The sequence below is a fragment of the Solanum verrucosum genome, unplaced genomic scaffold (assembly GCF_900185275.1).
Source record: "Solanum verrucosum unplaced genomic scaffold, falcon-dt-bn FXZP01000229.1, whole genome shotgun sequence".
Taxonomy (NCBI): Eukaryota; Viridiplantae; Streptophyta; class Magnoliopsida; order Solanales; family Solanaceae; genus Solanum; species Solanum verrucosum.
The window spans coordinates 5076487-5188699 of NW_026020011.1; the positions used below are offsets into that span (position 1 = coordinate 5076487).

Below are 112213 nucleotides of genomic sequence, written 5' to 3' on the forward strand. Positions count from 1 at the left end.
GGGTGATTCCTAAAAAAGAACTTGTAAATGTGAAACGGGTGTTAAAAAATGCTGTGATTATACGTAAATGTTCTCTAACTCATTATGAAGGTCCTCATAAAGTTTTTTGAGAAACAAAATTTGGGTGCGGGTGCTCCGGTTGCCAGATCCAAGGTTAGTACACATGAAAAATTCGGTAATTTGAGTGATTCCTAAAAAAATTGATTGTAAATGCGAAAATGTGCTTGAAAAAATGATGTGAGCATACGTGAAGGTTCCCCAACTCATTACGAAGGTCCTCATAATTTTTTTTGAGAAAAAAAATTGGGTGCGCTGGGCGCTAGATCCATGGGCTAATTAATACACACGAAAACTTGGGAATTTTGACGATTCATAAAAAAAGGCTTGTAAATGCAGAAATAGACGTGAAAAATATGGTGTGAGTTTACGTTAAGATTCCCAACTCATTACGAAAGTCCTCATAAAATTTTTTGAGAAATTTTTTTTGAATGCTCCGGGTGCCAATTCAATGGTACACACAAAAAATCAGAGAATTTGGGAGATTCCTTAGAAAGGGCTTGTAAATGCGAAAATAGGCGTTAAAAATGGTGTGAGTATACTTGAAGGCTCCTCAACTAATTACGGAGGTCCTCATAAAATTTTTTGAGAAAAAAATTATGGATGCTCCACTCGCCAGATCACTGTGCAAATACATAAGAAAAATTGGGAAATTTGGGCGATTCTTAAAAAAATGCTTGTAAATGTGGAAATGACCGTGAAAAAAATGGTGTGAGTATACGTGAAGGTTCCCCAACTCAATACGTAGGTCTTCATAAAGTTTTTTGAGAAAAATACTTTGAATTACTCGGGCGCCAGATCCATAGGCAAATACACTCGAAAAATTAGAGAATTTGTGCGATTCCTGTAAATGGGCGATAAAAAAATGTTGTGAGTATACGTGAAGGTTCTACAACATACTACGGAGGTCCTCATAAAGGTTTTTGACAAAATATTTTTGGGTGCTCCGAACGCTAGATTCACAGGCTAATACAATTGAAAAATCATGAAATTTGGGTAGTTCTTAAAAAAATAGCTTGTAAATGTGGAAATGAGAATGAAAAAATAGTGTGAGTCTACGTGAAGGTTCTCTAACTCATCATAATATTTTTTGAGAAAAAAATTGGATGCTCCGGGTTAGATCCATAGGCTAATACACATGAAAAATTAAAAAATTTGAGCAATTCCTAAAAAGAGCTTTGTAAATGTGGAAATGGGCGTGAAAAAAAATGGTGTGACTATACTTAACGGTTCCCCAACTCATTACTGATGTCCTCATAATTTGTTTTTGAGAAAAACAATTAGGGTGCTCTGTGCGCCACATCCATGGGCTAATACACACGAAAAATCAGGGAATTTGGGAGATTCCTTAAAAAAGGCTTGTAAATGCGGAAATGAACGTGAAAAAAATGGTGTGAGTATACATGAAGATTTCCCAACTCACTACGGCGTAAAGTTTTTTGAGAATTTTTTTTTGGATGTTCTAGGCGCCAGATTCATGGGCTAATACACACGAAAAATTGGGAAATTTGAGTGATTCCTAAAAATGTGTTAATAAATGCGGAAATGAGCATGAAAAAAATGGTGTGAGTATACGTGCAGGTTCCCCAACTCATTACGGAGGTCCTCGTAAACTTTTTTGAGATTTTTTTTTTATGCTCTAGGCGCTAGATCCATAGGCTAATACACACGAAAAATTGGAAAATTTTGGTGATTTCTAAAAAAAGGCTTGTAAATGCGGAAATTGATGTTAAAAATGGTGTGAGTATGTGTGAAGGTTCCCAACTCATTGCAGAGGTCCTCATAAAGTTTTTGAGAAAAAAAATTGGGTGATACGAGCGTCAGATCAATGGGTTAATACACACGAAAAATTGGGAAATTTGGGTGCATGATTCTTTAAAAATGGCTTGTAAATGCGAAAATAGGCATGAAAAAATGGTGTGGGTATACGTGAAGGCTCCCCAACTCATTACAGAGGTCCTCATAAAAAAATTTGGGAATTTTTTTTGAATGCTTTGGGTGTCAGATCCATGGGCTAATACACACGAAAAATCGAAAAATTTGGGTGTTGCTTAAAAAAGGGAATGTAAATGCGAAAGTGGGTGTGAAAAAAATGGTGTGAGTATACGCGAAGTTTCCCCCAACTAATTACGGAGGTCGTTATAAAGATTTTTGATAAAAAAAAATTGGATGCTCCGGGTACCATATTCATGGGCTAATACACAAGAAAAATGAGGAAATTTGGGCGATTCCTAAAAAGGCTTGTAAATGCAAAAATGACGTTAAAAAAATGGTGTGAGTATACGTGAAGGTTCCCTAACTAATTATGGAGGTCCTCATAAAGTTTTTTAAGAAATAATTTTGGGTGATCCGGGCGCTAGATCCATGAGCTAATACACATGAAAAGTCGGGGAATTTGGGCGATTCTTAAAAAATATTTTGTAAATGCGGAAATGCGCTTGAAAAAAATGGTGTGAGTATACGTGAAGGTTCCCTAACTCATTACGGATGTCCAAGAATTTTTTTTGGATGCTCCGAGTTTCAGATCCATGGGATAATTATTGCACATGAAACATTGAGAAATTTGGCAATTCCTGAAAAAGCTTGTAAATGTGTAAATGGACGTTAAAAAAATGGTGTGAGTATACGTGAAGGTTCCCCAATTCATTACGGAGGTTCTAATAAATATTTTTGATAAAAAAAATTTGTGTGCTCCGGGAGCCATATCTATGGGCTAATGTATGCTGCAACATTTGACAACTTTGGTTTGTGAATTTTGAAATCCAATTTTTAAAAATATTGTATCATTATCATACCAAATTATTTCGGTATGATTTAGTCTTATATTTTGTTGTATCGTAAATTGATAGCCTTAGTTTATTTGATTTTGACTAATTACATATGCTCATGTATATATGAGGGAATTATGACCGACTATTTAAGAAAGTATAAATTACTTTCTTTGTTAAAATTACACAAAAAAATGCATCCAAGATAGAGCATCAAACTTTCAATGTCTAAACAATTAGCTTTGTGGATCCATCCACGACGACCTAATGAACTATATTAGTAGCCTATACAGGATCCACACCACTTTTTTTTTTTTGGAGATTATTGGTCACAAAACATGAATTTAGCAAAATCTCATTCTTTTGTGCATAATAGTCCACGAATTTCTTGGAATATGGCCAATTGACTTCGTTTGGCCTCAAATAATGTAGGTCCATCCAAGACAACCTAAGTGAATAATGGTAGCCTAAACATGATCCACATCATCTTTTTTAGTTTATGGGGTCACAAGCTAGGAATTTAACATTAAAATTTTAGTCTTTTGTGTGTGTTAGTCCATAGATTTTTTGAAATATGGTCGGCTGACTCTGTTTGAAATATGGCTTCCAAACGATTTATTTGTGAAACCTTTACGGAACTCTTCGTAGGGATGGTGGAAGTACGTACAGTCTCACAATTTTTTTGAGTCATTTTTGGGCATTTAGGGGTCAATTTACAGGAAGTAGGTGATTTTTCTCAATTTTTCGCGTGTCTTAGCCCATGATGATTTAGTGATATGGCTTCCGGATAATTTCTTTGTGAAACCTTCTGTAGGGAGTTGGGAGCAGTACGTACAGTCTCACATTTTTGTGTTTTTTTTGGGCATTTAGGGGCCAGTTTATAGGAATTAGACGATTTTTTTAGTTTTTCGTATGCCTTAGCTTATGAATATTTTGGTGATACAGCCTTTGGATGATTTCTTTGCAAAATCTTAATGGAACCCTCTGTAGGGAGTTGATGAAACATTACATACAGTGTCACCATTTTTTGAGTCATTTTTTGGGCATTTAGGGGCTAATTTACAACAAGTTATTCGTGTGTGTTAGCCCATGAATATATGTGTGATATGACTTCCGAATAATTTCTTTGCGAAATCCTTATGAAACCCTCCATTGGGAGTTGGAGGATCAGTATGCATAGACTCACCTTTTTTAGTCAGTTTTGAACATTTAGGTGACAATTTACAGGACTTAGGCGATTTTCTCAATTTTTTTGTATGTTAGCCCATGAATATTTTGGTGATATGACATTTAGACGATTTCTTTGTAAAACCTTTACGGAACCCTCCGTAAGGAGTTGGGGGAGAAATATGTACATGCTCACCATTTTTGAGTCATTTTTGGGTATTCAGGGGTCAATTTCACCATTGTTTGAGTTATTTTGGCTTATTTAAGTGCCAGTTTACAAAAATTAGGTGATTTTCTCAATTTTTTTCGCGCGGCAGAGTGAACTATAATTATTCATTGGTATGGTATTCAATATTTACTTTTTGTAAATATGAAATATCATACTAAATCCTATTGTAACTAATTATGTTTTTCTTTCTATTTTTGTACTTAAATATATTCTAGCATGTTTATGTTAGTAGTCATCGATTTTATACCATGCAACAAAGACGTTAGTTTGTAGATTACCGATGCTTATGCAAATTTTCTTGAAGAGAATATGTTATATATAGACTTTATTTCTATCTTTATGGCATAGAGATGTAGTTTCAATAAATACACCCTCGCTCGATAGAAAAAAGAACAAGAAGAATTTGAAGCATGATAGCCAAAAAAAAAAGACAAACAAAATAGCAAGATACAAAACAAATGAAGCAACAGATAATAATACACATAAAAGAAAAAGATTAATTAATATAGCAATCATCACTAAATAATACTACTAATAAGGAGAAGTGTATGAGCCTATCCATTACATCAATTTGTGTACGATAACACTTGACTACGTCTAACCTAATCTTCAACCTCTGTATCTCTTCTTATCTAGAGTCATGAACTTAGTAAACTGAAGTTATACCAAAACATGAGAAATGTTGTGATAAAGTCAATAAACTTCCTTTTACATGAAATGTATCACATAACTATTTATATCACAATAGGGACTACACGAGTGACATTCATCATCTAGCGCACGCGATAGAGCATAGATCGATACGAAAAAAGAAATCGTAAATTTCAAATCGATAAAAAATTAGACAGAATATCTAAAGATTAGCTTAAATTTAACGCGTTTTATTTAGATCACTTCTTAAAAGTTTTTTTTTTATACATATATTACTATGTATAGTATATATATATACATTTAGGGACACTTATGTTTGCCATGATGAGTGAGCATGTCACGATAACAAGGGCAAAGATCTTGGTTCCCAGAGGTGCCAGGAGGCACACAGTTACAACGAGTGCAGCAAGTCCCACATGCTCTCAAACACATTTTATGCCTTGATGCTAGACTACATCTTGCCTCACATGCTGTCCCACACTCTGCAAAAATTTACGAGGACGGATTTAGGATTTTAAGTTCTCGTTGGTAAAAAATTTACAAAATTTGATATGCCAAATTATACCTCCCGAAAGAAGTATAAGCAATCGTTGTCAAATAAAGAACCTAACTTTCAGGTTAGGGTCGATCCCACGAGGACTATGGTTCAGACTTAGGCTAACTTACGCTTACCTATGTTTAGTCAAATGATTTCCGAGAAAAGTAACAAAAGGGGGGGGGGGGGGGTTGAATAAAATAACAGTTTGTTGATTTGTATCACTAAGTAGCAAGTAAACAGGATTTGTAGTTTGAGATATGATCAATATGAGATGAAAATTAGGGCATAAGTGTTCCCCACAAGCTCTTAACGCAGTATTCCTAATATTGAAATTTGAAAATGTGAATTTTTGAAGTTGTGATTAATTTTGAAACTTGAAGTTATGTTTGGTTATGTATTTTGACTTTGAAATTTTGTGGATGGAATGAAATTTCTCGTAAAATCTAGTTTGAAAACTTGAAAATATTTAAAGATTAGATTTTCAAATTCTGATCAAATTTAAGATATCAAACAGATATTTGAAAATAAATCTTCAAAATCTGATTCAAAATGTATGGTCAAATGTTAGCAAGCTAAGTTTGTGGAAATATTTGTGCATCTATTACTTTCTTGTGTGACCAAGAGTTCAAAATTAGTAGAAATTACTATTTATGTTTTTTTTTGAAAAATTCAAGTAATCACAAAACATCTCTACCAGGCATTTCAAAAGTGTCATGTATATAATCGATTTTAATACAAATATTAGTGATTGCTTTCAGAACACAAAATAAAATAATTTTACAGTTGCTCCCTGATTCCACAAGTAAAATTAATCCTAGCTTAGAGGGGATGCTTGTTAAAATTAGCAGTTAATTTCAATCTCATTTGATACAAATATGAAAATTGAATAATGGACTATAGGTTATATATCACACTTTCAAATTATAAATAAAAGTTGATGGTTTATAATATATATGATTAATTAATTACCTGATGTAGGGATGTAAGTAGGGTTGTTAGCACCCTCTGGTCCAGCCGTGTACACCTAAATTAATCATCAAATCTTATTTAGCTACGTGTTATAACACGATGAATTTCATAGCTAATTTTTATATAATTCTGATAATAAATTAAATACTCAAATTTAAAGAAGATACCACTTGATTGTCACCGTCACCATCATCATCATCAGCTTCCACAAGACAAAAAACAAATAGAGAAATCAAAACCATAGTAACAAGAAGAAATTTGGAGATGGCCATGGCTAACACTTCTTGAAATAAACTTTTACATCTATAGTTTTTAAAGATTATAAAATAAAGTTATCATTCATGATTTTCATATAAATAGACTTGAAAAGAAAGAAAATTAAAGTGAGTAACAGCTGTAAACAGCTTGGAAATTAAAATTAAGTATTATTTTCCTTATTATTTGACGTGCAAGTAAGTAATTAATCTATATAACTTTTATTCATGACTAAAAATGAGCATTTTAATACAATTTTAAATTAATAAAATTACAATTAAATTTAGAATTCGGCTACATCAACAGACACAATGGGGAAAAAGACAAAAGTGGCTGTAATATATCTACAATATATAAAGTTTATCCAATATTCGTGTATTTTTTTAAGAATCTGCTAGAACAATTTTAAAGAATTATTTTTTAAAAGAAATTCTCGTAATTTAGTAATCTTAAGCTCCTCTTGAAACTTGAAATTTACATTTTTGAAGTATGTTTGGATATGTATTTTATTTAAAAATATTTTAAAATTTTGTGAGTGGATGTTTTAAAATTCGAAAATTGGTGTGAGCCAGTTTTTGAAAACTTGAAAATATTTGTAGATAAGATTTTTTAAATCTAATCAAATTTTATGGTCAATAGATATTTAAAGATAATTTTTCAAAACTTAATCCAAAATTTATGATCAAAGACTAGTTTAATTAGCCTGCTCTGGTCGTCTCCTCTTTTTCGATTGTTGCACTCCCTTCGTTTCATATTAATTATCAAGATTATTAAAAATATTTATCTCAATTTACTTTCCATTTTATAAACTTAAGGTAAAATTAATTATTTTTACTCCATTTTGCTTTAATATTAACTATTCTTGAAATAAAATTAGTTTGACTAATCTTATTCTTAAATAAAGTAATACATTTATTTATTAGAAAGAAATTATGTTAACTAATATGAAACGAAAAGAATATATGTTAAGAATAATTTGTTATGAAAGTCGTGTCTTGATTGAAGTTAACTAAAACTTCGTCATCTCAACTCCTAACTCCCAACAAATAAAAGATGGAACACAATATGGGAATTTGATGTACTCCTTTCGTTTCTTTTTACTTATCATATTTTATTTTTTTAAAGTTAATTTGACTAATTTTTTTAATTAAATTTGTTTACATTAATTTGATATTTTAAATTAAAAAGTTACTCAAAAACAATTAAAAAAAATTATAAATTGTAATTTTTTTATATATGAATATAATGAAAAATACATCACAAAATATTAATCAAACTTTTATCGTTTAACTCTAAAAAGAAAAAGAAGCTGTAACAACTAAAAAGGAACCGATAGAGTAGTATTAGCTCGACTAATCTTGTTCTTTTCTTAAATAAAGTAATATAATTTTTGTATCAAATTGACACAACTTTTATTCCCAAGAAAAGGTTTCATGACAATAAAACTAAGTAGTTTCGCTACGTCTCTTTTTCAGAAAATTAAATAATATTTGACAAAAACAAAATTAATACTTCTTATAATTTTTTATTAATAAAATATATACTCTTAATCTAAAAAGAAAAACCTCCCCGGCTTCCTAAGTTCTCCAATTCGAATTAGAGAAGGAAAGCTAAAAAATAAATCATTTTTTTTTATATTTAAATATCTTTGATTAGTTTTTTTTTTTTTTAAAAAAAAAAACAGACTTCGAAAAAAAAATGATTCAAAGTAGGATTATACAATGTGCTTCATTCAATGAAGATGAAATCAACGTGTCCAATATTTTGCTGGATCTAAAAGACCAAATTGAAGAATCTGAAAGAAAGGTACTGAAAATTATGAATTTTACACGTTTCAATTCTTTGTTTATGCTCAATTTCGTTTATATGTTTATTATTATCGTCCTAATTTACTTGGCATCCTTTTAATTTCGATAAGCAAAACAATTTCATCTTAATTTACGTGGATTTAGTATTTCAAAAGGTAATTAAACTGTGAGAGTTTATTCGATTAAAGTCATTAAACTTTGTTTTGTATCAGTAAAATCACTCAATTTAAGGCTTTTATCTTTCAAAAGTACTCAACTAAAGTTAGTATTAAAAAAATTTAACATGACAATAAATAAAAGGACTCAAAAGATTATTCAATTTTGAAAATTTTTCTAACAAAATCACTAAATTTTGTTTTGTATCAATAAAATCACTCAACTTAAGCTTGTATCGATACAATACGAATACTTATTATTAAACTTACATCTGAGATGTAACAAGCTTCACCAGATTCATGGGCTAAATTTGGGCCAATTAAAATATGTTAGATTAATAAAGTTACGATTTTATTTAATGATTTATTTTGTCATGTTAATATTTTGTTTAATGATAAATAGAGTTGAGTGATTTTATTGATATAAAGATTTTAAGTTAAGTAATATAAATGATGAATTTAGTTGAGTGATTTTATTCGTACAACACAAAGTATGTTTAATAACTTTACTAGATAAATTTATATTGTTAACTGATCTTTTGAGATATTAACTCAAATTATATGGCATGGTTCCAATCCCAATAAACTATAATTTATATATTTTTCATATATATAAATTTTATTCGATAAAAACTTATAATTTTCGTATTTAAAACTTTAACATTCAAACTTACGATATTAAATAAATTAGAACAAAGAATATACATTTTTTATCTGAATTCTTGCCTTTGCAGATAAGAGAAAAGTTGATGCGTAATATAGAGAAGTTGACTCGATGTAGAGAATCCCTAAGACGGGTGAGTTTGTAATTATTTAATAAAAATTGTGTTTTTATTTTTCAAAATTATCTTATTTTTTGGGAGTACAAGTTTGAACCGTGAAAATAGTCATTAATACTTGCATTAAACACAATCTTGGAGGTGCGGTCTTTCTTCAAATCCTACTAACACGGAATGCTTAGTTCATTGGGTTACTCTATTTTATCCTCTCTTTTATTGAAGAAAAGACATGAGACAACGATAATATTATCTCCATGTGACTTATAAATCATATGTTTAAACAGCGAAAACAATCACTAATGATTGTATTACAATAGATTGTGTCTAATCACACCCCTCGAACTGCGTCCCTTTCCCAAACTCTACTACTACGTGATGCTTAGTTCATCGGTCTACTCTTTTTCTTTTTTTTTGGTCATGTGTTTACTCCCCTTTTTCTTTTGTCTAAAACTTCTTTTTCATTGTCGCAATTGTACAGGAGATGGAGATAGTACAAAGTTATAATAACAAGCAAAAAGCTTACAATATTGAGTTAAAAGCAATGAGAGAAAAGGTAACTAATGAAATCCTCCATATTTTTCACTTTTTATTTGAAATCAGTGTTTGACCATGAAAATTCTAATTCAGCTTGAAGTTGTATTTCAAATTTAGTAAACAACTTATAACTTGCTTTCCATCTCGCATTTCACTTTTAAAGTTATATTTAATTACACTCAAACATGAACATTATTTTAAATTATTTTTCTTATAAAAAGTATAATCAAATACAATTTTATTATGACGTTACTAAATCGGATTTATTACTTGCTAATTACAGGTAAAGGCAAACTTAAACGAACAAGAACTAGAGACCAACCATATGTTACAGTACCCAATGGGCCAACTGCCACAATTGGGCTCTATGAACCATACAAGCCCAATAGTAATGGGCCAACTTCCACAAGCACAGCCCATATTCTCATCTACTAATGGATTGGGCTTTGTGAGCTATACAGGCCCAATAATTGGTATGCCTAATATTGCTGAAAGAAAGGCCCAATATTCAGAAGCAAGGAGAAAAAGGAGGATGAAAAGAATTGAAACTAAGAGATCATCTGGTTTAATAGATAATTAGATTTGGTGTAATTTGTTTTAAATCATTTATTGTATTTTTTTTTTCATTCACAAAAGAACAAATAACACAGAGAGTTCATCCAAAGTACAATAAAAAAGCTAAAAAAAATAAATAAGCAATAACAAATCCAGAAACAGAAAATAAATGAAGATGTAGTATGGGGGTTCATTGATTCTGTCGAACCCAGTAACTTTTCCGTAGACCCTGTATTTGTACTAGAAAACTAGTTAAATATATATGTATATTAACCTATGAACCCCTATCGGTGAACCCCCAAACTCTTAATTCTAGCTCCGCCTCTGAGTAGTAATACAAAAATTTGAAAAGTCATTGACCTTCGTAATGCTCGTCAACGCCATCATCAAAATCTTCCTCAACCTCAGCAGTAGCATCTTGGTACTGTTGATATTCTGCAACCAAATCATTCATATTACTCTCAGCTTCAGTAAATTCCATTTCATCCATTCCTTCCCCAGTATACCAATGCAAAAACGCCTTTCGCCTATACATGGCCGTGAACTGCTCACTCACTCTCCTAAACATTTCTTGAATGGATGTCGAATTGCCAATAAATGTGGATGCCATTTTTAGCCCAGTTGGTGGAATGTCACACACACTAGACTTCACATTGTTAGGGATCCACTCAACAAAGTACGACGAGTTCTTATTTTGGACATTGATCATTTGTTCATCTACTTCTTTAGTGCTCATTTTCCCCCTGAACATAGCAGATGCTGTTAAGTAACGCCCATGACGAGGGTCAGCTGCACACATCATGTTCTTAGCATCCCACATTTGTTGTGTAAGCTCTGGAACTGTGAGGGAACTGTATTGCTGTGATCCACGAGATGTCAGTGGTGCGAATCCCACCATGAAGAAATGAAGACGTGGGAAAGGGATTAGATTCACAGCCAATTTTCTCAAGTCTGAGTTCAGCTGACCAGGAAATCGCAGACAACATGTAACACCACTCATTGTTGCAGATATCAAATGATTTAGGTCACCAACTGCAAACAAAAACGATACTCCATTCGTATCAAACAATCAATTTATATAACGTTGCTTAACTAAACTCGATGATTTTACATCAGGATTTAGAATTAATAAATTCCATTTTGTTGCCCTTTTTATAATAAAGTTCGAGCTAGAAGGCTAAATGTAATAATACTCCGTTATTTTAGGAATGATGCGACATATTTGGAACGTTCTCAAATGAAAAGAGTAAGATCATATAAGTTAATATCAAAGAGAGGAACTTACAAGTTGGATTAGTGAGTTTTAGAGTCCTAAAACAGATGTCGTAGAGGGCTTCATTGTCGAGGACCATACATTCATCAGCATTCTCTACTAATTGGTGCACAGAAAGTGTAGCATTGTATGGTTCGACAACAGTGTCTGAAACCTTTGGAGATGGAAAAACAGAGAAGGTGAGCATCATTCGGTCTGGATACTCTTCCCTTATCTTTGAAATTAAGAGAGTTCCCATGCCGGAACCAGTCCCTCCACCAAGAGAGTGACAAACCTGAAATCCTGGCTCATAAAACAAAATACGAAGATTGTAAATAAAATAAACAGAGGCCCAATTTAAAATGTAGATAAATACAATCCTTCTAAAATTCATTTATGTTCAAAGACTCAGAAAAGACTAAAGCATTTGTGGGAACCCCTAAAATGGATAAAAAATCAAAGTGTGGTTGATGTGAGAGATTCTCGTTCTACAAATCTTAGGCGTTCATATCTCCAGAAAATCATGGATCATTGTACAATTTTTCGATATAACATTCTAATTTTGTACTATAAATTTTGAGAAAAGACACTAGGCAGTAAGATCCTTGATTAATTTCGACAGTAGAAAAGACAAGGTGATCGAATCCAACTTTCCAGCGTTAATTCAGATTGTTTACTGAAAAAAAGAAGGAAAGTGCATCATATATCATAATTCCAGCTCTTTTTTTGGATGTGTCTCACCATGAAGGTGCATTATAGATCATAATTATGCCACAACTTCTCCATATGTTTTGTCCAAAATGTTTCTTATATTTTCTTAAACTACATATCTTATCAAGTACTATACATCTATGAATGTACATTAACAGAGACAAATACTATTCTATACGTTTGCATACAATCATACGAACAAACTCTATCCATATTTATAAGCATTATAGCTATCATTGTCGCCACAGGTGATTAACATCAAACAGTTTACACGCACTTCAATTATTTCATTATCTATCCATCAAAACTTTTACTGAAACACATTTCACTTTTCGATATTAAACTACATGATTTTACCAAATATGAGAAGAATTGCAACATTTTTCACATAGTTTTCGAATATCTAAACTTTGGAAGCAAAAAAATATATATTGCAAACCTTGCATGCAGTCACAATACTCAGCTTCTTTACGAACAACATCGAGAACAGAATCAATCAACTCAGCGCCTTCAGTATAATGTCCTTTAGCCCAATTATTTCCAGCACCAGATTGTCCAAAAACAAAATTATCAGGGCGAAAAATTTGCCCAGAAGGACCAGATCTAATACTATCCATAGTACCGGGTTCGAGATCCATAAGAACAGCTCTAGGTACAAAACGACCAGCAGTAGCTTCATTGAAATATACATTAATCCGTTCAAGTTGAAGATCAGATGCACCTGCATTACCAGCATTGTAACGTCCCGTTGGATCAATGCCGTGTTCATCACATATAACTTCCCAGAATTTTGAACCGATTTGGTTCCCGCATTGCCCTCCTTGAATGTGTAAGATTTCTCTCATTTCGTTTTTTTTTTTTTTTTTTGCTTTTGTTAGAATGGAAAGAAAATGTGAAGAAATAAAGAGAATATTATGAAAAACGGAACAAAAATGCGGACGAATTGAAACCGCTTGCCTGATCGATAGGGACAAAGGCCCACGTGGCCACCGTCAAAAAGCTCGTTTGGTTGAGAAATAAGTTATTCTATGAAGGGAAAAAAAAGATAAATATACCTCCGAACTATGTAAATACCCTCTGTCATACTTTTGGACATTGGTGCCCCGGCCGTCACCCTTTATACTAGCAGACATACACGTGACATAATCTTATCGACCGACGCAACATTTATTAAATATCTAATCAACAGATAAGATTGCACCACATGTCCCTATTTAGTCTTCCGTTAGAGGGAAGGACATATATGCTCTAGTTTTTGGATGGCATGGACACCAATGTCTCAAAAGTATGACTGAAGGTATTTACATACCATTTACGATAATTTGAAGGTATATTTATCTTCTTTTTTTTCCTTCTATGAATGACGGAGTTACACTACTACAACTTACAAGCATTAATAATTGTTGCATGGCTTAAACTCTTGATCTATAGTTCTCACATACACTTTACTATGTCTCATCCAACATTTGAAGCAAAAGTAATTTTAGCTCTTAATTTGTTTATTCATCTTATTAACATTATTATTATGCTTATGTGGTGGTGTTTTTTCAAATAGTTTTAAATTTTAAATAATAACTGATGATGGATATAAATTTTGTTTAAAAATTGATGTCTATGTTCTTAAAAAAAAAAAAAAAAGGAAAAAGGTACATCTAAATAGACATCTATGAGGCTGCTTCTCTCTTGACCACATGTCTGGATTCCGAGCCCCGAGTATCTTTGAAAATGAATACAGATGAAAGAGAGACATTCTTCTAAATTTCTTTTGGTGTAAATGAGAATTACAGTTACATGTAAGCTTGCTTAGTAGCAAATACCTAAGAAATGTGACCAGAAGGCCCAGAATAAACAAGTTAGAAACATGCTGAACAAGTAAACTTTTGCACCTATTCTTAAAGTAATGTCAAGAATCATATTACATTCAGAAATTATGTCTTTATTCAACTATATTGTGCCTCCCTCCCAGTTTAAATCAATATAGACCCCCTCCTTCTACCTTTAATTTACCTACTGCTACAAGACACTGGCCGGTAAATGATTTAACGACTGGGATAACATATTGAAGTTTACTTCCATGGTGGTGGATGATGTTTGAAAGGGGAAGGTTCCCAGCCACCATCTGGTTCTTTGCGTTTCCCACCGATACTCAAACTGGTTGAGGGTTGCATGTTCATCCTGAAGTGTTCATCCATCGTTCTAGCTTGTCCTTGATCAAAAAGCTGCCTCAGACCTCCGGTGTCTTTATTTCCACGATCAAGTACTAAGCCAGTGTCGAGATCCAGACCACTTCGTGATGGCCAAACTCCGTTGGGAACAGGTGCACTTCCCATGTTTAAAATGAATGATTGTTGGGAGAAAGATGGCGGTATTGCTGAAGCAGATCCGCCAATTTGAGGTACAACAGGAGCCCCCCTGGAATCCACCATGTAAGGAATATGACCACTGGGTCCATACATTGATGAGGAGAAAGCCATGGGAGGAACTGGAGCAATGCCACTGTAACCAAAAGCAGGAAGAGGGGTATATTGAAATGGAGATCCCATTCCTAAAACTCCTCCACCTCTTGCAACATTATGCTCAACAGTGTTTTCCGCTACCCTACCATTTGGAAAAGGAAAAGACTGAGCAGCATAATCTTTACGGTTGACCTCTACCTTCACGCCCATGATGGACACAACAGTATCACCTGATTTTATTCCACCAGATGCATTAGAATTCTGAGGTGGTTTCTTGAAGTTGCTCAGATTTGAGAAATCATTGAGAAAAGATGACTGGTCATTTAGATCAAAGTTCCTTAATGAAGGCTGCTTTGATGATGATGATGATGAAGGTGACTGGCTCGGATGACCATTCCTCAGAGACAAGAGTGATCCCTCCATCCGCCAATCAGATGGTGCCTCACCCTCCTCACTTGCACAGTTAAGATCCCACTCTAACATTTCCGATTTTCTTGGACTGGCTTCACGAGAAGATTTCCCTAGAGGAAGAGCAGATGATAGTGAAACTTTCTTTTCAGGAAAAAGGTCTGCAACCCTATCATCTCCACCTTCAGATACATTCAGATCAATATCATGGAAACATTGCATTTGCTTTGAGCTGCTGGCATTCCCGCCAGAGGAAACAGCCTTCTCACCTCCAGGAATCCGGCGAGGTGATGCAGGCCGAAAAGCACTTGTTGCAGCAGATCCTTTCCATCCAAGAGTTCCTTCAAACTGTAAGGGAGTAGCAGGTACTCCAGAGGCAGCTGCAGCCCTTGAAGCAGAAACAACAGAGACAGAACTGGAGATTGGATTTCCTGGGCTATCTATATCATCTGAACAAACCTCTAGATTCAGATCAAAAGTGCACAGAACTTTGTCGACGTTGGTTTCAAGATCCAAAGTGGCGTCAACAACCTGAGAAGATTCCACCTTCACAGTTCCATTGATTGGTCTAGCTTCTGAGTTTGCAAGTGAAGCTTCAGTCGAAGGAGCCATTCCTCTTGATACTTCCTTGTTAGAGCACTCGAACCTTTTTTGGCGTTGTTTTGCACTACTAGAATCTGGGCTACCAGGCTCATGAACTTTACTCTCCTCTATTTTTTCAGAAGAACTGCAACTCTGAACTTCCCTCTCCACTTCTATTGCAACCTGTCTAGCTAATTCTAAAGGATCCATGATGCCATAGTCAAAATCAATATCACTTTTCTTGCCAAACACACCATGGTCTCTACCTCCCTTTCCTGCTTCTTGAAATTCACTTTCATTTTCCATATCATCCTCACTGTTGTCACTAGTGTGTTTGTCCTCACTGTTGTCGCTAGTGTGTTTGTCAGCCTGACCAACAACAGAATCTACGGGATGTTCCAGATTATGCTTGTCGGAGTCCTGCAATATGTCATTGTTGCACTTTCTGTTTTCTGTAGCTTCAAGCACTATCTTGCTGCTGCCATGATTTTCAGGTCTGCTATCATCCACCGGTGTCTTTCCCTTGGGAACAGCCACTGAGACATCACCAAAAGAAGAATTTCCGCTACAACTCTTTTCATTGTAGACATCAGTTTGTTTTTGTAAATCTGATCCAGCAATAGCATCCAAAGCTTCTCTGATATCAGTAACTAAAGAAATAGTTCTGTCTTCCAATGATTTAGACACTGCGGAGTTGAATTTCTCAGAACTTCCGACTTCTTTAATGTGACTTAAGTGATTAATTGAATCTGAAACAGGAACATCTGTCTGTTCATCAGCAGGACCAGGTCTCAATACTATAGAAGTGCACGTATTTGACGTATCAATAGCATTGGTGGCACACTCTGCCTGATGTGTCGGGTGTTCAACCTTGTGACCTTCAGTAACCGAATTTGACAAAGATGAGCCTGGAAACGCATCCTTCATGTGTGTATGCTCTAAATTTTGGTCGGATGTTGCGGTATCTCCAACCCTAGATTGATGGATATCAGACCTTGAAGACAGTATCTTACTATTGCCAACATGTTCCTTGGTCTTTTCTTCTCCAGAACTTCCTTCCACAGACAACGGTTCAGACTGCCCATTTTCCCCAACAAGATTTGCAGTATCTCTTGTTTTATCATCAATAGATGCTTGTACTTTTTCAATACGCACTGAAACCATACAGTCGTCTTTCCCTTTATTCCAAGTATCAAATAATGTTTTAGCCCTCTCTTGCACCTTAGAATTATTGTGCCCAAGGAGGCTCTTCACAGTCAGCCAGATTCCAGAAGATACAGACTTCTCATCATCTACATGCAGCCTTTCAACAGCTCGCAGTAAAAGATCAATCAAATGACTAATTGATTCATCTACAAAGAACTCACCTGTCTCATTTCCAAATCTTAGAGCATCCCGTAACCAACTCTGAATAAAGCTGAGTCCATCTAGCTGGATAAAGAGTTCAAGACACTCTTTATTCTCAGTTGCAGCTATCGTGCTTGCAACAGCAGACCACTGCTTTGTTGTTTCACCAGCATTCTTGACATCACACTCTCTTTCCTTCTGCATTATGGAGACTAGCTCCTGGACTCGAGAAGGAGTAGTGAGCCCATTACTCATCTCAGTCAAGGTAAAGAAGTCCTCGAGTTTCATAATGTAAAAGTAACTCACAAATCAGGACTTCCAAGATGTAAAGTGATGCTTGTAACATCTACCCTTTGCATGATATCTGAAAAAGATAAAGAAAAGGAATATCCAGCAACCTCCACCTGCAAAAAAACATTGAAAATTGATCCAAAATATTAGTTCAATAGATCTAATAGACACGAAGATTTGTTAACATGACCTTCTACTCGAGAGCTGACTAGTTGTTTAAACATCATTGGGAGATACAAAGGAATGTTAATTCTTAACGTTGCATCAATTTTGCCTTTATTAAACAAAAAAACATTCAAATAAAGCAAACAGAAGGCATGAATGGTCGAATGTTCACAAAGGCACGTTTAAGCCCTAAAGCGAGACACAAAACATGTTGAACACTTAGCCTTGCTTTATGGGCGCTTCAATGTTGCCATTAAGGCTCTAAGACATACTTTTCCTTGCCAATGAGAGTAATCCTGAAGATGTGATACTAAACAATTGATATTTCTGTTTATCATTATTCTTTTTCAATTTCTTTGTCCAAATATTTGTTATGCAAGCTAATGCTTATTAATCTTGGACTACACATACATAATTCAAATTTTTTCCCCAATTGCACCGTTTTCCATTAAAGTCAATGCTTTATTTGTGTTCAGCGCTTAAAACCCCAAAGCAGCTTAAGAGTTTTTTTTTGCACTCTTTGCTTTTGATAACACTGCAATAGTCCTACAAGGTGGCAACACTAATTATGCCTCAAGAGCTCCTGCATCACCAAACAGATAAGACACTGTTGTAAATAGTAAATCCGACTATTTCATTTTATTCCCAACAATTAACATCGTATCAATTACATGAACCTTGTGCCTGACTCAACCAAAAAAAACTATATCATAAAGTGATAGTTACCCAAGACCATACAAAGTGACAACTCATTCCCTCAATGCCCAGGCCTCGCTATACAACAAAACAAGGAGAGGTGAGGATCCTCTTTATATGGTTTGAAGCAACCCTCACCTCCTCCTGAGCTACCTTTTGGAATTAAGTAAGGCCCAACGTCCATTCTTTTCACATGCTATAGGAGCAGGTATGTTCGGGGTTCAAATTTCACCCCCACACAAAAAAGCAAAAAAATTATTTCCACGTATTTGACCCATGAAAAAAGAACAAGGCTCACATGTAAATAAGCATCCTGAGACATAGCATAATTCAATAATTAAGTGTGGTCTCTCTGATAATTTACACTTCCAGATGAGATGGCCACACACTCTGACACATTGGAAAAGATATTTCTTCAAAAACTATAGACCAATGATATGTGATCATCAACTAAAACCATTATCACCTTGGTAAGTTTTTTTTTTTTTTTGACAGTGTTAACAAGAATTGGCTTTTCTATATATATATACAACAAAAACAGACCCAGCGAAATACCAAATAGGACCCCAGGAGGGTGAGGTGTACGCCAAACCTTATCCCAACCTCATATAGGTGGAGAGGTTGTTTCTGAAAGACCCTCAACTTAAGTATTGCATCCGCCCACTTGATACTCTATTATTATATTGTAAGCAACCAGCATGACAATATTTCTTTTTGTGATTCGTTACTAATTCCCACATATGTAACAAGTTAATTTTGGCATATGCTATACAAGTCTAAGAGAAACGTGAACTAACACAATAAAACTAAGAGGAAAACGACACATTCATTAATATATGCCAAAGAAAACTTTAGTTTTAGTACGTGACATACATTGTGCTACTCCAACTCCCAATACAATATTCTTACCCTTTTCATTTATTACGATTTCTCCTCCTTGTAAAGTTGAATGAAAATTGAATCTAGTCAGTTTAAATTATTTAACATTAATGTTATTACTATTGGAGATGGATTCAAAATTTAAATTTTATGGGTATATGTAATAACCTCAAGATAATATTCAATAATAACGGGATTCATAATCCATTATTTATAGATATTTACTGAAGGTTCTGAACAAAAGTTACTGTGTTCACCTGAACCAGTGTATGAAACTCTAGATCTGTCCCTCGTTATTACCTTTCTATATAATATATATAATAGAATTGCTCTATATATGGAGATAGTTCTACTTTTCATATTATTTGATTTTTCTCAAGAAAATTGGTCTATGCATACTTTCCAACAATAGAATCAGAATGTATTTATAAAAAAGGTAGAATATTTAGCCCCCAAGGCCTAGCTCAAGTGGGAAAAGGTGGAGGATTTGTGGCTTAGGTCGCAGGTTCAAGCCCCACACCATGCAAAGCGAACCCGGTATTTAAGTGGAGAAGGGTAGAGGGGCGGGCCCATTATCCACCGAGTTTAGAAGACTGTGATTGGTCCAAAGGACAGGTCACAAACGGATTTCTCGGTTATCAAAATTAAAAAAAAAAAGTTGAATATTTAACAGCATTGAAGAGATTATATGAATAGTTAAATTTTTGAATTGGCTCATGCCTTTTAAAAAAAATTGCATTGGCTCATGCTCTAATCACCAGTGTTGTCAAAGGCGCACTTAAGCCCTAAAGCGAGGCTCAAAACGTGTTGAGTGCTTCACCTTGCTTTATGTAGGCTTCAGTGCATCATCAAGGTTCTAAGACATTCTTTTCCTTGTCAATGAGCCTCTGCTGAAGAGGTGACACTAAGCCATTGATATTTCACTCTATCATAAAAAAAAATTCAATTTCTTTGCTCATATATTTGTTATTCATGTTTATAATTTATTAGTCTTGGACTAAATATATATATTTGTATTTTATTCTCCCTTTGCACCTTTTTTCATTAAAGCTCATACTTTATTTACACTTTGCACTTAAAGCCCCAGTGGACATTAGAACTTTTCGCCTTTGATAACACTGCTAATAACTCCAGTCCCAGATAATTGAAGAAACCAAACTTTTGTATGGTTAATGCTCTAATAACTCTTGTCCTGACTTAGTTTAGCAAAACATAGTGAGCATGACAAGTAGGATCACTTTTTCCTTTTTCCTTTTTTTTTGGTTGAACCTAGCATGGAAAATGGATCTTTTCCTATAATCTGGATAAGGGAAACAAAATTACGGATTTTTATGACTAAAATACCCTGAAATATCCAGCCAAGCTTATGTATTCCAAGTTCTGAATTGGGATATCTTTTTATTACTTGCTGGGTTGGAGCACCTTCAAACTTACCGCCACTACCTCAGACATCTTTCTATGACACCCTACCTGACATCATCATGAGTAAGACTCCCGATATAATAGTAAAAGAAATATGCGTACATATATCGACTCATCAAGTTCCATTAAAATAGGATTTGTGCTATCTATTGATAAGACTGAATCGGATCGACTCAACTAATATGATAGATAGGATGGCAGTTAGCGTTATATTTATTTAGGCCTTGTCTCCATTTCATTATCTTCCCCTTTCCTTGTATAGTTTGGAAGACAAGACAGAAGACAATGAAATGAAGAAAAATATTTAAGTTAATTTTTTTTGTAAGATAAATAATTTTATTGACATTTGGGGAAACCCCATGTACAAACCGTATATACCAAAAATAAAAGGACCTACACCAAATTGTGGTTGTCACAAAAGAGATTCAATCCATAAATAAAGTTTATTATCATATGTTTATGTGGGATGGAACACCCTTAATACTTTTGGCACTTATTATCAATAGTTGACATTTTTTTCTTTGTGATTGTAACAATCAATTCAAGCAACGGAAAGAATCGCAGTAGAGCACCCTGAGTGCAAAAGTATCCCCATGCTGCCCAACATTTGAATACATTTTCTCCACTGCCAATAGGTTCAGAAATTCGGTCTTTGCTAGAGAAATGTCTGTAGGAGTTAACTTAACATCTAAATTCAGGACTAACATGTAGGTATCCGTCAGGGAAGCCAGATCTTCAGCTTCTTGACAAACTTAAGATTGCTAAAAATGCATAGAAGCAAATTTGAACCTCCTGCTGCTAGGTTCAAAATGCTACTATTCTCCCCGCTACTTTTAGGCTAGTTAAGTCTGCAAAGAAGAACAGGAAAATATAGGATAGGTAAATGGTATTCCTTCTTCCTTTTCTCTCTCACATCCTTCCGCGTTTTGAGCCTTGTCGAAAAGTTCATAAGATCAACTAGCCATGTTCATATAACTTTCACTTTACTATTTTTTTGTCTGATAGCTGAGAAATTTTCACGGGCCAGTGGCGCACACTTCAAAGGTAATGGCTCCACCCCTCTACCTTTTTCCATTTAAACACTAGGCTTTTGTTTGTGGAAAGAATCGAACCTGTGATGTGCATCTAACCCACACATCATGTGCCGTGTTCTTACCACTAGATAGTTATGCAAATTAAAGATAGACCAATTTACAATTTTAAATAGCTTGGCAATTGTAAAAGAATCTTGAGCATCCAACCCAAAACCTTAAGCAAAGGAGCAGAATAGCTCAAGACCTTTATAAGCCCATTGGAAGCCTTACACAATCCACGGGGGCCGGACAACTATATAACTCAACAGCAATCACAAAATTAGTATTATTTCCAAAAACAGAGAAAAAGCTAACACAAACAATAACAACACTTCAATCAAAATCACTCAGCTAAACAATATAAATCTTCACTATCCATTTCCCTCTATTTGAACCACTTCAATTCTAGAAAACAAACCTAAACCCTAAAACAGTCCAAGCTGAGCCAAACAAGATACAAAAACAAATCCCCCAAACCTCAAAATAAACCAACCAACAAACAAAAACCAGATAAGAATTCATTTACCATAAGCCTAAAAATGCCTAAAAATCATACCTTTACACAACCAAAAAAAATCAAAATTACACAATAGATGCAATCAAGATTAACCCAATTAACCCAATACTCCAAAATAATTGCATTAATTAAAAAAACTTCAAAAAGCAATGAACTTTACCTGAATACAGAAAAAAACCCTAACTTTGTCTCCAATTTGAAACTTCAAAAGCTCAATTTTTTTGCTTCGTTTTCGCTGTAGATTTCGAATTCCACAAATTGGGTATCAGTAATTTTAGCTTCTGGTTCACTATTTCTCTGAATTTTTTTCAAAAATCCCTGGTTTGTCTCTCGTAAGAACACAGAAAACAAGAAAGGACTAACCTTTCTTCTTCAGCTGTCCTTTTCTTTTTTTTGTTTCTATTTTAAGTGTACCCTCTTTTTCTCTCTCTTTATTTTTCTTTCTTCTTTTTTTTAAAAATATAATACTACTAACATATTACTCCCATCGTTTCAATTTATGCAACACATTTCGAATTTCAAAATTCAAACAAGACTATTTTTTATCGAATTTTTTTTCATATATCTTTTATTGTTAATTATTGTGAATTATAATATTTTTTATGTAGTTTACAAATATATATATATATATATATTTCGTTTCAAAAAATTGAAGATGTGATGAGCAAATTTTCGAATCAAACTTAAATTGTTTGACTCTCGAAAAATAAAATGTGTCACATAAATTGGGACACAGGGAGTAACATATTGTTATAGTAAGTTAGAAAAGCTGTCACGTGCAGTGGATGATGTTGCTACTTTCTTAATTAGAGATTTTGGGTTCAAGCTTTAGATATAAAATAATTCTTAATATGAAGCGCTACCTCCTAAATGAGGCTCTGACCGGCGCGAATCCGGAATATAATGGCTTAATATATTGATAGCTTTTTTGATTTGTTCGTAAATTTTATTTAGATACACAAATTGTGATTTATCTCTGATTGAATATCTGAATATATAATGAAGTGTTTTTGTGAGGAACGAACTAGTTATGCAAGATTATAATGTACTATCTTATTAGCTTCATATATTGATAGCCTTTTAAACTTGTGAGCAAAATTTTATTTAGACATTTGAATTATGGTTTTTCTCTAATTGAGTATCTGATGATAAAATGATTTTATATATTGTAAATTGATGAGTTGATTTGGATTTGTGTAGATAAGTTAATCACTTAAAATATGTTATCTTCTTTAATTTTACGAATTAGTTTCAACAAGTCATCAAACATCAGACAAGTTTCAATTGGGGATGATGTGTATAATTAAGCGAGATGACATATTTTAAATGATTAATTTATCTATGTAATAGACAATTGAGATTACGTGCAAGCGTTTTTTCCAGAATTTGAATTGAAAGAGTCAAATAAAAACATTTATCATGTGTTCATTTGCTCGATTAGAACAAATCAGAATTAAAACATCCACATGATATTTATTGAAAAATTTAAGGAGATGATCATTGTATTAACACTTATATTATTTATTGAAAAAATTCTAAAGTTTCATACATTTTTATTTCATTACAGGTTTTTGATATCCTTAATTTTAATTTATAACTATTAAAATTATGGAACTTATATTTATCTTTTTGGTAGTTAAACTAAGTGAACCTTGTCTATAAGTCTATAATATGTATACCTTGAGCATTTAGATTGAAGAAAAAATTGTTAATGATGGCACTTACATGTGGTTTACCTAAACTTAATGAAAAAGAAAGTCAATTTAGCATAATTTGTCAATAATTAGTCAAATTGATGATACTTGTTAGAGAAAAAGATACCAAATAATCAAAACAATAGAAATGTCTTTTATATAATCTCTAACAAACAACAATAATATATTCGATTAATTTCATAAGGAGATTCTAAGAAGGAATACATGAATACAATTTTATTCTTATTTTGTAAAACTAAAAAAATTATTTTCGAAATACATATAGTCAAAATAATAATGATACTTTTTGTCTACATTTCTAACTAGTGGACAAAACATAAGTCATACTTTGCCATCCTTTATGGACTAGTGCTTAATATATTAATATAAAAATCATGTAAAAAAATACATTATATTATAATTTTAATACGATTCAATAATATGTAAATTACATTTATTTTATCAGCTAATATACCATGCATTTAAGATTTATTGCTATAATATAAAAATTTATATGTAATTATCTTATAAATAATTTGAGTATGTAACTATATATATATATATATATATATGAAACTTAACTTTCTCATTATATAATATATGTACTTTGTGTTGTGGGATACGCCCACAATTATAGTGCTTCTGTTAATGGCACAAAAAATACCAGTTGTGTGCACGTATAATTAATGAATCAATTAATAATATAAAAAAAAGTACCATAGTATTATTATTTTTTAATGGTAGATAGCACTTATGTCTTAGCAAAATCTGGTACTTTTAACTGTGGGAAATGAAATCATTATATATTATATAATAAACAAACCACATAATTAACCGACTAATGTTGTATTCATAAAAAGATTTAGTTATCTTTAATTTGAGATTATAAGATTTTATTCTTATTTTTTAATTTTTTTTAAATTTATATCAAGTCAAAATAATATAAATAAATTAAAATAGAGAAAATAATAGAACCTTGATCATTCAAACTGACGACTTTAAGATTGTTATTATACAAACCACACAATTAACCAACTAATGTTGTATCCATAAAAAGATTTGTCTATCTTTAATTTAAGATTATAAGATTTTATTTTTATTTTTTTAAATTTGCATCAAGTTAAAATAATATAAATAAATTAAAATTAAAAAAATAATAGAACTTTGATCACTCGAACCGACGGCTTTAGAGTTGTACAAAAAAACTTCCTTAGTGTAGAGGATTTTAATATTATTTAATATTATGTCTCCACAAAAACTTGATGCGATCAAAACATACATAATTAAAAGAATTTGAATTATAATAAGGTTTAATTAGTCATATGTGGGGTCCAAGTTTAAATATTGAAATGCCCATTTGTCTATCAAAGACTTGCATAAAATATTATTGCCATCTTTATTGGGAAGGACACTTACTGTGAGCTTGATAGTTGATTGTATTAAAAATGTTTTCTCCGATTTTGTCATATTCGATTGATCAAGAAATATGACCAAAAAAATTCTTTAAAAATAAAAAACATAACTTACTTAATTGAACAGAAAAATAAGACGAGAGGGAGTTGCTCGGATGGTAAGCACCCCTCCATTTCAACTCAAAGGTTGCGAGTTCGAGTCACCAAGGGAGCAAAAGGGTAGGAGCTCCTAGGGAAGGGTAAAAAAAAAACAGAAAAACAAGTTTTGTAAGTAATGTTTCCAGGTTATTGTGTAGACAATAAAATTCACATCTAGAAAATAATAATCAAGAACAGAAAAATATGCAACAATCGTTTTATTGATTTAAAGTGCGAGTGTTACAATCTCTATGATTCCTCTGAATTGGCCTTTTCGAATATAATTCAAGAGCTCTTGAGCTTGTTCTTGAATTTTGTTCTTGTTCTTGGACTTTAATCTTGGATTCAAGGGCCTTTGGAGCTTGTTCTTGAATATTTGATGAACTTGGAATTTAGCTTTATCTTGATCTTTCTTTAATTTGATCTTGAACTTGATCTTGACTTGAACTTTATCTTTGTCACGACTCAGGCCGTCGTGATTGACACCTACACTAACCCTCCGATGGGAGAACCATTACTACAACCCAAACTAAGCAACTTAACCAAAAACTATGCATTTAAAGATACGGAAGCAGGTTTGAATGCAAAAACAAAATAAGGAGTTCCCATAAACTCCGTGAATTTAGCAAACAACTATCAAAACATTGCGAAAATATTCCCTAGAACTAAAAGTCAGTGTACCAAAACTCTAAAAAAACCATAAGTCTAAAGAAAAAAGGGTACAACCCCGAAAGCTAAAATAACTGAACATCTAAAGTACTAATCTAAGTCAGAATAAAATGGATTGAGCAAAAAGAGAACTCATGGCAGCCTGGAAGAACTGGCTCACCCTTGAATTTGATTTTATCATTGATCTCCTAGATGAGGTCTGTCAGTAGTCGTCTGAAGATGCCCTGTACTCAACAAAAAAAAAAAACAAGTGCAATATCAGTACACAACCACAGTGTAATTATAGGATCACGCGGCAATTCCAGTAAGTGAAACATATCAAGCAGTCACAACATAGTAAACACGCATATACCGAACATATACAATATCAATTATCATTTAAGGAGCAATGTACCATTTCACAATTTCAATAATATGCATATATGACAAGTTAATGGTCTTCTCATGGAACCCATACCCAAATTGTTAGTGTGCCGGATCATGACACCCGATCCAAGTTAGTGTGTCGGAACGTGACACCCGTTCCAATATATATGTCGGTACGTGACATTCGATTTCAATTAGTGTGTCGGAATGTGACACCCGCCCCATTCAACATGCCACAATCACAATCACAATGTACATTCTCAAAATCATACCATCAAGTGTTGATTCATGGCTTACAAACATTCATTCATACTCATTTGCATTAGGTGTGACCAATAGTGCAACATTCACATACATACATGCATTACAATGAAACAAATACCAATATACATCACACAAACATGAAATCAAGTCATCACCTACCTCGAAACCAAGCTTAAATCCTCCTAAGATGCTTGATTCTTCCATTTCCAGATTTTTTTCCGTTTGTTCTAGGTCTACAAACAATCAATTCAATGCGAGGATTAATAATTAAGGTCTAATTTACCCGGATTATAACAAATCCAATTAACCCAAGACCAACCCATGATCCTAAGGTGCAACTAGGGCTTTTCCCCACCATCCAATTCGGTTCAAAATTCCTCCCCCAACAATATATAATAAAGATTCTAAGTTCTACGGATCGAAAAATGGATTAGGGGAGTAAAATCTTTACTTTTAGCACAAAAATAGTGGAAAACTGTCAAGAAATCTCCTGAGGTTGTCTCCTAGCTCTCAAGAATGAAACTTGCAGAAAATAACGTTTTTGGGATTTATTTCCGACTTAAGTTGCGACTGACCCGCTATGGCGGCCCCCATCCCGCCACTACTGTCCTGCCCTGGCAAGAATAATCCTGCCACAGCAGCTTACACGGAGATAGAGAGTCGAAAGTTGAGTTTCAAACCCCCATTCTACTACACACCTTCAACCCAGGATATTTAGAAACTACTCGTTCATGCTAAGATCAGTTTTGAAAGTTCTATTCGCCCAAATTCGATTCCGTAAAGTCGTACGGGTTTCTTAACGTCTTAGCTATCTACTCGTGTGAACAAATTCATAATTAGATCTCTCATTCATTACTGATTTTGTCCAAATCTGAACTAGGCTAGGAATTCTCAAGTTACTACCAAAAAGTTTTTCAGCCCCAATTCTTTCCCTGTTGGATTTTCTATAACGACGAGAACATGACGTTCAATCTTGATCTTGACTTCTAGTTGAATTCAAGGGATTCGAGCTTGATCTTGAATTCGGTGATCTTGATCTTGATCATTCTTGAACTTGAATTCTCGAATTCTTAAACTTGTAGCTTTTAGAGAAATTTGCGGCTTTTGATCCACACTTTTTCTAGCTTGAGGACCCCTATTTATAGTTTTAAAATATAAGAGTTGTGTTTAGAAGAGAACTCCCTTCGGTAAATCAGATTTAAGTGACATGACATTTAAGCTTCATGGAGCTGGTTTAATTAAATTCATATTTATTGGATTTAACTAATTAACCCAATTATATTAATCCATAATATTTATTTGGACTAATATATTCATAAATTTAATATAATTTGAATCATTTTATAAATTTATATTTAATAAAGTTTAAATGATTAGAAATGCCATGGTTCAAGTCTTGTCGAAGTGCACACTTGTTACGATTGAAGACAAGGTTTGAAGTATCTAGTAAATTACACACAGATGCTTATTTCAACATTGCAGCTCAAAACTGCCGATTCCATTTCATCGAGTGAATAATCTTGTTCTTTGGTCACAAATAAATGTAGTGAACAAAATGAAATATTTCCTCTATTATAAATTTGGTTAGCTGCATGTGATTTATTACTTTGTGGGCCATATACATAAATTATGGGAAAAGGGTCAAAAAGCATTTTAAACCATGTGAAAGGAAAAAAATGTCATTCCTTTATATTTAGGCTCAAAAATACCTTTTTAGTGGCTACAAAAGTTGCCACTAATACAAACTTTTAGTGGTGACAAATTAAACTTTTGGTAGCGACGAAAGTCGACACTAATAAATACTTTTGTTGGCAATAAATTAACCTTTTAGCGGTGACGGAAGTTGCCACTTATAAGGACTTTTAGTGGTGACAAATTAACCTTTTGGCGGCGACTATAATTGCCACATACAGACTTTCAGTGACAATAAGTTAGCCTTTTGGCGGCGACTAAAGTTGCGACTAATAGAGACTTTCAGTGGCGTCAAATTAACCTTTTGGTGGCGACTAAAGTTGCCACTAATACAGACTTTCAGTGGCGACAATTTAACGTTTTGGTGGTGACTAAAGTTGCCACTAATACAGTGTTTTAGTGGCGACAAATTAAACTTGTGGTGGCGCGAATACCATCTTTTAGTGTCAACAAATTAACAACTTTTGAAGATGTGTATCATCAACAACTTTGGAGACCATTCTTGCATATTCTCTTCGTGTTCGACATGCAAGCATCAATGCCTATTTTTTTTTGCTTTATTTTTTTGTGTTACTTTTTTTGTAGATCACAGGAAGCAATATTTATGTATTTTGGAGGCTACACAAGAATTTGATCTTGAGGTGTGAAGGGATGGATATGCATCCCCACCTTAAGAGGGGTAGTTTAAAGGTAATCTTATGGCGTAAAGAGGATGGATACGCATCCTCTCCCTAAGAAAGCTAATTTTATGGTATTCTTAAGGTGAAAAGAGGATGTATATGCATCCCCACCCTAAGAAAGGTAATCTAGAGGTATTCTTAAGGTGAAAAGAGGATGTATACGCATCCCCCCCCCCTAAGAAAGGTGACTTCGTGACATTCTTAAGGTGAAAAGAGGATGAATACGCATTCCTACCTTAAGTAAATGTAACTTTATAATATTCTTAAGGCAAAAAGAGAATGTATACGCATCCCCGCCCTAAGAAAGGTAACGTTATGGTATCCTTAAGGTGAAAAGAGGATGGATAATTGATGGATTGCTACTTTAGGATTCAAGCCAGACATTTCTTTATAACTCCAAGAGAAGACATCCCTATATTCTTTGAGTAAATTCACATAATCGATTTCTTCATCAACTTCTAGAAAGATACTCAAGTAAGTTGGCCTTGGGTCTTCATCAGTGCCAAGGGTAACTTCCTTTAAGGGATGTATTGTGATATTCTCCTTCTTCAAGTTCTGGTGGAACATCTCTAGCATCTCCCTCTTCTAGAGGATCATTGTCATTGATAGATATATGACAACACCAGACAATATTTTCCAACTCTTTATCAATCTTTGTTTGAGGTAAGGAATCGTACTCATTCTAGATTGTAACATGATATGAGGAGCCTACACTTTCTTCATCTTCCTCACGCTCCTTGGTGAAAACCACAATGTGAGTCTTTGCCTTTTGTTCCTCTTTACAAGAAACCACAAGTTTCACTCGTCGCCTCATTCTAGAAGGAATCAAACTTTTGAAATCTTTTTGGATCATAGATGAAGCAAGCGTTGTCACTTTTAGATAACTTCTCCGATGCTTATTCTTCTTCTTCTTCAATGGACATAATCTCTCGAACACAATAGTTCTAACAGTCGATATTTCAAGTCGATCAAAGACGGAAGGCTTTTTATTGGGAACAATGACATCATCTTCAATGGTTATATGATTATTACTTTCCCTTCTTATGGAAATGCGAATTGGCGGCGGTTGGTTATAGCCTAGGCCTTCACGTGCTTGCCTAGTTGTATGTGTATAATTAAAAGAAATAAAATATTTTAGACAGTTAACTTAACTACCTAATATACGAAGGAGAACACATGCAAAAGAATTTTCAAAATCTGAACCAACTGAGGTGTTTAATTGAAACATGGCTCAGTTTGAGTGTCATAATGGAATGATTGTTATAAAGTAAGCCTATGAATGTCTTTGAGATATATTTTTTGTTTATTTATCAAACATTAGAAAATAAGTAAGAAACCAACTTGTTTCCAAGAGATAAAGCATATTCCTCATCATTCATACTTTTTGCTTATAAAATACATATTTTCCACAAGAATTTTAACCAAAGTAAATTTCATGAATGAATAATGAAAGAAATATTTTGCTTTTCTAAAGAATTTAGCTAGAACAACACTTAAAATCTATGACTGTATACAAGAAAAATCTATAAATAAAACAAAAATTTCATTAGTGAATTTTCTTCTTAAAATAATCATTTACAAAAAAAAATAAGGATGTATTGTTTGGCAATATATCCTCAAGAAGCAGTTCTCCATTGTAGCTCAATTTGAAGTCTACCATTTTTTGAGTCAATGAGATGATATCTCTCATTAATTCTCTTGTTATTAATAACATCAGCAAGGTATACATCCACATAACCCAAAGTTTCCTATAAAATTAAAAAGATAGATCAACATATGTTATAACATGTAAATAAAATAAATAGTTTGACTTCTTTACACTGACAGTATAAAAGTTAGCCAACAAGGACTTGTTGCACCAAGTTAAAAGTTAGCCAACAAGGACTTGTTGCACCAAGTCAGAGGCGACAAGATTTTTAGTTTATAGGTTTTGTATCACTATTCTTTTCAAATTCAGATAACACATTAACTAAAACAAGCTATGAATTCGATAGCAAATTCAGAACTCAAAAATTTTAAATTTTGATTCCGCCTTTAATGCTCTGAGTTACGAGTTTTTGGAATCTTAGGTTTGCTAAAGAATTTGATGCATATGTTGCTTGGACTCTTCAAACATGTCACCGCACTAGATCGAATCCTTAAAAAGATGCACTACTTTTAGAGGATCCGACATACACCGATCAACATATTTGAACAGTTCGAGTTGAGAGTTAAATGTACCTTGGGATGTCTTAGACCCATTCTTTTAGAAGTACTAACAACTTCTACATGAATCCTATCATTTACTGGTGGCTCCTCAAGCACAAACTGAAACTCTTCTTCCCACCTTGGATCTCTATTTTTCTTTACTACCTGTGGAAGGTTTAGGGGAAAATTAAATGGATCAAGGATTAATGAAAGAAAAAATCACTTAAAACCAACAATTATAAAACACAGTATTCACTTTACAACATGAAAAGTTAATTGAGAGAAACAAAGTTGGTTAATTACAATGCAATTAAGTGCTTATAAAAATATTAGAGTAGCATTGGACATCCCGTGCGTAGCGGGAGCTTAGTGCATCTGACTGTCCTTTTTCTTTTTTTAATTTTAGGTACTTATAACTATGCTTCCTATTGTGCAGCAACAACAACAACAATAACAACATACTCAGTATAGTCCCACAAGTGGAGTCTGGGAGGGTAGAGTGTACGCAGACCTTACCTCTACCTTGGTAGGTAGAGAGACTGTTTCCGATAGACCCTCGACTCAAGGAATGTTTCCTATGATACATGGTAAAAAATACCTTAGTTCTTCTCTCTTCTCCTCTGAAGAGCATACGAACGGATGGATTCGTGTGGTGCTTCCCTTCAAGATCTTGACCTTCATGTACAATAACTACAAGCATTCCTCCCCCATCAGGTGTTCCATCAGGAGCCTTCTCTACAGTGTTTGATTCATCAGCGCCATTTGCAAGCTCCTCGTCGTTGAAAGCCTTGTACATCACTTCAAGAACAAGCTGTCCTCTTGCCTTTTCGTTTTGAGCATCGTCTGGTTTTAAGTTTTTTAGAAGTTCTAGTGTCAATACTTTTGGTTCATCTGGAATAAGATCTTTCAATGGAACAATGTTCACTCCCATTTTTTCATGTGATCCCACCTAATACAAAAACAAAACACACAAATTCTCCGTATTAAAGAAATGATCAACGATAGAGGATAACTTTGATCGATCAGGAACAATATGTGTACCTGCTCCCAGTCGTAAACAGAGAACTTTAAAACTTGAGTTTCTGGATCCTTAACCACGAAACTGAACTCCTCGTTCCATTCAGGGTTCAAGTTTTTGTGTTTTACTGTTGTTTTCTTTGTTGAAGGTTTTTCATTGACAATTTTTAGTTTAACATAAGGGTCTGAGAGCCCCAAAAGATCTGTCTTTTTAAGCTTCATTGCCTTCACAACTGTCACATTAAGAATTCCAACCGGCCTCTTCATTGCTCTGTACTCGAAAGAACGAAATATAGTTTAGTTATTAAGAAATGACACGAAATTGATCGAGCTTCCAAACAAGCTTATCATAAGAGAATAAAAGAACTTACTTTGAAGGATCTAATATTTGCACTTCAAGTGTTTTTGGCCATAGATACATACTCGCAACCTGATCTTTGACAATTTCCTGAAAATTTTATAAAAAGTTAAGTGACTGAGGGTAAACCCCGCTCCTGTGCAATAGCTCTCAAATCACACAGGAGAGATAAACTGCACTTGGTATGCCCTGTGTGACGAGCTCGACCTGGAAGGCCAACCCCATGTTGTTGCGGACTAGGGTTTTTTGAACTTGAGACCTCTATTCTGAAAGATATATATATGCAAGGAAGATATAGAAGAATAAGGGAACATACTTGAACAAATCTGTATAGGCCGGGAATGGACATTGCATCTGCTCCGAGAAGTTTTAGTCCAAAATCAACATGAGGCTGCAAGTAGATTAGACCAGAGACGGATTCAAGATTTGAACTTGATAGGTTCAACTTCACGGTTCTCAACATTGAATGGATGTGCACAATCTCAAAGGGAGATGAAAAATTGTGCAAAAATTTCGAGGAACGAGAGTTGATTTGCCCTTTTAGTGATATTGAGTAAGTTTGGTGAATGAACACTCACCTTCTCCATAAGAGAAACATATATCTTCGCGAAACATGGAAAGGTCGGAACAAGTGGCTTCAAGGTGATTCGAGGAGAAGCAAATATTTGCAAGTCAATCACCTGAGATAATCTCAAATGTCAGTAGTTAAATGACAGAAAGTGTGTTTCTTCTAACAGAGTTCTCAGAACTAGAACAACACACGAATTATTTTATTTCAAGAACAAGTTTGTAACATCAACAATGTTTACTTCTAGAAAATCGGAGACCTTAACATCTCACCTTCTTTGTTGCTTCGCGTATTAGTTATGTTGGGAATAATTACCTGAGCAGTGGCTTTCAACCCGAATGCCTTCACTGCAACAGTGATGTTCGGATTAGCTGCCCACTTAATGACTGGTTCCATTATCAGCTCTTTCTCCTCGGTGATATACACCTTCATTCCTGGCATAGTTCAACAGATTATTCATACGAAACATGTTATATTTATGCGCGGAAGAATATAAAGTAAAGAAAATGATCTAGAGGCAGGACAAGCAGAGTAGTAAGACTCGAGATGATTGACACTAAATATTAGTCTTAGATAGTCACATTCTTGATTTGATTCTAAGTTATATTGCTCGGATCCTCCAAAAAAAGGTATGCACCAGAGTCGTACAACATTGGGGCTGCAATATTTTTGAAGGATCCGAGCAACGTAGAATCTAAAGTCCTTTTGGCGGTACATCCAAATTAAGTTAAAGAGCAAGAAACTAACCTGGAAATGTAGGTGGCAGGGTGCCTAAGGTAAATGACTGAAATTCTACAGACTCAATTTTGTACTGCGGAATCTGCTCAGCTATGATGGGATCTACTATACCTTTTGCTGTTTTACAAATAGCCTGCAAAATCTCGAGTGTCAGTAATATTCGTCTCAATAAAAGTGAAAACGCGTAACTTGATATACAAGTAAATTAAACATTACCTTGTCTAAATAAGGCCACATGAGTTCAATCATTTTATTAAGCCAATCAAGCTGCACAAATGCAGTTAGAACAAAAGGTTGTTATGTAAAGAAAGATCTCCCTCTAAAGTTTTCGCGTAAGTAGATATGAAATGACAACATACGCGTTCATAATCTGGATTTTTAACCCAAAGTGGTATCTCGGGGAGTAATCGTTGCAGACTTTCAGTATCTTGCTCTGCCAAGGGCCGAATATCAGGATGCTGAAAAAGAGTAAAAGAACCAAATAAGATGATTTTTCGTCTAAAACGTCTACTTAGGGGATTTCAGAAAACGTAAAGATATCACACCTAAGATAAAATCTTATGACAAGGAGATTCAATATTTTACATATACATAATAACAACAATTATAGTAATACTTTTTTCTGCACAGTGCAATTTTTCGACACTATACATCCATACATATACATACAGAGCGCGAAAATCTTAAGGAGAAAGATGAAAATGACCTTAACATCAGTTGGTAGAACGTAGATGAATATGAAATAACCGATCACAAGTCCAATGACGATCCCCATTCCAAATCCGAATAATCCCAATATACTGCTTATGAAACCCATCCTAACAAATCTTCTGCAACAAAACAAATCAATGAAAGCAAAGGTCACGAGTTCGATCCATACAAAAAACCTCTTTCAGAAATGCAGACTAGACTCTTATAGTCGGACCCTCAACAAATTACGAGAATGAAATTAAAATCTCACCAAGAAAGATCAGAGAAACTGAGGTTGCAAATTTCTGAGAAAAATTATAAACATGAAAAATATTACTAACATTATTAGATTCAAAGCAATAAATTAGAAAAAAAAAATATTATTAATTAATGGGTGCAAAAAATGGACCCTTTGAAAAGGCAGTGTAGATCATAGATGTAACGGTTTTTAGGAGGGAAGAAAATTTATTGGTATTCCAAACATGTCGGTAACGCTTTAATTTTTAATTTAATTAATTCCCTTTGGACTGAAAAAAAAAACATAAATTCCATTTGAATAGATTTATGTTTTGTCAATAAATGATTATTACTACATTTGTCTTAAAAACAATGAACTATTATTGTGGGACTATGAATACATGCATATACCTACTCTTTTTTTAAAAAAAAGATTATTAATCGTGGTGTTCATCCAACTTGCACGTAACAAAACTTTGATAAATGAGAAAAAATCATCTAGTATATTATATATCATGGTACATAATCACTTCATCAATTACTAGACCACACACTCTTAGCGGCTAAATGCATCTACTTTTTGAAATGTAAATTTAGATAATTGATTAATTTTAAACAAAATAAAAAAATAACATACATATAGATGTATCGATTTACCGTTTTTTCTTAACCAAGTCATAATTAATCTATTGATAATAGTAGTAAATTGCAAATAAATTGAGATGCAATGAGTGTGCGGAAACTCTCACTGATACCACTTGACTATAAATCTTGATGACAAAACGAGTATTTTTCTTCGTTGTCATGATCTTTCTTCATTCGGCATTTTACATTCTAAATTAATCATTGGCAATTCCAATGAACGTTGAAATAGTAGTCATGTTTTATCGTAATCGATCGAATTTCTTGAATATTCTTATTGGAGAGACAGGCTGGGAATACATGGCTCAAAATATATAATATATAGACTAAAATCTTATTTGACAATGTAAAATATTCTTGCAAAGAAAATAAAAAAGAAGAGCAAAATATATGTGACTAACTCCTTAAATTTGTCGAGATATTTTATCTAGAACACTTGAACTAAGTAATATTTCACCTCAAATTCAAGAAGATTTTTATGATTTATTGATGTGAATGCATATAATTAAAGAAAACGACATATTTTATGTAATTAACTTAACAATTCAATAGATGAATGAAAACACAAAAAGTATCCAATTGAAACCCTTTATTAGGTATCGAGGTGCTCAATTGGAACATGACCTAGCTTGGTGTGTAAAAAAATTGGTGTTATCCATCAAGATTTGTGAACAATTTGTTGTAGAGTTACAACACAATTTGCACAACTTATTTAAATGAGATCAAAACTTAAATAGTGATACCAAAATATCTAATTGTATAAAAAATTGCCCTAGGGCCTAGTCTCCACTACCAAACAACCAAAAAAAAAAAGAAATCAATATCCACTTGAAGATGGAAACAACAGAGAACACTGTGCTTGAACATGATACAACATGGTAGGCCGTTTGATCCACTGGCCTATTGTTTGAGTCCATGATGTGATTGATTACATAGACATATAATGATGTGATGACATTTGTGGGGAAAACTTATGGTCAGCTTACTCAGTCCCATAGCCATATCGAACACTTCAATTTCAGCTCGAAAATATCTTTTAATGGTCAAGGACCGGGGGAAGAGAAACGAAGATCTTTCATCCATTTCGAAAATTAGTAAATACACATTTCTTTTTATATACACTCCACAACCAACTGGCAATTCAGCAATAAGAATTCAAGTGAAACAGGACCAGAAATCACGCATTCTCCCTCCGTTAGGGTAACGAATAGCTTACTGTAAAAAGGAGAATTTTACATTGAATTACCTAGTAGTAAATTGTTGTATTTATTGCTGATAGAATAATTGATGGGCAGTGGGCACTGCAGAAGACTCATTTGGTAGTTTCAGATCCACTAAATCCTTCGCTTTCAGGGCACAGACACAATGTATTTAGCATATCAAATTTGAAAGACACCACAAGAAACATGGAAGTATCACACCTTAATTGGACCGTATTTCTCACCCATTAGCCCTCCTTTTTGTTTCTGAAATTGAACATAACGCAATGTGCTGGAGAAGAAAGCGTCTGACGCTTTATCTGGGGTTGTGGTGTCACTCTGCATCTCAGTTTTAATCAACTCTATAAGGCTCTGAATTGCAGAAGATGTTATTTGAGGGTTCCCCTTCTCAAAAAAGTAAAGGTACCTGAGCCCAGAAACGGATTCAATATAATGCCAGAAATCTAGAACACAAATTTTACTTAAAAACATTAATGTTTTGAATACTAACTTGTTAAGTATTTCAACAAAAAGCGTGACCGGTCCACTGCTACCCCTTGTAACATTTGCTTGTTGTTGTGCTGCATTAGCAATCCGCAACGAACGCTTTAGGCAAAGCAAGACCCTATCATAACCCAAAGACAGCAAATCATATATTTCAGGGTAACCAAGTAAAAGAGAAATACATCAAAAACAAAATGCAAGACTTCAACTCTTGAATGATAAAAGCTATGGGGAAGACAAGTTTAAGACTTCTTAGAAGATGAATCAATTGAATATGCAAATAACTCAATTGAAAATGAGAAATTTGAGGAACACTCTTGCCAACCTTTCTCCATCTTTAATACCATCTTGATCGTCAACCCAAAATAGATGTGAACAAGCGTAAACTGCTCTACATTGATCAGGTTTCTTTAGGAGTTTTGCTGAATACTATACATTAGAAAAGGTATTCCCATTGTTAGAAAACAAATAAATAGATAGACAGATCAGAAGAGATTAGAGGTAGAAATTACCCCTGTGGCCTTATGAGTTAAGGTATCCCTGTTCTCAACACCAAACACAGTCATCTTTTGAAGAGTTCCGATTATCAAGTGTATTGCAGTCACTTGCGCTTTAGAATCCTAATACCAAGTGCAAGAAGTTTAAGAAGAACTTTGAGCAGATGAAAAGGTAAATGAAGAAGAATATAATATAAAACACATTGTTTACAGGTGAGCAATTACCGCAACTTCTTCTTCATATAGTACAAAAGCTTGTGTAAAAAATTCATATGCAATCGGTTCAAGTTCATAATCATTGGCAGCCTGAGGAACAAAAGCAAGTTTCAGAAATAAATAAAACACTAATGGATCGAGTAAATTTCTGTTGCTCACCTAATGATGGTGAAGAGACTTTCACACGACACAAATAAAAAGGATGCACTCACACACATGAATAGATCACAGGCACTTCTGGAAGGCATATCTTACTTCATAGGAGGACAATTTCCTAGGGCATCCAAAAGATTTCACTAGGTAATTCTCCTGCTAAGTTTAGAAACTTGAGCTGATTCCGAGGGCATAAGTGAAGTTTTAAAAAGGACATATGAGAGATATGAAAATAGGTCTATCCATCAACACCTTTCGCTCTAAATGTACTCCTGAGCTTTTCGCCATGATTGTCTTGATCTTTCAATCACCTCCAATCCTCCCAGTGAAGGAGTGAGGTTGTTGAGCCTAAAAGCTGATAATCATCTTGGGGCATAATTTAGGATTTTGTGGAGATATGTTTTTTTTGGATAACCGAGAAATCCGTGTGACCCGCCCTTTGGACTAATCACAGCCTTCTAAACTCGGTGGATAATGGGCCCACCCCTCTACCCTTCACCACTTAAATACCGGGCTTCGCTTTGCATGGTGTGGGGCTTGAACCTGCGACCTAAGCCACAAATCCTCCACCTTTTGCCACTTGAGCTAGGCCTTGGGGGCTTTGTGGAGATATATTTTGATAAGTAAAAAAATAGAATAGCTCCTTAAAATCCTAAATTATGCCCTAAGGAGATATTCCATTATATATAATTAGCTATTTGTGTGTTGGATGTCTGAAAAATCTTGTAAATGTTGGACAGCTACTAAAACTGGAACAGTCTTTCATTTTAGTCTAAGCTCAGTCATTGAAGGCAAATTGAAAGGTTTGTCTTTTAGATTTTCACAAACCCTTCATTTCTGTTGGGTAAAATATTCATCTAGTTTGGTATCTGTTGTTTGTTGCATATATTTTTGACTTACAGTAGTGAAATTCAGAGCACAAACCTACCCATCTTTTAAGAATATATAGAGGCTGAGAGTTTGTAAAAGTTTATGTTTTTAAATTGCTTTCTAATTGAAGTAGTTGTACTGGACAACAATAGTAAATAGATGGAAAAAATAATCTACACTTTTAGGAAGTAGTTTACTTATTGGCTTCTTAAAGGGGTTTCTAATATAATGCACAGAATCTCCAGGGAAAAAAAAATCAACCATTCACCTCTGCACACTGCAAGTACAACCGCAATGCCAATTCTGGCGATGGAACTGATGAAAGAGCCTCGATAATCTGCAACATGAATAGGTCAATCAGCAAACTGAAGCACACAAGGGCTTATCTGATAGTTAATAGACAAATGACAGGAATCAAATGGAGGTAATCGTATCCTAATACCATGAATGAAACTGAGCACACCACAAACCAGTGCGCTCAAAAGATCAAGAAAGTTTTAACCCTGAAGATCACCAATATGGAGGAGTGGAGTGAAGATGATACTACAAGTCTGCAGTCATGACTTAAAATATCTTCTCTCAGAAGACCAAAAAAAAACACTCCAATGTACTGCATCTCACCAGTACAGAGATCATCAAGGAGAGGACTTTTTGTGTCACATCTCATAACCATGGTGAGAAATAAAATCAACAACAAATCAAAATCAAAGGATACAAAAAAAATATCACACACTGATTTTACGACAATTACAAGACACCATATCCAAGAGCTGATATTACCTCATTCAATAACTTAAAAATTTTCTTTGGTGTAGCTGGAACCTCTTCTCCCGCCATATCTCCATCCTGACCTTGCAATCTCCTAACCAACTTCCATTTGATTGAGAAAGTATTTCAGAATTATGAATCCTGAAATTTCAGGAGAGGTGGAAAGAAAAAAATAGCATGGTACAAATTTTACGTAAGCATTTGAAATATTCAACTATATGTGGAGTCTCCAGATTCCATTACAGGTATAAGGTTTGTAGAAAAAGCCATTATCTTTCATAAGGAATAAATAGACTAAAAGAACTTCAGAAACTCACGGACCGGAGGGGAACGGGCCAATGATCAGTATCCTGCTTCAGTCATACATCTTGCACATTCTATAACAGTTCTTACAGATTCAATGTCTCCATCTAATTCCAATATGCAGAGAATTTTTTTTGCAAGTATGCTGTATGACAGAATGAGAGAGAGAGGGAGAGAAGGAGAGAGGGAGAGAGAGAGAGAGAAGAGGATACTGGCCAATGGATGCTAATTGCTATAGAGTTAATGTCAGAAGGTCATGGGATTCTACTAAATGCAACTAAGTAAAGACATCAGCATAGTCAAAAACAACCAAAAGGGGAGAGAGAGAGCGTAAGTGCTGAAAACAACAAACCTTCAGTGCAGAAAAGGCTAGAGGAGGAACTGTAAAAGTTAGGCGCTTTGGACCTCCAGCCATTATATGCTTCCTAACAGTGCATATTATCTGATTTGCAACAACAAAGAGTTAAAAATATTATGGGCATAAATTTGGGGTATTCAAACTATACTTTTTAATTAAATCAATTTGTTAACCATTATTGGTGTTCGGTTATTATATGAGAAAATCACTTCAAGAATTGATAACCACATAGTATTAGTATGATGAACTGACTGTTATCTAAGGAGCTGAGTAGAAGCACAATCAATAGTGCTAAGTATGAGCCAACAAACTCTACTTGTGAACCTCGAGCAAGTCCATGTTATCCAAACTGTTTGTCCTTGATCCTACTATGTAGAGTATTCTATCTAATCAAGCTGGAACAAATCTAAGTACCCCACAGCACCAATAATTTCCATTGTCATATCCTTTCCGAACTTAAAACATATACCATGATAGCATCCCACTAGTCCAGTATCATAATCATGCCAGTCTGGTTATTCAAATATTAAAAGAAGAAAAGAAATGTGAAAACTGTGTATTGCTATATACTATGGAAGATAGGGTTTTTTAAAAAAAAGAAAAAAGTAGATTTTTAAGATGGAAGTTTATGGTGTAACTCTCTTAACTACACCGATTCTTTTACCATTTGATGAAAGGTATAGCCCTTCTAACAATTCCTCTCAACTCAAGCTTCCATCAACCTTCAGCGCTTGTCCATCCATCTAGAGTAAAATGAATATTTTGTAGACAAATGAATAACATCAAGTGGCATATTGCAAAACACACTCTTCTTTCAATACTGACTGTTCAGTTTCTTTATCGAAATCAAAAAACATACAATTTTATTAGTGTTTCTCTAATGGTGATAAAGGCAGCATTCAGACAGTATACCACAAGCAAATAACTCGGTTTATTGGATCATTTCTAAAACTAAAAAAGAACTAAATGAAGCAATGATCTTAGTGTTGACTCCAAAATAAATAAATGAAGCACCCATCTTAAAGAGGTCTGCTAGTGCAAATACCTAAAGGTGATCAGTAATAATTTCTTATACAAACTTCTCCAATTAATCAATTACCTTTAACATTTCCTCAGGCTCATCGTTGTACAGCACGTGTATAAGGCGAGCAACAGAATTCTGTTCCTCCTTGAAATCCTCCTCATCAAGCTTTTGGCCAAAACCACAACAAAAAGGAAAAGAAGTCATTCCACTGGTAGAAACTATCCGGAAAATCTCACATGTATGAGTACTGAATAAAAGTCAAAGAAAAAGGAAGTCATCAATAGTGCCAGAACATAAGATAACAAATTCAGGAATTTAAGTAATCAAAATTGATAATTTATCTGTAAACCTCATCCGTAGTAGTTCCATCCAATTCCTTGATAAGCCCTTTTATCAATTCAAACAAAACCTCGACCTGGAAAAATATGTAAATCAATTAAAGGAAGAATTAAATTATTCGAACTAGTGATCAATCACTACAGATCGCAGATTATACCTTGTCAGCAGTTGATACACAGGTGTCATTCTTCATGATGCTCTCAATGATTATTGTTGCCATGATCTTGTTTGTTCCAGCATCAAGGTGATCCATGACTCGTGGATAATTTGAAAGAGTTAGAACTGTCACAATGTCAGTGTATTTCTCCAAGGTGCACTCAGGAGAGCGACAACTTGTTTTGTCGCTTTACTATCCTCAAGCTTGGCTTTACCAGAAAGTTTCTTTACACATGCTCCCTACCAACAATCAGCAAAGCAAATCAAGAGAAATGTCATCTGATACATCTCCCCTCTTTAACTAACAACTCTGCTGGGATTTGCTAGCCTGTTTAACACTCCTACCAACCACTAAGAATCCATGCTCATACAGAAATTGATCAAAGAAACAACCTGTCTTAGAATCCATGCCCACACAGAAATTGATCAAAGAGACAACTATCCTCCTCTTACCAAAAATGGTGAACACAGTTTACGCATCAACTGGCTACATAGAGCTTAGAGAATAAAGACACCAATTTCTGTGTTACAACCTATTTGGTTACCAAATTGACAAGTACATACCAGTATTTGATCCACGTAGTCTAGTCGATCAGGATGAACACGGAGAGTGAAGGTCAGAAGAGATACATACAAAGAAATGGCTCCAACAACTGGCATATCAACTTGTGCTTCAATGACCTGCATATAAAGGAACCCATTGAATATTTAGAAGGCTAACATCAGGTGCTGTAAATCATAAATCCTGCTAAAAACTGAAGTTTGTTCATAAATAAGAGTCCAATTACAAGTTACAAAACTAGATAATCCAAATATATGTCTGGAACAATGTAATCACCCTTTACATGCAGGCTGACCTTGCACTTAACAAGTACATCCCCTAGAAACTCTAAGTACACCACCTAGTAAATTTGGTTCTGGAATCAGACATAAAACATCAGGATTTACCTTCCCGATGGCACTGCTTAGCTTGGCAAATGCTTCAACTTGAAGAAAGTCAGGTAACACCTAAATAATCAAAACAATTACACCTAGATAGGAGAAGAAATCAAGAAAATCTCAAGTCAGAAGCCGTTAAACAGTTATTTACTTACTTCGGGACTTGAATCAGCATAGTTCGACAATCTCTCCATCAACCGTGACAGCACAGTCTTAACGTCAACAGCGGGCTAAATAAAGAAAATGAAATAAAAAGGTATATTTTCAATTTTCTCATGGAACTTAATATAGTAACATAATGCCGCTATTGTGGATAGTTCTTCTCCTGTTTGGGAACTGGGATAACATGTTGAGCAAGGGGGAGATAACATATAAGTATCCACATGCTACTGCAACATCAATCACCATAAGATTTGAACAAATTGTTAAAACTATAAGTTTAAGCTCCATACTTAAAGAACACTCCAAACATTGTAGATCACAGAAACACTAATTGTACATCCACACATTCTCATCCAGGAAGAAAAAGTTAGGCAGAAAACTACAGCAATATGTCAACGTAATACAGTTATTCCAGTTAATCTAGTGAATGAAGAACTTATCAAGTCCACTTAACATAGAGGAAAAGAAGCGGGAAAAAAACCCTACTCTATCCCTCCCCTTTCCCCTGCTCTGTCAAGACAAATAAGTGCACCTGGAAAACATTAAATAAAAAAACAAGTTTGAGCCACTAGCATTCACCAGGTATATGATCTTATTCTTCTTCACAACAGGAAAAGATCTGGAAGGCAGTCAAATAGGCTGTCTATTTCTGTGTTTCTTTTTTCATTTCCTTTTTGTTTGGGAAAAGGTAATACTTGTATCTATAAACAGCACAACGTTAGTGCTGGGATTTCCTTTAGTTAGATATGTTTTAGATATACAGTTTACATTTGAGAAAAGAAGGATATGAAGATGCAAGGAAGAGGAGTAGACAAAGGACAGGACAAACAAACTTATCCTGCCAAAGAAGTTGGGTACTCGTATATTTTTGGTTACTTACTTGGAGTTGCGGACAAGCACCCAATAAAGTCTCAAGTGTCTGCAAGTGGTACTCATCTGGAAAGACCTGAATTATGCAGTCCATCAAATAATATTGGGCAATCTCATCCTTACAATTGACAACCTGTGGAAACATTTAGCTGCATCTTTAGAGATGGGATAATTGCTACAAACAAATGAGAGAGTCTTATATTCCATATCCAGAAAAGGGTTTATCATGTTGATATTTACCTGCTCCAATACTCTGGGCAGAACCACATCCTTATACATTTCAAGATCAACACCCTCTATCTGACTAAGAACGTGCAAATTCTTCCCAACCTAAAATATGACAGGTACAGCTGAATAACGTATTTCTGAACCAAGCCATAAGGCTCTTGCAAGAAGAATATAAATGATTGAGCCATTGATATTACAAGATCGCGAAGCTCGCTCCTTTCTTTATCCAGCTTCTCTTTCAACCTGACAGGTCCCTGCAGACCATAAAGCGCGAAGAATGCCTCAACTCAGGATCACCAAAGCAAATGAATGTATCACAAGCACTATAACACCTGCATGGCCAAAACATGCCTTCATGACTCATTTTACCTTCCTGGCATGCAAATGCACAGATGCCATGCAAGTGCAAAGTAAAAGCAAAGTAAAAGTTCAGAAGATCCTAACGTACATTATGCTGCATTCTAACCCAAAGCTTATTCATCTCTGTGAAGTTCTGCAGCACAAAATCTACTGCATCCATGACAGTATCACCTTCTCTGCATAAAGAACAGGGTGAAGCATCTCAGAAGATCATCCCTCTAGGTCAAACTAGAAAATGAAAAGAAAATACTTAATTGAACAAAAAGACGGGGATCTACAGATGGAAACAACACATTGGGTCTTCCTGTATACTTAAATAGGTACATCAAAACATATAATAACTAATGTGTGTGCAGCTCTTTGTGTATGTGTTTCAAGCAAGTGAATAAAAATGTACTTATGCAGAACTGACGTGATATAAGTGCAACTTAATCATCACGTAATTCAAGTAGTAATCAATAGCTTTACCCTTCATACTCAGAACCAAGGTCGGGCAATTTATCTCTGCTAATTTGAGCAAGATAACTCCTCAAGAAGAGCCCACGTGTAGGATGCTGAATACCACGACACATTTCAACAAGATCCTTGAGAATGTCCTTAGCAGGAGCCTCTTTTGATTTTATGTATACAGATCCTACTGTACATAGGAGATACCTGAAATATTACATGATAAACATCCATCAGACATCTGATTCTTCAGGAACAGCCGGAGACGACAATAATACACAGGAAACAGTAAAGAAGCAAAATCGAGCAGCTATTACTCGACTCCAAAATCAGAAGTTTTGCTAGAAGTTTACGATCCCCTAGACTGACCATGCAGAGTGCTTTCGAGAAGATTAATACCTATCTTTTTTATTCTCCGGTTTTGGTACTTTTTTTTATTAAGGTTTCTCTCGAGTGCATACTTTTCTGTCATCTATGCATGCAATAGACTCAGTTTTCGCTACTTGCATGAAGGACACTCTTTCATGGGAACTAAAGGTACTTAAGAATGTTGCCTCACAACTTCTCTTGGGAAAAATCTCTGGCTTCTCTGGTAAGCATTTCTCCTTTTTCTTTGTTTTTGATAGGTGAGTATAAAATATTTTTATCTTTAAAAAAAAATCTATCCGAGCCTATCTCTTTTTTGTTAAAGTTGACCATACTGAGTAAATGCACACAGAGAGGCGGACGTGAACCCAACAACTTTTTCCCAGACCCTACGTAATTAAGTATTAAGAAATCCACTAAATATCTATAAATATTTGATTGCAAATACAGTTATTAATGATTATTAACTTGAGGTCATTGAAGGAACCCATAAGCTTCCAATTCTGGATCCATCTCTGTGCACACAATATTCCTACTAAACTCGGTGAGCAGAGACAGTGCTTATGTTATAAGAGGTATCCATTGGTTTCACATCCTATCCGGCACTACCCTCATGCATAGTCGAAGGCCATCAACTCTATGAGAAACTGAACATTCTCAATAACACTAAGTACACCAACAAAGAGAAAAACACATGAAAGAAGAAGAAATTTGAAGTTATCCCATGAAATTTCAAGTGGAGAATAAAAATCATACCAAATTTACTTCTGAACTACGTTCACTAATTTGCTTGATTCTAAGATACTAGTAATTACTAAACAATATAAGTAGCCAATTAGCACACACGAAGCCTAACAACTGAGAATTTTAACACATGAACTTCATTTGAGACTTACAATCGAGGCAATATATTTCCAGCATGTTGAACAAGTTCATATAAGTCAATAACTGAACAACCATGTCTATCTTCTTCTCTGAAGAACATCTCCAGCTTCCTCAATTCATCAAATGCTCGCATATCTACCACAAAGAGCACAAAAACCTGAGAACAAATGATGACATAACAAACAAAGACACTTCCTCTGTTCCAAGATGTTTGGCACATCTTGCTTTCCGACATTTAAACTACGTAAAGTCGTAAACTAACCAACATTTTAGTTTTCTCACCATCTTGATACGGGGAGAAATGCAACTTAAAGCAACTTTTCTTATAGTACCAAAATATCAAAGTTTTTATTTATTTTCAACAGAAATGAACTAATCCAGTCCAATCTACCTCCGTAAGTTAGTCAAACTAACTTTCATAAGTGAAAAATGCAACTTATCGTACTTCTCGAGTAGTTTCCGGATATTTAAATTAAAATAATTTTTTTTTAAAATGAATAAACTTAGACCAATTTGGCTTCAAAAATCTAAAATTTAATTTTTAAAAACTGAATTACTATAGTCCTATTTAGCTAGAAAGTTAGTAAATTTAACTCTCAATAAGCAAAACTCCAAACAAATTAGCATGAAAGAGTACAAATCAATAAAATCAGCAACAAAAAAAAAAAGAATTAATATGATCTGATTTAGCTCGAAAGTTGATCAAATTAACTTTCATAAAAGTGCAACTTATCGTACTTCTCTAGTAGTTAGTCCTATTTAGCTAGAAAGTTAGTAAATTTGACTCTCCATAAGCAAAGCTGCCAAACAAATTACAATGAAAGAGTACAAATCAACAAAATCAATAAAAAATGAATTAATATGATCTGATTTAGCTCAAAAGTTAGTCAAATTGATTTTTCACAAGCAAAAACTTTCTAACAAACTGGAATTAGAAAAGGTTAAGCAAAGAACATATGTAGACTAGAAAATTTACAAAGCTCGTAGTATTTGTGCGGCGAAAGTTTTGAAGTCCGAAGCTCAGACAGCAACAAAGCAGAATACTTCAACGCTTCTCTGAGATTATCCGAATCCTGAAAAATTAAATCAAAAGCGTTAATTATCAAAATAAATTGAAAAGTTTAGGGTTTTTGGATTCAAATTCAATGAAATTTGATTTTGAACAAGAAAAAAATTGTTACCAATGCACGAGACATGTAAAATGCGTTGTGTTGAATAGCTGCGATTCCTTCTGCTAGCCATTTCTCTTCATCTTCCATGCCTTCTGTTGCTAACATTTTTTTTGCTTTTTCTGTTCTTCGTCTTCTTCTTCTTTGTTGTTGTTCGTGTTCAGTTTGGGTGACAAACGCGATTTTGATTACCTGACAACTCAGCGACCCGGGTGGGTTTTACCCAAAACCCGTATCACTCCGAAAAAAAATATTTTTCAAATTAGTGAGTTTTATATTCAATTATTAGTTTAGTCTATTTAGGAGAAATTAGATTATTTTTTTCGTTTGATGAAGAGAATTTCATTCGAAATAGGTTAAAAAATGAATGGTTTTTTCAAAGTTTAAAAATGAATTAATTATTATTCTTTTTAGATTTTAAATCTTTTCAGAATTATCCTTCCTTTTTATGAGTACTTCAACTACTATTTAGATCCTTAAATATAGGAGCGAAAATATCCTGTAACTCGAAGGATATACGACTTCTTGGTCAAGCCAGAAAGATAAGTTCTTTAGGTTAAAATGTTGTGCGATTCGGAGGACATAAGATTTCTTGGTCAAGCGAAAAAGATTGCCGACGGAATGCTCCTACCCCACTATGTCTGACCCTTTATATTACTTAGATTGCCGACTGGATTATCCCACCCCATCATGTCCGGCCCTTTATCTTACCTTAAGAAGAAAGAGGCTAATACAATTCTTTTACGATTTTTTAACTGATACAGTAAATCAGATGTACCATAGCGATTGGTTAAGGTCGGACACTAAAACACCATAATAATTACATATTAAAAAAAACGAGATACTTTATTTGCCTATTCATAGAGTTAGTCACCTTAGATATTACTAGTATTAAATTAAATATATAGAAAGTGAAGTTTTCAATTTTGCAGTGAATATGTTATATATCGAGGTTTTATTACTATATATACAACTTTTAATTACAAAAAAAATTGCTACATCTTTTCCCTTAAAGTGTATAGTATCATTGACCATATAAATAATTGAAAGATAAGCATATCCAGTTTGGCCTTTCACAACAATTTTGTGTTGTGTTTTTCTTTTATAAATTTAGGAACGTCGGGGTCAATTTTTATGCACTTCGATAACTATGTTCATTAAGGCTAAGACAGATGGAAAGAATTACCTACTATTTTTTGTCGCAGCTGAGTTTTGAACCTGAAATACTAATAATTCAAAATACTAATGACGGTTAAAGATCATTAATTCAGAATACTAATGATTGTGTCCGCCTTAAATCCATTTTTAAGACTATTAATTATTGAAGTAAATTGGTAAACTCACTGTACCAATCAATTAGGTATTCCACCTATAAGCTTTCCAGAGAAGGAGCTAAAAGTTCCCTGGTTAATTTACTACAAGCAACTCAAAAAGGTACTGTGAAAGGGAATGCATATAGTTCAGCATCATCTAGGTATTGCGCACGCGGCAACAACGCAGAGGTTCCACAAGACATGTCGTTGCTAACTTCGCCTTTTTCCTTCACTATCATCTGCTCATGCTTTCTCCGGAACAGCCAATCTTGATCATCAAACTCATAACGGGAACTTGGTGGAACACAGTTAATAATCAAATTCTTGAACTCTAGTTCTAAATCGTTCCCGTGCAATTTGGAGCAAGAAACAGTTGTTGTCTTGTCCTCTGACATGAAAGGGGACAATTGCTGCTTGGTTTTCGACAAGGGAGAGGCTCTTTCTACCTCGTAGTTAGCAGATTCTTTGAAACAGTCTTCTTTGATAGATATATCACATTGTCCATGATTATGTGAGGACAATCGAATGCGGACATTAGGACCTATTTGTCAAGCAAAGAAATGTAAAGGCTAGCTCCAACAAACACACTCGAAAAATCGAACATTAGTATGTTGAAAACAGAATATAACTCACCATGGTCATGTATTCCATTTGAAGATGAGGTAGATCTCTTTCTTTTGTTGTTATTTTGGGTGCTGTCAGATGAGTAGTTTGGATCTTGTGAGTAGACAGGCTTGCCGTGTTCCTCGGATAGACTACTGTTCTCCAACCGCTCAACAATTTCATCCTCAATATCTTTCTGCAAGTACTTTGTTTTCGACTCTCTATTATCTCCTCTAGAAATCAAATCACCAGTTCGAAAACAACTTGAAGTTGATACTTGCTTCGCCTTTTTTTTCCTTCTTTCTGAATCTCTCTTTCTTCTTCCTTCTCTTTTCTTTCTTCCTTTCCAATTTGACTCTTTCCTCGTACCTCTGGAGCTTTAGAGCACCAGAACAACAAATTCATATTAGAGGGACAACACATGACCTGTATAGCATGAACAATTACGTTCCTCAAATATATGCGAAGAATTAGTCACTACTTCCTATTAGAGGGGTTCAGCTTAACATCCAACATGTTAAGTTCTCAAGTTCACAACAACATGCACCTAAATGATTAAATCATGCTCAAGTCAACTAATTTTTAATGGCCCCTAACACTACACGAAGAAGTAGACATAATTAGTTCTAGTACAAAGTGTCATGTGAAAAACGCTCCCACACCCAACCCACGCACAAGTTAAAGAAAAGCATTTACTTGTTAAGCAAGTAAAAATGGATAATAGCATCTTCGTGGACACCTTAAACGACCAACCACGGTTCAACGAGTTATTGCTGCTTGCAAAAGGGTAATAACTTAACAAATATTCTCAAGGTGGAAAAAGGATACTACAAGATTACTGATCTGACAAATGATTCGGGTGGGAATTCTCTGAAGAACAAAGAATCAGAATAGTAACTAATTCATGTTCATGTTAACAGAAAACTGGACTTGAAAATCTAGCCCTTTTCAGTACTGTTCTTTAAATATAGTATTACTCTCTCCACATCAATTTGTTTATTTGGTTTTGAATTGGCAGTGAGTTTAAGAAAGTAAAGAAAACTTTTGATCGTTGTGGTGTTAATGAAGAAAATTTGATCATTGATAACACAAAATATTGACTTAGGTGGTGATATCAAGAATTTCAAACCTCGATGACCACCCAAAATTTGTGTCGACCAAAAACACCCCCCCCCCCCCCCTCTCTCTCTCTCTCAGCTAGGATACTCGATTCCCCAAACAACAATTCATTCATTCACCAAATCAAATCAACTATGCTCAATCCCAAATAGTTATGATCTGCTAATATCAATCTCGAAATTCATTCCACTCTTCATGGATCAATTTAATTACAATCCTATTCATTGATTTTTTAGCAAAGTATCTTCCAAATGTTAAATGTCGTAAGTACATTACAGTTGAACACTACCTACTAGTCCAAACCTCATAAAAATTAGGCTCAAATTAACACTAATCATAAATCCTAACCAACTAACCACTTAAAAATTCCAAAATTCTACATAAATCGTCCTTTAATACTACATATTAACAAATCATCAGCAGAAAAATCACATACTGCAACATTAGCCAAGGTAAAATCCACTTCCTGTGATTTAATGCTAGGTATCAACTACACAACTTATGCATTCAACACATCTTACCAAGTTCTCAGCTTTAAAAACTCTTTACACCTATGTTGCTCCGACTCTTCAAAAATATCCATATCATTTTTGGAGAGTCTGAACACTGTAAAAACAGTCCATAATTTAACTAAAGCTCACTCCAATCCTAAATTCTGACCGAAGTTAGATATACCTACGCACAATCATCTAAACCAAATACTTCCAAATTCTGCTTTAACAACTCTTTCCACCTATGTTGCTCACACTCTTCACTTGTCATTTTTGGAGAGTCTGAACAACGTAAAAAACAGTCCAATAGTTAACTAGCTCACTCCAATCCTAAAATTTTAACCCAAATCAGATATACCTAAGCACAATCATCCACACCAAATAGTTCCAAATCTCAGCTTTAACAACTCTTTCCACCTATGTTGCTCGGACTCTCCAAAAATAATCTACGGTGGCGTATCATTTTTAGAGTCTGCACAACGTAAAAACAGTTCAAAATTCAACTAAAGCTCACTCCAATCCTAAATTCTAACCAAAGCTACGCACAATCATCCTAACCAGATAATTCCAAATTCTCAACAGGAAAATCATACCCGTCCGACCAACACAGAAAAAATCTACAAAATCCTCCATTTCAAAGATCTTCAATTGAAATATCAAACATAGGTTAAATCCGGTCTATGCACGAATCAGATAAACTAGATTTCATTCTCAGTTTTCAAATTTGACTAACAACACGAAGGTATCAGCCGATACATAGAGCAATATACACGCAAAAATCTACCTTAATCGATTCGATCAAGGCATAATTGCTTGCTGTATTCGGAGAATAACCAGGCGGTGGATACTGGAAGCACCGAGACATCTTCAAAATCGAAAAATCATCGAAAATTATTTCTAGGGTTTCTATAATTCAACAGAAAAATGTCTTATAAGCTAAAAGAGGAACAGAATTATCGGTAATTCAGTAAGGCGTGAGGGTATATATAGGCAGAGGAGCTTCGATTGAGTGGACTAGAACAGAATTTTATTTTGGTTAATCAGTGCGCGATTTGAATTTAATTTGAATTTTAATATGGACTCCGAATTAGTAAAAAAAAAAAAAAATTTGGGAAAATACATGAATCAGCACCTCTAAACTTGTCTAAAAGTCGACTAGTACATATTTAACTTTGCAAATTATTTACCCCACAAATAACATTTTGAAAGTTTTGCTCCAACTTATGTTAGAAAGTGGTGAGATCGTAACTTGCTACTGAAAAATAATGTTATGTTATCGCGATTCTTATTTTTAATAAATTTATTCTCATTTAAATTGCATAGCAAGATTTGACTCAAGTTGCATACAACACATGCTGACGAGTTATGCCATGGTTTCCATTGTGGCATCCGACATCTTCTTCTTCACCTTCTTAGCATGGTTTTGTATCAATCATGGCATCTGTATATCCGACTTGAAAGGAGAGACTTTATGATTTGAAGGAGACCAATGTGTCAGTTAATAGAGTCGGTAAATAAAGATTTAACAGTCAAATGTGCCTTGAAGTGTTTGTAGACAAACATTTGGTCTAGTTAGCATCTATGTGTGCTTCGCTAACAATTGAGTGATAGTTAGATAGGAAACTGATACTCAAATAACTCAAGTATGAAACTAAAAAATGGGTGATAATTTAGGTATGTTTTTAATCCTTTTAACTTTTTTTTTATTTTCCGATATAAGGCTCTCTTGATTTCTATTGGGACTTGCTCAAAGGGGGGCTATTTTTGTCCATTAAGTAATTATTAAGATACATATTGTCTGTATATTAAATAGTTTCTGAATAGTGCTGAAACTTAAATAATGGTATTAAAATTGGCTATTCTTGCACTTTGTCCGTAATTTTAAAGACAAAGCTCAAGTTCAATATTGTCTTCTGAGCCCAATTTGAATTTGGGCTGAAACAAATAAACATGCAATCCCTCCAAGCCCAAGCCCATAACTGTGACTCTTGACCCAACAATGAACATTTCAATCTAAGTTCTTGCATTGATTTGCCCTATTTCGGAATGATCTTTAATTTTCGCCTTTGTTGCTCATTTAATAAAAAATTATCGGTCTGAGTATCCTTAACTATGACCTAATTTAGCAATTTGTTTGATATAAATTATGTAGTATGTAATTCACAAGACTAAACTTAGAGAAAATTCACAACTTGTCCGACATAAGTTCTACAGAGAACTTAAGACAATTTTATGGGTTTTGAAACTATACTTATGCCTCTCTCGACATAATTTTTGTCGGAACTAAGTTATACAACGTGTGAATTATAAACTGCTAAATTTCTCGGACTCTTCAGTTCAGGTGTTGCACTCGTGTCGAAACGATATGAGTGTGGGATCCATATCAGATATATGGTCAACTGACTTTGGGTACTTAGACCAAAATTGACAAAGAAATCGAGACAAATACAATGACTTCTATAATCTAAACAAAAGCTAAGGTGATATTGAAGAAAATGGAATACCTTGTATATAGAAATTCAGTCTTTTTTCTTACATCTCGTTATGAGATTCTCCTTTTGTTCAATATTTTCTCCTCGATATCCCTAGTTTTCTATATAATGTCTTATAATTTAGATATATTATTATTATTTTAGATGTTTGATGAATTATTTTTAGATGAATCCTCACACTCATATCCGTACTTCAATTCATACCCCTAAACCTTAAAATTTAGACCATAAAAAATTCGACCTCTAGATCCACGACTGTATTAGACACTCACGCCCCAATCTGAGCAACTTAGATGAACTAATGTATATATACTTTGCTTTTAGTCTTTTGTGGATGATCCGATTTATGGTAACCATATGTAACAAATAGTATTTTTTATATATGTACGTACCATGTTGGGTTGGATTATTCCAAATTAGTTCAATTTTTCCAAGAAAACCAACCAAATGTCACACATTAATGGTGTGAATTAAACTCAAGGGTCTAAAAACAAACTCGTCTGATAATACCTTACAAGTTGTTCACCAAACCACTTCCATTTCAAGTTTTACATTTATGTATTAGGGTTTTAAGTCGTATCGGAATCAAAATTTTGCACTAAGTAAATTCAAAATATATATAAAAAAGAAGTAAATTACACGCGAAAAAAAGTTAAGTTTAAGCTAAGGTGATTCAATATCTATTACTCCTATATATTAAAAAATAATTATGACATTATATATACAATATAATTTTTTACGACAAAAATTCAGATGAATCTCTTATGCCCCTCGTTTCGATCCTGATTTTAAGATGAATCATAAGCTTGAATTTATTTATTTTTTAAGTGAAAAGATAAAATGGAGTATGATATGGTAGTCCACCAACCTGGAGCAATGTGCTGGTTCATTTGAAGCACAAGTCAAGACCAACCAACCTTACCAATTTCATGTACATTTTCCATGTTTACTCTGTAGTCTCTAGATTATAAGTAACTCATCTCTTTAAATATTCTATCTGTTCCTTTTTCCGGATTTAATTTATAATATATCGAGTAAATTTTAGACGCATTTGAAAGTCATAATTTAAAAAATAACGTAAACTAAAACGTATTTTAGAAGGGGTTTAGCACCTGAAAATTATAATTCATAGGACTAAAACATAAATTAAACATAGTTTAAATATAAAATTAATAAAAGCGCGATAATTTATGAGTTTTGAACTATTATCTCTAAATAATATAAGACGAAATTTGTATTTAGAGTAAACGTTTCTTAACTTGTAGTCACTAGGAAAAATTCATAAAATGTCCACCTACGACGCCATAGCCAATGACACAACTTACTCTTTTTGTTCGTAAATAAAAGTGTGTTCTCCGTATAATTTAAACTTTTAAATGAGATGGATCATACAACTCAACATGATATATCAAGGTAAATGCGACTTCAAATATCGTCACCCGTGATATATATAAATATGAATTGATTAATCATAATTTAGAAGTCTATATACAAACACATGTCATGTATCTATTGGTCTGATGTTAACATCTCACGCATGTAACAAGCCCAAAGAGTCGATTAGCTTATATATATAGTCATAGGAACTGATAAACTTAAAATTCTAAATTCACACGTACAATAATCAACTCAATTATTATTAATGTACTATTCTTTTTTAGATCTATAAATAACATAAGCCCCCCTTACTAAGTACTCAAGTCAAGTCTACCATTTGAAAGCTCAATTTGGACTTATAATACCAAATTTTCTCTTCTTCTTTCTTTGAACACAAAGTGAAAAAAAAATGGTGTATTCTTGTTCATCATTGCTATTTTCTTTACATTATGTGATGTTTTTGTATCTACTATGCGAAGGAAAGACGCAACTGCTATCCAAAAACTCGACTATAAAAGCCGTTTTTACTTTCGGAGATTCCATCGTTGATCAAGGAAATAATAACAATATTACAACCATAGTCAAGTGTAATTTCTCACCTTATGGGAAAGATTTTGTTGATGGAAAGGCAACAGGAAGATTTACCAATGCCAAAACGCCCGCTGACTTGATAGGTACGTTTTTTCATGTCTACTTCAATTGTTGAGTTGATTTTATCGTCATTCAACTTTTACTTTATTGCATTAAAGTTACTGGAACTATTACGTCTTATAACATTATCACTCAAATTTGTTGAAGTATGAAGATTCGAAAATCACTAAACTATTTTTTTTTATTGAACTTTGCCTAAAAATCATAACAAGTTATTAATTTATTTATTTTTTGGTAACAAAAGGTTATTGCAGCATTAACTTTACCTAATTAGTAAGATTTTTTTTTGATAAAAAAACAAAAAGATAAAAAATCGGGGAAGGAATTATAAAGTGGGAAATCAAAGGCTCATTACTAAAGTAAAAGTTTAGGTAGTCAACTAACTGAGATTCAAATATCTCTTACTCTGAAACAATGATTTTATGTGAAATTCAAGAGAAAATGGATGACTTTTTCGTTACATAAAATAGTTTAGTTGGTAATTTCGTTCTACCTAAATAAAATTAACTTTTTCATTAAAAAGAAATTAGCAACAAAAATGGAAGTTGAGTATCCATAAAATACTTTCTTTATCATATTTTAGTTGGGATTATATTTTTGACTTGATTCTAATATTAATATTTATTTATATTAGTGGAAGAATTGGGAATTAAAGAGTTGATGCCAGCTTATCGTGACCCCAATTTGCAAGTCGAAGATCTTAAAACTGGAGTAAGCTTTGCCTCAGGAGCTAGTGGATATGACCCTCAAACATCTTCTATTGTGGTAAGTATTAATTCTTTTTTATATTTACGTTTTATTCATATTTACCATCCAAAAAATATTCACACTATAGAATCATTTAAAATCTAACAAATTTAAGTGGTCTATACTTAAGAAAATGACAAAATAATCCCTTATGTTTAATGATAGGTTCAAAATAGTCCCTTAAGTATCACCAAAACAGTTTTCATCCTTTTAAGTTTATAAAAAATGATTACTTTTTGTCTCTGATATTTACCAAACGACCAAAATTGATATTTTTTTCCAAAACTAGAAACATCAAGTTTTTTTAAAAAAAATATCCAAAAACCACAACATAAAAAACTACATCAAACACAAAAAAAAAAAAAAAAACAACAACAACAACAAATATTGCACTAGACTCTTGAAAGAGATTAAAGATATCATCTATTTTCACAATTCTGATTAAATTCAATAATTAAAATTTGATAAATATTTAACGAATACAACAAAAGTTCATCTTTGATAAATTTAAAGGACCAAAACTGCTTAAATAATATTTAAGACACCATTTCAAACCTACCACCAAAATTTAAAAATTCATTTTCTCATCTATACTTAGTATATAATAATTTAGTTGCTTACCTTTTCAACATATGTCCAACATGTAAATTACTTTTATACCATCATATAAACTCATCATAGTATTCAATCTAGTAAAGTTTAAATTTCATCATTTTTCTAATTATATTTTTTTATGATGAATTTTTTTCAGTCAGTAATACCACTATCTACACAATTAAATTATTTTGAAGAATATATTGGAAAGCTAAAGGGATTAGTTGGAGAAAAAGAAGCCAACAAGATAGTAAACAACAGCCTATACTTAGTGGTAGCAGGCAGCAATGACCTTGCCAACACTTATTACACAATTGGATTAAGACAAAAACAGTATGATATTGACTCATATACTGATCTTATGGTGGACAAAGCTGAAGATTTTATCCAAGTATGTATATGAATATATAATTAATATTTTACTTTATTGCAATTTATGATACGTATTTTTTAACAGGCTCTGGATCAACTGTTAAAATATAGTGTACACTTTAGTGTGTACCTTTGAGCTATCTCAAGGCTTTTGGGCTCTATAGTTTTGTCCTCTTGGGCTTTAACTAAAAAAATGTCTCCATGAGGCATAACTTTTCATCGATTTGCACGTTTTGTACTATAAGAAAAAGGTGAATTATATGGGGATTTTTCTGGGGATTAGTATGAAAATTTGCAGGAAAATAAGTTTCATGTGAATTTTCATACTAATCCCTAGGAAAATCCCCATGTAATTTACATTTTTCCTGTAGTGCGTACTTTAGATTGATTGGTTCTTAATTTTTACCCTTCAAATGAACGGGCACAGACATGGAATGGGGGAAAAAGTGTAAATAACCCATAACTTTCCCCTCTCATTGTCAAAATCGTAGATCCAAATGAATGAGATAAGAATCCTATGTCCTACCCACCCAGTGTTGTTCTGGTTGAATTTCAAAGTAGAGAAATTCCTTGTCGCATAAGGCGTGACCTATACGAATGGTGTAACAACTGTCTTTGTGACATGAACTAAGTGAAATTAAATTCTCCAAGAAGAATGTGTCCTAAGACAAGTTTTGTAGTAAACCCCCTTTCAAGTTCACCCCCTTATGAACTCCGCGTCTTCCTTGAGGTTTACCCCACCACCATAGTAGGAGAAGTATGACTCTGATATCACTTGTAACAACCCAAGTGCATGCATCACTAAGGTATTGTCCATTTTGGCCCGACTCCTTTGGGCCACCTTAAATCTTTTGGTCCTCACGGTTTTGATCTCTTGAACTTTAATACGCTTGACATTTGAATCTTCAACTCGCCCTTAATCCACTAATTCACATCAATAATTTGCAACTTGAGTCATAAGCACATATTTTTTTTTAAAATTTTTTTTATACCACTAGACAGATTGCATGCCATCAACACATCAATTTGCTATAGTCAATTTTATTTATTCATCTTTTTTTTTTTAATTTGGAAGGACTTGTACAAGTTGGGAGCAAGGAAAATAGGTGTTTTTGGGATTCCACCAGTTGGATGTTTGCCATGCCAAAGAACACTAAGTGGAGGTTTAGGTAGACTATGTGTGGAAGAACACAATCAAGCTGCACAACTGGCCAACACTAAGATTTCACTTGCCCTTAATGGTTCACTATCCAAGAAGTTGCCTCAATCCAAGCTGGTTTTCATTGACATCTATGATCCTATGCTTGATCTCATTCTCAACCCTCAAAAATATGGTAAACTTTAATATTTTTCAAATTCATACTTTTAAATTTTGAATCTAGTAACGTTCAAATCTTGGATCTACCTCTGACTGTAGAATGTGGATGTACTTTAGTATATAAAAGAGAAAACCTTACTTGTCTTCTAATTTATGTGTTAAAAGAAAAATGTTACTCATATATTGTATCAAAGGTGCAAAATGTGTTTCATTTTGTTTATATAATTTTCGGGTACGTTTGTATTATCAGGATTTGAAGTGGTAGATAAAGGATGCTGTGGTACAGGAAACATAGAGGTAGTCATATTATGCAACAGATACATGAGTAGTACATGTGAAGACGACACGAAATATTTGTTCTGGGATAGTTATCATCCCACTGAAAGAGGCTACAGAATCCTTGTTGATCAAATGATCAAAAAGTATATCAATAGGTTCATGTGAAACATGAATATCAAGATTCAGGATATTTCATCCTCCAAATGTTGAAACAAAACGCGCAAAAACAAGTTTGCGCCTTTTCATCCATCCTTCATGATCACTATCCTAATATCTGTTTTTTTTCTTAATGTTCCTTTATACAGAATGTGTTTGTGTCCTACTCTGTATATCTTATCTTTTTTTTTTCATTTAGATACCTTAAAGGATTTTGTATTAGTGTGATTGAATAAAGTCATAGTGTAAAGACTCTTTGTTATACTTGTACAACATTCTCAAATATCGCATCAGTAGCTAACGAGAAGCCAATGTGTACTAGTTGACATGTTAGTCCAACTTCAATGTTCTATTTCTGTTATAATTCCAACTAAAGGTAAGTTGTTTGGTATCGACTTTTTGTCACTATGCTTTTTCAGGGAGGCTTCGTCGATGACTTTTGTTCACATTTTGTGTGTTATTGGTGTGCAACTAGTCCAAGAACAGAACGGAGGTGAAGTCTGGAGATGACGAGATTATCTGGTGTCATTTCTTTACCTATTAGTGTTTCTTACTGTGAACTAAGAAGAGTTATATTATATGGAAAAAAAACAAATACTTCACTCTACATTCCAATTAAATCAAGAAAGGGAAACAAGATAAATATGTCTTTTGCTCAGAATAAACAGACTTAAAACAATCAAGAAAATCAAACAAATTAAAGTTCTTCATCACCTAACGAATCTGCAGTCTAGTCTAACTTCTTGTCCATTACCACTGATACTACTCATTTTGATCATAGAATTGGTGAATGCTTTAAAGAAGTCATCTTGAGAGCTAGCATACTTTGAAACTAGTCTTTTGGTCCTTGAATTTGTGAGTAGAGATTCATCTGAAGTGAAAAGGCTCTTGCCATTCATTAGTAGCTTGTAGTAGGCGTTGTCGAATAAAGTTGTTGTAGAATCCATTGTGGCACCTGCATTTCTGACCTTGTTATGCGCGGGGCAAATGTTCTGTAGACTGGCTGCAAATGATGCTTGTAATGTTGGATCAACATTGTGACGTTTGTCGAATTTGTGGATTCTGTTTTGGAAGGAAGAACAATGAGAGAATCCAAGAGTATGTCCTCCTGTTATCAGAAACAAAACAAATAGCAATTTTGTTACGAAAGAAATTTTGAGTCTTTATATATAGTTCAAATCGAGGGCTGTGAATACGAGTAAAAAAGAAGAGAGCTGCTTACCTGAAAGTGCAACCAAATCATCTAAAGAAAGTCCTCTTTGGGCAAAGTTTTGTTGCAGTTGAGACATGTTGAATGTTGGAGAAGGTAATTGTCGCGTTTCAGTGGCTTTAGAGACTCTTCCATCTTTTCGACCTTTTGGTACTTCCCAAGTAGGACCTCCAGACTGCAACAAATATGTCCAAAAGTGTTAATTTCATGTTAATGGAGAAGTAACATTGCCTTTTTTTGGCTGCTAGGAATATTTTTCTCATGGTAATTAATATCATGTAATTCATTTATAGAACTTACAAGAGCAACAGCATCACGAGCAGCGAGAGCAACAATATCAGCACAAGAGACAACTCCAGGACACAAATCTTCGATTTGTTTCTTAACAACATCGATGACATAGAATGCGTGCAATGAGATGTTAGGAGGTCCATCTTTCTCTGCTTTGTTGCTTCTTGTTGAGTTCAGCAGCACAGAAGCATCACAACCCTTTCATTATACATAAAAAAAAACACATACAATTAGTTACTATATAACTAGCTAGAGTTAAAAAGTAGAGATCAAAAAAGTAGAAATTTACTCTAACGAAACAATCATGGAAATGCATCCTTAAAAGTGCAGCTGGAACTGTTTTATCATTCGACATAGCATTCTTGACAACTTTGGTAATTGTTGACTCTGCATTAGGACATGTTTTGTCGTAGTAATCGGAGCTCAGTGCCTTAACTTCAGTACAAAACAATACAAAAGCAAAGAGTAAAGCAATGAAACATGTTGGTACTGCCATCATAACTAATTCTGTTTGGCAAATTAGACTATCTTTCTTTATGCTTAGTTTGGATTTAGGACTTTGTTGTGAGTCATTAGGATAACATACAATGTGCATTTAAAGGCAAGAGATTGTAATAGCGGACACAAAACTACACACAGAGTTGTTACTGAAATTATTGGTTATGTTTGTTAGTAAGTTTGGTCAGCTAAAACCATATGCAATAACGAGTTCTCGTTATCAGGTCAATGGAAGTGGAGGAAGAAGATTCACTTTTAGGTTTGAGTAGCAGTTACAAAGTGCAGTTTCTGATCAGGCAAGCAAAATGACTTAACTTTTACTTACTTTAAAAAGAGGAATATTATTGTTGCTTTAGTGGATATGGTTGAATGAATAAAGTATAGATTGATTGATGACTATTATATAGTTTTAGAGTTTTAATATTCAGAAAATACTAATATAACACATGACCATGTTTATGAGCCTATTTTGCAGGGCCATAAATAGTGGATTCTGGTCAACTACCTTTGTCACTGTCTGTTCTCGAAAAAAACTTACTCACATCTCGTGTTTATACCAACCTGATGAATGCATAACATGTGTTTTCATATTAGTTAATTAGTACACATTCTCGACTTAATTTATCACTTTAGTCATAGTAAATTTATATGGTTTGATGAAAACAACGGAGAATTTCACCCTGTGTTGATAGCCACTAGGCAAAATTTCAAAAAGGGTTGTTATTCAACATTAAGGTTTACCCCTTGATCATGTCACATCATTTCCTAGCTGTAATAAATGTATTAGTATTCGTAGTATTACTGGACAATGATATACTAATTCTTAGAAAAACCATATTATTTGTGCAGCATTGCATCATGTGTAGCAAAAACTAGAGAAATTTTAGTTTTCTTGGATCGCGATTGCTACTTGTTCTTGCAAATCTCTCACATAACCTACGGATAGTTGTTTATTTTGGCATTTTTGGTCATTTTAACTACTTTTTCTTCAGTAAACTAACACGTAAAATAGAAACTTTAAGTCCAACTTTCATGTTCTTTTTGTACTATAGTTCAAATTAAAAGGTAAGTTCTTAGATTGTCACCTCTCACTATGCTTTTTCAGGTAGGCATCGTCGATGCCTTTTGTTCACATTTTCTGTGTTGTTATCTGTGCACCAGTCCAAGAACAGACGGAAATGGAGAGAAAGGAGGTTATAAGGTTTTAAATTCTTTACCTGTTAATAAGTCTTTATTATTGTGAAGTAAAGAGCATCAAGAAAAATATTCCCATTGTGTTAATGGTCAGTTAAAACTGTTTTTCATTTCTATAGATTTTCTAGTATTGTTCGACTAGAGGCCGTTATAAACCAACTTAATGAATACATAACATACATCTTCAAATATACTGTTATCACAAATCGTAGTTAATACTACATACTCTCCCCTAAATTTATCTCCAAGTCATTGCATATTAGTATAGTTTGATGTAAACACCGGATGCCTTGTATACTTCTGCGGTTCTGCCGTACAAAAGTTGTTGCACCACAAAATTCTTCTTCATTTAAGCCCAAATTTTTACTCACACTACATTTGAATTAAATCAAGAAAGACAAAACATGCTGTTATAAACACCACACCAATTCTTCTTTGCTCAATATAGTACATCATCAATCAAGAAAATGAAACAAATTAAGGTTCACCAATACAATAATTAAATGGCCTGAGCCTGAGAAATTTGTCGTTTTAACAAGGTCATCGATCACCTAACGAATCTGCAGTCCAGTCTAACTTCTTGTCCATTACCACTGATACTACTCATCTTGATCATCGAATTGGCGAATGCTTTAAAGAAGTCATCTTGAGAGGTAGCATACTTTGAAACTAGTCTTTTGGTCCTTGAATCTGTGAGCAGAGATTCATCTGAAGAGAAAAGGCTATTGCCATTCATTAGTAGCTTGTAGTAGGCGTTGTCGAATAAAGTTGTTGTAGAATCCATTGTGGCGCCTGCATTTCTGACCTTGTTGTGCGCAGGGCAAACGTTCTGTAGACTGGCAGCAAATGATGCTTGTAGTGTTGGATCAACATTGTGACGTTTGTCGAAATTGTGGATTCTGTTTTGGAAGGAAGAACAATGAGAGAATCCAAGTGTGTGCCCTCCTGTTAGCAGAAACAAAAAGCAATAACTTTGTTACCAAAGAAAATCTTGAGTCTCTCGTTTCTATATTTAGAAACAGTTTAACTTTAAACCCTCGTTTTTCCCTTAATGAGATAATTTATAGCTACACAAGTTGACTTGTTTTTAGGCCACAATTTCCAAAGTTATATTTTCCTTTCTTGAGCTCCGTATCCATTCAAATTGCATCACATGTAATGGGACAGATGGAGTATATCTTTAAATTTCTGAATTTGATATGTTCAACCATTAAGATTCTTAGTACTGAAATATCAAGTTCAGAATCAATGCCTAAAGGCTGCATCTGCCTCGGGTTAGAAGAGAGGAGGATCTATGAGTTTAAATCAGTAGGATAGTGTTAAGACACTACTACTTTACGACACTGAACACAACATTTGTGTTTCTATGGATATACGTGTATCGAAAGCTGTAAATACAGTAATAGAACAAGAGAGTTGCTTACCTGAAAGTGCAACCAAATCATCCAAAGAAAGGCCTCTTTGGCCAAAGTTTTGTTGGAGCTGAGAAATGTTGAACGTAGGAGAAGGTAGTTGTCGCGTTTCAATGGCTTTAGAGATTCTTCCATCTTTTCTACCTTTTGGCACTTCCCAACTAGGACCTCCAGACTAACACAACATGTCACAAAAAAGTATAACAATTTCACATTTGGTATATTTTTTATGGTAATATCATGTTTGTTTTATTCAATAGTGAGTAGAACTTACAAGAGCAACAGCATCACGAGCAGCGAGAGCAACAATATCAGCACAAGAGACAACTCCAGGACACAAGTCCTCGATTTGTTTCTTAACAACATCGATGACATAGAATGCGTGCAATGAGATGTTAGGAGGTCCATCTTTCTCTGCTTTGTTGCTTCTTGTTGAGTTCAGCAGTACAGAAGCATCACAACCCTTTCATTATACATAAAAAAAGACATACAATTAGTTACTATATAACTAGCAAGAGTCAAAATGTAGAGATCAAAGAAGTAGAAATTTACTCTAACGAAACAATCATGAAAATGCATCCTTAAAAGCGCGGCTGGAACTGTTTTGTCATTCAACATAGCATTCTTGACAACTTTGGTGATCATTGACTCTGCGTTAGGGCATGTTTGGTCGTAGTAATCGGAGCTCAGTGCCTTCACTGCAGTGGAAAACAATGCAAAAGCAAAGAGTAAAGCTATAAAACATGTTGGTAATGCCATCATAACTAATTCTGTTTGCCAAATTAGGCTATGTTTGTTTATGCTTAAATTGGATTTATGACTTTGTTGTGAGTCATTAGGATCACATACAATGTGTATTTAAAGGGAAGACTACAGAGGAAGTTGTTACTGAAATTATTGGTTATGTTTGTTAGCAAGTTTGGTCAGCTAAAACCATATGGATTAGGAGCAGTTTAACATTCTTAATTTAATTTCTTCTTTGTGAAGCACATTCATTTTGTTTAACCTCAAGTCATCCCAATTCTATTTGTTTTTTACTGATTTTAGTTGCCATTTAGAGACTAAGGGGATGTTAACAATGGCGTAGCTACATTGACCGAAAGGTGGTCATTTGAACACCCTTTATTGAAAAATTATCCAGTGCATATAGGATATAATAATAATGTGTATACAGGTCAAAATCAACTTTCTAGAGATACATACTAAAGTTTTGTACACCCTTAGCAATTTTTTAGCTTCACCATTAGTGGATGTTTGGTGAGGAGATAAGTAATATATTGGAATTACCTCCAACCCTAATGTTGTGGGTTTGAGTCACCAAAGAAGCAAAAAAAGTAAGAGCTCCTATGGAGAGTTAGAAAAAAAAAAAGGGGGGAGGGGGGGAGGGTGTATTTTAGTATAATATTTATGCCAGTTTACATTAATATCAATAACCAAACATGGGATAAATGTAATCCTAAATTTTATACCGGAGTTAGTATCCTAATTAATCCGTTAACCAAACGACCCCTTAGAGTTGACCCTCAAGTTTTTAACAACCCTAGGCTAGAGAATGTGGTTGATCACCATAAGCAACAATTGTCCAATTATTATACCAAAAAGATTATATAAAAATAATTTAGAATTTTAAGTTGTTAGTAGGTAGGAAAATATTATGTATGCATGCAGTGGCTTTTGATTTAAGCTTCACTTTTAGGTTTGACTAGCTAGTTGCTAAAAGTGCAGTTTATGAGGCAAAAAAAATGACCAACCTTTTCACTTACTTTAAAAAAAGGAATGTTATTGTTGCATTGGTGGTTATTGGGTTAGGTTTGAACTAATAAAGTATACATTGATTGATGAATTGACCATTTTTTAGGAGCATATCAAAGGCATAATATAGAAATATACACTCAAATTTGGCCTCAGCTGATTAAGAACTTTAATTTTGAGAGTGCACATCGTCTAGACACCTCAACTTGGTTTTTAACTGACAATTAAACACTCCAACTTTTCTCCATTGTGTCTCGTGGACATGTAATGGTTACATGATACATAAAGTTTGGAGGTGTCTAGATTCATAATCATTTTGTAAGTTGGAGTTTCAACTGACACTGTGAAAACGAATTAAGACATCTAGATGTACATATTCGAAATTAGATCAGTGTTATATTAATTTAACAGTTGAAGTCAAGTTTGAATGTGTGTTTATGTATTATTCCAGGAAAATTTTACTGTTTTAGCTCATCATCACCAATTCCCAAAGTAGAAAAGGAGAAAAAAAACCTTCACTTCTTTCAACAACAATTCTTTTTTGCTACAAAGCAAAAATGTTTGTACTTAAAATGATAAACAAGATCATATATATATATATTGTATACAAGATGTATATAACATGAAAATAGTCATATTACAAAGGTACAAAATATATAGAGCAAATTGAAAATTATTGATGTAGCTTAGACAAACTTGTCTTATTCATCCTTTCATATAGTAAAAAAATACAATTTTTTGAACTACCCCTACTTGCACCAATAATTGATTTCTATTTTTTTGGACTATAGTTCATGTGCTTACTTTACCAACAACTCCTCAATAGTCAAACCACTCCAGAATTAATCTTCAATAAGTGATTTTTTTTGGGGAGGGCTACTTTATGTAAAAAGTAAGCACGCCGCTACCCTATAAACTCAAGACCTCTGATTAAAACCGTATTCTTTGAACAATTTTTTTTGTATAATCAGAATTGAGTTTGGCTTGAAAATGTTTGGCCAAATTTCCAACCAGATGGAACAATATTTAAGAATGTTTTTGTGACACCATCACTAGTAGTGACCTTAAATGATATTGATTGACCATCAAGATATGCATTGGATTGCCAACTTGCTCCCCAATTTCTTGACATAGTTAGCCAATTTGTGTTTGAGCCTTTGATTTGAACTGATTGAACAGATCCTGCCCCTGCTACATTGCTTACTAATAGTAGTTCAAAATAGTCTCTTCCATTTATTGTGAACCTAACTCCACCATGCTTCTTGCAAGGTACCCTGCTCCACAAAAAAAAAATATCAATTGCTCGAGATCGTATAAGGAGACAACAACTTATTTCATCGATGATCATTCTAACATATCCTTGGAGGATGTATCTGACTCTGATACCATGTAATGAAAATAAACTTCAAGCTTAATTTAATCTCAAAGTGTAGCTCATGAAATTAATTACATAGTATTGTCTAAGACCATATGAGAAGATAACAATAATTCACTTAATCAATGTGCAAGATTCTAACATTGCCTTTATAAATTTAGTATTAGTTGTCCGAAATCATGATAACAAGTTTAGCAACAACTCAATCAATCAATGAGGGACATTGGTACACCCTCTGAATGGCGGAAAATATAACATGGATGCCAATATTGACAGAAGTGGATCAAAAATTTGAACTTTTTGAGTTTTGGATTATAGCACATGACGTCAATCAATCAACAAGAATCTTGATTAAAGCAATTCACTCAATCAATATAGGACATTGTAACACCCCTTAGAGGAAGGACAATATAACATGAAGGCTTAACATTGGGAAATCAAGAAACAATGATGACTGTGACTCTGACTATGACTCTGACTATGACTCTGATACCATGTACAATAATGATTCTGACTCTAATACCATGTACAATGATGACTTTGACCCTGACTCTAATACCATGTCCCAAAAATGTACCTCGGACTCATTTAGTCTCAAAATTTAGTTTGTTAAGTCAAAAATTGTCTGAGACCATACGAGGAGACGACAACTCATTCCCTACTCGAACTTTTAGTATCAATTGCCAAAAACATTGAAGAATGATGACTTACCTTTTGTAGAGAACAGGAACAATGCCACCTTTGTAAATGCCAATTTTTTCCCAAGCAGGTTGAGCCATATCAAAATGTGGACGTGGAGGGTTGCACCATCCTCCATTGTTACTAGGAAGATTGTAATTTGGTGGACAAAAATTTGTAGATGTAATTGTAACAGATACTCCCTTTTTGCACCATTGAGGATCTGCTTTGTAATCACAAATGATTTTGTAGCATTGACCACATGATCCTCCATCATTGAACAATGCTGTGCTCAATGCTGCTGTCCTAGTACCATATCCTGTTGAATACAAATTGCCATATCCACAAGCACCTCCTGTTTTTTTCCAAGCCAAAAAAGAAAAAAATCGATCATTTGTCGCCTGTTTGGTCAAGCTTCTGAATAGTCAAAAGTGTGTACTTTTTAAAGTTGATAGGGTTGACCAAATTTTAAGTATGTGTCCAAGCTTTCGAGTAGCCAAAAGTGCTTATGTTTGAAAGTTGCGATGTTTGATCAAGCTTTTGAGAAGTCAAAAGTGCTTCTGTTTGAAAGTTGCAATGTTTGGTCACAGCTTTTGAGAAGTCAAAAGTGCTTATGTTTGAAAGTTGTGATGTTTGATCAAGCTTTTTGAGAAGTAAAAAATGCTTATGTTTAAAAGTTGCGATGTTTGGTCAAAGCTTTTGGAAAGTCAAAAGTGCTTGTGTTTGAAAGTTTGCGAGGTTTGATCAAGCTTTTGAGAAGTAAAAAATACTTATGTTTGAAAGTTGTGAAGTTTGATCAAGCTTTTGATAAGTCAAAATTACTTACGTTTGAAAGTTGGTGTCCAGACAAATATTTAGGAAAAAAAAATAAGTGTTTGAGGAATAATAGAAATTGAAAAAAAAGTAAATTTTCCTCATTACTCATTAGCACTTTTGAGACGATGGTAAAGCACAAATTACTACTTCAATATTGACTATATGAAGTGTTTTTTTCAAATAAATTAGCCTAACACAAATTACTTCTCTTGAAAATTACTTTTTCGATAAACACTTCTAACAATACGAACCATTAGTAGGAAGTTCATAAATGTTGTCCCTTACATGTAATGTAAGTAGTGCATATATATATCTAGAGGTGCACGTAATATTTTTAAATTTTGAATTTGTTTCTCGATACGTACCCATTGTGCCAGAAGCATCAGCTCCACCATAAAATGTGGCATGAGCACTTGTCCATCCAGAATCTGCTGAGAAACCATTTGCACTTACGAAAAATGTACACAAACCAATTATAAATCCCAATGCTAAATTGACATTATTGGCCATTTTAATTTCTTAGTGGAAAATTAAGAAATTATGTTGAAACTTTGATGAATTCTACAATATTGACATAGCCAAGAAAAGTAATGGCTAGTACTTAAATAGATGTACTATTTATATTAAATACAACCACCCTACATGTGATCATTGCAACTAGGTGTGAAAAAATAATAATAATGAAAACTATATATTATAAAATTGAATTATCTCTGGAGAAAACTGAAACTCAATAATTATTCTCACGTTCTATCACCTCTTAAACTTGTTAGGCCACATGGGAATGCATCAATTACCATTTCAATTTGGACATTTGTCATATTTTTCTAATTTTTTTTTTCTTGGTTCTTTTGTGAAATTATGGTAACACATTTGGTGTGATCTATAAGGTATTATAATTTTACGGATAAAATGTAAGACTATTTTATTTTGTATTTAGTTGGAGGTATTAACATTTTAAGATTATTTATCTCATCATTTATATCTTAGTAATATGATAAGTTATTCCATATACATGATGAAGTAATTTATCTTGAAATAATTAATTTTGAAATAACTTGTTCCTAACCAAACTATCTCGATATATTGTATTAACAAGTAGGGAATATTTATTTTCTGTCAATATTGTGATGCTACCTCACATGGCTTTTGTTTGTGTCCCATCATTGTGATCATCTGTAAATGCACGTGTTGACACTTGTGCGGACTGTCATTTATATACTTTTTGAATTTTCAAGTCTTATTAAATAAAGTAATGTCACAACTCTTTATAACAGTCATATAATAATATTTCGTAGCACGTATTTTATATAACTGACTTTCCTTTTATGTAATAAAATATTATATATTCTTTATAACAGTATTCACTATAGTAATAATAAATATCAGAACAAATAACGTTGTTATTATATAAGTAGCATTCTCTCTACACCATATAGTAACTACCCCATATAATTACTTAACAATCATTACTAACCTGAATAAGATTTGTTGCATAAGATCCATTTAATATTCTCTCTGTTTAATGAGAATGTTAGTATGTTACTGTTGTTTAGAGGGTCAAGCAGTTTTTCAATTCAATAAAAGAAATTAATTAGTAGTTTTATATAATTTCTAAAATACAAGGTTCGTTGAATAATGATAAAATAAATGAAATTTAGCTCTAACTCAATTTTATATAATTTCTAAAATACAAGGTTCGTTGAATAATGATAAAATAAATGAAATTTAGCTCTAACTCAATTTTTTTTTTAAAAATAGTTCAAAAAGTGAGTATTATTAACCATGTAAGGAGATAAATTATCATCCTACTCATCGATGTGAAATTACTAACCATACAAGAAATAATATAATTTCTTAGAGTTCATATTTTATGTACAGATAATATAAAGATTATATGATTAAATTTGGCTTTAATTGGATTTGAACCTGGTCTAAGGGTGGTATCTTTAACTTGTACCAGTAGCATAAGGGCACTACTGTGTTTTTCATAGGTGCACTGTTAACTATATCATAATTTATGCTAGTTTTTCAAAATAGATATACATATATACATATGATTTTTTCGAAAGTTAGTAGGTGCACGTGCACCCCTTCTCCAAAGTGTGGGTCCGACTATATATATATATATATATATTATAAACGTAGTATAACTTAAATCTAATTTTTAAATATACAAAATTTAAGAAATCACCGTTCGAGATACACAGAAAAATAGGTCAATTATTGATTCTTGCCAACCGTATTATGTATGAATGTGACAAAGAGGAGTAATATAAACAAAAAAGAAAAAGAAAAAGAGAGAATTAAATAAAAACAAAAAAAATATTCAATTCATGTATAAATACAAGAAAAAAAAATTAAAGAGCTCACTCATCCCTAGTTAATTATGTAAGATTTTTAAAAATTATAAAGTCTAGGTCATTTTATTTCGCTAAAATTTTGTAAAAGATTTACTAATATTTTATTTGAATACTGCTGTTTAATCTAGCTTCAATGTAATATATATGAAGTAATATACTTACACAAAGTTGAAGTTCAAATATTTGTGTTCAAAGTTCAAGTAACAATGGTTGAAGTATGTACATATATATTCGAATATTACAAGATGGTAAAGTACCACTAATACTCTGTTTGGATCATTGTTACCCATTGTTTCATAATGTACTGTATTGTATTGTACTCTATTGTATTGTACTGTATGGTAGATACAATGTTTGGCTAGACTGTATTGTTTGTTGCTGTTTAATAACATTTTTATTGTTTGGTTTGACTGTATCGTACTGTATTGTAATTTATAAATTTACTAAAATATTTTTAATTATTATAGGATAGGATGTTTGACTACAATTAAATAATATAGGGTAAAGGGTAAAAAAGTATTATGAAACATTATGACAGGATATAATTGGAAAAAGAAATTAAGTAACAATGGGAACACACCAAATCGGTTGTTCCATAAAATGGGGATTTTCATCGTTACGTAACAATGAAATTTAACAATCCAATATAATACATTTTAAGTAACAATCAAAACAAACATTGTAGGTATGGTAACGATACAATACAATATAATGGGTAACAATGATCCAAACATAGTGTAACTAGTTGATGGCCCAATTTTTTTAATTTTTTTTTGAAAGAATATTATAAGAACTTCAATTATGAGCTTAGCAAATTAACTCTTACTTCCTCCCATGTGAGTTATGATAATATATATAATTGTTGCTATATTATATTCCGTGACAATAATATATATGAATATTCATAACTAGCATTTTATTATATAAATGTTGCTAAAAGTTTTAGCTACTCTGAATATAATGACGTTAATTCAGTTACCTCTAAATATTTAAAATCTATTGACACTAGATGTATATTTTGTTGTCATGTCATATGTACGGTTCATAGTTGTTAAGATTGAAATAAATTATAATTTTTTCATATAATTATTTAACCTATAAAGTGTAGAAACTATGTCTTCTTAATTATCTCCTACACACATGCCATCTATTAAGGAAACAATTAACTTGAGAGCAATCATCAAAGCGCACGATCAACCAACTAATATAAATCATATAATTAGAAGTTAATTTGATTATCTTCTTAATTTGGCTATAATTCTAAATAAATGTATTCTCAAGACACTAGAATTGAAACGAAAGGAGTAATAATTGAGAAATTAACCTCTTACATATATGATACAAATGACAACAATTACAACCTTAATTCTAATGCTACTTGCTAACCAAATAATAGGACTTAATTAATGATACAATCTTGATAAATTCTTACAATAGTCTTTTTGATAGTAAAAACAACAACAGATGTCCCTGACGCTATTTCTGTAATAGAATGACCTTTGATCGAATTATTATTTCTCATTAATCATAAAATCAACAAGCAAATCATCACAACTACTCGACATCTTCACTTCAACAAATACAAGATTATGACAATAATTTCCCACAATCAAAATCACCCATTTTTACCATAGTCTCAATAGTAAATTGAGCCAAGAATTTCTCCCTTAAGTAACTAATCACTTTCCCATTACTTTCTTGTGCTAAACCAACCAAATATGAAGTACTAATAAGGTTAAAAATCCTCCATTTTCTCTCTTTTGCATATTTCTCTAAACCAACTTCAATTATTTTGCATAATTGATCATCATCTTCTAAATTTTTTGCATAAATAGCCTCTGAAATGCATCTTGCAAGAACAACATTATCTTCTAATGTTGAACATCCACCTTGACCAATATCAGGTGTCATTGGATGAAGAGCATCACCAACTAAACAAGTGTTATTTTTGACAATATTTTCTTTCATTAAAATGTTCCATGGGGTTCTTAATTTTAGTTTTGCACAATATAGGCTATCTAGTGAAGTTCTTTCAAGGATATTGTAGGCTTCTTTTGAAACATTGTTTGCTAAACTTAGCACAAATTGCTTCATTTTTGTTGGACTTCCTTCAATTTTTTCATCATCTTGAGATGTACATGCAATTCAAAGGGAAATTATTAATTAGTAAAACTCATATAAAAGAAAAAGAGGTGCATCCACCATATTCATGTTTAATTGAGAATGAAATATTTGAAAAAAATAAAGATTTTTGGCATATACCAAAAGTACCCTTGGCACTTGTGATATTAAATATGTTATTTGTCCCAATTTATCTGTCACAATTCGATCCAATATAAAGTTTAAGAGGAAAAAAGGACTTTTGAAAATTGTGATTTAATATTCTTATTAAAGGTAAATAGAAAATTAAAAAAAGTAACAAACTAAAAAAGAAAATATGAGTGTGTGACACGTAAAACGAGACAGAAGGAACATGTCATAACATTTCTATGATTATAACGTGCCAATGATTGACTCTCTAAATTTCATATGTATCACATAAATTAGATAGAAAGATCGACATATATTGGACCCCTGATGATACAGACGTTTAGCGTTAAATAACTTTTCTATGACGATTGATTCTCCAAATTCCAACTGTATCACATAAATTAGATAGAAAGATCGACATATATTGGACTCGTGATGATACGGACTCCGATATAATAGAGATATATACATAGAAAACAGAAGACTTACAATCTACAGCAGATGGAGTAAAAGTGCAAAACCAGTACAAACTTTTGTGATCACAAGGAAGAAAACCAATACGAACTCCACCACCAAAATAAGCACAAAATTTGGGCTCAAATCCATGGGCTTTTGGATACTCAACATATCCTCTAATTGCTGAACGATTTGCATCAATTGGTTTTGGGAGGCCCATCCACTTAGCCACCACTGAATTCACACCATCACATCCTATCAACACCTAAAAATTCAACCTTCGATCAGAATTTTGAGTTTATGAATTTTGAATACAGAAAAGAACAACTTAATTAGTGAGTCCTCAATAACATGGATATTAATACAAATACAAAGTTTTGGCTATAGTTATTGAATTATATCAAATCTGTAACTAAATTTCTAACTCCGTCCCTGATTTTCTACCATTAACTTAAGTTTCTTTAGGTTAAAATTTCATGCATGGGACATTCACATTAATATTTTTAAAAAATTTTAAAAATTGAGCTTCCATACATTAATGATGTGGAAAAATCTAATTTGTAATCAAGCCAGCTAAAAAAAATGACTAATCTAGAAAATACATTACTAAACCTATTAGAACATGTTAAATCACACTAATCGTAATTATTTTATACATATAGATCATCACAACGTGAGATTTAATGAGCCAGGGGTCTATCGAAAATACCTCACCTCTAAGGTAGAGACAACACTCTATTCTTTTCCAAACCCTACATACATAGAGCTAGATTGTATATGTTGTTATTGTTATACTACATGAGACTTGATATGAAGATCATAATACTATATTATAAAAATTATTTACGCTATCGATATAAAAACAATATATATTTACCTTGGTTCGAATAATAGTTTTGTCGGCAAGATGCACCAATTTGTATAGTCCAGATTGTTGAATGGAAATAACACGAGATAAATATTTAATAGTTCCTGGAGGCAATTCTTTTTCTAAAGTCTCCACTATCTCTTGCCTTTTTATACAACGGCTGTCATAATCAATTCTGTAATATTATAAAAGTTAGTGTAACAAAAAAAAAACATTAGTTACTATAATATAGGTCGATTTTACGTGACATAATTTGAATCAGTATGAAATTCTTGAAATTTATAGTCAAAACATGTTATAGTATTTATGTGATTATCATGTATTTTTAATACAGATTAAAAAAAAAATGTATCGAAAGTCGAAATAGAAATGGATTTTAGGTAGCTTACGGTTTGTTATCTGCCTCAAGGGAAATTTCAGCAGCAGGCAAGCCTGAATTTGCTGAAAATGCTTGAAACCTATACAAGAAAAAAGTTCATTAATATACTCCATCCGTCCATTTTTATTTGTCATGTTGCGCTTTCAAAAGTCAATTTGACTAATTTTCAAAGTTAAATTAGATTACATTAATTTGATAATTTTAAACAAAAAAAAACAGATATTCAAAAACTATACGAAAAGTATTATAAATTGCAATTTTTTACATATCAATATGATAAAAAAATACTCGTAAAATGTTAATCAAAGTTTTTATTGGTCGACTTTGAAAAAAGAAATTATAACAACTAAAAGTGGACAGAGGTAGTATCAAAGTAAGATATAATGCGAATTCGATAATCGCATAAATATTTAAAAAAAGTGTGTGATCATATTATTTAAACATTTAAATTCTTTGAGAGAGTGCATTTCTATTTGTTTAATTTTGTATTTAATTAAGGGAAAATTGTATATAATAGCAAACTATTAATTCAAATTAAATGCTATAAATATAGTTTGATTTAATTGTACCCCATAGCAAACTATTGCTATTTAACCTCTCTCCTGGTGAATCTCCCTCGCCACTCTCATTCTCTCCCTCGCCTCTCTCGTTTTTTTATACAAACGCAAGTGTATAAAGTGCGTTTGTGTTTGTATAAAGTGAGAGAAAATTGTATATATACATATATTTTCATTCCCCTCTCTCAAATCTCGCCTCTCTCACTTTATACAAAAATCGCAAATTGTATAAAATGTGTTTGTGTTTGTATAAAGCGAGAGAAAATTGTATATATACATATATTTTCGTTCCCCTCTCCCCCTCTCCTAGATCTCGCTCGCCACTCTCCCAGATCTCGCTCTCTCACTTCCCTCTCTCACTTTATGCAAAAACGCAAATGTATAAAATGCGTGAAAATTGTATATATACATATATTTTCGTTCTCCTCTCTCCCCTCTCCCAGATCTCACTCGCCACTCTCCCAGATCTCACTCGCTCACTCGCCTCTCTCACTTTATACCATTGTTCTTTTTGTATATGTATACCAAAGCAGATTATACAACTGCTTTCTTTGTATATGTATAGCGAAATATACATATTTATGTTTGCTATGGAGCGCAATTATGCAATGTTTGCTATAGCATACAAATATGAATTTTGTGTTTGCTATATGTGAAAGTTGCTCTTTAATTAATGGCCTCCCTTAAGTGGGCCAGGCTTGCTTCTTGTGATGATGAAATTCGAGCCCATATTTTCTACCTGTTCTAATGTATTAAAGTGTAGAATAATCTCATCTAAAATCATAAATCGTTAACTTCAATGCACAAGATAACAATATTATGGTTATATATATATATATATATATATATATATGTTCAAATTCCAAATTCGTGAATCGTGATAAGTAATATAAGTTTACTGAAATGGTAAGTACTTCATTTTTACGTTCGAGTTCTGGATCAATATAAAGTCGCTTTTTGATAGGAAATTACCCTTAAAGTGAGACTTTTTCCGACACAAATTCAAATTAATCGTACTTCAAAACAGGTAAACTTACCGAGTAAAGTGTATGGAACGTTGTCTAAGGGAGTCTCCAACACCAAGAGCATCCAATGCCCTCCAAGCATTGGTCCACAAAGCAAGTGCAAATCCTGATGTTCTCAAAGAATCTGATGATTCCAACACTATGCTCCTCACTCCCAACCTAAATTAACGATTTACACGATTAGATCACTTAAAAAATAACTCAAAATGACTTTATTTCATATACAGGTTAAATCATTACATATACTATCATTGTATATATCTTAAATCGTTATAACACAAATACGCTGGTGCAATGCCCTAAAATAACACGTAGGTGCCGAGCCACATAATACTCATGTTGCTCCCTTTTATGTCGCATTATTTGATTATACATTTTTAGCAGGTACTAGATGTACCATTAGAATTTGCGATCTTAAATACTATACAATATTATTTCGATTATTAGAATATATTTAGTACAAGATTACCCCTTTTAATATGATTTTTTGTATATACCTGTGAAGTCCCAAAGAAGTAGCAAGTCCACCAATTCCAGCACCAACTATGACAATATCTTCATTTATCTCCATGCTAAATTTGGCTAAAAGTAATATTATTCCTTGCTCTATTTTAATATATAGTTCTAAACTGAAATATTTGAATACTAAACTTTGAGGGACATTCTCTATATATAGAGCTGCAAAAATACTATACTATAGTCTTTATTTATTTGTTAAAATATAAATATATATTCAAGTCAAGTAGTCAAACCAAAATGGAAAGATTCAATAAGTTTATTTTTCCCACTTTTTAGAACGTTATGTAGAGAGGGGTCCAACAAACAGTGTAAATGAAACGTACATATCAATTACCTATATTTTTAAGTCTCAATTTACGTGATATTTTTTAAAATTGGCCAAATTAGACGTCTTCTACGTTAAATAGACATGAAATTGAACTAATAATATATAGTATTTTAAAATTGACTAAAATTTTATTTTAAAATCTTTTGTTTTTTGAACTATATTAAAAATTATAATATTTTAGACTTTGAAAGCAATATTTTACCTTATACAAATCTTACTTAAATTATGGTAAATTAAAAAATTAAAAATATTAAAGAATGAGGTTCGAGATTTTTTTGAATAATTTTTTAATCTTTTTATATGATGACGACTCCTTCAGAAAAACAAACTTATTTCAAGTTCTTTTTCCCAAAGAAGTTTTGATTGACCATCCATTTTTTTCTCAAAGAAGTCTCGCTTCAACTGCGCGTCCGACGAATTATCTACTTAAAATGGACTGATTGATCAACTTGAACAGATCCATAACATGCTTCCATCTATCCTGAAAAAGGCGAGAGTTAAGGTAATAAGGATTGTTCAGTGATTGTACCTCAGATATTTTCAAATTGAGATTCTTGTATTACTAATTCAACAGTGTTGAAACTGGATGCTCAAAATTATTTTAGATACGGAAAGACAATTCGAAAGGAATAACATTTTTTATCATTCAAATAGATATATTTTTTTAATAATTTTATTTTTTTTATTTATAATTTTATTACTAATTGATAAGGGCCATATAACCCATATAGGAACCTCATGGAGTGACGTTACGTCCACTAATATTGCTACAAAAAAGTGGCTTTTGAAAAGACTTTATAATTTGATTGATTAATGGGTCAATCATTTCATACTTGGTACTTCCAAGTTCCAATGACTTGCCATGAATTCAGTCAGAAAGTTAACAAATCATAAACACAAATAGTTGAGTTTAATCATACCATTTATAGTTTTAATCATAGAAACTGTATTTAAAAGTAATTAAGGTTGTTAAAGAGTAGCTTTCATCTTCAATCAAGATGCATGCAAAGAGTAATATGCATGCCTTTTTACGTGCGGATCTAATTATTTTTAAAAAATTTAAAGAATTTAACTGCGTAACTTATTCATTTTTATAATGAATGATATATATGATTGTCTCATAAGAAAATTTAACTTATCAAAGAAAATATATTTATATTTATTTAATTATAATTTCTATGCAACTTTTCTTTTTTTATGATTCATTGCTAAAATTCATGAACTAATTCAAAGATTCATTGTATGCGATCACTTAAGTTATAATTATTGAGAGTAATGACCACTAAAGGTCCTAAATTTTTTTATTTTTTTTTGTGTATCTCTTCAAGCTATCGATGAAAATAGTAAATTGACTTATAAGACAACAGCTTATAAGTCAGCCTGTTCGATACCATCACTTTGTCATCTTCATCTCATCAAGCCATCGATTTACGATAGTAATTTATGGTGTTCATCCCCAAAGACACTTTTAACATGTTTTAGTAGTCTACTTAGATTAAATATGTAAGCATCACACCAATAAGAGTATCATGATCTACACTTTATATATGTAGCTTTTATTTCATATATATGAACTTTCAATTTAGAATTTTATTTGCACACTCAACAAAATAGAATGATAGTTTCGTCATATGCCATGACCATACACAATAAATATATAAATCGGACTAGAAATATATATATAAATAAAGTTGAAAGTTTTCAAACTTTATATTTATATTAAATTCGCACTCATTTTAAAGAATGACTTATGAGTGGTGCCGTGCTTCACACTCCATAATTAATATAATGCCTTTGAATCACAAATGATCATATAATAACTAATTAAAGTTGTTAAAACTCTTTAATTATGAGATAAATAACTATTAAAGTTAAACATACACTGATGTGTACTTTCTTTATTTAATTACGTGTCGGTATTCTTTTTGAGTTATATATACTTCGGAAAAGGGTCAAAATTGCCCCTCAACTATGCGTAATAGACTACTTATATCCTCCATTACATTTTGGGATCAAAAATACCCCCGCAGTTATCCCAGGAGACTACAAATACCCTCAAGAATTAACACCCCAATTTTTTAGTGACGTGGCAAGCCACATGGGACTAATCCCTCCACCTAAGCATTGCCAACTAAAATTCACTACAAAAGAACTTGACTTTTAGTGGCGACAAAGTCGCCACAAAATTCCAAAATATTGCCACTAAAGGTTATGAATGATTTTTAGTGGCGACTAAGGCTCCAACAACCATTCGCTAGTAAAACCTATTTTTTCAACAAAAAAATATGATAATTAATTTTCGATTGCGACCTAATTTTCTAAAATAAATAACTTGCAATATCCATATTAAAAACATCCAATATTATTACGAAAAATAATCAAAATTACTTCTCGATTCAAATCTCCTACTATATATATATATATATAATGCATCATTGTACATTTTATACATTTACATATGACATAAAATAAAACATATAGTGTCTTCAAACTCCTACTTAATCGATATCATATTTGGTTTTTTAAAAACAATGAAGAAAAAAACACAAAATTAGAATTTAATGTTAAAAACTTTTAGTGACGATTTTTTGGGCTTTTGTGGCGACTGTTGTTGCCGCTAAACGTCTAGTTCTTTTGTAGTGAATCCTAGTTGGCAACGCTTAGGTGGAAGGATTAGACCCACGTGGCTTGCCACGTCAACAAAAATTTGGGGTGTTAACTCTTGAGGGTATTTGTGGTCTCTTAGGATAACAATAGGGGCATTTTTTATCCCAAAATGTAACGAAGGGTATAAATGGTCTATTTCATATAGTTCGGGGGCAATTTTGACCCTTTTCCGTATATACTTTCACTTTATAAATTTTTTATCGATTTTTTGTTAAATAATTAAGTGAAATTTAATTAACATGATAAAATATAGATAGTATTATTAAATAATTGTTAAAAAAGCATACATATCATATAATTGGGGAAAAGGGTTTGAAAAATACTTCAACTTTGGTCGAAATTGTTGTTACGATATCAAACTTTATGGAGGACCTTTTACCCCCTGCACTATTTAATAGTGTATTTTAAAGGTATATATGTGCCCACGTGGACACATTACTATTTATAATTATGCAATTTTTATGATGTCCACGTGGGCACATATATATCTTTAAAATAAATTATTAAATAGTGCAGGGGTAAAAGGTCCTTTCCAAAATTCGATATTATTACAACAATTTCGGTCAAAGTTCGGATATATTTCAGACCTTTTTCCCTATAAATTGCGATCAATTTATATTATTTCTTGAATATATTAAGTTGCATCTCTTGATTAGGACTTAGGTTTGATCTTTATCTTCACATTAATTATAAATAGAGATAGATTATGTTAATTGTGTTCCATTTTCTTGTGTTCAAATTCATTTAATCTACTTTTCTTCTTCTGATATCTCTTTTTTTTTTTTTTTGTTAATTGTTAATTAATAAGTATTAATTTTTGGCTTATGTCTTTCTAGTAGCTTTGCTGCTAGTTTTGCGGTCACTTTTAATTATATAGTTCTTTAAATAATCGCTACACTTCTCAATAAAATAAAAAAAGTAGTAAATAGAGGGATCGAATTGAATTTGGATAGGTAAAAAAGAATTGAGTTAAATGAGCGGATTAATAACTTGTTCAAAAATTATTCAGGCTTGAAATGAATAGAAAAGTAGGTCAAAATCCAAAATGCCCGATTCTTACTAAATATTATTATTATTGTTGTTGTTGTAGACAACGAGCTTAAATCCAAAAAAACATCTATATATTAGCCTTTCGTTTATTTTCATTACAAATTAATTACACTTTTTAAGAAAAATTACTTTAAAATATTTTTAAAATTATTTAATCTTACAAAAACCCGTCATTATATACATACTTAATTATATGCATTAATCTATCAGTCTAAAAGCTCGTACGGAAGCAAAATGTCAATTACCATATATTTGCCACAATTAATATTTTTTTTAAAAAGATAAAAAATAAAAAATTATTAGTGGTTAAATAGCTTGCTTTTGTTTTCAATCTTTTAACTTTTCTTATTTTTTAGTATTTTATTTTTTCCTTTTTAGTCTTCTCTTGGTCGTTCAATTTCTTTTAAGTCTTCTCTTCATCGTTTACTATGTTAAACTTTTATTCCTTTTGGAAATTGAAGTAAGAACTCAAGCCTCCAATTTCTTGTTTTTTCATTTTTGAGGGTGATTTTTAAATTTTTTTGGTTTCCATGACATAGTGGCTTGACTAGTTAGGACCCATGTAGAGAAAACATTTTTTATTAAAAATAAATAAATAAATACCTTTTCAGAATTCAAATTTGAAATTTCTAGTTAAGGATGAAATCTAGGTTGTCCTATCTATGGATTCAGCAGCAGTTTGAAAAGTTGCCCTATTCAGGAATCTCCGGAACTATGCTTATTTTCAACTACCCGAAGCATTTCGTCGATTACTATGCCCTTCCTCGTGCCTAGGATCCACCATAAGGCTTTCCTCATTTGAACATCGCCCTTCACTTTTAAGGTTATGCTTTCTAAAGTGCTGCTAAATGGATGGATCTTATCAACGTTCATGATTAATGATAAATTAAATCATAAGATCAAACCGTCGAATAAAAAAAAATTGGACGCTATCATAGCTCCTACGTAAATAAGTAGTTGTGTAGCAGCTACAAAATAGGAGTTAGATAGAATATAGAATAATGATAAGTGTGATTTGTGTTAAAGTGTAGGCACAAATAAGACATAAAACAAATAACGAAGATTTAAAATTTAGATAAGTGAGCCTTGCTGAAGTTGTTGAACATTTTTGTTCATCCGTTGATAGGTTTGATAATTAAATTAAAAGCAAGAATAAATGGAAAATAAAAAATCAAAATCCCAACAAATGTTGAACTTCAATACATGTAAATCCTGGTTTAACCGACAATATTGATAATTATGATCTTCACTTACAATATTTTAACTTTTATCAAACATTTTTCATGTACAAACATAATTTCAACTTTCGATTATTATACTTTTAACTTTAACTTTAACTTCAACATTATATAATATCTTTAAGCTTCAATCACCAAATATCCAAAAAAAATAAAATGGTAAAGCGCGAAAGAAAACCAATTTGAAAATACACCAATATAATTTAAAACTAAACATACAAAATAGAAATAATCAAATGATATTTACAGAAATGTGTCCTTTAATTTTACTTCAACTGACGTTTATGTCCTCCAATTTTGGATGTGCGCAAGTAAACACTTAAATATCTATAAATTTGAACAAGTAAACACACATGTCCTACGTGACATAGTATACATAGGATGCTACATAAGATTTGAAATCGTCACGTAGAGCACTCAGTGGCGGAGCCAGGATTTTCAATAAGGGGGTTCAAAATTCGAAGGAGTAAACATACGAACTAGTCTACAGGGGTTCGACATCTATTATATATATCTAAAAAATAATTTTAACCATGTATATATAATAATATTTTCCGTCGAAGGGGGGTCGGATGACCCCCTTAAAGACATGTTGGCTCTGTCCCTGAGAGCACTCATGTGTCTATTAGTTCAACTTTATATAAGTTTAAGTGTTTACTTGTGCACACTCAAAACTAATTAGAAAACACATATATCAATTGAACTCAAATTAAATGACACGTTTGTTTTATGTCTGATAAAAAAAAACCACCAAAGTGATTATTGAACCACCACTAGTGGTGGGACGTTAGGCATAGACCCATTCACCTTTTGTGTTTAAAACATGTCAAGTATGCTTCTCAAAATTAGGGGGAAAAAAATCAAACATAAAATTTATTTCGAAAAAAAAAAAAGTAAAGAAGAAAGTAAAAGCATTAGCTACCCAATTAATTTCTTTTTACAAAAAGGTTGTGACATTATATTGCCAAATGACATGACATCAAATAAAGTGGTGAGACAATCATTAAAGGACGCGGTCGTTGAAGTTGCTTCTTTCTAAATTAGAGCACTCAAATTATAATTTTGAATATGAAAAATCATTAATAAAAAACGTTTTTCTTTAAATGACGTTCTACACAACACAAATTTAAATTAATTAGACTTTAATAAAAATATCATATATCATATGGTGATGAGATTGATGGACAAGGCAAAGTTGCATTGAGCACAAAAGGTTAAACAATATTGAGTTACAACTTTTGTAATTATGTTTCAATTGGTTTGTCTTTAACAAAAAACTTTTTTTTATAATATTTTATATTCAACTTTCTATGATATGACATGTTTAAGATTAAACAACATTTTGACTCATTCTACATATTTTTAATTTAAAATTATAAAATATTTAAAAATCTTTTTCACTTTTTTAAATTTTGTATCAAATCGAATTGAGAAAAATAAATTAAAACGAAGAGAGTATTATCATTTCCAGATCTGATATTTACAAATCTTCCAAAATGAGTAATGTCACCACTTAATTAGAATTTGCCCCACCAGTATCTTTAGGCACCTTTAAAGCTGCACCATAGAAAATATATTCAGAATCTCCAGAGGATGAATGTTTTATTATAAAAAAAATGAATCTAAATTATAAATTTTTTCGATCTGATTTTTAGGTTTTTATCACTAAACACGTTAAAAAATTAAAATTATAAGTCTAACTTGAGATTGATTAAATTCATTAATTGTATGTTGTATCGTCATTTAGTGCTACTCGTTTTAATATACATATTTGGTGCAGAAAAAAAGGAAGAAAAAAATATTAATTAAAATGTCAAAAGTGATACGAATAACCACTTAGAGTCTAGAGAGGTGTTAATTTTAAAAGAAGAAAAAAAGATAGATATAAGATTTATATTTGTAACCTCATATAGAAAGGTGCACTCAATAATCAACGCATTATATATATATGACACTTCAAGGATTCACACATCTATATTTAAATATTTTTTAAAAAATTATAACATTATTATATATAATCTAAAAAATACATGAATTCATGTGAACCCACGGAAACTCCCTAAATATGCCCCTGCATAGATTGAGGAAACATTAACAACCTGATATTCAATTTGATGCTTCCATATTTTCCCTCTTTAAGACGCTCAACACAATAAATAGCTTTTCTTTTCTTTTGAGCTCTCATAGTCTAAGCAAAAATTTACTTTTCCTTTTTTTTGAGTTTAATAGATGGACACATGATAAAATATTTCTGGACATTTTCTATCCAAATTTAATAGTTGACTTATCTACGCAAGGGGTAATTGAGAATACACATAAGAAGTATTTCAAATTCGAATCGAAATAAAAACATGCACTAAACTCTTTCTATGCACGAGACTTCCTCAAGGATCTATTGTATGTAGTTAAACCCTACATTTCTGCAAGAGACTGTTTTTGCAGCTTGAACACGCGATCTCTTGATCACATTTCTCCAATGTTCTTGGAGAAATACTTTTTTTCTACCTTATATTATTTTAGAAAAACCCTGCTTCTGATCCGACTTCTATTGTCATACATGTTGGTAACTCTATCGATTACATATATGGACCCGCCCTTCTACCCTCTTCCATAAGTATCAAGCTTCTACCTTGGCAGGATTCGAACTCATAACTTGTGCCTAACACAACATGTAAGGATCGTCGATGTTTCAATGTATACAATATTATTCATTCTCCACAATCATTTGGTGTTCAATAATATTTATACTTGATTAATAATTAGACAGAAAATAACTTTTACCATCAAATTAGTATTTACATTTTCTATAACCATAAGATATACAACAACAATAACATAACTAATGTAGTTTCACAAAGTCATATCTCGGGAAGGTAGAGTGTATACAGACCCTTACCCCCACCTCATAGAGAGGCTGTTTTTGATAGACGCTCAAGGAAAACCATAAGATATAAAAGTAATAAACTTTCATTATATATGTCTAAACATAAGAACTATTGAGTTTAATTTGTCTCTCTAGCTCTCAGGACATTAGGCTATAAAGAGTACAGATACAATTGGAGACTAAAAGATCAGTGATTCACAAGAAGAAATTCAAATTTTCAGTTCTTAATTGTTCTTCAGGTGAAATCAATGGATCAAGGACATCTCTCCATGTTTTGTAGTCCAATGGTGAGCCACCATCAGGTAGAGGAAACCCGTTTACGAAGAAAAAGGGCGCCCCATATACGCCTTTCACACAACCATACTGTGAAAAATATACATATACACAAATTTGTAAGTTTCGGTATTGATGAACGATATGTACACACAATGTATATATAGGGTAATTGAGCCTAATTAGCATACCTTGAAGGAAATTCTTGTTGCTCGATCAGTTTTGGGGTCAGTAAATCCAGCCTTTACAGCAGCGTAATTCGAATTCCCAATTTCATTGGATGTAAATTTTGCAACTTCATCTACAACAGATGCTTTGGACAAGTTGAACGTTGCTTGGTTATAAAACTTGTCCTGTTCAACCAGGCACAATTAAAACCAAAAGTATATAAATATGTCTAGTACCATAATTTGTAACAGAGGAACGTTTTTCGCGTACAATATGATAAGCACTACTCCGTAGTTTGTGAATTCAACTAATTCATGCTTTTCCACAGTTCTAGTTTTTACAGGAATGATAAATAATCGTAGCAATTTCATATTTGATGAAGTGTTTACTATATTCTTATAAAGACTATACGTGCAGTTAATTGTATCATGGTCCAGTTCTTGCTCGACTGAAGTGACTCACAAGTCAACTAAGCCCCAGAGGGGGCTCCTTAGGCCTATGTTGCTCGGACTCTCCAAAATGGTTGCAGCACCAGTGTTGGATTCTCCAAAATTCACTACTTTTGGAGTATCCGACACGCACCCGTTGACATTTTTGAAGAGTTTGAGCAACATAGCCTTAGGAAGATTCTGGAAAACAGGTAAATAGTTGTCACTAAAGAAACAGAGAACAATTATCTCACGCCATAATATGAGATAACTATGAGTAAAACAGATTGTTGGAGTTGCTTTAAAAAAAATGAATATCCATCACACCATAATCTTAAGGTTACCTTGTAGTAATGTTTTTAAAGTTTCGTAAAAAATATTCAAGCATGTATGACATTTGCAGATGGCATAATACATAAACAGACACTCAACCTGACCTTAGGTGACAAGTAAACACTCCAACTTTAAGTTTGCTCATCTAGACACCTAACTCGTCTCCATTGTATCAGTTGAACACTCCAACTTACAACATAATCATCACGACACTTCCAAAATCTATGTGTCACGTCAGAGTTGGGTGTCCACAAGACATAACGGAGACGAGTTGGAGTGTTTAGTTACTAGTTGAGACCAAAATGAGGTATCTAGATGTGCACTCTCAAAGTTGGAGTGCTCGAATTGTCATCTAAGGCCAAATTTGAGTGTCTGTTTATGTATTATGCTTTTGTAGATTGTATCCCAAAAAAACTTGTTACCTGTTGATCAAAGAAAGCCTCTAGTAATCTGAATGTGGCAGAAGAATTCAACTTATTGACAATGTGCAACGCGCGCGATGTAGTAAATGCATTGTCATGGTAACTGCATATATTAGAACAAGTAAGCAAAAAAAAAAAACATGTCAATTGTAACTCAAATTCCATATGTTCAACTCGAAAACCAGATGGCATTGTCATTGCCCTACACATATCAACAATCCGACTCTAAAAGCAATAGAAGAACAGACAATACACAGTGATCAGCAAATGCAATAGTGTAATCATAACGCTTGATGCAATCTCCTTATAGAAAAACATGGCTATCAATAAGCTCTATGTTGCTCGGACTCTTCCAAAAATGTCGACGGGTGCATGTCAGATGTCGAATCCTCCAAAAATAGTGTATTTTTGAAGGATCCGACACGGGTGCGGCATCATTTTTGGAGAGTCTGAGCAACTTAGATTATAAGCTACACTAGTATGTCTAATGGAAGTTAGATCAACTAACTACACAGTCTTAAGATTCAGATGACACTTAATTAGACAAGCCCAATAACGAGATGCTACCCCATTTAACAGATTAATTAGTAACTCACCAAATAAACCAGCAGCACAACATTGCACCAAGTTTAGCTATTAATTTGTCTACATTTACCAACGAGTATCCGAATAGGTTTAAAAAACTCTAATCTATCATCATTTTGCACGGAGTTAACGATCAAAAACACACCTCACGTATCATGTCTTTACTAGTTTCCTACCTGAACTATCAGATGTTCACTTCTCCCACTTAAACTATCACCAACTACACACCTCAACTATCAATTGTCCCTTTTCCTACCTGACATATCACCTCAACTATCATTCGAAAAAGCGAACAACTGATAGTTGAAATGTGTTTTGATTAATAGTTAGCCATAGCCCATAATTCATATAGAAAAAAGTGAACACCTGATAGTTCAAGTAAGAAACTCGCAAAAACATGATACTTCAATATGTTTTTGACCATTTTCACTTTTGCTAGTTTTTTTCATACTAATAAATCCGGCTCCCAATAGATTCATCCCCAAACATATTCAATTGGGGATTTCTACTCTAAACGGCATTATTATCCATACGATAACGAAAAAAACACAGTAATTTAGTTATGAAAATCACAAAATCGAGACTTACGGCAAAGGGAAAGTATGAACAACAAGAGAAACATGAGAACCGTAGTGATGGAGAGCTTTTTTGAGAGGAGGCCAGGAATCTCGGCTATCAGGGCAAACTGGATCTAAGAAAGCTTCGATTACTATTGATTTTGTTATATCGATTATGCCGTCGCCGCCGTACAAGAATCCATCTGGAATTTGAGAATTCACAGAGATGATAAATATCAAAATGAAATTCAGAAATACAATTGATTTCACCATTTTTGTTGCAGTAGACAGTAATTCTATCTGGTTTCAGAGTTTTGGGCTATTTTTTATTGTAGAAAAATATGTGGAAAAAAAAACAAAAAAAATAGAGGTGATAATGATGTTGATGCAAAGATAATTGGGAAGTAAATGTTTTTCATAATAAATGAAGGGTAGACCCATAAATTAAATGGTTAATTACATTAAAAATCTATATACTATAACTTAGATTTTTTTGTATTTTAAAAATCAAATATATGCATCATATATTAAGTGTTTTAAAGTCAAATAGCTTTGAAATAATTTTATAGTGTTTTTGATAAATTAAATAATACTTATAAATACTTATTTTTAAAATGTTATATTAAGTATTTGATTTTAAATTATAGGATGTATATCTAAAATTGAGTCATATTACAAAAGTGTTCGGTGTAATTAATTTTAAATTAAATAAGTGTTGATTGTTCTATATCGGATGAGATGTGAATATTTGATTTTTGTTTTGAACTAAGTATTAATGCTAAGATAGCAAGAAAGATGGATGAGAAATAGTACGTGTAGTATTTTCTTTTCACTTACTCTTGCATCTACCTTTGTCACAAGAAGAGGGGTATATATAGTTGTATATACTTGGGCACCAAGTCTGATACATGGATATCTTATGTATACACTTTGGGCACCAAGTATATCATATGGCTAATTAGTATACACCACTTAGCATATTGTGTGTGTATTAACCTTACAACACTTAACATATTAATGTGGGCATCCAATTTACAACAATTTTATAAAAAATGTAGTTAGGAGCAATTCTTACCTCACAAGCTATTTATTGGGGTTCAGTCTGAAATACGTTTTCTTATCATAATTGTAGAGACATGTGCATCCTAATTCTTGGTTTAGTCCCATATTATGTTGTACATTGGAGCAAGGCAGTCAACTACAAATTTGATCGAATTCAATAGATCTGATTTAAACTTTCTATTCATCTTAAAAAGTCCATTAACTTTGTTTAAATTATTGTAGGTAACTCAACATATATAATTTAAATCTTTCTTATATTATCAATAATAAGGTCTCTACCTTATATATCGAATAGACAATCTTGTAGATTATTCATATATACTCTATCAACCCAAGAAAACTAAAAAGAGTCCATCAATGTTTTAATTTGTTTTTTGAAATTTCAAATTCAGTGAGTGTCTTGGGCCATTTAGTTTAATGTTAGAGGAAGAGTAATTCGGAGTGGTATATTTTCAAAGCCTTGAGATCTTTCTTTTGTTATTTTGCGGCACATCTAGATGTGAATAATTAGGAGTTTGTTATCGTGAAGAGTGAATGAGTAGACCTCTATTTCTGTATAACGAGAAAGAGTTTACTATGATCAGTACAGTGAAATTTGTGGAACTAATCACGCCTTTATGCCTATCGTCGCAACGTTTTGTGTGCAAGAGCATTTATACTTAATCATGTAAGACAAAGAAATAACATTTACCATCACATTAGTATTTTCAATTTTGTATAACCATAAGCTATAAATATAGAAGCAATAAATTACTTTTATTATATTTGTAAACACAGGAGATAAAAGATTTGTCTCTACAAATACAACTACTGTAGGACTTCTTGGTATACTAAGCTCCCGCTATATAAAGGTCGAACCACAAAGGTCTATTGTACGCAGTCTTACAAAAAATGCAAAATTGTTAGTTCTTCAACAATGGATGAATGATTTTTCTCCATGCATTGTAGTCCAATGCTGAGCCAGAATCAGGCAGAGGAAACCCATTTACGAAGAAAAAAGGCGTTGCATATACGCCTTTCACACAACCAAACTGTCAAAATATGTATACACGAATGTAAGTAATCGGTATAGGTGAAAGATATACACACAATGTGTAAGGTAAATTGAGCTTAATTAGCATACCTTGAAGGAAATTCTTGTTGCATGATCAGTTTTGGGGTCAGTAAATCCAGCTTTTACAGCAGCGTAATGCGAATTCCCAATTGAATTTGATGTAAATCTTGCAATTTTATCTACAACAGATGATCTGGACAAGTTGAACGTCGCATTGCCATAAAACTTGCCCTGTTCAACCAGGCACAATTAAAATCAAAACTGTGTATAATTTGTAACAGAGGAACGATTTTCGCGTACAATCTGAGTTTACTACTCTGTGTAAAATGTGGATTCAACTAATTCATGTTGTTTGATAGTTCTAGTTTTGTCATGTATGATGAACAATCAATGGTCTAGCGTTCTATTAGATTCTTATAATATAAAGATTAAAAAAGGGCAGCTCGATGAATAAAGCATCTCACGTTCACACAGGATATAGAGAAGGGATGCACCCAAAGGGGATGTAACGTAGACAGTCTACCCTGAACCAAGCATTAGTGACTAATTCCACGTCTGCTAGATAGTATAGCATATCAGACTTCAAAGAAGAGTTTGTAAGTAAGATCTAAAGTTGTTGTCATGTGACCTATGGAGGGTCACATGTTCAGGGTGTGAAAACAGCCTCTTGCAGAAATGCAGGGTAATACAACGTACAATAGATTTATACCTGGTGATCAAAGAAAGATTCCAGTAATCTATATGTAGCAGAAGTATTCAACTGATTGCTAATATGCAACGCTCGCGATGAAATAAATGCATTGTCATGATACCTGCAAATTTGAACAATTACTAAGCTACAGATTAAGTTTTTTCAAGTAAAATTGAGAAATGAGCATACGTACGGTAAAGGGAACGGATGAACAACGAGAGAGAGACGAGATCCATAGTGTTGGAGAGCTAGCTTGAGAGGGGGCCATGAATCGCGACTATCAGGGCAAAGGGGATCGAAGAAAGCCTCTATTAATATAGATTCTGTGTTGGCGATTCTGTTCTTGTACCAGAATCCGTCTTGTCTAGACGGAAGTGTAACCTGAGCGTTCACACGAACAACACATAATAGTAGTAACACGAGTGATTTCATGAGAGTATTATAGTTCTGAATTTTCAAGAATTCCATTTCTTGAAATTTAATTCTAATCACAAGATATGTGAAAGGAAAAGAGTTAAATAGGTGATGAATGATGTGGACAAGTTTGAAATTCGCTGCTAGGAAACTAAATCTAGATATAATTATAGTTTCCATGTTCAAGTACATCGCGTAATGAACCAGGTCCATTAGTGCGTTGTATCACACAATGAACCTGGTTCATTACTTAGTTGTTGTTCATTCCGTTAGTTAGGTGACTTGGTCAATGCTTAATTGGTGATGAGCTGTCATAGTTTGGTAGAATTCAAAATATATTTTGTAAATCATATCATATATCATATATTATATCAAAAATGAAAAATTCTTAACTTTAAAGTTGGATTACAATATTAACTATTATAAAATATTTAATTTTATCATTTTAAAATTAATATGATATGCATCAAAAAAAATTCAAAAGTCACTTTAACGTGTCTGAAGCCAGCATTGGAGCTCCGACTAAATCCGAAACGCGCACTGCAGAGCCCATTCGGGAGTGACGCTCCCAACAAGATTCTCACCTTCATAACTCATATCTAATTACTTATTTAGTTGTTACTCTTAATATTCATAACTCTCGTTTTTCATATTACACATGTTTTCAAAGAATTTTAATCATTTTAACAGATTTTAAAAAAAAAAATCACATCGATCACATGTACAACGTACGTGTCCAGAAACTAGCTGGGACTATAAGACTGAGTACAAAGCTCATTTGAATCTAACACACGAAATAATGATCAATACAATTTCCCTTTCTCTCTTTTCTCTTAGCTTTAGTTTATCAATAGAGTTGTAAGTTTGTGAGCTCATATTTTCTCAGTCCAACATCCGTCTAATTATAAGAAAGAATATGATTCAATTATTTGAAGATTTAAATTAGATGCTATGATTTTTTTCACATGTATGTATCATGATCGATCAACTTTTGATATTGAATAATAAGTTATATATTATTCTACGATGTTGATCAATCTTGATCATCAGTTACATGTAATATTCATTTTTTAGGAGTGAGGAAGCTAGAAGTTGAAGTACAAGTTTGGTCGAATCAATAATTTTAGTTCGAATTTTATATTTATATTAAAAAGTGTACTAAACATATAAATTTAAAATCCTTATACTAATACTTGATATCACTATTTTAAAATTTAAAATTCAAATACTAGCTAGCTTCGCTTCTATCATATACTCCCTCTGTCACAATTTACGTAACACATTTCGTTTTTTTGAGAGCCAAACAGATTAAGTTTGATCAAGAATTTTCTCATGGATTCTTCATATTTTTTAAAATGAAATTTATATATCTGTAAACCACGTAAAAGGTATTATAAGTTATAATAATTGACAATTCAAAATATTTAAAAGATATATGAAAATTTTCTAATAAAAAATAAAGTTATTTGAATCTCAAAAACTAAAATATATCACATAAATCGAGACAGATGGAATCCTATTATGGAAAAGCTAAAGCTAGTGGAGATGTTGATGGCGAAAAGTGGGATAAACGTAACGAAAACGTTAAAACTTGATGACAAAAAGTTGACGTAACGTATTACCAACTTTTAAACAACTTTTGGAAAAATTTATATTCCATTGAAAACTTTGTTAGAATTGTTTTATTATTTGAAAAGATTATCTTAAAATGTGAAGAGTCCTTCTGTTGGTGGTTTAACGAATGAGTGGTCACTTTAATATGACTTGAATAACTCTCACCTCTTGATCAGATAACATTTGAGGTTAAGTTAGACTCATTTCAATTCAAGTTTTTCGATATTGATCCTCGTGTTAAAATTGTCAACACGCTAGATGTCTGGGTGTGGGAAGAGGGGCGGAGGGTGTAAAGAGTGCTACATCGATGGTTTAAGGAATGAGTAATCTCCTTAATATAACTCGGGCAAATACTCACATTTGAACTAGCGTTTGGAGTTAAGTTAAACCCGAAATTCATTTCTTTACAAAAAGCCGTTTAAACAAATAGGTTTTTTTTTTCTCTCTTTTGGAAAGCTACTATATCAATATAATATATTTTCCCTCTTAGCAACATGTCATCAAGAATACATAACCATAAGCTTTTGGTAAATTTTTAGTAAAGGAATTGATTGAAAATAATTGGACGAGGCTATATTTAAAGTTTAAGATTAGAGATGATTTTGATTAGTTTGGAGTGAAAAATGAAACCTAGAAAACATATGATAAAGGAATATCATATTGTATATTTGTATATCATATTATACATCATGTATATCAATATCATGAATATAACAAAAATCGATTTTCATGAATATATATATACACATATATACATGATATAATATATAGTGGGATATAAACTGATATATACATGAGGATACACAAGGGGTATAGTGGAGAACACGAAGATGATATTATCTTTAACCTCGAGTTTTAATCTGAAATTCATCTCAAATAGTCTTCAAACACCCTCATAATTAATATTCATCCCTCGTACAAAAATTATTTCTTACGAGAGACGTAAATTAAAGACCAACGCAATATAGAGCTAGGTTAGTGGTAAGGCTTTGTACACATTAGTCACTAGAGGCCATTTCTAGGAGTGGCCCATCGCTTAGCTAATTTTCATGGCCCAATATAATAATTTCCTTAAGGATCTATTATTGAATAATTGCTTACGTGTATACATTTTTGTATTATTGCTTTCAAATTGGTATAGTATAGACTAATCACATAACTATCAATATATTGTTATGAATCACTTTGATTGAATTATCGTTCTTCGTTACCTTTTTGTGTACTCAAGCTTAGTTCTTTATTTGCAATTGTAATTTTATCGACACAATGAAAGAGGGAGAATGAAGGGTTTGAGAAACGATGAGAGTTCAAATCTTCAATAAGCGTATGTGTTTACATATACTCTGTTTTTAACTTATTTTCTTTATTAAGTAATAAGCTAAAGGGTGTATAATATAGATAAGTAAGACTTGCGACTTCCACCATCGATCGATATGTTAGCGATGAGTTTTCATAACCAATTCATGTTTAGATTATCATTGAATTAATATATTTCATCTATTTGTTATTGTAAATTGTTTTAATTTGATGGTGTAAAAGGAGTATATTATTAAAGTTGAACTTTCGTAATGATAGAATTTGAACAAAGATGGCCTACTTGAATGCCCACCACACGTCACCACCCAATCCCTTCGTGTATTATTCAATCCAATTTTAGACACTTTAATCAAATCATTGTTCAAGGTCACTACTTTTATATTTATTTCCCTATTTCTTTGTTAATTTTTCGATATCTACTTTGGAGTTTGATTAATTCAGATTTGTGTGGAGAAGTCTTATTTTTAGGGGATAAAGTGATTCCTATCAAAGCTGATTTTATATTCAAAGTTCAAATATGAGACTTTTAATTAAAAGTAAATAAGCCCTTATCATTCTATCGCAATTTTTGATAATATTACTTTTACTTTTCAATCCATCAAAAGGAGACAACTTTTTATCTCTTTTCCTAAAGGAAAAATGGGGCAATCCGCCTTTCCCTCTCTCCCTTTGATACAATCTAAAACTTAGATATTTAATTATTACGTGTACGGATAAAATCTTATATATATATATATATATATATATATATATATATATATATAGATGGATAGTTGAAAAGATCGATAAGCTTTAAGTATAAGGAGATGGTATAGTGATAGTGTAGTGCTAGGTTTATTACCTTTATCACTCCAAACATAGCTTTGTATTTGATTAAGGCACACACTAGCTAGAACAAGCTATATAGGTTTGGGCTTCGATAACCATAATGCTCGATCAAATATACATGTTGGTGTCATACAATGAGTGCAAGCTTTGTTATGACAAAACTTAAATGTTTATAATTAGTCAGCAACATATTCATCAAATGTCATTTCTTCCCATCACATCCCTCTTTAGGATGATATAGCTATAACAATGTTCTCATTAAGGCGATAGGGACTTAGTTTGAGTATTTATGAGGGGAGATCGTTGATCGTAGATATTGGATGTGAAAACATATATAACTCAACATTAGTTGATCGTTAAAAAGATTGGGAAGTGCTACATACAAAGTACAAGAATACTTCTAATAGCTAGTGTAAAATCAATTTTTTCATGAAAATCATGCAAACTTGATTGAAAACTATCAGTATCACATTATGTTAAGAGTATTTTCGAGTCTGCTTAGTCCGACATCATAAACTATTCAAGGGGACCAACGCACTAAACCAATTCCATCTAATCCTTGTTTCTTTCATACAGATAAGGATGACATAATATATAGTGCGTCCAATCCATTAAAAGATGATATATTTACCTATACCATTCACTTGTAAACAGTTACAATACAAAATGGATGATTCTTTTCTAAGGAGATAAGCTTTCTCCCTTTTTGGCTTTTTATCACTTTCATGATCAATAAATTAAAGTGCATACTTTATATTATAGTTTATTTGATATTCTATAGCAAAACAAATGGCATGATTATTGTGGCTGACATATATATGGACACCATTGGCTGCTCTAGCACTCATATTCCAACATTAACTTTTTTTTTAGGTTCGATATTTGATATTCGTATGAAAGTCCAATTAAATTTGAATTTACGTGCAAAAAATTCTTAAAAGTAAAGCACTCCCTAACAACAACGAGTTCATATGTAAAACTTGAACCTAAAACCTATAATTAAACTCTAAGTATTCACAGATGTACAAGTACATCTACTCTTTAAAATAGCTACTCTAGCTAGAATCAGAATTTTCATTAAAAAAATGGTTAGTTCATTTCACACTTTTGTTTCAAGCAAGGTATATACTTATAATGCATTTTTTTAGACCTGTAAATTGTAATATATATACATGTCTCAAATTTTTGACAAAAGGATATCGTATTAACCCTTGCTTCCAGATGGCTCCGCCCCTATTTTTTTGTAAGATCAATTTATTTTTCAGAAATTATTTGAACGGCTATATTTTTTAATTGTTTGACTTTTTTTTTCATTATTTGTGATTCAACTATTCTTTTTCTTCTTTTTATTTTTTTTATTTTTTGATTGAAGATAGGTGATTGAAACGCAACATGCGATATTATGATCATGAGTAAATGCAAGTACATAAAAAAAAATTATAATATATGGTCATGAAGTAAAAATATATATTATTATTTTGGATATTTTTTTCTATATATATAATTATAGTTTGTGAATGAAAGAATCAAATCAGACAGTTGAAGACGAGGATATAACAACATTAATAACATTATCAGTAGTACACATGTGGCGTTGTTTAATTAAATATATTAATAAATTAATGATTGATAAGAGAAAAGACAAATAACAAAAGGAAATCGATTGAGACTTGACATTGTTGTCATTACAACTAAGCAAAAAAGCACTACATAAGTTGATTATTACTTAAGTACTTATTATATCTCAAATAAATAAATAAAAATAAATAAATAAATAAAGAAAGAAAAAATCAAGTAATTATATTATAAGTTCTTGTACCATCAATGTAGTTCAATACGTAAGTAATATATTAGTTAATTAATAGTATAGTTTAATTATCTTAAAATTGATCTTCTAATTTAGAGGTGAAAATATAATTTTGAGTTTTTAGGTTCTCAATTTTAAAAAATATGACTTATAGGATTTTAGATAAATTATTTATACATATTAATAGAGGCGGACAAGATTTTTGAAGTTCATGATTCCTATGATAACTCGTATATAAGTAATTTTAATATATATATATATATATATATATATATATATATATATATATATATATATATATGCAAGAGTAAAAGTTACTGTATTTCTAAGAGCCTCCATTATCTACTAGCTTTGAATCTCACCCTCTACTAGAAACAAAAGTTTTTTCGCTGCAAATTAGAGAAAAATTTGTGTTATAGAACATGATTTTTCTACTCATGTCTCATCGAAGTAGCTCATTGACAAAATACAAGGTGGGAAATTAATTCTCACTGAAATAATGAGAAATTTTCTAATGTATTCATATAATTAAAAAAATTACTATCTTTTCTATTTTGGTCGATTCGATTATTCAAAATATATGTAGAAAATTCATACATGAAAAGATTACTCCATAAATTATTATTAATATTATTATTATTATTTTAAAAAATGAAAATAAGAGATAAATGCTCAAAACTTGATGTTAGCCCTAGAAGTGTAGTAAGTGTCAGTACATTGAAGTTTTGTACTGTTCCTTGACCTTCAAGAGAAGCTATTCTTATTATATTAATTAATACACTCACTCCCACCAACTTTCTCTTTTTCTTGTCTAATCTATTCTTTCTTTTTCTTCTTTGGTTTTTCTCATTGGCTTCATATTTTGTATATATTCCATTCTATTATATACCTCACTATTTTGATATATTGTTCCTAGTATATGAACTCGAATAGTTAGTTAACTATCTGAATTCTCATCTTATTGGTGAGACTTTGATTCCCCACTTTGATTGCAAGGGCAGAGTCAACTTTGGGATAGTGGGTCATCCAAACCACGTCCTTCGTTCGAAAAATGCATTAGTTATATATAGTAGATATTGAAAATCATTCGATTAGTTCATGTGTTTAGTATTTTTTTTCATAAAGGGGCCTCTCTTGTCTAGCTATGCCCCTTACCCCAAGGTACTAATGAGATTTATAGTATGGGTATGATTTAATTTGGGAATATTATTGGTAGTTGAAATTGTTGGGGTGTTGTAATTAAATTATTGAATTATCCATGATATTAGTTGTACTTATAGCATTGAACCAGTCATATTTTTTAGTTTCGGTGGTGAAAGAATTTTATCGTTCAATCATAAGAGATAAGTTAATATCAATACATTCTTCTGTTCGATATGTATTAATTTGTATACAATAATCAGATTGTCACGATATAATTCGTTTTATTATTCCTTTAATAGTTAAAGGAGAGGATTTGATTTTTTTTCCAATATCAAAAACATTGTTTTTCTAATGAATATCTAGTGAATTTTAACTATAACGTTCTAGAACATTGACATTTGATTAATTAGAAGTTAGTTCAATAGGCTAATAATTAATTCTCACTTGTACATTTGTGATTCTTAACATGTCTACGTAGCTATTTTTTTTATAGCATAATTAAATGATACTTATTTAATTTCTCCCATTCATACTATATAGTATACATTTGACCCTATTGATTTACTAGTACAGGTAGGTGTTGTGATTTAATGCCATGAAAATCTAATGAGTTGTGTGACTTGTGACATGTAGAGGGACATCACAATCGATAATATTTAATAATTTTGATTCGAATTATAAAATGTTAGAAATTAAATAAGCAAAAAGAATTATGGTTCAGAACAAATCTAAAAATTGAATATTATGAATCCACGTATTTTTTTATCAATTATCATGATCATCATTTCCCCACACACCCTATGCAAGTATTAATTTTTCAACAGTTGGCGTAATGAGTATTGTTTTTCCCCTTTCATAATTTTGTTTTCAATAAAGTAAAGTAAAGTATATGCAGCCAAAATAGATATTACTCCCTCGGTATTAATTAATTTATGTGAAATATTATTTTTTTTCAAACATTTTAAGTTTTATCGAAAAATTCGCACATTTATTTTAAAGAGACATGCTATTTCAAAGTGATATTTGTGCATGAAATCCTTAATTTTTTAAAACGAAATTTATATATTTGTAAACTACGTAAAAAAATACTATTAGTCATAATAATTGGCAATTCAAAATATTTAAAAGATATATAAAAAAATTACAGTCAAAGATAGATTTATTTGAATCTCAAAATCCGAAATGTGTCATATAAATTGGGATGAAGAGAGTAAAAGAATTACACCTCATTGTCTATCCTTCTTTGAGAAAGGGGGAAAAAGAATTTTAGCCATAGTACATCGGGTTAAAAGTTTTGAATATGAAAAACTCTTTGATAAATAGCGTTTTTCTTAAATGAGTGTGGCACAAATTTATATTAGTCAAACTTCAATATATATATCAAACATCACATAAAAAAAAAACTAAATGATGGCTCATATGTTGATATATCCCTTGATTGCAATCAACTCATCAATTATAGAAAAGATGTAATTCTTTTTCGTCAAAGAATTAAAAGATACTTCCACTATGATATTATGTCATATCATTGATTGGGCACATTCATCTTTAATTTGATGGTATTATTTTATAAAAAATAAACGTTAAATTCTATCCAAATATATTTACCTAGGTGTAAAGTTGTTAAATTTTATCATTTGATGGTACTAGACGAATCTCAAAGCTTCACTAAATTCCCCACATATATAGTACCGTAGGGCCTGTCCCCCCAAAAAAATATTAATTTATATATGCATATGCTCGGATATGCGTTATTTAAATTGAGAATTTTTTGAATTTTTTATTTTATTTTTATGAATGAAAGATAAGATTTACGTATATTCTATCTTTCTTAAATTTCATCTATAAAATTATACTGAATATAGAAAGTGAAATTTTATATTTTATATATAATTTATTTATATTGAATTCTTTTGATGAAAATTATGCCCTAACAACTTACAAGCTATATGTTTTATTTTCTTCTAGTGAGACATGTTTTTTAAACAAATCTTGCTTCTACTAATTATTACTAATGAAAATAAACTATATCTATCATAAAAGGATATGATGAGATGATTGTTTTTTTTTTAAAATTCTCACTAAGATTCGTAAAGTAAGGTCTAATTCTTTTTTTAATACTTTTTAAAGGTTTTTTTTTATAATTAATAAAAATCCACGAGGCAATCTTTGTGGTATTTGAAAAGAAGTCTTAAAAATGAAGAATTCCTTTATAAGGAGCTTGATTAATCCTTTTCATTAAGTCTATTCTAACGTGAATTTGAATTAATCAATTCAGTATGCAAACATGAAATGCCTTATTTGTTTGGTAGAAATTGAGAAGTTACATAAGGTGTAGAGTATACTTAAGGGTGTGAAACATTTTTTTGGAAAAAATCATGCAGACTTGATTTAAAAGGACAATAACACATTATATTACGAGTAATTTTTGGATTAATTTAATCCGAAACGGAATATTACTATTGAAATTGCATTGTACATTCAAAATAGTCCCAAAATTAAAAGACATGACCTGAGGTCTATACTCGATATGTACCCCCCCCCCCCCTCGTCGAGGTCCATCACAAGAAAAACGAAAATCAAAATTTGCTTTATCTGATATCAAACATGAACCGCGAGCAAATAGAACACCTTTACTAAAAGGAAGGAAGAAGAAGCACAAGAAAAATGCTCTGTCTTGATTGAATCTCTTATCATCTCACAACAATTTCTTGTAGGAAAAGGAAAATCTCAGTAGATTAGTTGGTTGACTATCTGAACGTTCACCTTGCTGGTGAGGGTTCGATTCCTGATATCAATCCCCATTAGCAAGGATTGTTTTCATTGGTAGTATCAAACAACTCTGTCTCAAGTTTACTTCTACAAACAGGACAAACAGGATGTTTGGCCAACCAAGTATCAGCACATTCAATATGGAAACCATGATTACAACCTGGTACAATTCTTGCCACTTGTTCTTTCTCAATTTCATCCAAACAAACAGCACAATCATTTCCCATAACCAATTCTTGTCCACTAACTTTAGGCAATTTATCCAATTGTGTTAAAGAAAGTCCCTTTTCTTTAACACCCTTTATATGTTCTTGATTAATATGATGTTGTTGTTGCCTTGTTGTTGTGGCATAACAAAGAAAACACATGTACACCACAAAAACAACACTCATGCCAACACATGGAAGAAATAATGCTAGAAACACACTAAAAAGCATTGTTTTCTAGAGGGTTTTCGATTTCAAGACCTTTCGAAGAGAGTATCTTTTTGGTTAATATCAGCACGATTCGAGCATATGTATTTAAGGGGGGTGTTGATAATAGTGGAAATGATGGGAAAGAAAAGAAGAGAAGAGGGTTTTTTATTTCAAGACCTTTCGAGGAGAGTATCTTTTTGGTTAATATCAGCACGATTCAAGTATATTTATTTTAACGGGGGTGTTGATAATAGTTGTGGCAATGATGGAGAGAAAAGAAGAGAGGGTTGAAAAGTGAAAAGAGTACCAAAATAACATAATTGATGAGAAAAGTTAGAAGGGAAGATGAGTGGTTTAAATACTTGGTGGTGAGTTAGGTGCATACAAAATATTTTAGATCAATGAATTAAAGAGATATATATCACAATCAATCTCTTTCTATATGTGTATAATTTAAATTGTGTTGTATTTATATGTGTAACATGATTGGAATTACAATGGAGTTTAGTACACATGTCATTTCGGTTTACACTAGTATATAATTTATTTAAGAAATAAAAAGTGAAAATTTAATTTGTGGTCTTAAATATATTATAATATTATACCTATAGGAATGACCGAGTTGGTTGAGCAAGTGATCTCCCAAATTGGTGGTTACAAATTTGAAACCCCTTTGCATACTTTCTCAATCAAGCTAGTCTGATGGGGCTTGCCTAGTGTGATTTACCTCTTCAGTGTAATTAGAACTTTAAAAATATATTATTATTTTTCAAAAATAAATTATAAATAAATAATGTCACCTAAATTGAATTAAAAAGGCACTAATAAGTAGATTTGACAGTTAATTTTTTAACATGATCTTACAAATTGGATGTTGATCCATATTAAATATATGAACATCCCCTAAAAGATAACTATCGTTAAACTTTTCATAAGTAAGCTTACACTAATAACATATTAGATATATTATCTTGTCAAAGTATAAAAGTTGCAAGTTCCATGTTCTGAGTTTAAACGTACGTTTATTGTCCTTTTTTTTCCCTCACGCTTTGATATTCATTTTGAAATTTGATTAATTTATATTTGTATCAAAAGTTATACTTAAAAATAAAACGCTCCCTAAAGTTAACTTCATATTCAAAATTCAAATCTAAAATCTTTGATAGTATATCGATTGTCTTTTCAAAATGGAAGTGACGTTGTAATAAAAATAAGGCAAAACCATTTGCCATGGAAAAAAAATGAAATACTTTTACTTTGGGAAAACATTTTTATTTTTTTTGTTTTGCTTGCTATAAACGTCAAACGTGCCTAAATATAACTCTATCAAATTAAATTAAATCTAATCACTCAAAAAACTAAAACAAATTTAAGCAGTGAATTAATTAAAGAATTTATGTTTTATATATTGATAAGAGTAAAAAAATACTTATATTATCAATATAGTTTAAACTATTATAACAAGTTAATTACCATTTTTATCAACTTATATCACTTAATAATTATTTATATTTTGTATATTGCTAAGTAATATAATCGTGCAAGTAAATATGTGTACATCATGATGACTAATACATAGAATGTATACTCTTAATCAAATACATACGTAACAAATACGATCGAATATAATACTCGGAATATTTAGCAACCACCTTTGTTGGGTTTGTTATGTTTTTCAACGAGTTGGGATCTATCGAAAATAGTCTCTTTATCTCCTAAGGTAAGAATAAGATTTGTGTAAGACTATCCTTCCGACTCAAACCCTACATGTGAGATTACACAGGATTTTTGTTTGTTCGTTTGTTGTTGTTGTAGTTATTATTGTATACCAAAAAAAAAATGTAACTCATGAACGTAGTTGTTCTTTAAGGTAAATTAGTTACATATCCTTCTTTTTTTTATTTCTCACCTGGTGTCCTGAGTCCACATTAGAGCCCCGACTTAATTCGGATCGCGCATTACTGAGTCCACTTGACGTTTGATGGTGATGCTTCCAACAAGATTTTCTCTATACCCATGTCTTGAATTGACAACGTAATTAAAATGAAACAATCTTTAAAATTTGCTTATTTTCAAATATATATATATTAGCTTAAATGTACCTATCACTAAAATGATGATAATATTGATTTGTTTTATCAGGAGAATAATTAAATCGTCACGTTAGGCTCTTAGATTAAAATAGAGTTAATCCACTTCCAATAACTTGCTGCTTTTTGGTAATATTTTGATATTCGTTAATGATAACATAACAAATTCTAGTTTAATTATATCATAAGTTTAATAATCAAGCCAATTGTAAATTTAGTAATTAGTATCTTAAATAGATGTACCCAAAAAAAAATAGTATCTTAAATAGTGGAGTTGCTTATTTTTCGATGAGATTTGCTTGACCAAACTATATGTAATTCTTTCCATTCTATAATGCTCCAAATAATTATTTGACACAACTCAATAAAGGTATGATCGATATAAAAAAAATATATCTTTTAATTTTTTCATGTTTGATTAGTTAAAATTGAAAAAATCAAATTCAGTAGTAAAATGAATTGGATTACATATTCTCATTGTTGATATCTTTTCCATCTTTGCTCAACCGGTTAAAATAATTATATTTGTTAGTTAAATATATAAAAATAATATACTCCACTATTTACCATCAATAATCTATATCTATTATAACATATAACTTATGTTATATTTCAAATTACAAATTCAGACCGTTTAATTACTTGTATATATCTTTTACTTGTTATGATACAAGAACATATCAACAATGATAACTATTGTTATAACCACGACTCAATTCCAAACACGTTAAAGATTAATTATATGAATCCCACTATTTTTTAAGTTCGTTTCATTTCATTTTGGCCTTTCAATTTGATGTTTGACTACGTAGAATTAAATAAAATAAAAGTTACAAGTAAAGCCAAACTATTGTCCAATCATAGTCACCTAATATAAAGGATCATCCATAATTCCATCCACTAAAAGGCTTACATGTATATGTCACAAACATGTTCTTTGTTGTAATTTGTCCATTTGAATGTTCTCGAAATGTAATGAAATTTCACAAATATTACACGAAATGTATCTATCCATAATAATAACGAAAATGCATGCCCTACCCCATAAAATACGGGCAATGGATGAAGCTGCTCTTTTCTTATCTAGAGATGTCAGTTTCGAGCTTTAGATATAGAAAAAACTCTTGGTTTTGGGCACTTTCTCCTAATAGGCCCTAAGCAGCGCGAATTTGAACTAGTTTAACTCTAATACAAGTACCGAACACTCAATGAGAAATAAAACAATAATGCCCTTAAAATGACATACAATATTAGTTGTGGACTTGGTTTATTTGTCTGGTTTTGGGCTTAAAGTTGAAAAAATAGTGAAAGGCCATATTCTTTATCTGGATAAAACTTGACCAGGTTGTTAAGATGGGCCCAAGCTTAATTGTTCCATAATTTAGAAGAATCCAGGTCTATGATGAAATGTAAAAAAGTTTTTTGCATGAATTGTCCCTATTTCGAAATATTTTTTATGCTTAGAGATTTTTGCAAAAATTTAAAGAATTTCTGCCTCGTCTGACATAAATTTTGTACGGATTATATTATCCGATAGAAGTTGTATAGTATCTAATTCACTCGGCATAAGTAGTGTAGTATCTAATAAGTCATAGATTTCAAATATTTTTTACTTTATTTGAAACTTACGAAGATGGAGTAATGTTTTGGTTAGACTTTTGCAAAATGGAGAAGAAAACACTTTATTTGGAAATATGAAGATGAAGTTGGAAAACATGTTCAAAGCTACTTCAAGATGAATTTAGAATTTTCATCGGCCAAACATTGATTTTCAAATAAAATAAAAAATTATTCTGAAAAAAGTGAATAATTCTCGTGATCAAACATTAGGGTTGGCTCCATATAGTTTCTCAGTTATATATAAAATGAAGATTATATAAGATAGCTATTTTTTTGGGGTGAAATTAGTTGCTCAATCTCAAATCATGATGTATTATAGTAAACTTTCTATTTTGTAATGTTCCCAATTTCGACATGACATGATAAATTTTCAAGAAATCAATTTCATTTATGAATTTAATTGATTGCTTAACTAAACCTACCAAATAAGCTTTGATCATGATTCCAACATCGAGCACCCAAACCCCTTCTTAGGTTTTCCATAGAAAGGATATATATTGGTATTACTCATCAACACATGTCTCATAAAATATGTTACTCATGAAAATCGAAATCATGACCTTAATTCTGAATCCACACAAATTTCAACTTCTATTGCATCAAACTAAAGAGTAACACTTTTATCAAAAAGATAAAATCTGAATGTTGTATATAATATTACATATTCCAAACTCCCAACTATATGCCAAAAAAGTAAACATAGGGTCGAAACTTTAAGTTATTTTGTATAAAAAGAAAGCACAATATTTAAGATGTAACGTGTCAACATAGAAATGGAAATTTATAAAGACGATATATATATATATATATATATATATATATATATATATATATATATAAAGGGAGATAAAATAAAAAAAGTTCATGATTAACAATCAAGATACATCAATTTTGAGATACTTTATTCTTAACCTTAAAAGATTTTGAGACGAAATTTAACTTGCGTCTCAATTAAAAACAGTGATGATATAAATTTTAATTACATAGTGCATATTACTTATAATTATTGAGTTTGATTATACCACTAGCCAGTCGATTAAGACATATCACAATATGTTCTAGCTATTTGGCCAAGGAAGTCCACCAATAATTTCTTTTGTTGCTTTACAACATGGTTAGATTAATAATATCATAAATAGATCTTCTTCTTTTTTCTTGTGTAATCTCAATTCCTCAAACATTCTTAAAATAAAGCTTAATATTCAAGACTAATATGAAATGTATATAAATCACAAACTTCATCATTCAAAATATCTAGTTTTTGTCAAAATTAGGAAATTTGATTGCTTAAACAATTATGATATATAACATTTTTCTTTAAAGCCCTATGAAAAAGAACGACTTAATTTTCCAATGGAAAAATTGTATGCAACATCATTTTTGTGTATGGAAATTCTACATGTCAGATAAGAGGGGGTTGTTCAGATGATAAGCACTCTCCACCTACACCCCTAAGATCGTCGATCTAAGTCACCAAGAGAGCAAAAAGATGGGAGCTCCGATCCCAGGAGAAGTAAAAATAATAAATTGCATGCCGACTCAATTTTGCCTATATATCAAAACTACGTAAGACAAGTTCGCATGGACCATTTTAATATGTTTTAGAGAAAGGAAGTACTGAAATTTAACAAAACAAAACTTGGTGGGTTTTTAGGACCAAAAACCACAAAAGTGAAGGAAGAAGTTTGGATAAATTGGGCTCTTAAGTAATAAGCCCATAATTAAAATGGGCCCAAGTTTCTGTATGATTTTTTTGTTACACGTTTGATCGAGTTCAATTCAAGGTATATACAATTTGTTTCTCGGGCATAGGTGTTCACGAGAGGTTGCATGGGACATCTGTCAACAATAAGTCTTATATCCTAACGAGAGGAAGTGTTTAAACCATTATTCGAATAGATCTTGTTGAATAAATTGATTCTCACATTAATACATGACTAAAATGCATGAGAATAAAAAAATAAAAATAAAATTAACCAAATTTATTCGTTTGAACCCAATCTTCTGGCTATAAATATTTGTCCATGTTTAGTTTTTTCATAGTAAGTTCGAAGTGTGATTTGACTAGTCTTTGAGTTTACTATACACTGAGTTTAAAATTATGGTATACTAATATGATTTATCTATTTTATCTTGAGAGAAAATAATCTTTAAATCTCAAATACTAGAATGGGATCTAAGTACGTTCCTTAAAAGCAGTGTGAATTCAATGGACACTAATTCAAACTTAAGTTGTTAGGAAAAAGGATTATTATTTTTTATTTAGCTAATTATATGCTCAACATAAAATAAACTTCCTAGTATAAATCTTGTAAGCCTTTTTTAAGTTCCGTAACGATCATTTCTAGATTTGTGTGTATTATTCTTGTGCAAAAGTCATGCTAATTTTATTCTTTGTATCGTTCCAATATTATTGGATGTCCCGAAGGGACTACAGTTTGTAAACATGTCTGTATGAAAGTTGAAACACACCTTCTTCTTTTTTAAAAGGAAAGGTTATCTATTGCATTTTCTAGCATGTGAAGAACACGTTTTACAAACATTTAATTGTCAAATAAGTAAAACATATATTATTTTGTTTCAAGTTGTGATTTTCACAAATTTACAAGCAAAATGATTATGGAGAGTATGTATTATGTTAAATTTGTGTATTTTTAAAAATAATTTAAATATAATATATGTCCTACAAAAAGCCATCTTAATTACTTAAAAATTTGAATATATACATTTAGTGAAATATCAGAAGAAGAACTAAAATAAAAATTTATCAACAATAAAAGGTGCAATAATTTCAAAAACTAAAAGTTAATTTTGACCTTTTGTAATGTGTGACCAAATTATTTTGGCTTCAAGCTAAAAATTTATTTTAAAAAATTTCATCCCTATCCTAATTATATATTATTTATAATATAAAAAATATATCAGTCCGTGTTTAAGAGTGAAAATTTAGTCAGCCGTCCACATCGAAGCATACCAAATGCAACGTTACTTACAACTAATTTCCAAGAAAATACTCCAACTATTTGAATTTAACGTGATAAAATTAGTTCATAAAAATATGATTCATTCAATTTACTTAAATAATTAAGAACGTTTTATTAATCTGCTCATTTAATAACTTAACTCATTTTGATTGGTTCAAATTCAACCTAAATCGTTCAAGGTCATTTATCACCCCTATCTGTCACTATAACAAATAGGGGTGTTCATGGTTTGGATAAAAACTGATTCAAACTGAAAAACCAAACCAAACCAAGCCGATAAAATAAAACCGATTTTATTTGGGTTTGGTTGGTTTTAGATTTTTGAAAATCGGTAGTATTTGATTTGGTTATGGTTTTATTCGAAAAAACCGAAGAAATAACCAAACCGAACCGACGAATTATATACATACTTAATATATTTCTTTTTATAAACAATTTTAAAGATCTTATATATGTTTCCATTAAAATTTCTTTAAACTTTACTTATTGAAAGCAAGAATGCCCAAGGTGAAAACATTTTTCTTATTGATTTCATGTATATGAGTGTCTATGACAATTCTTTGTGGGACTGAAAATGTTATTGTCTCTTCCTTCTAGGCCAATATAGTGAATTTTAAGCTTTATTGATAGTAAATTCAGTGATCGAAAGTTCGATAATTTAAGTCATTCTAACTATTTTTTTTGTTTTGAATGGATTGTTGTCACTTTTTTCACATTTTGAATGAATTGTTTCTTTTATTTTTGTGTATGGTTAATAACCGAATAACCGAACCAAACCAAACTGAAACCGATAACCACCAAACTGATAAATGTATATTATATTTGGTTTGGTTTGATTTGATAATTTGAAAATCGATTAAGTTAGTTTGGTTTTGATTTTGACCAATAACCGGTCCAAATCGACCCGTGAACACCCCTAAATTAACAAATAAAGGATTTAGCGACAATTATCTAACGACAATAATATAATTGTTGTTATTTTATTTTAACGACAATAATAAATATTTGTATTTATTAACAAGTTAACAATACTTTTTTAATGCCGCTACAGGTTTTAGTGACTTTGGAATGCAATGACATTAACTCAATCACCGCTAAATATTTTATTGCTATAAATATTATTGTTAAAAGAAAAATTTGTCACGACAAAAAGTCCCTTTTATTATAGTGCATGTTATCACATGTTAATGTAATTTATGTTCGAATAATTTTGCGAATGATCTTTTTTTGTTTGTTTGTTAGAAGCACTACTTAAATAGACCTATAAAATGCATATTTAAATTAATCGGATCAATAAATTCAAAATACCTGATGGTAAAAAAGAGATGAAGACTTTTTTGGTTGAATTAAAGTATTACCACTTGTAAAATAACGGGGGTTGTAATCATTAGACAAAATAAATCTACTGTCATTTATGTTAATTGTGTTTCTTCTTCTAATAAAAATACTCAACTTTGTTTATAATTTCAAGTAATTTTGAAATCTCTTTTAATTAAACTTTATTAGGAGTAACTTCTAATATAAAGTCAACAATTGAGTGACTATATCTTGTGTATAATAGAGTAGTTAGCAATAATTACTTAATTAGTAATGTTGTTTTTAGGATTATATTAATACTTGAAAAATTATATATTTCATCCATTTCAATTTATATAACGCTTTTTCATTTTTAGTCAGTTTCGAAAAGAATGATATCTTTTCATATTTAATAATAACAACAATCTAACTCTAAGTTTTCTGTTTTTTACCCTTAATAAAATGATATTTTTATGAATTATTTTAACTTCTTTTCCTTAATCTATTATTTAAACTTTGTATTCAATCAAATAACTTCACAAAAATTAAGACGATTCGATAACTATAGTGAAATTCAAAGGAAAAGTTGATCAATTCACTTTCATACGTAGTTTCCTACTAATCTTACGTAGTGAGCGGCAATTTTGGACTTTTAGTTAAAGCATGACCAAAATGTGCATTAATTATAATTATTAAATAACCAAGGTCCCATTGCTTTGGTCAAATTGCTTTTGCTTGGTCCTCTAAATTCATTTTGACCCTTTCGATTATATGTTACTTATTATTATTATTATATGTTTTGCATAATGTAGTAAATATTTTGTTTACTAATTTGCCTTTTTTATTTATTTGGGTTCTATCGCTCTTTACTTAGATTCTTCTTCTTTCATTTTTTGATGGAATTAATTGTTGTAAGAGTTGAGGGTTGAGTTTATGATTTAACATATATGTCTTGAAAATTGTTGTTCTAAATTATATTTGATAAGGTAGCAAGGTTATTGTGACGTAACGATTAATAAAACAAGTAAAATTATATTTTGAAGGAAGTAATAGGTTTTCGACGGAATAATTAAAATGTGTGCAACTGGTTCACACCTTATCAATTATCACTATCAAAAGGAAGCGAGGATAAATTTTGGTCTTTATGATATATGACTCGACATAACACATTTAATCTTCAATTAATTAAACTGTTTGTTTTGATCACTTCAATTATGTAGAAAGTATGTTAAAATTGGCCGATTTTTAAAAGTATATTATCTCAAATATGAAGTAATATTTCAAGTTTAACATACTACCATGATAGTTAAATGGTGAAATAATTAATAACTCTGAAAATTATGAATTTTCATAACAAAATTTACAAATGAACATTTAAAATAATTAAAAATTAAATAAGCTTAATCAAATATCATAAAAACTAAAATTTCAGTTTATCAATTATTGAAGAACTCAAAATTACTAGAATTAACCAATAAAAATAAAGATTAGGTAGGTAATATTAATAGGATAAGTTAGGACTCTGAAAGGGGTACTGGCAATATTGACTAGAATATTTATATATGTTAGTTAAAACAAATGACATGCATGGTGCAAATAGTCAAAATAATTATAAACAAATTAGTCATGAAAGTCATGTTCTACCATTTGATTTGAAAATATATATACATATCAACATCAATTAAAGTTTTAAATTTAAAATAATAAAATATCATTAAAATTTTCTCACATCATACTAAAAATATGACAATTACTTTCTTTAATTTATTTTCCATTATAACCTCTTCTTCTCACTCTTTTCCTCAGTCTTAATGGCAAGGTCAATAATGATAACCCCACCCTTTTTAACCACCTTAATTTATTATTATAATTAATATAAATAATACTATTTCTCTAGCCAACTATATCCAACCCCACTTCACCTATATATATTTATGTCATGTGTGTATCACATACACAAACTTAGAGATAAAGAAACTATCTAGCTGATCAATTTGAATCAGGCTCTACAAAGTCAGAATTGAATCTTTCATTCAGAAAATTAAAGAAAACTAGCTAGTTGAATTTGGATCTGCACCGGCTCGATCTACAAAGTCAGAATCGAATCGTTCATTCAGAAAAATCAAAGAGAATTAACTAGCTGAATTTGGATTTGCACTGACTCGATCTACAAAGTCAGAATCAAATCTTTCATTCAAAAAATTAAAGAGAATTAACTAGCTGAATTTGGATCAGCACTGACTCGATCTACAAAGTCAGAATCTTTCATTCAGAAGCAAAATTTGAATCAACATCGGCTCGATCTAAAGTAAGAATCAAATCTTTCTATTATTTTTTTCCAAATTTGTTCGTGAATAATAATTCGAGGTCGTGAAGCGAGTACTCATGGAGAAACCATGCAAGTCATCAAAGAAGAAAATTACAATCTTGAAATTACTACCAAAAGCTGCAGCTGCAGCTGCTTTTATACTACAAAATGCACATGCACCTTTTAGTCCAAGTAGAGAAAAAAGATTAGCAGCAGAACATCATCACAAAAATCACCACCATAAAGGATTTACAGGCCCAATAATACCAGTAATTCCGGCCCATCAAGTTTCGGGTCGAAAATCCGAGCCCGGTTCGCCTAAAATATCATGCATGGGGCAAATCAAGCATAATAAAAAGAAGACGTTGAATCATATGAGAAGTAGTGAAAAAACAAGCACCGGTAAAAATCAACGAAAAAACGTTATGAAGAAATCGATGTCTAATTTTGGTAGTATGTTTGGTGGCAAATCGAAATTGATATCGGGGCGAAAATCAGATGTTGCAGTTGAAAATATTATTTGTAAGCTTCCTGATAGAGCACCTTGTTTGAGTCAAATGCAACGGTTCGCTAGTGGTAGGGAACCGTTGACCAATTTTGACTGGAGGTCGATACAAATTACACCTCAAGATCAACGTAAGTATTATACAGACGATGATAGAGAATTCAGTGACGATGACGAAATTAGTCCTTTTTCTGGTCCAATATTATTAGGTAGAAGTAGAACAACTATATGTTTGGAGCCAAGGAAGGAAATTAATTTATGGAAAAGGAGAACTATGGTCCAACCTAAGCCTCTTCAATTGCAATATTAGATAAGTTCATATTGTTTATTTTTCCCTTTAGTTTCTTGTTTTTGTTTTAATTTCTACTTAGTAATGTATGATATGTTGTAAATTAAAATTCATTCTTTTAAAAGTATGAGAATGAGATAAATAAAGTTAAGTTACGTATAATGATAGTGTAATTCATTGTGGAATTTTTTGAAGTTTGATTTATTCGTCTGTTTTTCTAATTAAATGGAAACTTTTGAGGGATAGTTCTCTTTCTTCAATCGAATTTGCATATGTTTGATGATCTTATTATTCTAGTGTTCTTGAATCTTGAGGAAGTTCTTGGTCTAATAAGGAATAAAAGCCAAGTCAACAACGACCACGGAAGAATCGCGATATTTAATTTTGTATGTCAATATAAATGTTATTTTAGTTATATAATATAATTACACTTTTCACGAAAAAAATAAAAATAAAAATTTAAATTAATCTAACACGCAAAATATG

At 32.0% G+C, this 112213-nt stretch overlaps 13 protein-coding genes, 1 long non-coding RNA gene and 1 other non-coding gene across 16 annotated transcripts; 2 read left to right on the forward strand and 13 right to left on the reverse strand.

Moving 5' to 3' along the window:
* Window positions 1-5085: 5085 nt before the first annotated feature.
* Window positions 5086-6682, reverse strand: LOC125820108 (cypmaclein-like). Its single transcript, XM_049499528.1, has 3 exons — window positions 6547-6682; window positions 6380-6434; window positions 5086-5354 (listed from the first exon to the last, which is right to left on the reverse strand). The coding sequence occupies exons 1-3, from the start codon at window positions 6649-6651 to the stop codon at window positions 5173-5175; spliced, it is 342 nt and encodes a 113-aa protein (XP_049355485.1). The 5' UTR covers window positions 6652-6682; the 3' UTR covers window positions 5086-5172.
* Window positions 6683-10814: 4132 nt separating this feature from the next.
* On the reverse strand, window positions 10815-13288 carry LOC125820103 (tubulin beta chain-like). Its single transcript, XM_049499522.1, has 3 exons — window positions 12868-13288; window positions 11751-12020; window positions 10815-11497 (listed from the first exon to the last, which is right to left on the reverse strand). Exons 1-3 carry the CDS (start codon window positions 13271-13273, stop codon window positions 10818-10820), a joined length of 1356 nt encoding a protein of 451 aa, XP_049355479.1. The 5' UTR covers window positions 13274-13288; the 3' UTR covers window positions 10815-10817.
* A 1005-nt stretch (window positions 13289-14293) lies between these two features.
* On the reverse strand, window positions 14294-22657 carry LOC125820089 (uncharacterized). The gene is made up of 2 exons (XM_049499507.1): window positions 22425-22657; window positions 14294-17625 (listed from the first exon to the last, which is right to left on the reverse strand). The coding sequence occupies exon 2, from the start codon at window positions 17507-17509 to the stop codon at window positions 14495-14497; it is 3015 nt and encodes a 1004-aa protein (XP_049355464.1). The 5' UTR covers window positions 17510-17625; window positions 22425-22657; the 3' UTR covers window positions 14294-14494.
* A 7966-nt stretch (window positions 22658-30623) lies between these two features.
* On the reverse strand, window positions 30624-35072 carry LOC125820093 (synaptotagmin-1-like). Its single transcript, XM_049499511.1, has 13 exons — window positions 35009-35072; window positions 34754-34877; window positions 34407-34505; window positions 34264-34314; window positions 34057-34180; window positions 33625-33743; window positions 33320-33421; window positions 33058-33132; window positions 32755-32831; window positions 32408-32654; window positions 31965-32315; window positions 31400-31531; window positions 30624-30927 (listed from the first exon to the last, which is right to left on the reverse strand). The coding sequence occupies exons 2-13, from the start codon at window positions 34862-34864 to the stop codon at window positions 30796-30798; spliced, it is 1620 nt and encodes a 539-aa protein (XP_049355468.1). The 5' UTR covers window positions 34865-34877; window positions 35009-35072; the 3' UTR covers window positions 30624-30795.
* Window positions 35073-36673: 1601 nt separating this feature from the next.
* Window positions 36674-47641, reverse strand: LOC125820091 (vacuolar protein sorting-associated protein 35B-like). The gene is given in 23 exon segments (XM_049499509.1): window positions 36674-37242; window positions 37327-37440; window positions 37645-37748; window positions 37832-37939; window positions 38042-38122; window positions 39324-39392; window positions 39836-39925; window positions 40479-40568; window positions 41584-41673; window positions 41858-41923; window positions 42005-42156; window positions 42159-42243; window positions 42568-42684; window positions 42952-43011; window positions 43098-43172; window positions 43985-44107; window positions 44215-44304; window positions 44400-44456; window positions 44651-44738; window positions 45031-45216; window positions 46272-46395; window positions 47237-47333; window positions 47442-47641. Coding segments are annotated over 23 exon segments (2373 nt in total). The 5' UTR covers window positions 47538-47641; the 3' UTR covers window positions 36674-37031.
* A 1408-nt stretch (window positions 47642-49049) lies between these two features.
* Window positions 49050-51895, reverse strand: LOC125820074 (uncharacterized). The gene is made up of 3 exons (XR_007442507.1): window positions 51740-51895; window positions 49376-49722; window positions 49050-49283 (listed from the first exon to the last, which is right to left on the reverse strand). It is a non-coding gene; the product is annotated as an uncharacterized LOC125820074 (long non-coding RNA).
* A 3267-nt stretch (window positions 51896-55162) lies between these two features.
* Window positions 55163-59058, forward strand: LOC125820081 (GDSL esterase/lipase EXL3-like). Its single transcript, XM_049499496.1, has 5 exons — window positions 55163-55498; window positions 56110-56240; window positions 56974-57207; window positions 58264-58522; window positions 58757-59058. The coding sequence occupies exons 1-5, from the start codon at window positions 55234-55236 to the stop codon at window positions 58948-58950; spliced, it is 1083 nt and encodes a 360-aa protein (XP_049355453.1). The 5' UTR covers window positions 55163-55233; the 3' UTR covers window positions 58951-59058.
* A 593-nt stretch (window positions 59059-59651) lies between these two features.
* LOC125820066 (peroxidase 64-like) lies at window positions 59652-60941 on the reverse strand. The gene is made up of 4 exons (XM_049499481.1): window positions 60732-60941; window positions 60452-60640; window positions 60164-60326; window positions 59652-60049 (listed from the first exon to the last, which is right to left on the reverse strand). The coding sequence occupies exons 1-4, from the start codon at window positions 60939-60941 to the stop codon at window positions 59652-59654; spliced, it is 960 nt and encodes a 319-aa protein (XP_049355438.1).
* Window positions 60942-62681: 1740 nt separating this feature from the next.
* LOC125820064 (peroxidase 64-like) lies at window positions 62682-64354 on the reverse strand. Its single transcript, XM_049499480.1, has 4 exons — window positions 64099-64354; window positions 63821-64009; window positions 63559-63721; window positions 62682-63079 (listed from the first exon to the last, which is right to left on the reverse strand). Exons 1-4 carry the CDS (start codon window positions 64306-64308, stop codon window positions 62682-62684), a joined length of 960 nt encoding a protein of 319 aa, XP_049355437.1. The 5' UTR covers window positions 64309-64354.
* A 1622-nt stretch (window positions 64355-65976) lies between these two features.
* LOC125819989 (expansin-A11-like) lies at window positions 65977-68735 on the reverse strand. Its single transcript, XM_049499401.1, has 3 exons — window positions 68533-68735; window positions 67385-67706; window positions 65977-66572 (listed from the first exon to the last, which is right to left on the reverse strand). Exons 1-3 carry the CDS (start codon window positions 68675-68677, stop codon window positions 66266-66268), a joined length of 774 nt encoding a protein of 257 aa, XP_049355358.1. The 5' UTR covers window positions 68678-68735; the 3' UTR covers window positions 65977-66265.
* A 3299-nt stretch (window positions 68736-72034) lies between these two features.
* LOC125819990 (monooxygenase 2-like) lies at window positions 72035-76702 on the reverse strand. Its single transcript, XM_049499402.1, has 6 exons — window positions 76563-76702; window positions 76078-76224; window positions 74494-74562; window positions 74114-74279; window positions 73270-73501; window positions 72035-72656 (listed from the first exon to the last, which is right to left on the reverse strand). The coding sequence occupies exons 1-6, from the start codon at window positions 76634-76636 to the stop codon at window positions 72118-72120; spliced, it is 1227 nt and encodes a 408-aa protein (XP_049355359.1). The 5' UTR covers window positions 76637-76702; the 3' UTR covers window positions 72035-72117.
* An 8116-nt stretch (window positions 76703-84818) lies between these two features.
* Window positions 84819-90835, reverse strand: LOC125819956 (uncharacterized). Of its 2 annotated transcripts, none has more exons than XM_049499359.1 (4): window positions 90518-90835; window positions 90343-90445; window positions 89703-89864; window positions 84819-85114 (listed from the first exon to the last, which is right to left on the reverse strand). In XM_049499359.1, exons 1-4 carry the CDS (start codon window positions 90790-90792, stop codon window positions 84947-84949), a joined length of 708 nt encoding a protein of 235 aa, XP_049355316.1. In that variant the 5' UTR covers window positions 90793-90835; the 3' UTR covers window positions 84819-84946. The 2 variants fall into 2 exon arrangements, with proteins under 2 accessions (XP_049355316.1, XP_049355317.1); XM_049499360.1 differs by lacking the exons at window positions 89703-89864; window positions 90343-90445; window positions 90518-90835 and adding exons at window positions 85216-85377; window positions 86376-86478; window positions 87549-87865.
* A 9378-nt stretch (window positions 90836-100213) lies between these two features.
* LOC125819998 (E3 ubiquitin-protein ligase ATL23-like) lies at window positions 100214-100713 on the reverse strand. Its single transcript, XM_049499412.1, has one exon. It carries the CDS (start codon window positions 100654-100656, stop codon window positions 100252-100254), a length of 405 nt encoding a protein of 134 aa, XP_049355369.1. The 5' UTR covers window positions 100657-100713; the 3' UTR covers window positions 100214-100251.
* Window positions 100714-106672: 5959 nt separating this feature from the next.
* Window positions 106673-106777, reverse strand: LOC125820506 (U6 spliceosomal RNA). Its single transcript, XR_007442522.1, has one exon. It is a non-coding gene; the product is annotated as a U6 spliceosomal RNA (small nuclear RNA).
* Window positions 106778-110949: 4172 nt separating this feature from the next.
* On the forward strand, window positions 110950-111785 carry LOC125820020 (uncharacterized protein At1g76070-like). Its single transcript, XM_049499438.1, has one exon. The coding sequence runs from the start codon at window positions 111011-111013 to the stop codon at window positions 111746-111748; it is 738 nt and encodes a 245-aa protein (XP_049355395.1). The 5' UTR covers window positions 110950-111010; the 3' UTR covers window positions 111749-111785.
* The last annotated feature ends 428 nt before the right edge of the window (window positions 111786-112213 follow it).

Coding starts and splice junctions, on each gene's coding strand:
- LOC125820020 (XM_049499438.1), top strand. CDS start 111,011: ATGGAGAAACCATGCAAGTCATCAAAGAAGAAAATTACAATCTTGAAA.
- LOC125820089 (XM_049499507.1), bottom strand. CDS start 17,509: ATGAAACTCGAGGACTTCTTTACCTTGACTGAGATGAGTAATGGGCTC.
- LOC125819989 (XM_049499401.1), bottom strand. CDS start 68,677: ATGGCCAATAATGTCAATTTAGCATTGGGATTTATAATTGGTTTGTGT. Junction 67,707..68,532: donor TGATGCTTCTGGCACAATGG/GTACGTATCGAG, acceptor GGAAAAAAACAG/GAGGTGCTTGTGGATATGGC. Junction 66,573..67,384: donor GTTCCTGTTCTCTACAAAAG/GTAAGTCATCAT, acceptor TTTGTGGAGCAG/GGTACCTTGCAAGAAGCATG.
- LOC125820066 (XM_049499481.1), bottom strand. CDS start 60,941: ATGATGGCAGTACCAACATGTTTCATTGCTTTACTCTTTGCTTTTGTA. Junction 60,641..60,731: donor TCCATGATTGTTTCGTTAGA/GTAAATTTCTAC, acceptor GTATAATGAAAG/GGTTGTGATGCTTCTGTGCT. Junction 60,050..60,163: donor TGATTTGGTTGCACTTTCAG/GTAAGCAGCTCT, acceptor TTCTGATAACAG/GAGGACATACTCTTGGATTC.
- LOC125820081 (XM_049499496.1), top strand. CDS start 55,234: ATGGTGTATTCTTGTTCATCATTGCTATTTTCTTTACATTATGTGATG. Junction 55,499..56,109: donor AACGCCCGCTGACTTGATAG/GTACGTTTTTTC, acceptor TATTTATATTAG/TGGAAGAATTGGGAATTAAA. Junction 57,208..58,263: donor AAGCTGAAGATTTTATCCAA/GTATGTATATGA, acceptor TTAATTTGGAAG/GACTTGTACAAGTTGGGAGC.
- LOC125819998 (XM_049499412.1), bottom strand. CDS start 100,656: ATGCTTTTTAGTGTGTTTCTAGCATTATTTCTTCCATGTGTTGGCATG.
- LOC125820103 (XM_049499522.1), bottom strand. CDS start 13,273: ATGAGAGAAATCTTACACATTCAAGGAGGGCAATGCGGGAACCAAATC. Junction 12,021..12,867: donor GTATTGTGACTGCATGCAAG/GTTTGCAATATA, acceptor TTTATGAGCCAG/GATTTCAGGTTTGTCACTCT. Junction 11,498..11,750: donor AAAACTCACTAATCCAACTT/GTAAGTTCCTCT, acceptor TTTTGTTTGCAG/TTGGTGACCTAAATCATTTG.
- LOC125820108 (XM_049499528.1), bottom strand. CDS start 6,651: ATGGCCATCTCCAAATTTCTTCTTGTTACTATGGTTTTGATTTCTCTA. Junction 6,435..6,546: donor GTGACGGTGACAATCAAGTG/GTATCTTCTTTA, acceptor TGATTAATTTAG/GTGTACACGGCTGGACCAGA. Junction 5,355..6,379: donor TACTTACATCCCTACATCAG/GTAATTAATTAA, acceptor AAATTTTTGCAG/AGTGTGGGACAGCATGTGAG.
- LOC125819956 (XM_049499359.1), bottom strand. CDS start 90,792: ATGGAATTCTTGAAAATTCAGAACTATAATACTCTCATGAAATCACTC. Junction 90,446..90,517: donor GTTCATCCGTTCCCTTTACC/GTACGTATGCTC, acceptor TCAAATTTGCAG/GTATCATGACAATGCATTTA. Junction 89,865..90,342: donor AATCTTTCTTTGATCACCAG/GTATAAATCTAT, acceptor CTGGTTGAACAG/GGCAAGTTTTATGGCAATGC.
- LOC125820064 (XM_049499480.1), bottom strand. CDS start 64,308: ATGATGGCATTACCAACATGTTTTATAGCTTTACTCTTTGCTTTTGCA. Junction 63,722..63,820: donor CTCGTGATGCTGTTGCTCTT/GTAAGTTCTACT, acceptor ATGTTGTGTTAG/TCTGGAGGTCCTAGTTGGGA. Junction 63,080..63,558: donor TGATTTGGTTGCACTTTCAG/GTAAGCAACTCT, acceptor TTCTGCTAACAG/GAGGGCACACACTTGGATTC.
- LOC125819990 (XM_049499402.1), bottom strand. CDS start 76,636: ATGGAGATAAATGAAGATATTGTCATAGTTGGTGCTGGAATTGGTGGA. Junction 76,225..76,562: donor ACTTCTTTGGGACTTCACAG/GTATATACAAAA, acceptor TCGTTAATTTAG/GTTGGGAGTGAGGAGCATAG. Junction 74,280..74,493: donor CTTGAGGCAGATAACAAACC/GTAAGCTACCTA, acceptor ATAATATTACAG/AATTGATTATGACAGCCGTT.
- LOC125820093 (XM_049499511.1), bottom strand. CDS start 34,864: ATGGGTTTCATAAGCAGTATATTGGGATTATTCGGATTTGGAATGGGG. Junction 34,315..34,406: donor AAAATCCAGATTATGAACGC/GTATGTTGTCAT, acceptor GCATTTGTGCAG/CTTGATTGGCTTAATAAAAT. Junction 33,422..33,624: donor GGTTGAAAGCCACTGCTCAG/GTAATTATTCCC, acceptor AGATTATCTCAG/GTGATTGACTTGCAAATATT.